The 144,179-nt window shown below is 44.9% G+C and overlaps 1 protein-coding gene across 2 annotated transcripts; it reads left to right on the top strand.

Annotated features, from left to right (window-relative positions):
* Nucleotides 1-32,966: 32,966 nt before the first annotated feature.
* On the top strand, nucleotides 32,967-140,181 carry EFEMP2 (EGF-like fibulin extracellular matrix protein 2). Of its 2 annotated transcripts, none has more exons than XM_085625916.1 (11): nucleotides 32,967-32,987; nucleotides 49,466-49,556; nucleotides 61,327-61,375; nucleotides 62,359-62,601; nucleotides 79,252-79,374; nucleotides 88,244-88,360; nucleotides 97,557-97,676; nucleotides 98,047-98,166; nucleotides 98,616-98,742; nucleotides 126,198-126,393; nucleotides 138,001-140,181. In XM_085625916.1, exons 2-11 carry the CDS (start codon nucleotides 49,470-49,472, stop codon nucleotides 138,160-138,162), a joined length of 1,344 nt encoding a protein of 447 aa, XP_085482042.1. In that variant the 5' UTR covers nucleotides 32,967-32,987; nucleotides 49,466-49,469; the 3' UTR covers nucleotides 138,163-140,181. The 2 variants fall into 2 exon arrangements, with proteins under 2 accessions (XP_085482042.1, XP_085482043.1); XM_085625917.1 differs by lacking the exon at nucleotides 32,967-32,987 and adding an exon at nucleotides 33,571-33,782.
* Nucleotides 140,182-144,179: the final 3,998 nt, after the last annotated feature.

Below are 144,179 nucleotides of genomic sequence, written 5' to 3'. Positions count from 1 at the left end.
ATGCCTCATCAGGGGTAGTAAGCGCTATATAAATGCAATTACAATATGCAATCAATAGCTGCCAATTCAGAAAAATATTCTTTTCTGTATATTCCAAGAACAACACAAAGTACATTATGTTTGCCAGATGCAGCAAGATTGCTAAGAGGTGTGTGGTAGGCAAGTATGCACAGATAATGACCGTATTGTAAAAGTTCCATCCCTAGGAAGATAACCATGGGATGTGTATATTATACGCAAGCTGCTGGAGTAATGCGATCCTGATATAGCGTTATTTTGTTTTTGCAGACTTACGGATTGGATGCGTTTGTCACATAACCCACCATTTACTGCATAATTTGAAGACTTCAACACAAAAATTGCTTTTAGTTCAATTGGATCAAAAGTTACTTAATAAGAGTAGTACACTTAGGGGCTTATTTACAAGGAACTGGCAGAGCGCTGTGTTCCGCTAAAATTGGTAACACCGCGCTCTGTCAGTTTCAAAACGCAGGGATGCGCCGTATTTACAAAAATGCGGCGCACCCCTGCACTTCGCCTAGCGCTTGTGGTAAAGAAGCTGCCTAGCACCAGCACAGGCACCGTTGTGAAATGTTGCAAGGGTGCCTGTGCTGCAGGGGCGATTGTTTATGTGCAGGAATGGACAACTTCCTACACATAAACAATCTTTACAGGCGATTTGCTGTTTCTATGTGCACTGCAGAATGCAGAACACATTGTAAGAGCAAAATCCGAGGAGAAATTAATAATTTCTCCTCGTATCACCTGCTTAAAACCATGTATTCCCTGGTGATATTTGTGGCGCTGCCCCATACCTTTTAAATATAGGGCAGCGTCAAAAAGCAATGGGTGTTGTGGCAGAACGCCCACTGCAACACCCATTGCACGCTCCTTTCATGCTTAGTATTGCATGAATAGGGGCATTATTTACAAGGAGGCGTTAGGCCATGCTAAGTAGCTTAATGCTGCCTTGTAAATAAGGCGAAGGAGTTAACACCACCAGAACATCAGGAAAAAGGACGTTCTGGTGGCATCAGTGGGGTAACACAGGCCCCCGCAGCCCCTGCAGTGCAGGAGGGGGCCTGAGCTGCAGGGAGCCCCATCAGAACAGTACTCTGGCCTGAGAGCTCCGGATTAAATCCAAAGCAGGGGGCCCCTCCATGCACCCCTCAAGTTTCATTACGCCACTGGGTGGCGTTAACGCCTTGTAAATATGCCCAATAATGTCGCACAGCAAAACCCCATCACAAGACGTAACTGACCACCTTACAGTTTCTGGTTGTTGTATTCGGTGCTCTACTGGTACTAACAAGGTGAACATTTTGCCCAGACATTCTTAATCTCAATTAAAACTAAAAAAGTAGAGATTAATGCGGCTAAAGAATGTGCCACTCCCACATTATGCAGAATAATGTGTGCCTACCCTGCTGCATAGCTTGGCCTGCCATTGCAGTAAAAGTCCAGGAGCCCTGAGTGGCAAAGAATGATGTGCCACTCCCACATTATGCAGCATAATGTGTGCCTACCCTGCTGCAAAGCTTGGCCTGCCATTTCAGTAAAAGTCCAGGAGCCCTGAGTGGCAAAGAATGATGTGCCACTCCCACATTATGCAGCATAATGTGTGCCTACCCTGCTGCAAAGCTTGGCCTGCCATTGCAGTAAAAGTCCAGTAGCCCTGAGTGGCAAAGAATGATGTGCCACTCCCACATTATGCATATGCAGCATAATGTGTGCCTACCCTGCTGCATAGCTTGGCCTGCCATTGCAGTAAAAGTCCAGTAGCCCTGAGCGGCAAAGAATGATGTGCCACTCCCGCATTATGCAGCATAATGTGTGCCTACCCTGCTGCATAGCTTGGCCTGCCATTGCAGTAAAAGTCCAGTAGCCCTGAGTGGCAAAGAATGATGTGCCACTCCCACATTATGCAGCATAATGTGTGCCTACCCTGCTGCATAGCTTGGCCTGCCATTGCAGTAAAAGTCCAGTAGCCCTGAGTGGCAAAGAATGATGTGCCACTCCCACATTATGCAGCATAATGTGTGCCTACCCTGCTGCATAGCTTGGCCTGCCATTGCAGTAAAAGTCCAGTAGCCCTGAGTGGCAAAGAATGATGTGCCAATCCCACATTATGCAGCATAATGTGTGCCTACCCTGCTGCATAGCTTGGCCTGCCATTGCAGTAAAAGTCTAGTAGCCCTGAGTAGCAAAGAATGATGTGCCACTCCCACATTATGCAGCATAATGTGTGCCTACCCTGCTGCATAGCTTGGCCTGCCATTGCAGTAAAAGTCCAGCAGCCCTGACTGGCAAAGAATGATGTGCCACTTCCACATTATGCAGCATAATGTGTGCCTACCCTGCTGCAAAGCTTCGCCTGCCATTGCAGTAAAAGTCCAGTAGCCCTGAGTGGCAAAGAATGATGTGCCACTCCCACATTATGCAGCATAATGTGTGCCTACCCTGCTGCAGAGCTTGGCCTGCCATTGCAGTAAAAGTCCAGTAGCCCTGAGTGGCAAAGAATGATGTGCCACTCCCACATTATGCAGCATAATGTGTGCCTACCCTGCTGCATAGCTTGGCCTGCCATTGCAGTAAAAGTCCAGTAGCCCTGAGTGGCAAAGAATGATGTGCCACTCCCACATTATGCAGCATAATGTGTGCCTACCCTGCTGCATAGCTTGGCCTGCCATTGCAGTAAAAGTCCAGTAGCCCTGAGTGGCAAAGAATGATGTGCCACTCCCACATTATGCAGCATAATGTGTGCCTACCCTGCTGCAGAGCTTGGCCTGCCATTGCAGTAAAAGTCCAGTAGCCCTGAGTATGCTACTTGCTTGCTAATGACTGCTTCAAAGCTGTGTCTTAAAAGATCCCGGCTGGCCAACCACTAAAGGACTGGATTCCAGTTCCTGGGTCTGGGCGTGGATCTGGGAGTTTACAGGTCTGCGTCAGTCCGACTTATGTTGAATTAAACTATACAAAACTAACATGGGCAAAATAACATTTGTGCCGGGTGTTTGGTGTGTTTTTGCACCGAATTAACGCCTGTGCATTAAATAATTGGGAATAACGTGGGGAAACGTTACTTGTGTCAGTTTGTTTACACACTATTGCGCCAAGGCAATTACGAAAAGAGGGATCTGACGACAGGTGTCAGTGCAACGATGCACAAGAGCGCAAAGTTTTGCATTGAGCTAAAGGGTGCAAATATGGGTCTAAATAACACAGTGGTAGTCCTATGACCAGGGCCACTGCAATTATGCGGCGGCTGTGTTTTGTGTTTTCCGAATAAGTATGGATTTGCCGCAGTTGCCACACAATTTATTATCTTCTGCATAATTTGCAGATTTTAACAAAAAATTACTTCTAGAGCAAATGGCTCAAAAGTTACTAAAACGCTACCATATGTGTTGCTGCACAGTGGCAGGCCTTTTGTCACACAGAGCGTTGGCTGATGACGGCTGATAGCCAGAAACCGGTCCTAGGATGCTTGATTCCGGTCCAGGGAAGACATGGCTTGGCAGTTCGGGCTGGACTGTTCCCATGAGGCACAGGGTCAAGACTGATTTGCATATGGCCATGTCTAAACTGGGGTGGTGTAGTGGGCAAAAGAACGATGGATTTAACCCAGATCTCTTGACTGGGGGAGAATGTCTGCATTGTCAGCATTCCGTCCATCAATTGTTTGTTGTATCGCTTTTCGCCCTAAGTGGGATGGGTATTCCCAGACATGGGACCCGTGCTCACTACGCCACTGGAGTCAAGCTATCCTGGCTGATGACGGCTGATAGCCAGAAACCGGTCCTAGGATGCTTGATTCCGGTCCAGGGAAGACATGGCTTGGCAGTTCGGGCTGGACTGTTCCCATGAGGCACAGGGTCAAGACTGATTTGCATATGGCCATGTCTAAACTGGGGTGGTGTAGTGGGCAAAAGAACGATGGATTTAACCCAGATCTCTTGACTGGGGGAGAATGTCTGCATTGTCAGCATTCCGTCCATCATTTGTTTGTTGTATCGCTTTTCGCCCTAAGTGGGATGGGTATTCCCAGACGTGGGACCCGTGCTCACTACGCCACTGGAGTCAAGCTATCCTGGCTGATGACGGCTGATAGCAAGAAACCGGTCCTAGGATGCTTGATTCCGGTCCAGGGAAGACATGGCTTGGCAGTTCGGGCTGGACTGTTCCCATGAGGCACAGGGTCAAGACTGATTTGCATATGGCCATGTCTAAACTGGGGTGGTGTAGTGGGCAAAAGAACGATGGATTTAACCCAGATCTCTTGACTGGGGGAGAATGTCTGCATTGTCAGCATTCCGTCCATCATTTGTTTGTTGTATCGCTTTTCGCCCTAAGTGGGATGGGTATTCCCAGACGTGGGACCCGTGCTCACTACGCCACTGGAGTCAAGCTATCCTGGCTGATGACGGCTGATAGCCAGAAACCGGTCCTAGGATGCTTGATTCCGGTCCAGGGAAGACATGGCTTGGCAGTTCGGGCTGGACTGTTCCCATGAGGCACAGGGTCAAGACTGATTTGCATATGGCCATGTCTAAACTGGGGTGGTGTAGTGGGCAAAAGAACGATGGATTTAACCCAGATCTCTTGACTGGGGGAGAATGTCTGCATTGTCAGCATTCCGTCCATCAATTGTTTGTTGTATCGCTTTTGTCACACAGAGGCAGATCACCTTTCCGTCGTTCATCGTTGTATTTAGGTGTTAGATTTAAAGTGAAACCTTTGCCCATAAAGTCTCAACATGTATAACAAGCATTGGTAATGCATCGGTTTTGCTTATGTTATTAAAAAAGAGCTGTTTTCATCAATCATTGTCCGGGAGAAGGAAAGAGCTCCCTGACAGAGAACACAGGAGTTGAGAGGATGTGGTGCAGTGGTCAGAGCTGCTGACTCAATAGCTGGGGATCCCAGTCTGAGTCTGGGCACCTCAACATCCTGTGATTATATGCAGATCACTTAATCTCTGGGTGATAAATTGTTATATAAATATGCTGCAGGAGTAAGAGGCAAAACCATAAGGAAATATAGATCCACCTAAGCGGATGTTAACAGTATTTCAGCGGCAGGAAACTGATAAGAGAAGCAGATGAGGAACAAGCATTGGTACATGCAGTAAAATATGCAACAGCCAATAGAAATGGTGGAAAGATAAGTGGCACGCTCAGGAACCAATAAGAAGCCAGGAAAGAGAGGAGGTGGCATGTAAGTCCCTTTTAAGTTTATATAAAAAAAAATAGATTTCCCAAGTGCTGTGCAGGCAAAACCTAAAAATTAGTAACACTGCTTCAAAGTGTGCCGCATAATTTACCTTGTCTTGCCTCATAATTCAGTAAATCCTGCCAGATAATTTGGTGCTCTGTTGCAGCATAATTTCAGTGGTCCTGCCAATGACGCACACCAAGGGATTACTGGGTCTTGCAGTCGGGATGCGGAAATACGGGTCTATAAAAAAGGTTATTAAAGGCTTGCAAGAAAATGTACAACTACATCCCACAACAGCAGGCAGGCAGGACTGCCACGCCGCGACGACTGGTATTTTTAGCTCACGCAGGCAGCCAAGAATTAGGTTTTTAGGCCTGCAGTTATCCCCCAAAGGACTGCCATTTTCAAATACCAGGCTATAATTTGAAGATTACAAACGGGCAAGGCCTCGTCCACCTCTGAGTTCTGCTTCAGAATCGTACTGGCTCTCTTTAGTTGTATTTTTTTATCCACGCACCAGCAGCAGAGCTTTTCTAGCAGAAAAAAAATACATATTAATAGAAAATTCTTTATTCTTGGCAACCCAAGCACCTCCTTTTGACCTAGTCAGTTTCACAGTTCGGTAACAGCACTGGGTTAATGTGTTACCGCGTCTTGTGTTTTACCTCGGGGTGCTTTCACTGCCCCATTCTGAGTTTGGCTGTTTGAACTTTTACCACTTGTAAAATTCTCACATTTTCCACGTGATTGATCTGTTTTTCCTGCAAGGAAAAGTTGAGTCATTTTGTACCGCTTGGAATCCAAAATCGGTTGTAACTGACTTCAGGTTTCTCATGGTACCCACTATAGGGGCCATATATATTATGCCCTCTGCTAGTGACTTTACCTCTGTGTACAATACTCTCAGGGCACCTATTCCGTCCTCTTTCAGACAAGCCCTTTGTGCCACTGGAGGAATGTATGACGTTACAACGCATACATTTACATCGCGGTACATTACATCGCGGTTTTGACAACGCAAGTCGTTACAATGACTTGCGTTGGAGGGCGCTGGACTTAGGAGTAGTATAATTTACTATTCCAACTCCAGTCTACGTACAGTAGGGAGGGTGTTGGATAGTAAATTATACTATTCCTTGTCCTAGAGCGCCATCTAGCGCAAGTCGTTGTAACGACTTGCGTTGTAAAAACCGCAATGTAATGGCATCGCGATGTAATCCCCGCATTGTAAACGATGTTTCCCCACTGGAGTCGCAGCCATCCCCTTCCCAGTATCAGGACCTATAGAATCCCATCACCACCAGGACGACCACACTCTCATAGCTATACCATCAAAGGACACAAGGCCTCTTTGTAATGGCCTTAACTCGACCAGAAAATAAATCCAGATGTTCGTTATTTCACCCATGGTGAATTAACACTTTTTAAGACCTCAAAGTGGTCAAGAGAGCAATTTCCATACACTTTTACTCATACTGAAAAGTCTTGTGTTTTTACTTATTGAAAACATACAAATGACTCTAAACACACATATTTTATTTCCAATAGGTTGGTTGTTTCACCTGAAGTAGGTTAACACTTTCTATGGACACAAGGTAACTAAATAGGCCATTTTCACTAACTTTTTCTCATACTCAAAGACTTGGGTTGTGGCCTATTGAGAGCATGAAAATGACTCTAAACACACTTATTTTATCTCCAACAGGTTGGTTATTTCACCTGAAGTGAGTTAACTCTTTCTAAAACCACAAAGTCACTAATTTTTTCTCATACTCAAAGTCTTGGATTTTGGCCTATTGCGAGCATGAAAATGACGCAAAACACACTTATTTTTTATCTCGAACAGTGATGATTTGCACCCACAAGTCGTACATAGTCAAAAGATGCAACATTTGAAAAAGAGCGTTCTTTTTATCTTTCAGGGATGTCTATCCCTCTCTATACACCATTTACTGAAAGGATTGCTATTTTTTTCTGAAACTCATCAATTGCTAATGTGAAGTCGTACATTCCATGCCATGCTACAACTTAAAATCAGTCATTTGAATTCTCTGTATGGTTATGTTAAGCAGGCTGCTCTGTTCCATACCAATTCAACACTGCTGTATACAGTGATTGAAATCTACTGACCTTAACAATAGTTCTCTTGTTTTGGCATCTTCAAAGACGCACATGTTTGGTTGAACAATCCCTCACGTCCGCTGAGGATCCTGAAAAACATTATGAATTAGTAACAACTTTAAACAGTCTCATCTCATCTTTTGGCACTAAATACCCAACTGTCCCAGAAGCCATTTATTTATTTTATCTTTGTTTTATCTAGTTCATGAAATATTGTTATGTGGCAATTATATTGTGCACAATCAGCCACAATTATTGCATCGCAATCAGTTTTCGGGGATGGCTGTCTGACTGGTTTTGAGATTATCACCGTGTGATGGTATTTCCTTTCAATGTGAAATTCTCATAATGACACTCTTACCCTATGTCAAGCTATAAGCACTCCACAAAACATCAGGGCAGGCCTTGTATTCAATAAGCATCATGTTTTACTTACAGAGTGTAGCTAACTAACATAATATCAAATTAGGCATACATGGTCAGGGAGCACTGTACAAAAATTGACAAACAGAGGAACAACATGAATAATTTGTTTAGGAAAAAGTTGAGGAAAAATATATGAACATGGCAAAATGCAGAAGCAGTATGGGGATTACAATAAGGATGGCCATATAGTAAGGTACTAGTTTATATTTGGTGTATGTATATTTGGGTAGAGAGAAAAAAGATGGTGGAAAGAAAAACGGGGCTATCAAGAGGAAAGAGCTTCACGCCAATACTCGCACCCGAGAGCGATGGCTGCCTAGACTGCCGGCTCCGTACTCCATCCACTCACTTCATCCACTCAAATCAACCAAATTGACAAGGAAGTGACCAAGCCACAAGCAAGACAAGGGTCGCATACCGGTGGTGCTACTGAAGGTAGCACCACCTGATCGTTTTGAAAATCTATCTTTACCTCCCAGAGCCTCCGACGGCGCTGCCGCCCAAGATGGCGTCCGCCACCTCTGCGAACATTTCTCTACGACTCCCTCACCCCATGCCGGCTTCATGACCAGCAACCGAACGCACTGACCAGCCTACAGCCTCCACATCCAAGCAACACTCCAACGGCGGGGTCAATCAGGGGCGGCTCCCCCACGTAGGCGGAGGAGCGTCGCCCCACTGTTTTCTCGCAGTGCTAGAAGCAGAAACATAAAATGGTATTTTAAATACCATTTTATGTTTCTGCTTCTCGCACTGCGAGAAAGCAGAAAGCAGGGTTTGGTTGGGGGCGGGCGGGTGGGCGTTCCTCCTCTAGGCAAAGAAGGAGTGGCTTGCCCACTGTTGTGGGCGCTGACTGTTTGGTCGACCCCATGGCCGACCAAACCAGTCCTGCACACTCTGCCTTTTCTCTATGTAGGCTGCATGCAGCCTACATAGAGAAAATGGCCTCCCTAATCACAACGCAGCCAATGCAGCGATGTGAATGGCTTAGGGGAGAAGAGGGAGGCTGCCTGCTTCCTGTAGAAGCAGAGAAAGGAGACGGAGGCCAAGGTAAGTGGCAATGCCATAGCCCTTTACTGTTTTCCATCCTATCGACTCACCATGAATGCCATATTCCTTGCACACCTTCTAATACCGCTCTCTCTTTCTTCCTTTCCACCCTCAGTTACCAGTCTGTCCTCTTCCCATCTCATACCACGCCTAACCCTAGGAAGGGCCTTCTCTACCTCCTGGAGCAGGATGACAAGCCTTCCTTCTCCACTTCAACTCCCATTTCTTCTGTCCCTCTTGCTCTTTAGCCCCATCAATACCCTTATCATTACTCTACTCCACTCTTATAGCTCTCCCCAGCTGAGCTTTTCCTTATCAATTAAGAAAAGCCTCTTAAATATCTGTAGATTTCTGTACGACTTGATCTCGGACACTAAGCAAGATCTCTTTCATTACTGAAACCTGACTAAGGGGCATATCAACAAGGGCTGACGATATAATTATCGCCGCTTTAGCGTCCGTTTTTGGGCGAAAAGCGGCGATAATTATATCGCATTATTTACAAGGACACGCTATCGCGTGTTTCCTTGATTTAGCTCCCATTTTGTTCACGCATCGCTTTGCATCTCTAAGGAGATGCAAAGTAGGCGTTCCCTGCAAAAACGAATGGTAAATGGTCGCTAACTGTCCTTCTCCGTATTTACAATACGGCCCAGGACACCCATAGCGATATTAAAAACAGCACCAACCGCTGTTATTGCCGGCTTTGTACGTCTGCTTTTTTTATGACTAGCTTATCATTGACATGGGAGGTGGATTCAGTGGCTGAACCCACATCTCCCTATCATCAAGATTTCCCCTAACGCTGCGGGATCTCCGCTTTTGATAGATTATTTATTGCCCTGGAGAACCATGTTGTTGATAACACGTTATCCGGGTGATAAATTCCAGCGATAGGCGGCGATAAATATTAAAGCGCTAAGCCCGCTTTGCGATATTTATCACCGTCTGTTGCGGATATGCCCCTCAGTGAGGACATATCCCAAAGCTCCATGAGCCTATCTCACCTGGACAGATAATCTTCACTCACAACCTCCCAAAGAAGACCAAAGGAGGCTTAGCAGTTATTTTTAAGAACACCTTACAGATCACAAGCGTCCAAGAATGTGAATTACTTCTTCTCTGTTGCTGTGCCTCACCTTCCTACTGATATTCATTGTTTTTTTTACACAGACCTCTTCTGAGCAACAAAGCATTCACAGCTGCTTTCCTAAATTCTGCCCTGGAAACTACAGTGAAGTACAACATTCTATACTTCCTGTGAGATCTGAAAGCCTGGTTCAACTCCCCCAAACTCGCACAGCTGATTGTCAGGGTTGCACTAACCTGGCAAACCGGAACAAACAAGCATGATGCTAATATCCACACTTCCTTGAACCCACTGATGACCATGTAAAAAGTATCTATGCAGTAGATTGAGAGAAAGCAGAGCGGGGAAGAGAGAGAGAAACCGAGACACTGGGGGGCTTATTTATGAGCACTTGCGTCACTTTTGCGCCGCCAGTGCGTCAATTTTTGTGACGCACCATGAGCGTAAAAATGCGCCATGTTGCGTTATATTTACAAAGTGACGCATCTAGGTAGATGCGTCACTTTGTAAATCCCTGCGCCACATTATACCTGCGCCAGGTATAATGTATGCAGGGTGGGCGTTCTGACGTAAGTAAGCCTCGTAGAAGTGACGCAGTGAAATCTATGAGATTTCACTGCGTCACTTCTAGGACGCAAATGCGTCAATATCTTACGCCTGCCTCACAGCAGGCGTAAGACTGACGCAGGCACATTGAAATGGGACTTGCCCATGTTAAATGACTCATTGCTGAAGTCGCGTCACTTTTGTGACACACTCCAGCAATGCGCCATTTTTGTGCCTACTGATACGTCAGAAATACTGACGTATCTGTAACTCCTTGCGACATGATGTTTCATAATATAAATATGACGCATCCAGCATGTCGCAAGGAGGGCGCAATGAAAAGTGACGCATCTCTGTTTTCACGCAGCGATGCGTCACTTTTCATAAATGAGGCCCTGGATATCTTCACCTTACCTGCACTTACTGCTGGACTTAAACTGTGCTGCCGCGGAGTGGATCTCTAGAACAAGAAATAATTCTTTTAGTTTTGGGTCAATTATTTTATAGCTCACTCTTTCTACTATGTCAACTTATATACCGTATAGCAGTCTCTGTATATCTGACTCTGTGGTGGCTGACAGCTCTATGACTTCCTAGAAATGAAAAAGATAATAAAACGTTGTAATGAATGCACAGTCTCACATGCAGAACTAGCTACAAGTGTGTGATTTGCATGGTTCGTACCACACAACGGGGCAGATTTTCAAACATTTTGCGCTGGGTTAGCGTCACAAAAGTGACGCTAAACAGCACAAAATGTTTTTTACCAATTTACTTTCCAGCGCAGAACTTGTTTTGCGTTGGTAAGTACCATACAAGTAACACAAAGCAGCGCAAAGCATTGCTTTGCATTACTAGGCTCAAGGGGGCGAAAAAAGGGTGGTACATGGGCGTTCCCCTGCAACCACCCATGCCTTTTGACGCAAAACTCTATCCACAAACAATTGTAGACAGGTTTAGCGCCAAAAGTTAATGCTATCATAAAGGAGCGTTAAGAGTAGAAATGTTTTTATTTCTCCTTTTTTCCTGCTTTGCATGCGTGCTACACTGTGCAGCACACATACCAAGTGGGGAAAGTGTTTGAACTTGTCTAGGCAAAGTATTTTGTACAGGAAGGGCACCCTTCCTGTACAAAACCTTTGCTAGACTCAGACACACAGCTTAGCACAAAATTGCGCTAGGTTGTGTGCCTGGCACACGGCAGCTGAATTCAGCGCCGGCGCTAGGGTGAGGGGAGAACCATATCTCTGTAGATACGGCGCTCTCCTGCTTCCTCCCTGTCACGCAACGCAGCGCAGCATTTTTGGCTGCTGCGCTGCGTGACTTATTTGAAAATCGTGCCCATAGTCCATCATCTGTAACATAAGGAATACTCCTTAGAATTAGGCTTTCACTCCTGATAATATCACTGGCAATATCTTAATACCATATGGGATTTAAGGTATAATTCATGGGCATTCTCAGAGTTACATAATCCTAAAAAGGAACTTGTCCTTCGGTCTTGTTCCTCTATATGGTCTTGGAACTTCTCTGTGACTTGTGATATCCTTGTAATGTACAGCAAGGGATACTTTATCCCATATATAAGCAAAGTCTGTACAGACAGAGTATTCACTAGATCATTTTGCGAATAGGTGCAAAAGGGCCTGCAATCCTAGAAGGAGGACTCCTGGTTTACATATCGTAATCCTTGGCAGTATGAGTCTAAATTCTTGGTCTCTAATGTTTATACAGAATACTTCTCTCAAACCAATGTCCTTGATAACTCTTGATGAATGAGCAATACATTCCAAACTCCTTGTTACAAGGTTTCTGCTGCAGCAACTAAGTACAACGATGGCCTAGCAAGGAAGGCCCTGAAGCACAAGGAACCTCTACTCAAGTGATCAAAGATGCTCACCACAATGGCAAATCTCAAGAGTCTTGTGGCGATTTGGAAATTTAGTTTATCTTGAGGATTTTCCACCCATCTTTAAATATATCATGATAGTGGATACATATTGCCATTGGATACATAAAAGTTCACAAAGATACCAATTCGTCCTTAAGGATTTATCTTATTTGAAAAACTTACTGATAAAATAAAAAAATAAAAGGCCATACCAAAGCTTTAGTAAAAACTTAGTGCTGTCAATGAATTTCGAAAACCAGCTGATAATGAAGTGTGTGACGGCGGAAAATGAAACTAGACAGAGGGGAGTAATGCATAAGGGTTGTGAAGTAATTGACCACGCAGTAGGTAAGATGAACGTCCTTTATTTGTAAGTCAAGAACCTCTATACCTTCAGCTTGCCAGTCAAAAGCTCAATACAACAGAAGCACTGCCTGTCAACATTCCAAGGCAGCCTTCACTTGAGAGTTCCAAGATGTAACCAATAGGTAAAGTAGGGAGGGGGAAGAGAGGAATGTACCACCGAGGTAAGTTATAACACATCTCCCTTCCTAAGAGAAGAAAGGACAATGGGTAAGGGGAGAGGAGGATGAAAAGGAGAGCAGAGGCGGAAGGAAAAACAAAGAGAGAAAGAAGGGTGGAGCAGAAGGGAGAGAGAGAGAGCAACAGAAATGAAGAAGACACAATATGAGAAACCAACAATCAGTGGTCTTGCGCAGAAGACCCCATAACAAGATACAAACATTTGATGCGAAATAATTACAACATTCTATAATCTTTGTGCCAGTAAGGGGCGTTCTTGGGTCTTACCCTTCTTCTCACCTGAACCTCTTCCGACAGGGTACTATTAGTGTGTGGATCTTTACCCTCACTGTGACCAGCCCTGTCCGGACACATGGCTATCCGATCCATGCTCCACATTTTGCCATTTTCAAGAATAACAAAATTTTGGAGCATAGAATTTGTCACCCTTGCAACTAACCCCAAAGGGTTACCTGATGTAAACTCTTTGCCCTTGCTTGAGAGACTTGTTCTTGGTGCCCCATTTCTTGTCATACATCTCTTTGTATTTCTTTTGTTTAGATTCCACCCTCTTTCTGAACTCCTCAGGCTTGACTACCACAGCTTCTTTAGGAGACAACCAGATGGGAGACAACTTAGAGCCAGCCTTCCTTCCCCTCAATAATTCAAAAGGGGAATGGCCTGTGGTAAGGTTGGGTGTGGTGTGGTATACCCATAGCATGTATCTGATGGCTGCCTCCATGGGTTTACCCGAACTGACTGCTAATCGAATGCACTCTTTTAACATTCGATTAGCTCTTTACACCTTCCCATTGGCCTTGGAACAATACGAGGGTGTGCGTATGTGTGAAATAGACAAGTCTTTGAGAAACTCCTTCATCTCCTCAGACACAAACTGTACTCCGTTATCTGTGACTATGGTGGAAGGAATACCCTCCTTTGAAAACACTTCACTCAAAAATCCCATGAGAGACGTCGTGTTGATCCTATTCACAAATTTGTGTGTGATCCAATTAGAATAATAATCAATGAGGAGCAGAATGGACCACTCCTGAGGCCCCTTCACATGTATAGGACCGGCAATGTCGAGTCCCAGTGTGTCCCACGGAACCATGGGGACCTCAACAGGTATAAGGGGTATGTGCCTAGTACTTTTGGATTTATCACTCATGCTACAAGCAATACAGTCACGCACCTTCTCTTCCATTAACTGATCCATGTAGGGAAACCAATATTCTGATCTTAACCTTGCCTTGCTGAGACTTCTCCCCAAGTGCCCTTCATGTGTAAGCTCAATTATGTGGTTCCTTAAACCTTCCGGTGGGACTATCTTGCCTGATTTGAGAAGGAACTTCCCCACAACTGACAACTCATCTCTTACGTTCCAGTAGGGCTGAACCTCCCTAGGTAGTACATTGCATTTGCTAGGCCAACCTTTGATTACATACATTTTGACTTTCTTGATGTTATCATCCTGCTCCATGTGAGAGTCCCATTGATCTTGCGCTACGGCAGGTAGCGTAATCTCCAGGACATCTTCTTTGGACATGGATGACTCCTCATTACACTCGACCGGAGCCCTTGACAGATAATCAGCAACCAAGTTATAACAGGTTGCCTTTCTTTAGGGTACACAACTATGTTATTGGTTCAATGATACAGAAAGATCTGTGATTGTTTTGCAGGCCCAAGACGGAGATGAGAGTCAGTTAAGATAAACAAGGGTAAAATATGTGGTGCAATACTAATGTTATTGACTGGAGATGAAGGCCCAACCATTGGGCTAGGTAAGTAACATTCATGTATTCATCCTGTCTGGCACTCTGCAGCCCTAGTTGCCCACACTCATATCGATGAGGTGACAGAGCGTATCTCTCTCCTTCATGGGCAGGGGCACCTCCTCCTCCCACACTGCATTGGACAAAAAGTGCCCTGTGCCTATTCTGGGATGCTAGGTCAAAAAGTGCTGAGGCAGCAATTCTGTTGCCTGAGGAGGTGGGGAATAATTTCCCCTATCTCCCTCTCGGGTCCGCTAGCATATCGGGCAACGCAGACCTACCTGTATGGTAAGTGTGATTCTACTGGCAATGGGTCAGGAGCAACGGCTGAGCAAAAGGTTTTGTCAGTTGTGAAAAAAAAATTAATCTCCAACCAGTGCCGTAAACTTGTCCCCTTAGGGTTGGTAAATCCTATGGGTGACTCATTTTCTATCACCCTCTTACAGTTTACTTTAGGAGTTAGTGAGTCTGGATTCATGTTATCACCCTACCACAGAAACTTGGGGGCATATCAGCAAGGCGAGGCGATAGAATTATCGCCGCTTTTGCAGCCGTTTTTGGCCGAAAAGCAGCGATAATTTAATCGCCAATTAGCAAGCTCACGCTAACGCGTGAAAACTTGCGTTAGCGTAGGAATTCCTAACGCCCAGCTTTGCATCTCTAATAAGATGCAAAGTGGGGGTTCCTGACCTGACATGACATGAGAAATGTCGCTAAGCGACATTTCTCCTATCATCAAGCCCCACGCTATGAAGCATAGCGGCAAGCAAAGTAGCGATAACCCCTGTTATCTCTACTTTCCTTACGCCTGCTTCAGGACTGATTTAGCCATGATATCCTATGGAAGGTGGATATCATGGCTAAGTTTGTGAGTCCCTATCATCAAGCTAACGCCACATTGCGTGAGATTATCGCTGGGTTTCCAGCGATAATCTCACGTTAGGCAGTTAGCGTGAGGATTTTTATCGCTTTTGAGATAAGCGTTGCTAATAGTACGCTGTCCCAGCGATAAAAATCCATGCTAGCCGGCGATAATTATCCTAGCGCTAAGTGCACTTAGCGATAATTATCGCCGGTTGTTGCTGATATGCCCCAAAATACTTAATGAATCACTATTTTTGACCTGCCATGAATTATCCTTTATTGGATGTGCTACAGGCTTTGGAATATGTCAAAAGACATCACCTGGGCAGAGTTACCAGAGATGTCTTAGTTGGCAAACTTTATGGGAGAGTATGTGCGTCATCTTAATTAAATCGTTTATGAACTCATTGCCCAATTGTAATTCTATGCCAACACTACATTAGTTTCTCCGGAATTTGTGCATCAGGACCTGTGCATCTTCCACATTACCAAACTTAGTAGGAATGAATCAAGAGACATCTACCACCAGATTAATGGTACTAAGGAACATTTTTGAAGCAGAACTTTGTACTGAGCTACCAAAGGGCTTCTGGCCCAGCATATCAAACATAGGAGAAAGCAATCTCCTATTAGATAGAATGATGTTTTATAAAGTACTAGACAGAAGAATTGTTTTCTGGCTAAATCCACAAAATGGAATCATAAAGCTATGAATTATGACCAAGGTGTATTGGGCAGGGGCGTCTCCTCCGCTAAGGCGGAGGTGCGTTGCCCCATTGCTCTCAGAGCAGGAAAAAGGTTAAAAAAAACCGATAATAACATAGTTATCATTTTATTTTTCGTTGGTTCGGGGCTGGGTTAGGGTGGGGCTGCTGGTACGAGGGAGGAGTGGTTTGTGCACATTAGTGCTTGGCTGGCCGTCTGGGACCGGCCAGACAGTCATGCGCACTTAGCATGTTCCCCACCAGGCTGCATTACACAGCCTGGTGGGGAACATGCCCAGGCTCCCTGTCCCCGTCTGAGCACGCCCAAGCAGAACGTTGCACTGCAGCGTTGTGATTGACTTAACGTAGCCTGGGATCCTAGGTGCTTCCTGCTGCTTCCTGGTCTGGGTCGAAGCAATGGAGGAGAGACGGTGGCCGGCAGTTGTGATGACAGAGGGTAGGGCTTTTATATGTTTTATATCCCCTGCCACCTGTTCGCTGCCTGCCGCTACTGGTATTGGGGGACCAGAAAACCTTGCAGATATGTTTTGGCAGTGTTCCAAATAGATACAAAATGGGGGGAAATTGTATTGTTTGCCACTGAAAGTACTACCACATTTATTCACAAAGATATGAAAGCAAGAATTTGACATAATCTTGCTGATATTAAAACAGGTGTAGAAGACAGATTAGTATGGATGAACGCTCTTTCATGGCCAGATTGGTAATCTCACAGCAGTGCCTTGATACCGCCCCCAATTTGCAAGAGACTGTTCCAAAATACGAACTATCAAATGGGGGTATTATTACAATCCATTAAATAAACTGGCAGCTAAAGGCCAACTAAATTTGCATGACTTTCGCAAGAAGGTTTCATTTAACAGGATTTCACAATATATGAGAAGGAGTCATTGTAGGAGGAAGCAAATAAATAAAATGCAGGGCAAGTTAGCTTTATGGATGTCAAGGACTGGATGCTGAAAAGGTCTGTTGAGTTCTCTTCTTGATTCCCCCGATATTGGGCTACTCCTCCAAGTAGCCACTGTGTAACCCTGCACAGAATAATATACCTGAAAGCTGTCAAGTGTTTCGTTAAGCGGGCCCAGTTAGGAAGAAAAACCGTCAAGGGGAAAAATCATCTTGGCAATATTGTAGTTCTTTATTTAACCCCTTCGCAGCGGCGTGAATTCCGCCGCGGCGCTGGGGGTGTGTGGGGTGAGTGCGGCGCCGCCATGCTCGTGAAGGAACCACGCCGTCATGAGTCACGGGCGAGCTGTGCTCATGACGGCGTGGTTCCGTCACGACTCCGCCCACTCGTTATTTCGCCCGCACAGGCGGGGGATCAGAGACGCGTGGACGGAGCGGCCGCAGCATGACGGAACCACGCCGTCATGAGCACACGCCGCCCGTGGCTCATGACGGCGTGGTTCCGTCATGCGCATGCAAGGGGTTAAGATGGGGAGTAACCATGAAGGAATCACCAAGACACCAAATACCCCTGACATCAGATTGGAGAAAAGAGCCACGTAAGAATTCCAAGTGTTAGAATCCAGTAGAAGATTCAGCTGCTAGAAGCAACATGATGTAAATACCTCATTCCTTGACCCCGGAAAGTAACAATAATACAAGCGTACCGTACATCATCAACAGGCCACCAAAGTGAAGAAAAAAGTGCACACCGCCTAATGAAGGACTGTGTGTACTGCCGCCGGTAAGAGATCCAGTCCTGCATGGCGTGGATAAAAGGAGAAAGGGTGGCAACAAGCAGCGAGTGGCATGCCTACCGTGCAATCATTGCACTGGCTTTGGCATAATTCGTGACGCAGAACGACGCGCACAAATGAAAACGTAAGGCGGAGCTGGGACGAGGCTTTTGGAATCGTATCGATTCCAAAAAGCCTCGTATGACGAAGCAGCGCATGAGCTGCCTACGTCAGGCCGAGACCTAAAAATCAGGGACAAAAATAGTAGCGAGAGGGCAAAGAACGCAATGAAAAATAAGAGAATAAAAACATTGCAACACATCTTCCTCATGTGATTGCATTCTTTATATAGGATTCAAACAGGAACTAACATTAAAGGAAAAGGCTTTACTTAATCTTGGACCAGGAGCATCAAATAAATATGCTAAGAACAGACCACCCCCTCGGAAAGAGCTGGTTATAAGGATTCTCCACACACCTTTCCAGAAAGTCATGTTATTTGTTTCGTAAACAAAGAAGTCTACGTTTGACCTTAATTCAGCCCTGAATTCCAGAATCTGCTGCCGCCCTGTATGCCTACCTTTCCAGGCTGCTTGTGCAACACGCTCATTGAAGATGCCAAAGAGATTGCGTGAATGCTCAGCTAAGTGTTGGGCATGGCATTCTAGAACATGCTGACTGGTAACCCCTGGAGCTCTTCCCTTTTTCAATGTGTGTAGTCTGCATAAAGTTCTCAGCATTGCTCCTGGCGCAGATTGTAATAATGATTGCATTTATATAGCGCTTACAATCCCTGATGAGGTGTCAAATCACTTTTTCAGTGAGTAGCACGCTACTCCGGAACCCCAAAAAGATTAACAGCGAATTAGTATGGGGAAATATGAAATTAATGTAAGCAGTGGACATGTGAGTTTGTTATTTGGCTCTGAAAAAGGATAGTGGAGGGATAGAAGAGGGAAGGGTGTGCATTTAAAACGCGCTTGCTATGCCTAATGAGGTGTCGAAGTGCTTATCGGGGGTAGCACGCTACTCCGAACCCCAAACAGGGTTAGTGGAATTTAGTATAGAGAAATATGAAATTAATTTGAGCGGTGGACATGTTAGTCTGTTAGTTCGATTGAAAAGAATAGTGGAGGGATAGAAGAGGGAAGGCTCTAGAAAGTGGGGTTTTTTTGAAGCTCATAGCAGGAGGAGAAGGTTTGGGATGAGTAAAGGGAGGTGGGTGGGAAGAGTCAGAGGGAAGGGGTTAGAAAGGCTTGTTTGGGAGAGATGCAACAATGAAAATAATTGGCAAGGTCTCTTTCTGTGTCTGACATCTAAACTCTCTTCAATTTACCTTTTACATCATCCTTGTTAGATTTCATTTCTATGTTGTTTCTTCAAGTTTATTGCTCCTAATTAATCAGCGCAGGTCAAGCGTCACGTCTGTTTCTTTCAATGCAGCATGGATCAAGCACAGATTAATCCAACTTAATTAGTGCTGCTCTGCTGCTTGCGCTGTGATTTAGGTACTATTTCTTCTCCCCCCAACTCCATTTACTTCCTCCTTCTATTTTCTGTTATTACTGCTCCCTCTCCATCCTGTTCAGGGGTGAAGCTTGGTCAGTAAGACTGGGGGTGTGACCTTCAGATTTTCAACAATCACGCTGGCATATTATGTTAACAATTATATGGGAAGCAGCACATGAGGGGAGCTTAAGGTGCAGTGAAAAGGGAAAGAAGGTTGGATTGTGAAGGGTACTTAAAACACAATATTTTGTTAAAAAAATAACCATGTTTTAAGAACTTCAAAACAGAGATGAATGTGTGTGTGTGTTTTTCTCTGAGTGAGTATGTAAAAACCCCAGGTGAAATCTGACAGACACCTCACCATACCTGATGGAAAGCATCTCTACCCAACTATTTATTAGATAATATATTTGTCGGTGAGGTGTAACACCCCAAACACCACCCCACCCTCCTCCCCTGTGTCTCCCTCGTGTTGCACCCCGCCATGTTTTTTTTAACATATTGCACAGCAGCGCAGCAGCTTTGCAATATGGCTTAAAAAAGCGCCTCGACGCAGTCAACACTCGCTGCATCATATCGCCTTTTTCTTAACTTTAAGCCATGCTGCACAACAACTCGTGCTGCTGTGCAACATGTCTAAAAAAAACATTGACATAGCCGGTAGATCGTGCATAGGCGAGACCTATTGGCTTTGCCAATGCTTGTTACCCTTATGTGGGGCTGCTGCAACTCTTCAATGTGCCCAGTGACTCCTTTAACCAAGCTGCCAGGCCGCTGACTGGGGGCATCAGTGCAAGATGACTATTCCAAAGTGTCCACCTTGCAACACTTCCGGCCCCAGCTAGCTTTTAGAGTGACCTGTGCCTTCATGTCAATCCGCTGTTGGGCCGCAGGCAGAGCCAGTGACTCTGGCTTGTAACTGAAAATGAAAGTCAGCCCTATTGGCATTACCAGTGCTTGTTTTCAACGGCTTGGTAAAATAGATTTGTTTCATATATTGGTTTATTTCCTGGCCAACTTGTGAAGAGACCAGAGCAGGTATCCTTGTTCCTGCTAATGGCACGCTGAATCCAGAGGCAGGGTGTGGCGGTGTCCTGCTGTGCTCGGTGTGAGAAGTTGGCCTGATGTATGATGTCACTAGTTCTAGTGTACACCTTATATCAGTCCAAATACCCTTATGGTGATTGGTTGTAAAGTCAACCTTATAGACCAGCTATCCTAGTGGTAGCATGGACAAGAGCAGTCTTAGGCTAAACTCTGAATGGCATGTGAAGCCAGCTGTGATACCATATATAATCCCTTGAATACCAAATGAAAGGACACCACAACAGATATATATATAAAATAAAGTGTATTTATTCTAGTCAAACCCTCAGCACTCTTTATGAGATTAGAGGTAAGTACAACACAGTCTTATTTAAGCATACATTAAGTCACACAGGTAAATAATACAGGTAGGCCCTAGGGGCCACGCAAACCATATACTAAGTAAGTGGTATAAGGACCACTGTCACGGAATTAGGATAGGCCTAGGCCTAGGGAATCGCTGGGGCTACACTACACTAGCAACAGTTAGGAAGTGGGAGGCCCACGGGATTCAGGTGCAGAGTGGAAACACTCACGCGTAATGCGTAAAAGTCGATAGAATCACTAGCAGTTAGAAATAAACAGTTTTAGGACACTTCTGGTATAGCTAGAAAGTCGAGACTCGGAAACTAGACCCTAGGATAGTCAATACCCTTGTGAGCACCGAAGTACCCAAGTTACCTAGCCCACAGGCTGCGGGTGCATAGGTGTGAACTTGCGTCGGGTTTCGTCGTGGACTTCTATGGATGCCTGAAGGAAAGTTGCTGACAGGCAGTCAGTGAAGAGTGTCCGGTGGATCCCAAGGCTGGGATCAAGAAGAGAGGAGACCTGCAAGCAGAAGGGACAGAGTCAAGGTCACTAGCCAGTGACCACGTGGAACCAGGAAGGAACCAGGCGATGTCGTGAAGATTGCAGGTGAAGGTGAAGCTTGTCACTGCAGCCACGAGGACCAGGGAACGTCGAGGACGACCAGGACCAGGAGGCGAGCTGTCCCACAAAGGCTCTTGCTGTCGGCGGCGTCGAAGTTGGACTAGGACTCACCAAGCCTTGGCAAGCGGAACCCACGAAGAACGGAGGACTTGCTTCTGGTGCAGACCAGGAAGGTCTGGGGTGCTTCTTCTTTGCAGAGAAGCGGGAGCCAGTCTGGAGGAGCCAAACCAGCGCTGAAGATTTCAGGGTGCGTCGTCTCAAAGGCCACTAGCCAGCGGGCAAGCAACCGGACAGACGCGGCAAGCAGGAAAATGCAGAAGGGCCCCACGCAGGACTCGTGGAGTGTGGGGGGCTGATCTTCGATGCAGATGGTGCTTGGGGTTGGGGCTTCTCAATCCCCGGTGCACAACTTCGAGGGTGCCTCAGAAGCTGCGCTTGAAGATACTAGCCACTTTTCCCAGGTAGCCGGTCCCACGTCTCTCGTCGCCTCCACGGATCTCAGCACGGCTGTGGATGTGGATCAGGGTCGGAGAAGTCTGGAAGTCAAGGCTCTGGTCGGGCTCTGCAGTCGGTCCCTCGTAGAACTTCAGCAAAGCAAAGGGTAGTCTCTTGATGGTGCCTGTTTACACAGGGTAGCCACTCCTTGGCCACAAGGGAGATTCTTCAGTCTTCTTCTTTCGTCGAATGTCGAAGGTCCAGAGTTTCTGTTCAAGTTGCAGGTTCAGGATAATCTAATCTCCTGGGGCCCAGCTACCACTCTTATCCAAATCTGGGGGGCTGGGTTACCTGCTAGGTCACGCCTTATGGGTGGGACCTGGGAGGGGGGTGGTTACACCCCCTTCCCTTTGTCCAGTTTCACGCCAGGACTGGGGCTGGAGTGCCCCAGCACCGGTTTGAACTGGACTATGCACGGGACACCTTGTGTGCCCCAGGCATGTCTCATTCTATTCATCCCTCCCTGCCCCAATACACTAAGGCCTGTCTGGGGTGGTGCTCGCACCTCCCAAGGCAGGAAACCTATTGTCCAAGCCTCCCTTGCTGGGATCACTCCCAGCAGCAGGAGGTCAGACTCGTGTCTGTGGCAGCAGCATCCATTTTGTGATGCTGGGGCTCTGGTTAACTTTAACCGGGTAAGTAGGTTACAACATGTCTTCTCCCTCTAGAAGGGAGGGATAATATCCTCATCCCCAGAAATGGGATGGGGGTATTATTCCAAAGTGTTAGACACCTTACACGACATGTTTTGATAAAGCCAAACCATAGTTACCATAACCGTTTAAGATTATAAGGCACTTTAAGAGTATATGGTAGGCTATATCATAGAACAGCTATAAGGACATGGTTCCGAAAGCCGCAGACAGGCTCAGCTCATGCTAGAGCACCATCTCACATGTTACCAAGCACTCTGCCTCCAGGATTGTTAAGGCCTGCCATAGGAGTGGCTGATAGGTACACATGTGTCTATATGTAAGTTAGGTATAGGAATACTACACCTAAGCAAGGGGTGATTACACGACCTTGCCCCAGCTGAGTGATCAGCCAGTTGTGTCATAATGGAAGGCCAGGCCAGGGGTGGCATAATACATGCTGCAGCCCCTGGTAGGCCTAGGGTACACCTATGCCCTGGGTACCTAGGGTACACTGTACAGGGGCCAATAAGGTGATCCTATTCCAATGGGTTATGCACCTAAAGTACATAGTATCAATTTAGAGAGAGAACAGCAGGGCTGTGGGTCTGGTTAGCAGGCCCACAGCCACATCTAAGTCAAAAACCAGTAAAGCAAAAGCAAAACGTGGGGGTGAACATAGAAAGCAGACCCTACTCTCCTACACAACCCCCCCCCCCCAAAAACTTAGGGACATTAAACTAACCTTGACCAGTTGAGTCTTCATGTTCTAAGTGGAAATATCTGGAGAGTCCATCTGCATTGGCATGGTCAGTCCCAGGTCTATGTTCCACTGTGAAGTCCATCCCCTGTAGGGAAATGGACCACCTAAGAAGTTTGGGATTTTCACCCTTCATCTGATTTAGCCACAAGAGGGGCTTATGGTCTGTCTGAATCTTGAAGTGAGTGCCAAACAAGTATGGCCTCAGCTTCTTCAGGGCCCAAACCACAGCAAAGGCCTCCCTCTCAATAGCTGACCAACGTTTCTCTCTAGGGGTCAGCCTTCTACTTATAAAAGCAATGGGCTGGTCTTGACCATCTACATTCAGTTGTGAAAGAACAGCTCCCACACCTAACTCAGAAGCATCTGTCTGGACAATGAACTCTTTGGAGTAGTCTGGACTTTTCAGAATAGGTGCACTGCACATGGCCTGCTTCAGGTCATCAAATGCTTTTTGACAGCTTACTGTCCACTGAACTTTCTTTGGCATCTTCTTGGAGGTCAAGTCATTAAGTGGTGTCACAATGGACCCATAGTTCTTAACAAACTTTCTGTAGTACCCAGTCAGGCCCAAGAAAGCTCTGACCTGAGTCTGGGTAGTTGGAGGAGTCCAGTCCTTTATGGTCTGGATCTTGCTCTCCAGTGGTTGAACCTGACCCCCACCAACTAGGTGGCCCAGGTATACAACCTTGCTCTGCCCTATCTGGCACTTAGTGGCCTTGATAGTGAGGCCTGCCTTTTGCAGGGCCTCTAAAACATTCCTCAGGTGGACCAGGTGATCCTCCCAGGTGGAGCTAAAGACAGCAATATCATCAAGATAAGCTGCACAATAATCATCCAACCCAGTAAGGACTTGATTCACCAACCTTTGGAAAGTGGCAGGTGCATTCTTCAAACCAAAGGGCATTACCACAAATTGATAATGTCCTCCTGGGGTCGAGAAAGCAGTTTTGGCCTTTGCACTCTCAGCTAGGCTGATTTGCCAGTAGCCTGCTGTCAGGTCAAATGTGCTCAAAAACTTAGCAGCTGCCAGTCTGTCAATGAGCTCATCTGCCCTAGGTATTGGGTGGGCATCTGTCCTAGTGACAGCATTGAGACCTCTGTAATCCACGCAAAACCTCATCTCTCTCTTACCATCTTGGGTGTGAGGCTTTGGCACAAGGACTACAGGACTAGCCCAAGGGCTCTCTGAAGGTTCAATGACTCCCAGCTCCAACATATTTTGTACCTCAACTTTTATGCAGTCCCTGACATGGTCAGGTTGCCTGTAGATTTTACTCTTCACAGGCAGACTGTAACCAGTGTCCACCTCATGGGTGCACCAGTTTGTCTGACTTGGGGTCAGAGAGAACATATGTCTGTAGGACTGCAGAACTTGCCTGCGGTCCTGTTGCTGATGGACAGTGAGGCTGTCAGAAAAGACCACACCATCAACTGAGCCATCATCAGGGTTCTGAGTCAACAGGTCTGGGAGAGGGTCACTCTCTTCCTCCTGCCCCTCATCTATAGCCATGAGTAAGCCCATGTCTGCCCTGTCAACATATGCCTTCAATCTGTTGACATGAAGCACCCTGTGGGGGCTTCTGGGAGTCCCAAGGTCCACCAAGTAGGTGACGTCTCCCTTTTTCTCAACAATAGTGTGGGGTCCAGACCATTTGTCTTGGAGTGCTGCTGGGGCCACTGGTTCCAACACCCACACTTTCTGCCCTGGCTGGTAAACAGTCAGCACAGCCTTTTGGTCATGCCAAGCTTTTTGGAGTTCTTGGCTTGCCTCAAGGTTTTTAGAAGCCTTCTTCATATACTCTGCCATCCTGGAGCGGAGACCAAGTACATAATCCACTATGTCAAGTTTGGGTTGTCTGAGAGGTCTCTCCCATCCTTTCCTTACCAAACACAGGGGTCCTCTTACAGGATGCCCAAACAAAAGCTCAAAAGGGCTGTAGCCAACCCCCTTTTGTGGGACCTCTCTGGAAGCAAACAGAAGGCAGGGTAAAAGGATGTCCCATCTTCGCCTAAGCTTGTCTGGTAACCCTTTTATCATTCCTTTAGGGTCTTGTTGAATCTCTCAACAAGCCCATTGCACTGTGGGTGATAGGGTGTGGTGAACTTGTAGTTCACACCACACTCCTTCCACATTGCAGTCAAGTATCCTGACATGAAGTTGGCACCTCTGTCAGAAATGACCTCCTTTGGAAAGCCCACTCTGGAGAATACTCCAAGCAGGGCCCTTGCCACAACAGGAGCTGTTGTGGTCCTAGGGGAATAGCTTCTGGATACCTGGTGGCATGGTCCACTATCACCAGTATGAATCTGTGCCCAGATGCTGTTTGTGGGTCCATTGGTCCTACAATATCTATGCCCACTCTTTCAAAGGGAACCCCCACCACAGGTAGTGGTATGAGGGGGGCCTTTGTGGTGCCACCTGAGTTGCCACTGGCTTGGCAGGTGACACAGGAGCGACAAAACTCCTTAGTATCTTCTGACATATGGGGCCAGTGAAAGTGAGGGACAAGCCTGTCCCAAGTCTTGTTCTGGCCTAAATGTCCTGCAAGGGGAATATCATGGGCCAAGGTAAGAAGGAAGCCTCTGAACTTCAGTGGTATGACCAACCTCCTGGACGCACCAGGCTTGGGGTCTCTAGCCTCTGAATACAGTAGCCCTTCATCCCAATACACTCTATGGGTACCTTGAGCATTCCCTGCAGCCTCAGCAGCAGCCAGCTGTCTGAGGGGTTCAAGAGAGGGGCAGTCTAATTGAGCCTGCCTCAGATCTGCCCTTGAAGGTCCCCCTGTCCCAAGAAACTCAACCTGATCAGGTTCAAGTTCTTCTAGGACAGTTCCTTCAGGGCTCTCAGAATCATCCTCCTGGGAGGGCTGATCCACCACCTGAGGCAGGGGGGAAGGCACAGCCTTAACCCTACTGCTCTTTCTCTTGGGTTGTGACTGGTCCATAGTTTCAGGATCCAGCACTTGTTCAGTGGTGCACTTTTTGGCCTGTGACCTGGTCACAGCAAGGACATGTGCATCTATCCCCAGCATTTCTGCATGGGTCCTATACTCCACTTCAGACCAAACTGAAGTTTCAAGATCATTGCCCAGTAAACACTCTACAGGAAGGTCTGAACTAACAACAACTTTCTTGAGGCCAGTTACCCCTCCCCAGGAGAAGTTAACAATTGCCACACTATGGGAGGTAGTGGCATTGCTAGCGTTGGTCACTAGGTAATTCTCACCTAGTATGATCTGTCCAGGGTCCACAAAAGCAGGGGTCACCATTGTGACACTAGCCCCAGTGTCCCTGTAGGCCTGAGCCATTCTTTGGTTGATAAAAGGAGTCTGTCTGTACTTGCCCAGGTTACTGGGGCCTACAGTAGAGGACAAAGCTAAGTCCCCATCACAGATCAGAACAGCCTGAGTAGGTATTCTGACTAGGCCAGAATCCTCCTCAGTTCCCAGGGTTAACCCTACTACACCCTTTTGCTGGGAACCACCACTTACAGCTGGACTAGGGGGTACAGTTGCCTTAGGGGCAATGGTGGCTGGGGGCTTATCCTTTTTGGTGCACTCACTAAACCAATGTGAGTTGGACTTACAATAGTTGCACCATGGTTTCTTTTGGCCATCTTTCTTTTTATCCTTTTTGGGACCACCCTCCCCCTGAGCCTTTTGGGGGCCTGGTGAAGACTTCTGGTCTTTTTGTTTCTGATCATTACCCTTCTGGTCTGCCTTTTTCTGATCACCGCCCTGGTTCTGGTTTTTCTGCTTAACTCTAGTCCTGACCCATCTATCTGCCTTCTTTCCCAATTCTTGGGGAGAAGTCAGATCAGAATCAATCAGGTGTTGATGCAGTAGCTGGTTTTGACAGTTGTTAAGGATTTGCTCTCTCATGATCAAATTATACAATCCTGTATAGTCCTTAACCTTACTTCCCATTAGCCAGCCTTCCAGAGCCTTAGTGGCACAATCTACAAAGTCAGTCCAGTCCTGAGTCTGTGTCTTCTGGGTATCCCCGAACAACAACCTGTATTGTTCAGTGGTTAGGCCAAACCCATCATTTAGAGCACTCTTCAGGACAGTGTAATTATCTGCATCCTCATCACTAACTGTTAGGAGCTTGTCTCTACCTTTCTCAGAGAAGGAGAGCCACAAGATAGCTGCCCACTGACTTTGGGGTACCTGCTGTACTTTGCAAGCTCTCTCCAAAGCAGTTATCCATTTGTGGATGTCATCCCCACACTTGTAGGGAGGGACAATCTTGCTCAGGTTTCTATTATCATAGTGCCTGTCTCTATCCTTAGGGCTATTGCTGCCACCAGTGGGTTCTGACCCACTTAACTTTTGCTCTCTAGCCAGAGCAAGCTTCTCTTTGGCAAGGGCAAGTTCTTCCCTCTGAATCCTCAGATTAGCTTCCCTCATTCTGGCTTCATGCTCCTTTCTCTCAGGGGAGTCATTCCCCTGTGAGAGGAAGCACTAGAGATGCTAGAGATATGGGAGTGGATGGATTCCCTTGAAGGGGATCTGTCCCTCCTGCTTCTCTGTGTAAGCCCACTTGGGGGTCTGTATGGGGGGATCCCATGCAAACTCCCATGTAAGCTTAGGTTAGCCTGGCTAAGTCTTCCTACTTGGCCCTGGCTGTCTACCTCTTCATCTGAAGCCCCATCTGACTCCTCTGTGGTGGGTAGACCCTTATCTACAGCTATGGCACCATACTTGGCAGCTCTTTCAGCATCATAGGCCTCCAGAAGCTCCACTAGCTGTCTAAGGGTAGGGTTGGAACCCTGTTTTAATCTCCTGGAGGTACACAGTTGTCTCATCTCCTGGAAAGTGAATGCATCATATCTAGAGGGAACCTGTCTAGGATTCTCCTCTCCTGAGGGAGCATCAGTGTGATCTCCATTCAGGGACATGATTCTAGTGAGGGTGTGGCGTGTGCACCTACCTACACTAGTTGTATCTACTAAACCTCTCTAGTAGTTGTAGTCAGGGTGTGTTACTCCCTTCAACCTACAACCACTAAGTCCAGTAGGACTTAAGTATTATAATCTATGTTATATGTACCTAAACAATATATGTGTGATCTTTCAATTTAGTATCTCAAGATTACAATGGTATTACAACAGCAAGCTCAGATCCCAACCGCTGCTCACCAATGTGAGAAGTTGGCCTGATGTATGATGTCACTAGTTCTAGTGTACACCTTATATCAGTCCAAATACCCTTATGGTGATTGGTTGTAAAGTCAACCTTATAGACCAGCTATCCTAGTGGTAGCATGGACAAGAGCAGTCTTAGGCTAAACTCTGAATGGCATATGAAGCCAGCTGTGATACCATATATAATCCCTTGAATACCAAATGAAAGGACACCACAACAGATATATATATAAAATAAAGTGTATTTATTCTAGTCAAACCCTCAGCACTCTTTATGAGATTAGAGGTAAGTACAACACAGTCTTACCTAAGCATACATTAAGTCACACAGGTAAGTAATACAGTTAGGCCCTAGGGGCCACGCAAACCATATATTAAGTAAGTGGTATAAGGACCACTGTCACGGAATTAGGATAGGCCTAGGCCTAGGGAATCGCTGGGGCTACACTACACTAGCAACAGTTAGGAAGTGGGAGGCCCACGGGATTCAGGTGCAGAGTGGAAACACTCACGCGTAATGCGTAAAAGTCGATAGAATCACTAGCAGTTAGAAATAAACAGTTTTAGGACACTTCTGGTATAGCTAGAAAGTCGAGACTCGGAAACTAGACCCTAGGATAGTCAATACCCTTGTGAGCACCGAAGTACCCAAGTTACCTAGCCCACAGGCTGCGGGTGCATAGGTGTGAACTTGCGTCGGGTTTCGTCGTGGACTTCTATGGATGCCTGAAGGAAAGTTGCTGACAGGCAGTCAGTGAAGAGTGTCCGGTGGATCCCAAGGCTGGGATCAAGAAGAGAGGAGACCTGCAAGCAGAAGGGACAGAGTCAAGGTCACTAGCCAGTGACCACGTGGAACCAGGAAGGAACCAGGCGATGTCGTGAAGATTGCAAATGAAGGTGAAGCTTGTCGCTGCAGCCACGAGGACCAGGGAACGTCGAGGATGACCAGGACCAGGAGGCGAGCTGTCCCACGAAGGCTCTTGCTGTCGGCGGCGTCGAAGTTGGACTAGGACTCACCAAGCCTTGGCAAGCGGAACCCACGAAGAACGGAGGACTTGCTTCTGGTGCAGACCAGGAAGGTCTGGGGTGCTTCTTCTTTGCAGAGAAGCGGGAGCCAGTCTGGAGGAGCCAAACCAGCGCTAAAGATTTCAGTGTGCGTCGTCTCAAAGGCCACTAGCCAGCGGGCAAGCAACCGGACAGACGCGGCAAGCAGGAAAATGCAGAAGGGCCCCACGCAGGACTCGTGGAGTGTGGGGGGCTGATCTTCGGTGCAGATGGTGCTTGGGATTGGGGCTTCTCAATCCCCGGTGCACAACTTCGAGGGTGCCTCAGAAGCTGCGCTTGAAGATACTAGCCACTTTTCCCAGGTAGCCGGTCCCACGTCTCTCGTCGCCTCCACGGATCTCAGCACGGCTGTGGATGTGGATCAGGGTCGGAGAAGTCTGGAAGTCAAGGCTCTGGTCGGGCTCTGCAGTCGGTCCCTCGTAGAACTTCAGCAAAGCAAAGGGTAAGTCTCTTAATGGTGCCTGTTTGCACAGGGTAGCCACTCCTTGGCCACAAGGGAGATTCTTCAGTCTTCTTCTTTCGTCGAATGTCGAAGGTCCAGAGTTTCTGTTCAAGTTGCAGGTTCAGGATAATCTAATCTCCTGGGGCCCAGCTACCACTCTTATCCAAATCTGGGGGGCTGGGTTACCTGCTAGGTCACGCCTTATGGGTGGGACCTGGGAGGGGGGTGGTTACACCCCCTTCCCTTTGTCCAGTTTCGTGCCAGGACTGGGGCTGAAGTGCCCCAGCACCGGTTTGAACTGGACTATGCACGGGACACCTTGTGTGCCCCAGGCATGTCTCATTCTACTCATCCCTCCCTGCCCCAATACACTAAGGCCTGTCTGGGGTGGTGCTCGCACCTCCCAAGGCAGGAAACCTATTGTCCAAGCCTCCCTTGCCGGGATCACTCCCAGCAGCAGGAGGTCAGACTCGTGTCTGTGGCAGCAGCATCCATTTTGTGATGCTGGGGCTCTGGTTAACTTTAACCGGGTAAGTAGGTTACAACATGTCTTCTCCCTCTAGAAGGGGGGGATAATATCCTCATCCCCAGAAATAGGATGGGGGTATTATTCCAAAGTGTTAGACACCTTACACGACATGTTTTGATAAAGCCAAACCATAGTTACCATAACCGTTTAAGATTATAAGGCACTTTAAGAGTATATGGTAGGCTATATCATAGAACAGCTATAAGGACATGGTTCCGAAAGCCGCAGACAGGCTCAGCTCATGCTAGAGCACCATCTCACATGTTACCAAGCACTCTGCCTCCAGGATTGTTAAGGCCTGCCATAGGAGTGGCTGATAGGTACACATGTGTCTATATGTAAGTTAGGTATAGGAATACTACACCTAAGCAAGGGGTGATTTCACGACCTTGCCCCAGCTGAGTGATCAGCCAGTTGTGTCATAATGGAAGGCCAGGCCAGGGGTGGCATAATACATGCTGCAGCCCCTGGTAGGCCTAGGGTACACCTATGCCCTGGGTACCTAGGGTACACTGTACAGGGGCCAATAAGGTGATCCTATTCCAATGGGTTATGCACCTAAAGTACATAGTATCAATTTAGAGAGAGAACAGCAGGGCTGTGGGTCTGGTTAGCAGGCCCACAGCCACATCTAAGTCAAAAACCAGTAAAGCAAAAGCAAAAAGTGGGGGTGAACATAGAAAGCAGACCCTACTCTCCTACACTCGGTTTAATTCAGAATGCCTGTTCATGATTAGGGAGTGACAATAAAGCGATGCATTTGGTGCGGGTGTGGGGAATAGGTAGGGCCACTGGAATTATGCGGCAGGAGAGGGCCAAATTAGGCAGCAGGGTAGAATAAATTATGAGCCAAGAAAAGGAAAATTATGCGGCACGGTGTGACATATTTTATTACAGCATTACTTAATTATTTAATCATTGTTAAACTTGGTACCACTGTCTGCGCATTGGTTGCAACTCATTAGTACCAGTTTAGCACTTAAATATAGCAATAAGCAACAGAAAGTTGACCAGTGCACCTTTGCAAAGGACCTTCCACTGAACACAGGTCGCTGCATTTCTAGTAACTTTTGAACTGTTTGAGCTAGAAACATTTTTTGTTGTTGTTCAAATCTGCAGATTATGCGGCAGATAATGGATTATGTGGCAAATCTATAAATATGCGATAATCGCCGCGGCCGCACAATCTCGTAATTCCAGTGGCCCTGGGAATAGGAGCTTTCAACCCCCCTAGTATCCTTGCAACCTGCAGCTCAGTGTGGTATACACAGAGGATTTTCGCTGGCATCTCAGTATCACTTCATCCTGGCATGACATGGGGACACAGTAGGAATGATTTGCTGGGGCTTTAACTGGGTGTCAGCATGAGCTGATAGCTGTAGGAACAGGCCCCAAGCCAGTACATCCTCTGTCCAAATTGTGCGAATGTGAGAGAGTATGCGTGTGAAAGGTTACCTGGTTTGTAAGGAGCGAGAATGTGGGAGCAAATGTGTGAGCGTGTTGGGGCGGTGGGAGGGTTAACTGTGCAGGTCTATATCAGTGATATATGTGAACATGGGCTAGATATGGAATGTGTAGGTCTGTGCCTGTTTGAGGATATGTGAAAAAAGAGGGTGCAGATCTCCTTGTATGAGGGTGTGTAAGAGGGAGAGAGTAAATGGAAAGGTGTGCATGGGTGTTCCTGTGTGGAGGTTGAGGGGAAGGGTGCTTGGCCTGTGGTCATAGATGAGAGGAAGGGTGTGATCAGAGTGTGTGAGTGTGTTGAGGGGCAAGTGTGCGTTTGTGTGGGTAGAGAGTGAAGTACGCAGTTGTATGTGTTTGTTAGTGTAGATGGGTGTAAAGATTCCACGCACTTACATAGTGGAAATCAAGAACCCTCACACCATAGTGGGTGAGAGGGGAAAAGGCTTGCAGTTGCACGCGTGAGCCAACAGAGATCACGTTGGCGTATGTGAGGAAATGAGAATCGGTACCAATGTGTGTTTCTTTGCTTCGGGATGTTGGATATGTGGCGATTTAGATCAGTGGAGGCATGTGTGTGGGTGTGTGCAAGAGAGCGGTGTAGGGAAAAGGATTATAGGTTTAGATTTTAGATCATGTATGGATACATGTATGGAGTTTTGTGTCAGAGCAGTTGGTTGTGGTTACAGGTTGTGCAGTTCCAAGGTATCTGTGTGGAATTAAGGGGAAGTCAAGTGTAAAGCCTCAACTGCTGACTCAGCCTCTACACCCCCACCGGCCAGCTCCGCTCCGCAGACCACGCCCTCGCCACCCTCCCCCGCATCCGAAGAGTGACCGCCGGCGGCAGATCATTCTCCCACCTCGCCGCCAAGACATGGAACATCCTTCCCATCCACCTGCAGCAGACCGAAAACCTCCTAACCTTCAGTAGACTTCTCAAGACCTGGCTCTTCGAACAGTAGCAGCCTCACGCCCGCCCCCCCCCCCCTCCCTAGCACCTTGAGACCCTCACAGGTATGTAGTGCACTTTATAAATACTATGATTGATTGATTGAAGGTTTACTTGTAGGAGTAGGGAGTGAATGGAAAGGTGGATGTGTGTCTGTGGAAGATGGCGAAGGAGAGATGGGGGCAGGAGAGGGGAGAAACAGAGTGGGTGGCGGAAGAATCGTGGTGGATTTTTTAGCCCACGCCTGCCATGTTAAAAGCGAAACTACAATCCAAGGATAAAACATGCTATCAGCCGCACAGCCAAGTTTCGCTCATGGCGGCACATGGCAACTGTGCGAGGGTGTACAGGTGGCCGGTGACCGTGTGTGAGGGTAAAAGAAGGTGAGAACTTGACGTGTACAAGCCTGTGTTTGTGATGGTGAGTGGGGAAGGGGCAGTGTGCCGGTCGGTGTGTGTTGGGGGTGTGTGCAGTATGTGTGTGGGGGGGGGTCGGTTGGGGGCGCAGAGCCAGGCTTGTCTGACGGACTGAGCAGCTGGACATGAAAGGGTTGCTGCTCGCTGGGAGCAGGCTTTAAGTAAAACCAGGTGTGGGGTGGGTTTTACTGGCAGGCGCCAGGCCCTCCTGGAATCAACCCAGGAATTCATCAGAGTAGAGAGAGAGCGGGAGAGAGAGGAGGGCGCGTGCGTGCGTGCGCGAGGGTTAGTTTAGTTGTGGCCGCAAGTTCTTCGGAGTCCATATCAATACCTCCCCCCTCCAGGCGCGAGCCCAGACTCCCGGGGGCTGCGGAAACACGCAGAGGACGACTTTTCTGGATTTTCCGTATTTTGAAGGGAGCGCGCCATAAAAGAGAAATAAAGGTAAGAAAACTACGCATGTACGAGTGAACCGAGGCCTTACGGGTGGGTCTATGTGTCACTGTTGTTTCTCAAAGCAAGTCTGTCACTGGGCTTTGCGGGGGGCCAGGCGAGGCCTTCAAGACGCCAGGCGTGCTGTGCAACCGGAGCAAGGAGTAAACAAAGCGCCGAGAGGAGGACGCACAGCAAGAGTTCACTGGGTATGGCTGGACTAATGAAAGAGTGAGCAACATAGGGGTCTTCTATAGTCCACGACACGCAGCGCTGAGAGGAGACAGGATAGAAGTGCCGAGTCAGTCCTGCACTGTGTGCAGTGTGATATAAATGTAAGGGCATGGGTGTTCTTAGCTGTGTGCAGTGAGTCGTTACCGTCTGGGGGTGCCTTGTGAACTGGTGCAGTGAGTTAGACACGCCTGAGGTGGTCTTTATTTGGTGCAGTGGGACTGAAATCCCCGAAGATGATCTTTATTGGGTGCAGAGAGATTGAAAGGTTTGGGGGAATGTTTGTTACTCGCAGTGGTACAGTGAGATTCAAAAGGCAGACGTTGTTCCATGCCTTGGAGGGGTTCAGTGGGATAGAAATGTCTGGAGACCCAGTCATGGGACAGGAGCACGGCCTACAGGCCAGGATTGAATGGCATCGGCAGTGCTCAGGGTACCAGAGGGTCAGCAGCAGGGCACAGGGGTGCATTGGCAGAACTCTGTGTGGGGTAGAGCTAATGTTTGAGATGGAAATGTATTGTAGCAGTGCGGATACACTTCCTTTCAAACTAAAGATGTTCAGATACTCCGTACCGGACAGCACCTGCCCATTTCCAGCATTATTGACAGCGCTAGGGCAGCTGAAAGCTCGTGGAAGGCTTCCCAGTTCTGGCACGGCGTGGTATATACTGCAGGTAAGAACTGAGGGACATTGGCAGAGCTGTGTGTGGCCCAGGGTTAGATTAGTGGAACGGCACTTCCGCTTTGTGACTGTGCTGCCTTTAGACTAGCACGTGGCCCCAGCATTGGAACAGGAGAAGGTGCTGCAGGTCAGGGTCGAGGTACCTTCAGTGCCGGATTAAACCCTGTGGAAGCCCTTAGGCAGTCGAACCCCACCCCACCCCCTTCCCCCGCAAATGATCTCCTAATACGTTTATAATTTTACCCACCAACAATTTAAACAAACCACTAGATTACGTTAATACAGTATTTTGTCTATAGAGTCTTTAATGTGAAGTTTTCGTTTCGTTGAGTTGCTTTTTTTCTATCTTTTGGAAACAATTTAAGAAAGCTTGATTGTAATTTTCTTTCAAGATCACATCAATATAATATGGATCCGTTATCACGGGGCCCCTAAAAGGAGTGGGGGGCCATAGGCCGGTGCCCGCTTTCCCTATTTGGTAATCTGGCACTGGGCGCATTGGCAGAGCAGTGTAGGGGGTCTGCAATCCTCTCACAGTATGGGGTTACGCTAGATCAGGACTGAGGCGCATTGAAGGAGCTACGTTTAAATCCCAGGATTAGAAATAGAAGACGGTGCTACAGGGTTATCAGCCGAGCTGCGTGAGTCACAGTACTGACATGGCATTATGTGCCGCATGGCATGATTGAGGTGCATCTATAGAGCTGATAACTTATCCTCAGTACTTAAATGCCATAGAGTGGTTTTGAGAGTTATTTGTGGAGCGCCCACAGAGCATCTGTCCATCTCTTCCAAATGCCCGTATGGAAGGGAGCGGGACAGATTGCAACATCTGTGGAGGGTGCGCTGCAGCCAGCGTTTTGAAGTGCTCCTAGCATGCTTCCGAGCAGGCTATAAATAGGATGCACAGATGCTTAAGTGCTGCTGTGACACCCCTTTCAAGGAGCCAAGCAGCTGCTTAACTCTCTCTTCCAGGGGTTGGCTGGGCTCCCACGCATCTGCTCTCTGCAGGCACTTTCAATGCGAACTGTGACAGTGCTGGGCTGTTAGGCATCCACGCATTGTTTATAGGTGGTCCCTGCCTAATTATGCAGAAAAGTTAAGAAACGATGGAATGGAATGCCCCTCTAATAATCACCAGTGGTTTACACAGATTCAACATTTTCTATTCATTAACTTTTTGCTAAGTACGGGTCCCCGAGGTTGGGGAGGCCAATTTACGATTGTCCCTGTGCAGCGCCCTTTGTGCGCACAGAGCACCGAGGAGGCGCGTATTTGGGAGGGAGGGGGTTCACTCCTTAAACCCTTCTCTAATCAGACACCTGGTTCTCTTGAAAATGGTGTGGGTCCTGAATATCGAGTAGGGAATATTGTTATACGTTAATATCATAACCAAAACATGGAGGACAGGAAAAATCGAGAAATCAGTATGCATAGATGTAATAACTCCACATACATGAACCTTGACTATATATATATATATATATATATATATATATATATATATATATATATATATATATATATATATATATATATATATATATATATATATATATATATATATATATATATCTCCAAGGAGGTAAGAATAGTAAAGCTTTTTTTTTTCTTAAAGAATTTTATTGAGTTTTCCAGTCAGTGTTCCATAAAACCAAGAGTACATACACTAGCATTTTATAGAAGACCCAACCAGCAATGTACATGTCAGGAGAAACCGGTTCTTCCATATTTTCTCCCTAACTCTTCCACCAACCACCCTCTCTACCCCCACCCCCCCTGTCAGTGTGCCCGCGCCAACCCCTCTGCAGCTTATGCATTTAGAACCCGTAAGAGTAGTAAAGCTATACTTCCTTATATGCTTTTACCTTTCAGTATTTTTGCCCTCAATTTTTGGCCTTTGATTTTATGGTATTACGATATTCCCTACTCCATATTTCAGACTACGACCTATAAAGTATATATATATATCTGATCAGGTGTTGAGTTTATCAGGGGTATTTATTATGAAGGGGTGCAACGAATGTTTACTTTGAGCCAGTGGTTTTTGGTGTTCCAGCTCCGCACATAATTGTCAACACCGGCACTTATGACAGCTGCCACATGGTGGCGCTGTTTGTGTAATACAGATATAAGCACAACAACAGTTGTTTATTCATCAATTAGCCATTAAAACAACGAATACCTGCCTCCTAAGCCATTCTTATAACTTTGGTGGGACTTAGTCTGAATTATTACACTTGTAGCAGTGTAATGGCTAGTAGTTGTGCATGTACTGTCATCAGCAGCGGTAATGGGTGGTGCAAGATGGAGTGGCCCCCTCACGAGGGCCCTGGCACTTATTATTCTACAAATTAAGCACTGGGTGAAATTATATTTAATACAGCCGGGGCAATTCCACTGACACCCAGTGATGCAAGGGGCCCTCAGTGAAGGTCGTCCACCCTGCAGCTCCTCTGAAAAGAGTCATCTGTCTTCTCTAGGCTTCAAAAGTCCCTCAGGCTACATCACCTTTGCGGCGGGATACAGGGCAGACACTTCAAATGTGGGACAATCCTGCAGAAATTGGGATGGGTGGCCACCTTAACCAAGTTGGGGGTTCTTAGCGCGTGGTGACACAGAGACTATAGGTGTACCTCATCACTGAGGCGGAGCAAAGCGACACGCCGCTGCTCTGAAGCGTACAGGATTTTTAAAACTAATATGCATCTGCCTGTTGTGTATTCCATCTCACATTTTCTATTCAATGTGTGGTGCATGGCGCAGGGCCATTCTTAAATATCGACCCAGTACATTGACAAGCCAGGAATTGCATGAATGAGTTGTATAATGCATTTCTCAGTTTTTTTTATCTAAGGACAATGGTGGGGCCTTATCATTGATTGTGTTGTATTAACCACTTTTTAAATGTCACTTTTTAAATTTTGTACATATTTAATGAAATCAATGTACTTTTATTGACTGTTCTTAATGTTGCTTTTATGGCATTTGAATGCCGAAATAAAGTTTTATGATGACGATGATGAATGCACATCTGTTGTTGCCCGGCTTCCCATTCAGAGGGGACGCGCCTGTCAGTCAAGGCTGGACTGTCCCTTTAGGAGAGAACAGACCGCAGCGGCGGCTCCTGCGCAATGACGGAGGAGCGTCGCCCCACTGGATCAGAGCCAGCAGCTGAAAAATACAATAATATTTACTAACATTTCATTTTTCAGCTGCTGGCTCTGAGCCAGGGCCGGACTGGGAACCAAACCCCCCCCCCCCCCCCCCCCCCCTCTTTGCGAGGGCCGGTTTTCGGACGACTTTGTTACAGGGACGATTTTGCAGCTACGGCCCTGTAACAAAAACGGCCCCCATGGGCCCAAAACCGGCCCCCACCCGTGCGGCGCACCGGTGGATTGCCCGGTGCCCGCTACGGCCAGTCCGGCCCTGCTCTGAGCTGGCGTGTGCAGGGAGGGGCGGGCCCGGGCCCTTGATGCAAAGTAACACAAATCACTATTTGCATTATTTTAGAACTACTTACCTGTAAAAAAAAGTCAATAGCTGTCAATTATCTGTGCTAATCAGCTCCCACTTCTGGATTAATGTTGATCCTGTATGAGTAGTGACGTCATCCGGTAGTTTATGTTTAAAACGGTGTTACCACCTGAGCATAAATGGCGCACGCCAGGGATTTTGCCTGCACACTTCTCATCACCATACAGGCAAATAGAGCCAAAAAAGCTGAGTTTGTGCAAACAGGGCTGGCTTTAGGGCAGTGCGATTGGTGCTGCCGCACCGGGGCTGGCCTCTGGAGGAGGCGCTGACCTCCGTGAGAGTGCTATGTTTAGGAATAACTTATGATTGGAGAGATGAGGGGCACTTTTGCCCGGTGGTAGTGCGAGAATCCAAGGAGGAGGTCATGGGGGTGGGGGCGCCATAAAAGAGTGTCGCACTGGGCACCAACAGTGCTAAAGCCGGCCCTGTGTGCAAAGGGGGAAATTGATATTTACCAAGAGCTCAATTTCCCGCCGATATACTGCAGATATTGTAATGAGGGCATTTGTATTACTGTGTATAATTACATTAATCTACACAAAAGGTGACATTCTGAAAAATGCTGCTAAATTAGGTCATGTGCCTACTGAGCCGTATACAAAACAGGTCGGTTCTGAAAAAAGGTGAAGGTGTGACTGCTTTAAGCACAGCAGGGCAGCAGCTGACCCAGGCTAAGGTGATAGGAACACAGGACTGTACTGTGACAATAGCAGAAGCGTTTTCTTCTCCCTCCTTTCACCTCGAGGTCTGCGGCTCATCCTCCAAGGCTTATTACCCCAGGCTCTTACTCCATGGCGATCCTGCACCCCTGGGGCCTGTGAGCCAGCAGTGGAAAGCTGTAAGATGTGTTTCTTGCTGGGGTCCCTTCCACCTTTTTCAGGAACCACCTGGGCCTGCTCTATCCTGGACTAGCGCGCATGGCAGCGCGTCCCCTCTGTGTGGTGGACAAGACAGACCACTGTGCCACTCACATGTTGCCTGCTCTCGTCGCCATGTTTCTCCTTAAAAAGTCGCGGGTCACAGACCTTAAAATAGTACCCAGGGTTAGAAAACAAATATAAGAATATGGTTGAGGGCCCACTTGGATGAAAGAGGGCTTGGGGAAGATCCCTACCGCCCTCAGCCAACTGTGAGCTAACACTGAATTTTTTGGCCGTTTCCCAACCATCTAGGCACACCAAAGACCCAAAGAATGCCCACCCGACCAAGTACTTCATCCCATAAACGTTAGGAGTTGCTTGCTCACGTGGTTTCCCAACACACATAAACAGCACTGTAGTATTGGTCCATGCAGGCTCTCAGATGTGTGTGAGCACTTTCCACCTCACAATCACTAAGACCCTGATTACAAGTGCAGGGATACATTCTGATTCCTGTGCATTTGCGTATTTGCATAGGGAACAGAATTACAAATTGTGTGGTAATCTTCATACCTTCACAGTTTTCTTCTGATAATTTCGGCCAGGTCAAAGCTATTGAAGTATAACGGGGGGGAAAGGCCCATAAAAAATGACAAAACATGCAGAATTAGGTATATTAAATACAGTTTACTCATGTTATGCCTCATTTTCAAGAAAAGTTGCATGAACTATTTCGATGGCCTGCCACAGCTGTGAATACAGACACTCGAGTAAATAACTCAAGACAGTGCCTAATTTGAGCTGGTGGTTTCTGGTGCTCCGCACCAGCAATTAATTGTCAGCACCTGTTCTTGTGACAGTCCACCACATGGTGGCGCCATCTATATAATTTTGAGATGAGCACAACAACAGTGTTTAATAAGTCAATATACATTAAAAAAAAGAATAATACCTGCCTCTTAAGCCTCTATTAGAAAATATGTAAAACGTTAGAAAGTGCACAACACATAATACATAATGATGTTATACCCATAGACTTGCTTTTAATCTACCTGTTTTAACATTCTCAGTTGTATTTCTTCCTGATGGTATTTTATTTGATCATGATCTTGTAAGCTATTTAGGTTTTCAAACAGAAGGGGGATGGGAGCACACTGCTTCACCTCCCAGCACAGTTTGCCCCTTAGCATCCTGGTAAATGCAGTTCAGTGTAAATGCTTGCTTGAAGTTTTGTTGAGTGTTTAACTAACGTTGGTGCAGGTTAGTTAGTGCTGTTAATCTCTAGACACGTGTTTCTGGATATTATCCATCATCAGTAGAGATAAGAACGAAATTCATCTGGGGTTAATGAGAAAGCTGCCACAATCCTCTACGGTCTCTGTCCCTCTTCCTGACGCACAGGTGCATCTCCAAGAGCTCATCAGCTCAGTGGCTCAAGGGAGCCTTTTTATACAGAAGGGGGATGGGAGCACACTGCTTCACCTCCCAGCACAGTTTGCCCCTTAGCATCCTGGTAAATGCAGTTCAGTTTAAATGCTTACTTGAATTTTTGTGGAAGTGTTTCACCAAAGTTGGTGCAGGTTAGTGCTGTTAATCTATAGACACATGTGTTTCTGGATATTATCCTTCATCAGCAGAGATAAGAACGAAATTTGTCTGGGGTTGCTGAGAAAGCTGCCACAATCCTCTACGGTCTCTGTACCTCTCCCTGACGCACAGGTGCATCTCCAAGAGCTCGTCAGCTCAGTGGCTCAAGGGAGCCTTTTTATACAGAAGGGGGATGGGAGCACACTGCCTCACCTCCCAGCACAGTGTGCCCCTTAGCATCCTGGTAAATGCAGTTCAGTGTAAATGCTTACTTGAATTTTTGTTGAGTGTTTAACTAACGTTGGTGCAGGTTAGTTAGTGCTGTTAATCTCTAGACACGTGTTTCTGGATATTATCCATCATCAGTAGAGATAAAAACGAAATTCATCTGGGGTTGCTGAGAAAGCTGTCACAATCCACTCAGGTCTCTGTACCTCTCCCTGACGCACAAGTACATCTCCAAGAGCTCGTCAGCTCAGTGGCTCAAGGGAACCTTTTTAAACAGAAACACATGTCTAGAGATTAACAGCAGTAACCTGCACTAACTTTGGTGAAACACTTCAGCAACATTTCAAGTAAGCATTGACACTGAACTGCATTTACCAGGATGCTAAGGGAAGAACTGTGCTGGGAGGTGAAGCAGTGTGCTCCCATCCCCCTTCCATTTAGGTTTTCACTTGCCTTCGTTTTTGCTATCTGGTGCCTTGAAGCTGTGTTTTCTTGGCATTTATGGTTTTAAAATAAATGAAACCACATTAATCTAAATTTACTATTTATGTTCACTAAACAATCATTAACATCAGCACAATCCTTATAATGAAAAACACATTAGCACAAAAATGCAGTTACAGAGGGGCGCAAGAGATGCCGCAGCCACCCCTAAATAACCTTGCAGAAGGTCGCAAGGAGAATAAGCAAGAAAGACTCCTTCAAATATAGTTTATATATTGTTGCATTTGCTATACGTTCAAGGACAGAGGTCAAATGCCAGACAAGGTTTTCTGGCAAAATGCTTATTCTGATATGTGTCGGTTACATTTTCCTTTTTCTAACTTGTGACGGAAATCTGAAAAAATGTATCAGTCGCAAGGTAAGTATATAGTATGAAACATGTTTTTGTCTAATTCTTAAGTGTGATCGAAACAAAGATTTCAACAGGATGAAAACAAACGAGACACTTTACACAAATGGTAATTGTGACCTGAAGCATGATTTCCACACATTATTGTGTACGCACCATGAATGTGTAGCAGTAAAACTGCATGAGTGGTTCATGAGGCCATTTCAATGGAAGATGTGCTCTTTTTAAATGCAATATCTTACCACACCATTCCTTAGTCATATATTTGTGACAATATGCTCCAAGAGTCACCACTGGACATACACCTCTACCACTCCCCTGCTGAATGTGCCTTGCTCATTTGCTACACTTGATCTTTGAGTAACACTTCTATTTTACACTTTTCCTCTAACTTCAGTAATGTAGCAGTAATGGGAGCACCCACATTTTGAACATTGTTACAGAAATGTTCAATAAGTTGAGCAGCATATACAAACAAATGATGTCATGACCACTAGCTGAATCTATAAACTGCTGAGTGGAGGAACACAATCATCCTACCAAAGCTGAGTTCATTGGATGTATGATGTTACAACGCATGCTTTTACAACGCATGCTGTTACAACGAAATTTTTACAAGGCAAATGCAGTGACAACGCAAGTCTTTGCAACGCAAGTCTTTACATCGACTTGCACTAGATGGCGTGCTAACATTAAAAAAGTGTAATTTACTATTCTAACTCCAGTCCACGTAACAGTAGGGAAGGTGTTTGGATAGTAAACTACACTATTTTTAATGTTAGCACGCCATCTAGTGCAAGTCGATGTAAAGACTTGCGTTGTAATGGCATGCGTTGTCAATGCATTTGCGTTGTAACAGTTTCGTTGTAATGGTAGTGCGTTGTAAAAGTTGCGTTGTAAAGGTTGTTCCCCGAGTTCATTCGTTACAATTCACTAATATTTAATGTTAACGAGCTTAGTGTTCGTGAGCAACGAAAACAACACAGAAACAAAACAAAAGCAAAGGCAAATAACAGAAAGTGTACCTGCTAACCTGCAAAAAAGGGAGACCGTGTCTAGGTCCTTGGAAAGTGTGCTGACTCCAGAAAGGGAGGTCTTTTTCCTGGGTGTAGGAAAGCTATCTTACAGCCGGTAGTCCCTAGAGGGGCAGGGTCAGTAGCTCAACACACAGCGGAAAAAAACCTAGCTGACGAATGGAACATTCTACTGTCTGACCCACAGAAGCAGTTTTAATCCCAAAGGCATAAAGAGTTTTTCTTAAACCATACCACGCCTTACTTCAGCTAACAAACCAAACAATAGCATGAATTAGTGTAAAAAGGCAATAACAGAAAAGGTTGTGCAGTGAAGGAGCGTGCTTGCCAAGAAGAGTCAGCAAAAGACACACAATTTATGGACGGGATGCAGAACAAATCAAAACATTCACCCCCAGTCAAGAGATCTGGGTTAAATCCATCATTCTCTTGCTTACCATGCCACCCCAGTTTAGACCTCGCCATATGCAAATCAGTCTTAACCCAGTGCCTCATGGGAACAGTCCAGCCCGTAGTGCCAAGCTAGGTCCTCCCTGGACCAGAAACAAGCATCCTAGGATTGGTTTCGGGGTTTCACCCCTCTTCAGCCAGGACAGCTTGATTCCAGTGGCACAGTGAGCCCAGTACCCACGTCTGAGCATACCTGGAGCACTTAGGGCGAGAAAGAAAAAGACACACAATTGATGGACGGAATGCAGAACAAATCAAAACATTCACCCCCAGTCAAGAGATCTGGGTTAAATCCATCATTCTTTTGCTCACCATGCCACCCCAGTTTAGACCTGGTCATATGTAAATCAGTCTTGACCCTGTGCCTCATGGGAACACTCCAGCCCGAACTGCCAAGCCAGGTCCTTCCTGGACTGGAAACAAGCATCCTAGGACCAGTTTCGGGGTTTCACCCCTCTTCAGCCAGGATAGCTTGATTCCAGTGGCACAGTGAGCCCAGGACCCACATCTGGGCATACCTGGCGCACTTAGGGCGAGATAGCAAAAGACACACAATTGATGGACGGAATGCAGAACAAATCAAAACATTCACCCCCAGTCAAGAGATCTGGGTTAAATCCATCATTCTCTTGCTCACCATGCCACCCCAGTTTAGGACCTGGCCATATGCAAATCAGTCTTGACCCTGTGCCTCATGGGAACAGTCCAGCTCTAACTGCCAAGCCAGGTCCTCCCTGGACCGGAAACAAGCCTCCTAGGACCGGTTTCGGGGTTTCACCCCTCTTCAGCCAGGATAGCTTAATTCCAGTGGCACAGTGTGATGGGGAAATACTGGCACCCTCCCAGGAGCAAATGAAAGAAACTCACCAGTCATAACAGGTATGCTCAGGTAGGTAGGTAGGTAAAGCTTTATTCGATATAAAATATCATAAAAGCACAACATACAATGATAAAAAAAGGATCAAGATAGACATAAAAACAACAACAATGATCGTGAACATCTTAAAAAGTTATAAAAACGGTTAAGAACAGCATATAGGAAACAGAGACAAAGTGCTTAGTGACTTAGGGTTCGTTAAAGTGCAGATAGTGGTCGATCACAAAAGTGGATCAAAGCAGTTGCGCTGAAATTTTTTTTCTTACGCAATAGCCAAGCACAGCCCAAGTACTTGGCAATGCCGCAGACAATAGTAAGGGACGAGGTATCAGTCTGCAGAATGCGTAGCACAGTACGATAGTCACGGCATCCCAACATTCTACAGATCGGACGCAACCATTTGGCTCTTGGCCTTCGATAATGGTAGCAAGCAAATAAGAAGTGAGGAGTAGACTCACTAGGTGCTGTGCAGCTCGGACAACCAGCAGATGAAGGTAAGGATCCCTTCCAGCCAGCAGTCACACAATTAAGGGGGAGGGACCCTAATCTGAAACGTACATACAGGGATCTGTCCAGTGGGGACTGGATGAAGTCAAGGTATGCCTCCAGTTTACAAAAGGGCTTATGTTCGAAGAAGGCCTCACTCAGCTTCCCCAATTTGGGATTATTCAGATCTCTTGTATTTACCCAACTCCAATAAGCTTCCTTAAGATCCTGTTTCGGAGGGGGTACCTGGGATACCCAGGAGTCTTCATAGCCAATAAATTTCAGTGTTTGCTTTATGTGAGTGATCCATTTTAACCTCCGCCCAGTGTCTGCTAATAAGAGATCATTTAAACCTGCTGCATATTTAGCAAGTTCAGGGGTCCTCCGCAGTCTTGCCCAGAATAATAAGGGTCGTAGACGTGCAATGTCCTGAATAGAGTGTCTCCCCAGGTCATGCAGCAAAGGTTTTAGGGGGGATGATGTTGGGACAGAGATGAGGTTCCTCATAAATTTGTTCTCTGAGACAACCAAATCGTGAATGTTTTCATGGCCCCAGATTTCAGCCCCATACATAGAGCTAGACAGTGCCTGAGCCTCATATACCACAAGAGCCGGTGCCACAGGTCGACTAGTAGAGAGATGTTGTTCTCTTATAATGGCACCGGAAACCCTCTTGTGGCACAGAAGCATCTTAGTCAGATGTGCACTCCACTTCATCCCTTTTGCAATACGTATCCCTAGATAATCAAAAGAATCTACAATGTCTAGGGGAGTGCCATCAAGAGTAAAAGTATAGCTAAAACGTCTCGGAGGGTTTATAACCATTAGTTTAGTTTTTTCGGTATTAATAATGAGCCCATAGGATTTGCAAAAGGAGGCAAATCTGTCTAGGTTTCTTTGTAGGCCAGCCGGGGATTTTGAAATCAGGAGAGTGTCGTCGGCGAACAGGAGGGTGGGGATCTTTTCGCCAGCCAGGACTGGTATGCTCAGAAATAGAGTGAAATTTATTTATTGGTACCAAAGCATGCATCATTGCTAATTAGCAAGGAATAAGTCAGATCTGCCACCTTAGGGGCTCTCAGACCGCTTCTTCCCAGAGTGGCTGGTTTCTGGGTGCTATATTGTTCAGTAATGCCATGTCAGCGGAACTAGAATAAGGCACCAAGCCAAATATGGCTAACAAGGATGTGCAAAGTCTGCACCATGCAAATTATAAACAGCCAGATATGGACAGACCAGAAGGTTGGCTCGGCACTGTGTAAGCAACTTGCACAACCAGATAAGAAACTTATGATGACGTCAGGACACAGAAAGTGACCTTTAAGGCTGATTCAGGATAGCTGCTGGAGCTTGTCCAGGCAAGGTCAGATAGGAAGTCCTTTGGAGCTCTGGGCCTCATGTTAGTGTGAGTGCATACATATGAATTTAAATGGATATACATATATTTTTGCAATACAGTGAGCCCAGGGCCCACGTCTGGGCATACCTGGCGCACTTAGGGCAAGAAAGCAAAAGACACACAATTGATGGACGGAATGCAGAACAAATCAAAACATTCACCCCAGTCAAGAGATCTGGGTTAAATCCATCATTCTTTTGCTCACCATGCCACCCGAGGTTAAGACCTGGCCATATGCAAATCAGTCTTGACCCAGTGCCTCATGGAAACAGTCCAGCCCAAACTGCCAAGCCAGGTCCTCCCTGGACCGGAAACAAGCATCCTAGGACCGGTTTCGGGGTTTCACCCCTCTTCATCCAGGATAGCTTGATTCCAGTGGCACAGTGAGCCCAGGACCCACGTCTGGGCATACCTGGTGCACGTAGGGTGAGAAAACAAAAGACACACAATTAATGGACGGAATGCAGAACAAATCAAAACATTCACCCCAGTCAAGCGGTATGGGTTAAATCCATCATTCTTTTGCTCACCATGCCACCCCAGTTTAGACTGTGTTTGCATTTGCCAAGAAGAGTCAGCACTCATTTCACTTGCACTAGCCCAGTATACTTCTAGGGCTTCCCACCTCCAGCTTGCATGAAGAACGGGGAAAGTGCGAATGACTGGATTAGGCTTCCAGAGAGGGCCAACCAAACAGTCATTGCGCACTTAGGTGTGGGCAAACCATTCCTCCCCTGCTCAAAGAATAGAGCAGCCCTCCCACCCGCAAAGCAGCAGGACACAAAGCATAAAAAGATAATATCTCTAGGTTATTATCATTTTATGTTTCCACTTGGCACTGCTTAAAAGCAGTGGGACGACGCTCCTGCGCCATAGCGGAGGAGCCGCCACTGCCTTCACATTCCTGTCAGTGAGTTGAGCACCTGTTCGTTCCAGATATCTGTCTGCAATCTACATTGTCACTCATGCCTGACATGTATATGTTCTGTAACCTACTTGTCACTCATACCTTAACTGTACAGTTTTGTAAGCGATTAATGCTTCTGCTAGACTGCCCCTCTGGATCTGTTCTGCACTGAATAGGAGACCGCAGTATCTGCTGCTCTCGATGTATCCGTCATCTGAAGGACAGAAGCATAAACTGGTTTTGCCCAGGATGTGCCTGGTCTACGAAGGAGAGTTTCTTCCACTGCTGTTGCCCAATCTTATGCAAAAAACAAAGTATATAATGAATGCACTTGCATAACATGTCCTAAGCACCAAGGACTATTTCACCGTATTTGATGTGGGATACCAGGACCCTCTAGTCCTGAGGATGGTGCTGGGCCCCTTAGGCCCATGTTTAAAGCATTGAAACATGGAGACGGAAAAGAGAAGTCGTGTTCATTACCTGATCCTTCAGTTTTGAAACTTGTACTAGGGAGACATCAGTAAAAACATTTTTAGCTCACCCACAAACAATTTTAACATAGGTCCAAGTTTAACAAAGGGAGGATATAAATGTCGATTTCAGAGATAACATCTTCCAAACTAGGGAATCAATGTAAAACCAGTGAACAGTATTACTCTCGGTTGCTTTCCGCTGCTAGATGTTTAACTCATTAATGAAGCATAACACACTAGGTAGGTGAGGGTGCATCACCCTATATGACTACATGAATGTATGGTAATTCCATAGGAGGTTTGGCTGTTTCTTCCAGGACCTCTTGCATGTCAATTGCCAGATTTAAAAAAAATGCAAAATAAAATTTCGTTCATCACTTTTTGCTACTTTTTTTGTGGGCAATCAAAGTTAAACATCCAAGTGGGTGAGAGGCCAGAGACAACCTTTCAAATGCAGATGCAAGCATGTCATTAACATCTCTGAGATAAACAAATGGACAGTTAAAAAGGCAGACATAAACAATGGAAGAATCAGCAACTAAAGTGTCTGAAGAGACATGGAAAAAAGATTTGTGTACAAGCACCCCCTTCCTTAGCCTAGAGGATTGGTTTTATTAGGTGAAGCCCCTGAAACTGGCTCTGCTTTTAACAAGTGCAGCTCATGTTACAGGTGCTGCCACGCGAGGGCCACAAGAAGTCCCCTGAGACACTTTGCTAGACCCACAACTGTGTTTGTCATTGAGACTGACTAGTCCCAGCTCCCACCTCAAGTAGCTCTTATATATGTGACCAATATCTGCTCCCACAAGTCCTTTGATAGTAAAACCCAAATCTGGCACTCATTATACCAGAGCGGCAGTAGGAGATCTTCGTGGTGGTCCCAAGTGCTGGAGTAAGCAATGAATAGCACAGCTCTCCATGGGTGAGGTCAACTGTGAACGAGTTACATGGGTCTCAGTGGTGCTGCCAGACAGATCTGTGTAGAAACACAGCTACTAACCGGCATGGGGTGCAACCTGGCTAGAAAGATGTACACTGCCAGCTCTTGTAGCTGTGCCTAGATGACTGCACATCCTTGACTCTGTGAATTTGCACAATTTTTGTTTGTTAACTTTTGTGACATGTCATGAACATTACAAAGTATGCATACATCCTAAAATGCGGTATACCAGCATCTTGCATGACTTTCTGAGGGCATACCTCCATAAAAAAAGTTAGCAAGCCGTTTTTCTTTGTGAAACAGCCTCCCGTAAGTGAATATTGTACTAAAATCATGTCACGCAATTTTTTGCAAGATGCTATGGGGCATATTTACAATAACTGGCGCATCCCTGCATATCAGCAGGGATGCGCCAGTTATTGTGCGCCACAGCTCCGCCACCATGGATGCGCTGCATTTACAGTGTGGCGCACCATTGGGCAAAAACGGCACAGATGCGTGACGCATCTGTGCCGTAAAAGTGGCGCATTGCTGGAGTTGTGTCGCAAGCGCGACGCAGCTCCAGCAATGCTCTGGGGGGCCCTATCTTGTTAATGCTGCGTCAATCCTTACACCTGCTTCAGGCAGGCGCAGGGTTTTGACGCAGCATGGGCCTAAAAGTGACTGAGTGAAATCTTGTAGATTTCACTCAGCCAGTTTTAGGAGGCGTACCTGCGCCAGAACGCCCCCCTGTGCAGGAACGCCTACATGTGGCGCAGGCCTTTACAACGTGACGCATCTCCCAGATGCGTCACGTTGTAAGTACCCCGCACCATGGCGCAGGATTTGCGCTGCCGCTGCGTCACAAAAGTGACGCAACTGCAGCGTAAATGAGGCGCAAGGGGCTTGTAAATCTGCCCCTATGAATTTTGCCAGAACACAAATTTTGTGAATTTCACAAAAGTTGTGGTTAAATTTAAAATTTCGTCTGGACCTACCCTGGACCTTCTATGCAACCGACTCGAAGTACCATGCTCCCAAAACATAAACAGTGAAGAAAGCCTGGTCTTAAACCGGGCCTTGGAATCGCTTCAGGAAATCTCAAGGTCTATCAGGGACTCGGCAGGCATAATTGCTTCTCATATCTACCCCCCTCATATTTCTTACAGGAAGATGGAAATGACGCCACGTCTTGTGCTGCTCTCACTGCTGCTGGGCACTGCCCTTTCACAGGAGGACGAGGAACCCGACAGCTACACGGTAAGAATGCAGCCAAGAGCCCGCCGACACACCAGGCGCCGGAAGGGCGGTGGCCCCACACCAGGGTCACATATTTATAGTTATTATATAGAGTGACGAGCATTTGTGGGGCGTGCCTCCTACAACATGACACTGCCAGGCTCTTAGCTTTTACGTACCGGCATCCTCTTACTTTGGAAGAATCTAACATTACAACAATAGGGGCGCTACCTTTCTTAGAAATATCTACCGCCCATTGGGTCATGTTTTGTCATTCTGAAACGAAAATAAACTGCTACTTTAAAAAGAGATTATGTGAAATCATCCTTTCTCATTTTAACAGGGCAATTCTGTCTCTGTGAGATTGAACAATCGTCGAGGAACACTTTTTTTTTAAAATTTGTTTATTAATTTTCAAGGAGTACATTGTTATCAATGGCAATAATACTGTTACAATGCAACAATCAAAATACACCCCAAACCTCCCCCCCCCCCACCCATCCCACAGGCAGAATAAAAAGAGGTCCTATACAGTACAATAACACATGTGGTTCAATAGCGATACATACATGATATAGAAGCAATGGCAACGGGGTACACTGTTCGCAAGGAAGGTTAGTGAGCCAGACCGGAAGTAGAGGCATTAGGGCGCAAGATGATTTTCACACCAAAATATCCATCGGGGCTACCTATGGGTCAGCCCGCAAAGTCTGCTATAGTGTACAGAGGGAGAGAGCAATGTTAACTCAGAGTCAAACCAGATCAGGATTGGTCAACAAGTAGGCAGTGAGGGGGGCCCAGAAATCGTCGAGGAACAGTTAACATCTAAATTGCTTTTGAAGTTATTTCTTCTTGCTACCTGTTGTTTTGAGTTTTCGCTTCAAAGGAGGAACACACTTGATTTTGACACATTTTTCCAGTGTTTTTTACTAACTTCGACATAAAACAGGCATTGGCATAGCCAATAGGTCTCGCCTTTGGGACCTTAAAAGTGTTTAGCCATGCAACATTTGCATAACTAAATACTTATAAGGTCCCAAAAGCGAGACCTATTGGTTATGCCAAGCGGCCGCGAAAGTGATCGCAATCACACATCAAAGCGGCCGTCCGGCCGCGAAAGTGAAAGTAATCGCGGTAAAGCGCGGCGCGCGCGCCCGAGCACATGCACTGTAGCTCTAGGCTGGCCTGGTAGCACTTTTTGGAGCCCTCTCAATAAGTCTCGCCAGACCAGCGCATGCGCTGGGTCAGGCGAGACCTAAAAACAGCAATGCTGGTAAAATACTGTTCACTTAGCAACACTATAATTCTTACACTTAAATGATTTTATCAAAACAGAATGGCAGCGTTTAGATTATTATGCATGCAGCTGTCCAAACGTCTTGCAACATCCTCCCATATGTGAAAAAAACAAGCAAACTAATTCAACACATTAGGAAACAGTTAGAAAACTCTGGGTCATATTAGCAAGGGCTTTATCGCCGCTTTAGTTGCACTTTTGGCCTCTAAAGCGGCGATTTTTTTATCACCCTATCAGCAAGCTGTCGCTAACAGGCGTTAGCAACAGCTTTCTGGCAATAGCGGACGGTTTTCCTATCGCCTTGCATGCCAGCGATAATTATTGCTAATGAGATGCAAGGTAGGCGTTCCCAACTAAAAGCGACTGAATACAGTCGCTAACACAATTTCCCCCTATTTGCAATGCAGGCGAAGCGATAACAAAAAGTTGCGCTAAGCGCGATTATCGCTAGTATTTAACATCTGCTAAAAACATGACTTAACTGTTTCCTCAATGGAAGGTGGATTGTCAGGCTAAGTCCACCATGGCGTTATCGCTGGATATTTTATCACAGTGGAGATAAACGTTGCTAATAGCGTGTTATCTCCGCGAAACTATCCAGCGATAGGCGGCGATAAAAACAAACGCGCTGAGATAAATATCGCAAGTTGTTGCTAATATCCCCCTCTGTGACCTGTCAATTTAAGATTTTGTTAAAAATAAAACTGATACAAAAGTATGAAAGAACTCCACCTATAATCATTAGCCCCTTAATTCCACATACTAATAATAATAATAATATGAAATTTATAATGCGCTCAGCTTACCCGAGGGCATCCCGGCGCAAATACTAGAGTCAATGGCAACATGTCGGAAGAGGTAAGTCTGTAACAAACAAGCGCTCCCATATTTCGGCACTAGCAGTCTACACCCCAGAACTAGACAACAAAAGGTGCTACATTCTATTAGTGAATACATTCTTTAAAAAGCCCTTTCAATACTTGCATAAAATAGTAACATCGGAAGGCCAAATCCCTCCGCCGACTAGAACATGCACTCCCCTGCTTCAGGAGATCTAGTTAACACTAGCACAGCAAGTGCAAAACTATGCTTGCCTCTTCCAGTTCATTACCAGAAAATCCATTGCTAGCTGTAACATAAGGAGGAGACTGAACTCGTCTGGGTGAGTGATCTTTAACTAGGAAGGAAACAACATTGAACTTTTAAGTCCATTCACACAAATGTCCTCAATACACTAAACTCCTTTTGCAGGTGTGAAGGCTAGCCAATTGCCTAACGGTTGTCTCGCGCTCTTAAAAATGATATCTCAGTCTGCAGTTAATAAAGTGGCACAGAAGTGGCTATGGTTGTCCTTCACAACCAGGGCATGGAACCAAGGTCTGATGACGTCTGCCAGACCAGTGAATTAAGATGTTGAGATTATCTTTTATTTTTGGAATAAGCTTCCAGTGTTCCCTTTTTCCATTCAAAAAAGCATCTTAGGGAGGCCAATGATGCAAATGTAATTTGGCCAAGAAAACTTCTCAAAGTCTTTATTTTGGCTTTGAGTTCAGTTGCCAGGCAGTTGTCGGTAGCCATTAGATGGGTAATCATGTTCAGATTGCTTTTAGAGTGGACTTCAATTCAGAGAACAATGTGGAATATTCCCTCCTCCTGGAGTTCCAATGTTACTTGACACAATTTTATTCCAAACATCAAAGACTAGTTTGTCGAGCTGCGGTACATTATAACTACCTACCATTTCCATCATCAGACCTCAGCACTTTGCTGAGCTACGACATTTACCTAACAATGTGATTTGCCTTTCTTATCCATTACAATTAGTACAGTATACAATGGCAAACCAGGTCTGGCTTTCATGTGGTAAAGCATGCAAAAAAATGCAAGCGCAAATTCTGTAGTATTGGTAATGGTGATGGTTATGGTAATAGTGATGTTGGGGATATAGTGGTAATAAGTTTGTTTAGTAGAACAGTGGTGGTAACAGGTGGGATGGTTAATTGTTATGGCGGCAGCAATGGTAGAAATGGTGGGGGTAGTGATGGCTGTAGTAAAGGTAGTGGGGCAATGGCTTGCATTAGAGTCCAGACAAAAATATTTTTGAAAACCTATTGCAGTGATAAAAATGGAAAAAAAGATTTATTTTTGTATAAAATGCTTGTTTGAGATAAATAAATGAATTTGTGATGAATAAGTGTAATATTCAGGTGGAAACACGTTCCTGATACCCTGCAATGTAATCCCTCTATGGAAAGCAAAATGTCACACCAAGCAGCCAATAACATGAGGCGATGGGTTAATACTTCTTTGGGTGGAGTCAAAGCCCACTCTAAAATAATGTTAAAGATCTGGTAAGACTACGTCTTGCAGGTATCTGTGCTGTGAAGACAGACGTAAAATACCTGGTGCAGTGTAGATGTCTCAGCCGAGCTCACTCGTATATGGGTCCCAGAGGTAAGGAATCTCATTGTCAAGCCAGGAGTGCTAGTAGAAAGCTCCACCTCGCTTCACCGATTCCTGGTTAAATCAGTCCTTTCCTCTGCTCCTTGCAAGAGCTGTGACAGCCCTCTCTGCCAACAGCACCAGTCAGTGCAGTTGGCACAATCACCCAGACCAGAGGGTACTATCAAGTCAGTAATACAGCCCCCATCATCTCTGGAGACCTGCCAATAACCCGCGGCTCCATTGAATGCTCTGCCATGCATCCACTTATCAGGTAGGATAGACACATCTCCTCATGGAGAGAGTATAGGTGAACACATGCTTAAAGTATCACAGACTTCAGAGAGAGGAAGGCCACAAGAGGTGTGGCGCTGCGGCCAGGGCGACTGACACCGGACACTGGAGCTCACGGTTCGATCCCCGGCACCGGTGGCAGGTGAGCCCAGCACCATGTGACTCTGGGCAATAGCTCGCTTAATCTTCCCGACAGCCCCCAGCGCCGGGATGCCTCTGGGTAGCCGTGCGCTTTACAAATACTGGATTTTACTGTTTTTTTTTTTTTTACAAATTCACAGACTAGCTCTCAGACTTGTCACCCTGGGAACATGGTAGAAGTATCCAAGAGAAAAAGTATGAACCTTTTTTAAAATCTAGGTAACTGAACTGCCTTGAGCACCCTATGCCATGTTTTCCATCATTATTAATGGGTTCTATTCTGCAGATGGTGGCTTGTTTCTGCAAAAACCATGGTGGCACCATTTTTAAAAAAAAATAATTCTCATGTGTGATGTAACTAGTGGAGAGCAACAGTTTCCCACCAGCCCATAGTTTGATGACTTCTGCAATAGACCCCAGTTCTAGGCATACCAATGCTACACATATTCAATGAGGGCACTTTACATACACTCTCATGTCTTCCCTCGCCTGTCATAGTTTCCATTTGCGCATGAACACCATAGTTCCTTGATGAGCTCTCTCCACCTTGTCTGTGAGCAGACCATGCAACACCTGCTGCCCCACCCACTGCTATGTTCTTTCTAGTTAACAGCACCTCAAACAGTGGGGCAATATCCTGCCTCTTACATATTTTTCTTACATATACTCCTACCCGTGCAGGCACATGGGGATCCCCATAAATGTTGGCTACCTATCATACTAGAAATCTCGAAATTGTGGACTGAGATATATTCACTCTCTCTTGGGGGCTAACAGTTTGCTAGATTATGAACCCAAATGGATGTAATCACAGCTATGAAGGCTGGGATTTCCATTTTTTATTTTATTTACTTGTAGTGCTCCTATAAATGCCACGTCCAGCCCATACCTCATGGCCCTTCTGGTATCCACTGGTCTCTAACCATCAGAATGTATGACTGAGTGCGATTCTCATATGCCCACTACCACTTCATGACTGTACTGAGAACCATATACGCTTCAAGTCTGGCTTATACCATTCATAGCTGACATTCCAAAAATTCCATGATTGATCTGCAACCGGGAAAGTCTGTCACCTCTAGAGCACTAAACTTCTTCTAAAGGAACCTGCGCACCTTTTCTGCTCCCTCTGGCGCTAGCCCTGCAAAATAGGGTCCCTTTAAGCAGGCTAGAGCATGGCCTGTTTATGGTATTTTTCACACCTGGTGCATTCCTCACCTCTGAGGCAATGTTAAATCATAAACATCTCCGTCATCACATCTTTAACGACCAAAGACTCAATTTACAGTTGTTCTCCTATTTTATGACCTTATCATCAGCAGCCATTTTATACGTACTTCTTAAAGTTCTTTTCCTGGGAATTCAAAACCAGTACAAAGGCACACAGCTGTAGGAAACTGGCTTTTCCCCCATGCATAATTTACATGCATCACTCGCATGAGCATGAAACTACACACCCTCGCTGTGTTGAAAGGTTTTGAAAACATTAGCACTCACTCACTGCCCTATTGAAGAGTTAGCCCTGTGTGTGTATGCATTCACCTTGAGAAAATCGGGAAATTCTGATGGCTAGATTGATAAGAAGGTCTGTTGATAACAGCTAACACCAAAAAAAGTATTCATCTGCCCACGCTGAGAGAGACCCACAGGCAGAAATACTGTCTTGGGTATCTTGAGACACAAGGGAAGAGAAACACTTTCTTTTATACACAACCCTCATTCACTTCAGTAGTGGCATGCTTCATCATCGGGTTCATCCTGACTGCTAAAAACCAGGAACGTATTCCGAGGAACTCTTTGTAAGAAAAAAAAAGAAAAGAAAAAAAAAAATATATGAAAAAAAAAAAAAGGTTACCCCCAGATGAGCCGCACTCCCAGCAGGTAAATAGTGATCAGGGAAAGTCAGGCGGTGCACCCTCGCGCCTTCAGCAGTCCTGACGCCTTTCAAGCGTGCGCTCTTAATCATAGGTAACTGCAAGTAACCACCAACACTCCGGATTTCCAGAAACTTCCCTTTTTAATTAGAACACAAACACGCTCAGGTGAGCATATCCCTTAGCATTATGGGACTGGAAGTCCTTTAGCATTACCTCCCAAGTGGGCTGTTGGCAGGCTGCAGCCTTAGCAAAACGTTCCAGTTTACAGGCTTCATACTCTCCCCAGTGCCAACAATCCCCTGCTACTCCATGTCTTTACTGAGTAGTCCTCCAGCAACGGACCGCTTCTCGCGGCGGTGCCAACTCGCAACCATGCAGGACGCAATATGTGAAAGAAAAAGGTTGCCCCCAGGTGAGCCGCACTCCCAGCAGGTAAGTAGTGAACATATATATATAAAATTATTTTTTGGGGTGACTGGAGGTTAATATTACAACTTCAAAATGACATCCACCACCAGGTATTTATTTGTGGGGTGAATGGGCACAATAAAAATAATTATCTTAATAATTATAGAGAGTGGCAATCAATGAGTGCAATGTTCCTATCACCCTCAGTTTTTTCAATATGTTTTTGCCCTATTCTTACGGCCAAAAAACGGTCCTGGGCATTCGTCAGGACAAAATAACCATCTCTGCCCTGGTGTGAAACTATAAATGGGTAAATAATTCTTGCATGCACATATCTTGGCATGCAACAGTGGTGGCTAAATGCCTGTCACGAGACTGGTACTATAATACTAGATGCATGGTACCTGTGGGAACAGAAAAACAGGTTTTATGCTGTCACAACATGGTAAATACCTGAGTATACATGTACGAAGCATGCTATGTGTGGGTTTCTCACGTACTGTTCATACTATGCCTGTTTGTTATGAACAAGTGCACATCTGGTCTTGTGTAACCTGTCAGAATGACGAATACTCTATGGGAACACTTGCTTTTGTTACATTGTGATAATAGGGGTCACTGCAAGCCATGCGTGATTTAAAATAGCATATGTCACGGTGTGCGTGGTAATGGGTCACTGCAAGCCATGCGTGATTTAAAATAGCATATGTCACGGTGTGCGTGGTAATAATAATCCACATTTGTAAAGCGCGAACAATCACCCGTAAGGGTCTCTAGGCGCTGGGGGCCATCGGGAAGATTAAGCAAGCTATTGCCCAGAGTCACATGGTGCTGGGCTAATCTGCCGCCGGTGATCGAACCATGATCCTCAGATTCCGGAGTCAGTCGCCCTGGCCGCGGCGCCACACCTCTTCCCCCGCATCTTGAACAAAATAGACATGCATATTAAATCACTTTTTTTTTACAAACCTTACCCGTACAGGTGTCATTATCAAGCCCCACGGGGTGTGGATGGTGTTTTGGCCCTGTGGTCAAACACTAAGGTGTACAGGGATAGTATATGAGAAGACAAACAAACCCATACATTCTTTTAAAGAAAACGCTATGAACTGCTAGTCTGGAGTGCTGCGGTTGAGAGATTACTGCCAATGTCTCTCTGGGTCAGAAAACAAAGACATTTGATATGCAGATTAAAAATTGCTGCTCTTAGCTGCAGGTCTAGAGGGCTATAGAATGAGGAAAAAGTTGCACATTGGCTACATGAGGAACGAAGTCCTGTACTCACAATGTCGAGGGTCCCGAAACTGCTGTGTACCTACTTGGTATCACACTGTCTGACTTGCCGTATAAAAAAAAATGACATCTGGGGAGTGCCTTTATTGTCAAGTATTACTCGCACCTGAAAGTGATGGAGCTCATGTGTGCGGATGAGGCGTTGTGTGCCGTGAATGTTGGTTGGGAAACGCAGTCTCAAATGCGGTGCGAGTCGTGTTGCGAAAGCCTGGTGGGAATTGAAACCCCAACCCGCCCTGATTACTACCAGGAACACAGTATGAGCCAGCCAATAACCTTAAGTGCCCACATAAAAATAAAACCGAAAAAAAACGTCATGCTGTCTGGGATCCACTACTGACTGTAGTGAGTCTCACTTGGCCGGGCTGAGTATACTCTCAGAGGCACGTACAGGGGAGACTTACCCTGCCCTCAGGTGTGGAGAATATCATGTGTTCCATCTAGTTAAAAAAACACAAAGTTAAGGAAACCGTTGATTCCCAAAAACAACAGTGGCCATTTTTTAGCCATAAGAATAGGGCAGAAACATGTTGACAAACTGAAGGTCATAGGACCATTGCACTCCCTGATTGCACTGCCCTATAATTATTAAGATAATTATTTTTATTGTGCCCAACCACCACACGAATAAAGGGATACCTGGACGTGGATGAGTCATTTTAAAGTTTTAATATTAACCACTGGTCACAAAAAAGTATATATACAAAGAGCTCCCAGGATTACTGTCGAGCTCGTCTTGGTTTTTAGCAGCCAGTATGAACCTGATAATGAAGCATGTCACTACTACAGTGAGCGAGGGTTGTATATAAAAGAAAGAGTTTCTCCTCTCCTGTGTATCGAAATACCCAAGGCGGTAAATCTGCCAGTGGGTTTCTCTCAGCTTAGGCAGACAGACTCTTTATTTGTTTTGATGCTCACGTTCTGGGAGAACGTATCCTAGTCTTCCTCAAATGTTCAGAAGGTCTCACCTCCTTTCCAGGTGCTTTTTTGTCCCCTGAAAAAAATCATCTCTTTTGTGTCATAGCAGCTATCAGCCCTACATTCATAGCGAAAATCTATGTAACTTCATTTAAGTACATTTCAGAGAAATATCAATTGGAGACACTTTCTCCTTGAAAGGCATTTCAGTGAAAAAGGCACAGTTTGCTACATCTTGAGATGAAATTGCAACGTAAATTAAAACTATTTAAAGTTATCCTGTGCATTATAGTATTCTCTCTTCTTTTGAAATAATTCAATTATCTATGGGCCCAAAAATGTTCTTAAAACATGTGAAAGCCTAGCCCTAAGCTTTGATCCTATCCAGAATCCTGACCATTGTAGAACCCTAACCTCACCCACACCTTGTACCTAACTCTAAACTTGACCACATTTCTAATCCTACCTGAACCTTAATAAACCATACCTAAACCTTGCTAGTTTCCACCAGTGTACTCTTACCTTCACCCTAGCCTCTACCATGCCTAGACTCACCTGGACTCCAACAATAGCTTTTCATCTCTCTCCATTGCTACCACCCGAACTAACCTTCATTCTTCCCCACAGACTGTTCGGCCTGACCCTGTCACTTTCCCAAATCCTAGTCCGTCCCTCACCTTATTATCCAAATTTTGATAAGTTCTATTTCTCTGATATTATTTTTCAGTTGTAGACTATTTCAACAAAATGCTCTCAATTAAAATGTTTTTCTCTGAAAAGTATTGGGGTAAATTGACAAGACACTCATAGTGCACTGCTAGTCTCCACATTCTCAAGTGCGGAGTTGGCAACCAGATGGACAATAATAGAAACACGGCTCAATACAAGGACACAATAGCCCTAATTTACCATGAACTGTTAATTATCTTTATTAATGAAATACAGGACCATAACATCACCAAGAAAATTTATTGACCCTTTAACAGCACAAACGCTTTAAAGCTAAGACATTTCAGAAGTCGGTGACCCTGGTACTAACATGCCCAATTTATCTTTCTGAACCCACCACTTACCTGGGACTACACATATGAATCACTGGGCTGTGCTGCCCATTCATTCAAAGAATGCCCCTATTCCGCTAGCAATTTTGAAGAATATTCAAAAATGAAGGACAGCTCTGCGGTTGGTCTCCCCGTGCCCCCCGCCATCCCCTCTGTTCCTGTGGTAACACCTGCATGTGTTTGCCCATACCTATTGTTGCGAGTTAATGTCGAACGCAGTATAGAATAATGAGTCTTTATCCAATGGGGTTTCTGTTCCTTATGTAAATGAACCGGCCCTGGTTTGTTCATTTCTTCACCCTCTCTAGATGTAGCCTTTGTTTTGTGCTCGTAGTCCTAAAACGATGAAATATTTAACAAATGGATCTGCGAAACCGTAGGACCCCCTCTGCCTCTTTCATACTGCATACAGCTCGGAGTAAATTAAGGTTTTCCCACTTTTTCTGACCGTATGAAGCACAAGAGACCAATAATTGAATGGGCACGGAGGCTGAAATCCCTCTCACCAGCAGAGTTGACGGCTGCAAGGAGAGGGCATCATATAGAGATTAAACTCCCCTCAGGCCTCATTAAACCATGCACCCTCTGCGGATCTGGGGATTAAAGGAGGCACGGGCTGCCTTGGAGCAGTGGCGAAAACACCAAGATTTGGCAATCTTTAGCATCTCGTGCTATAATGTCTTCACCGAGCTCCAAAACGCTAAAGACGCTGCATGTTGTGGATAAGGAGTGGTTGCCAATGTTCCTTGGCACGGTGCCCACTTTTCACATTCTTGAGATGCCTGCAGCACCCTAGCACTGGGTTTTGGCTCCGGTCACGAGGGGTCGGCCATCCCTCGCGCGCCAGCATTGCTCAAACACACGCTGCTGCCGCATTCTCCATCGGGCTGAGTCATGGCGGCCTGCGGGCTGTACTTGGAACACATTCAGCGCTCGGTGGAAGAAAATCAACGGGTGGGTGCAGAGCAGCCCGCAGGAGGATAACGCCCCGGGCCAGTGCCAAGCCAGCGCGCGCCAAGCCGCACGTTGACACTCTGGACCGAACAAGAACTACTTCCAGGGAGGCACGGATCGGGGATCCGAGGAGATCTCTTCCCAGTTTGGAATGTTCTTGAAACAGGACTTCCTGTTTAGCGCGTTCACCTCCCACGATCGCCACGTGCATTCTGAAGGCGAAGGAACAAACTGTAGTTTAATGCCTATCTAGAACAAAGCGAAGGTGCCCTAAAGTAACGTGTCCCCTCCATGCTCCCAAACAAACATTATGCCTTTACCTACTGTTGAGGTAGAACAGAAAAGGAACAGCAGAAAAAGACAGATGCCACTTCCTCCCACTGTAAAGTCACTAAACTTGCTTCCTATATGTGTAGAACTCCATGCATCGTTTACAAAGTTCTGCACAAAAGCTCCTGGCGTAACTAGGACGAGAAATACATTTACACGTGTAAAACATAGCACTCACTTTCCGAAACATGACTTAATTTTCGTCAGCAGAGTTTGACCAAGATGAAAAGGAAGGAAATGAGGCAAGAAGGAAGAAGATAAAGATAGGAAGGAGAGGCAGGGGAGAAAGCATTGGCAAAATCAATTGGTCTGGCTTGCATTTTGAGTCCTAAATAAAATAGTTTAAAAACCCCAGCTGTGCCACAGTGAAAAAACTAAACAAAACACAATCACTTTCTGTAAAGAATGCATCTATAATATAAATAATTTAATTTGTAATTATGCAATATACTTTTGAGCTGTAAAACAGTCCCTCATGCATTGGATTTAAACATACTATAGAGACAGAACGATACACCAAATATTCGATAGTATGAGGTGAGAAGGTAATACTGCTGTGGGGTGGAGCCAACACCACTTTAAATATATGGTAAAGAGTTGGTAACAGAAGGTCGACAGACAACTGAGCTATTAAGCCAGACTTAAAAAGTAGGGTGGTAAAAGGTCTCAGTGCATTGTGGATTTCGCTATTGCTGGATGCTTAAACATGGTCAACTGTGAATTGGAATAACACATTATTTGCAATCTCATAATCATATACATTCGTCCCATTGCAGGAATGCACAGAAGGATATACATGGGACCGGGAGACGCAGCACTGCAAAGGTAAGAGTCGGCAATTCCTCAAAGTGTGCTTAACCAGAGGAGGTCTGATCCCACTGGTAATAAAGTTTGCTGTTCTTATTCAAAAATAAGTCTGCATAGATAGGGAACAGTTAAATCCTTCAACAAAGCGTACCTACAGAAGTATGGAATTTCTAAACTTAAATGTAGATCATACTTTTTAAGCTGAACTTTGGATTCTCAGAACTGAGCTGCCACGGTGCCTTGTTGAAAAGTGACGTAGGCTTAAATCTCGTTCTTCCAGGTCAAGAAACTGCTACTGAGAAGGTTGGTTGCAGTAAAATGATCAAAGGGGACTACATAAGGTCTCTACCACCAGATTAAGGCAGTTCATGAGGAGGCACTCTTCAAAACATTAAACGTACATGAGGACCTAAGATCGTAACTCTCACCAAGCACATAAGCATCTCATGTTCACAGTTGTACAGCATGCACAACTCAAAGGGAGTCCCACTCCTAGGGAACCGTAGCATCATCTATCCAGAGAGTGACTGTCAAATCTAGAATCTTTCCAATGGTATCATGGTTATTAGCACGTAATACCATCCTTATGTCATCACAGCATTTATGGCTAGTGAGGCCTCGCTAAGAAACAAACACATGCCTAGCAACGGACAAGTGACCACTCATTCCAAAAACACATGCAAAGTCCTTGACCACATCCATCTATGCATGTAACACACTTCAAAGAGCCTTATTTAGATCAAATTCATTTTACTTTCATATTAGCCAACAAAAACCACTGGTAAATTAGGCTTCTAGAAAACAAATCCCTACTAACGGCAGCCACTCATCAGTGAGCAACGTGTAGCACCAAACGGGTCAATGGTAACCCAGAACCACACAAAAGGAGAACTCAGATCTAGACAAAAAATATGATACTATACTAATCATAGATGGCATTATACAAATATGAATAACATAACAAAACATAATTACCTGTAATCATATCCTTTCCTCTCTAGATGTCAATGAGTGTGAGACAATTCCAGATGCTTGCAAGGGGGAGATGAAGTGCATCAACCACTATGGGGGCTATCTCTGCCTGCCTCGATCTGCCTCCGTCATCAATGACGCCCACTCGGAGGGACCGCCACCCATTGCACCACGCCCATTTCCACCACAACCACCTGTGATCAGGGAGCACTTCGAAAACCCCTGTCCACCGGGCTACGAGCCGGATGCCCAGGAACCAAATTCCTGTGTGGGTAAGTAAGGAGAGTTTCACTCTGATGACATTCCCAGACCTGTGCATTCTTATCTGAGATGAACCGAATAAAAGAAGTATATTTTTTGCACTTTCAAAAAGTGAGATTGAACAGACAAGCCATCGATATTTAACTATTCAGTGATCTTTATTGCCTTTGGCTTCTATTTGTACATTCAACTTTTTTATTATCAGTAAATGCCCTCCCTGCCAGTGACTGCTGTAACAATGAAGTATTGCAGATAAAGGCCCTGTGCCTGCTTGCTAATCTATACAGCATTGAGGACTCACGTAGAAGTATTACCACAAAATAGAGAGGTAGAGGAAATGGTTCCATACGTCCCTCCAACACAACACTAGTATATCCTAACAAGGTACGCTGCTAATAAGATAAAACAAAGTATCAGAAGGTAGCCAAAATCCTAGATTTTAGGAAAGTGTTGAGTATTTGTTTAGGTATATATAGCAAGATTCTGATTAAGCGGGAAAGACATCCTTTATAGAAGAGGATGCCTCACAGAGATAATAGTGTCATGTTGCATCATTGGCATCCTCTCCACACCCTGGTAAGATAGTACCACTAGGGCTGATTTGATCTCCTTGAAGACTTGGCGGGAGTTCTTGAATAAATCTACTAGACAAAGCGGGATCCAGATAATCTAAAAATACCTTAGAGTTCCTCGGTTAGCACCTTCATTAATGAGGACTCTAGGTATGTCCAAAAACACTGTATCAGATGGGTACCGGTGGCAAGGAGCGGGAACGATTAGGTTCCGGGGCATGGTGGACCTTTTGATGAATGTGTGACTACAAAGGACACCACCTCCTCCCTGACCAGACTACTGGTATCCCCTAAAAATCTCACCTTACCCTAACTGTAATTCATAATTTTTTCTTCAAACTTATTTCCTTCCTATGTGATATCCCTAATTATTTTTTTTAAACTATTTGGCTCTTACATGTAATTTAAACCAAATGATTCGAACTAGTCACGGACCTCCAGAACATGTTGGGTTCCTGAGCCAATTGATATACTTGTAAATTGTTTTTTTCTGAACTAATTGAACTATCTACCACAACATTAACCTGCCTGCGCCTGCTGGAAACCATGTATCTTTATTGTCTCCTGCTAAAGACATTGCAGGCAAACTTCTGCAAATGATCCTCGGTAGGCTCTGATAAAAGGATGTGGAATTTCTGAGTGAGTCCTACCGAGAAAATCTTCAGGTCTATGGTTTAGATCAATTAAATGAGTCTAAGGGTACTTTGACATCCCATTCAGAGAAACAAGGGGATCAAATATTACTAGCATTCCGCGGAAGCGTTGCTCACATCACATACTGCAGCAAAAGATAGGAAGTAATGCTAAATAACATTGGTTTCTGCTGTGGCTTCTTCAAAAGCAAAATAAGTAAAACGAGGTTGAATGATTTAATGGGGCATGAGTGCTCCCATTAACACTCTGTAATTTATGCATTAAAGCTCACAGCAGTAAGGGCAAAAGGCAATTTTGAGACATTTGGCTAAGCTGGCAACATAGATCTCGTCTAATTTGACCTTGATGACCACTATCCCGAACATAAAGAATGTTTTTTTAATGTGTGAAAAGCCAACAGAGATCAAACGTTCAGAAGCACCATGTGGCCAGATATAGTGACTACATTTTCGGGGAGCACAGGAAAAAACAGCACGCCATGACTGTTGTTATACTGCCCCCTTCATACTCATCGGTTGAGAGAAATGGGCACATTCGAGGTTGGAGTCTTGCCTGGCTGGAGTGATGGAAAAAGTAAAAAGTCCCTGCCACTCTCCACAAAGGCCTTCAGTGGCCTCTTTTGGGTCAGTTCAATGATGCCCACCTACTATGACATACTGTGGTTATCATGCGTGAATGTTACCGTGATGGTAAAATCTAACCTTCTGACTAATAATGCGAAACACAGTTTTAAAAAAAATCAAAGTACTGTAGACTGCTTCATGCTTTAGTTGTTAAATGATAATCTTTTCAATGGCTTCCAGCTGCAGCTATTGATATGATTCCCAACTGAGCAGGCAGCTTTGGCAACAGTCAATCAGTGACTTTTTTTTTTTTGTTTTTTAGGGTTATTTGAATGTTTATGCACTTCAGGAAGGGCATAGATTACCGGGGTACAAAGGTCCTTTTTTTCTTTTTATAATATCTGTTTATTGAATACAAACAAATAGAATATTACACATGCCACAAAGATTGAAGGGCAAGGGTAGGGTGGTAACAAAACTCATCGGCAAAGTAAGCCATCAGACTTAAGACCCAGCAAAAAGGGAGTAGATTCAGTTTTCGAAATTTTTCCAACACATATGTGATGATGGCATAGAGACTGTCCAAGACTTAGAAGGCAACATCAGAGAGAAAGTTCTCACCAGCCCTCAGGGAGAGGCCATGTAGGGGGCCAAGAGGCAAAGGCCCAGCTAAGGTGTCATTGTCCGATAAAGGAAGAACACAGCTGCAACCTGGGAATCAAACAGTGGATCAAAGCTAACAAAGTCTAGTCAGAGCAAGAGCCCCCGCTCAAGTGGAAGCTACAGGTCGTACTGCGACAGCATCAATACACTTTGCGGCAAATAACATAAGAACCATCTTATAACGAGAAAGAAAGTAGGAGACAAAGAAAAAGAAGAAGAGAAAAGGGAGGGGAATCAAAAGATGGTGAGGACAGAAAAGAAAATGAGGGAAGAAGCGGATGCACCAAGGGAGTGAGGAGGAGGGGAAAAGGCCAAGACCCAGAGTGGAGGCCAGCAGTCATAAGGCTCGAAGAGTCCACACAGCAGGCAAAGCAGGCTACTCCGGGGAGTCCAGTCTCTTGCCTCTAGAGAGAGGCTCTAAGGGATTGTTAGACAGTTGCAGAGCCTGCAATCTAGGGGGCATCAAGCGGGAATGTTCGGTTTTAGTAAGGTGGTGTATAAGTAGACGCCAGATGCGATCAAAGCGTGTGTCAGTATGAGTGCAACGGGCAGTAAGCAGTTCCAGTGAAAGGACATCCCACAGCCGAAGAAACCATGCAGCAAATAGGCAGGGGTGGGGCCGCTTCCAGCAAGAGGCAATGGACTGTCCTAGCTCCTAGTAAGTGAAGGATGAGATGCCAATGTGCCGAGGTCATGGCTTTCAGCGTGTCGAGCCGAATGTCCAGAAGCACCAGGGACGGGGTAGCAGGGATCTGGAAACCTACCACCTCTTTAATGTGGCTGAGGACCTCCTTCCAGAACAATGTGAGTTCCAAGCAAGACCACCAAATGTGCAGGAAGTCCCCTCTATCAGTCCGGCATCTCCAGCAGATCGGAGGAGTGTTCGGGAACATCTGGTGGAGACAAGTAGGTGTATAATACCACTGTGCCATCAATTTATAGGCGGATTCGCGCTGGGGAATGCTACAGTACACCTTAGGGATGTCTTTCCACAGGCGGTCCCATTCCTCCAGGGAGATGTCAGCAGCCAGATCTGATTTGATAGCCATGGAGCGGAAGATGCCCAGAGTGTTGAAGGACAGAATAGGTTTTAAAGATGAGGCCCCTAGACCCGTTGCACCTACGGACCAGGGACTCAAAGGGGGTGAGTTGCCGAGTCACTTCCCGGGAGTACGCGGGAGAAGACAGCCAGTGACGCAATTGGCAATACTGCAGGCGCGCACTGTCAGTAAGATGGAAGAATTGTTTACACTGATCAGAAGAACGGAGGGCAGAACCCTGAAAGAAATCTTGGAAAACACGTCGACCCTCTATGGTCCATGCCTTAAAGGCCTGAGGCTGAAAAACAGGGGGGAACGCAGAGTTGCGTGTGAGCGGGGTGTTGGGGGAAAGGAAAGTCGTAAGGCCCCGGGAAAGTGCCAGTCTATTCCATATCCCCAAGACCATTCTCATTGGAGCCGCTACATAGGCACTACAAGGACGTGCCTCACGCGTGAGCCAGGCGAGGTCCCACAGCGGTCTACAAGCCACCGCCCGATCCATGTGGAACCAGTGTTTCTCACTTTCAGTAATGATCAATTCCAATATATAACGGAGGTGACAAGCCCGATAGTACTCCAACAAATTGGGACAGGCCAGGCTGCCCCGAGATCTGGGAAGCATGAGTATTTTATGAGAGTAGTAGGGACTCGACTTCCCCCAGATGAACTTGGTAAAATCTTGTGGCAGTGCCTGGATGTCCGCATGGGAGTAGGGAGAGACTGGAACAAATAAAGGATTTTAGGAAGAAGGGACATCTTAACAGCGTGAAGGCGGCCCAACCACGCCAGGGGAGACCTTCCCATCTACGCATTTCTTCACAGACAGAGTTTCGGAATCTAGGCCAATTAGATGAGGACCAAGAAGAGAGTGTAGGAGTTAAGTCAAAGCCCTAGTAGCGAATTGACTCGTCAGTTCATTGTACCGGGAGCAGGTCCCACAAGCTCTGGACCTCCAACGCCGAAAGCGTGAGATTGAGAGCGTGGGATTTTGCCAGATTAATTCAATAGCCCAAGGCGGCCTCAAAGGACCCCAAGAGTTCAGCCACTATGGGAAGAGAAGTCGACGGAGAGGACAAGGACAGCAGCAGATCATCGGCGAAGAGAGAAGCCTTATGGTCCGCGCCCCCATACGAATACCCTGAATATCCTGATTGCGGGGTATAGCAATAGCTAGGGGCTAGACGACAAGCGCGAATATTAGAGGAGAAAGCGGGCACCCCTGACGAGTACCATGGTGGATAGTGATGGGGCGGTGGTAGAGCCATTAAAACGAATACGAGTGGTAGGTTATGCATCAATTTAGAGATAAATCCAGGTCCCAGGCTAATCTTCAGAAGGACTGCCCGAAGGAAGCCCCAGTCCACGCAATTAAACGCCTTCTCGGCATCAAGGGAAACCAGACAGGCATGGATATTTCTGATACGCGACTTTTCCACCAAGTGGGCAATGCGCCGAATATTGTCGGCACCCTGCCGGTGGCGGACGAATCCCACCTGATCAGGGTCGATAAGGCCCGGAAGATGGGGCTCCAACCGGTTCGCTAGGATTTTGGTGAATATCTTGGCATCAGTATTTAACAAGGCAATGGGGCGAAAGGAAGCCACCAGGATCGGATCCTTGCCAGGCTTGGGGACAAGCACAATTTCCGCTTCATTCATCATAGGAGAGAGGCCTGTATGGTCAGTAAAGCTAGTAAAGAGATGGAGTAAATGGTCTCGCATTTGCGGGTAGAAGACCCGATAAAAAGCAATCGGTAGACCGCAAGGACCGTCAGTAGCTGCTTTAACGCCTTAGCAATTTCCCCATGGGTAATAGGCTCATCGAGTAATTCCTTGAAGTAGGGATCGATAGGGTCCCAAGGACATGAATCGAGGAACGTCTCGACCGCCTCCAAGGGGCAAGGGTAGTGGGCATAAAGATCCGTATAAAAGGCCATTAAGGTACGACTGTTGCCCATTTCCGAGATAGTCCAAGAGCCATTGGGACATTTGAGCTTTGCAATGTGAGATCGGGCAACTTGGGCCCGCAGGTGGCTTGCTAAACACGCACCAACCTTGTTGCCACCCACGTAGAATTTTTGCTTAAGGTTGACAAGCAACCGTTCAGCCTTATTAGTGCGTTGTAAGCGCAGTTGATCGCGCAGGACAGCAAGATGGTGCTTGTTAGCAAGAGACGGATAAGCATGATCTTTCTGTTCCAGATCTTTAATGTCTCGGGAGAGGGTGAATTCCACCAAACGGGCCTCGCGGGTCCGGGCAATAGAGATGGAAGTGATAACCCCCCCCAAACAGTAGCCTTGAAGGCGTCCCAACAGACATCCTCAGGCGTATCAGTAAGAGAGTTAGCAGTAAAGAAAGACTCAATCTCCTTACGGCTGTCTCCCACATCCACCGGGTCTCGGTGGGCTTGAGGGGGCAGTCGCCACCGTGGAAGGGGGTCACCAAGGGGAGTGGGGGGTTGAAGCGTAAGCAAAATATGAGCATGGCCAGAAATAGAAATGTCCGAAATGTCCGCCGTGCATAGGACATGGGCCAGAGAAAGCAAAAGGAAGAAATAATCAATTCATGAATAAGAACGGTTAACGTGAGAGTAAAAGGAATAGGCCCGAGTGTCCGGGTGTAGGTATCTCCAGGCATCAACCAAACCAAGGTCAGTAATGGCATTCTTCAACTGTGCCGACATCGCCCCAGCCGCATGGTGTGCCTGCGCAGTGCGATCACGCTTGGGATTCTAAACCAGACTAAAATCGCCTCCAAGGACATTAGGAATAGAGAGAGAGCGTAGTAGTGTCCCAAGGTGCTGGCGCAAGAACATATCCTGTTTCTGGTTGGGGGCGTATATATTCACGAAAGTGCAGGAGCCCTGGCCCCAAGTCATGTCAATCTTGAGAAACCTCCCGTCTTCGTCAGCTATGCACTGGAGGGACGCTGCACGCCGGCCAGGCTTGAAAAGGATTGCCACACCACCAGTCTTGGACAAGGAGCTTGCCCAAAATTGGGTGGGGTATTTGCGGTGGGACATAAGGTGAGTGTCAGAGGAAAGCAAATGGGTCTCCTGTAGGAAAACCACGTCAGGATCATGTTGGAATAGATAGTGCCAAACCTGTCAACGCTTATTAGGAGAGTTGAGTCCCTTTACATTGAGGGAGAGGAATGTGACAGTGTGTGTCATGGTGTCGGAGAAGGGGGATAGCGCACCCCAGCAGCAGGAAACCGCAGAACATAGCGAGTCCCAAACCCAACCAGGTACATACCAAGGAAGCTAAAGGAGACAGACCCCAGGATTGGAAAACCAACCACCCCCCAGAATTGCGCAGGAAAGGAGTAGAGACCGGTCGACGAGGACAGCGGCAAAGAGAATAAATAGAGCCCCACACAGTGACCAATAATCCCTCCATACATTCCAAAAATAACACTACAACCCAGCTTCTGAGAAAGGCGCATCCGAAAAGAACCTATAGAAGGGGGAGCAGAAGAGAGGAAAGAGAGAAAAGAAAAAGAATAAAGAGAAAACAGGCAAACTGGGCCAGGTCAGTGTATAGTCTAATCGGAATATTCCGGGCTCCCGAAGGCGGACCATTTTGGAGAAGTCACTCTCCTATAGGACTCCGGAGAGGGGGGGCGGCGGGCACACACGAGGTGAAGAGCCCCCGCCGGCAGCGTCCCGTGCATAGATGTAAGAAGAGCATAACTGGATCCGGCCACCAGGTCCGGACCGGGAGAACCCCAGGACTGGGAGCGAGGTGAAAACATAGCCAGGCACATCGCAATGTAGAAGGCAACAAGTTTGTGAGAGACGGGGAGGCACTCAAGGAGCGAACTTGGTTGATGGCTTCCTGCTTAGCTTGAGACGATTCAAGATCCCTGGAGAGGCGTCTGGACGAGGAGGAAGAACAGTGGACCACTCCGACCGAAGTGGGCCCATAGGACGTGCTCGAGAGGACGGGAGGTCATCATTGTCAGAGTCAACAGGAAGATGGAGGAGACGCTGAGCCTCCTGTAGGGACCGGACAACCCGCTGTCTACCCTCCCAGGTAAACATCAAAGCAAAAGGGTGGCCCCATTGATATTTAACCTGAAGGTCTCTTAGTTTGTCTGTCACAGGTTTAAAAGCTTTCCTCCGTCAGCGTGTAGAAGGTTCAAGGTCTTGAAAGATTTGGACAGAGAGTCATTGTAGGAAACCGCTGGAACTCCCTGTACCTTGCGGAGGATAGCTTCTTTGTCCACAAAAAAGTGGACCTTCGTTATAATGTCTGGGGCACAGTTAGAGCGATTGCAGGGGCCAGGTACCCGGTGTGCTCTATCGAGCATGGGCGAGGAGGTGCCCTCACCTTCGCGGATGGCATGGAGAAGGTCCGCCGTGTACGCCAGGATGTCTTTCCCCTCCGTTCCCAATGGGACACCTTGGATGCTACTGCGGCTCTCCAGGTCTTCCTGTTTCAACTGTAGGATGATATGTTGGTCTTCTAGTTCGGCCATCTTCTTCCAAAGTCCGTCGATATCTTCCGTCCTGGCGTCCATTGTTCGTTCAAGACCATCAACCCTATCGCAAATTTCAGTGACCTTCCTGCGGATGTCTTGTAACCAACCCTTGAAGTCCTGCCAAATCGAGCCAATTTCAGTCTTGATTTCCTGCAGGAAGGATGACATATAGGCCTGGGTGATGGGCACCCAGAGGCAGGCAACACGGAGGGTGCCAACGAGGCAGTAGGATCCTCCTGCCTGTGAGGGAGCGTTTTGGACCACAAGGAGGTCACTGGATTCTCACGGGAGGCCGCAGCATCTGACTCCTTAGCGTCTCTATGCTTAGGAGGCATGCCTGCGAGGATCGGAGATGTCGGGGACCCAGTGCAGGGAAGACAAGAGCACGCCAGTCGAGGGCAGGGCCCGGGAGGGACGGAGGCAAGTCAGCAAGGCAGTGGAGGACCACACAACGCAAGGATGGCGTGCCTCTTAACACCCAGAACAAAGACAGGGATCAGCAGCTCCCAAGTGCGAAGGGCCGGCGAGATTTAGGGAGGCACAGGCAGACGCTTTTCTGCAGGACGGAGGAGGGGTGGTCGGTCAACTGCCAAGCAGAACCAGCACAGCAGAGGTCCCCCACAAGTCGGTACTTCAGCCTCGCAGCAGCAATGAGTAGTCTGAATAGGCCAGGAGGGGGGGCCCACCAGACAGAGGAGTAAAGGAAGTCTCTGAGATCTCACCAGGGGTCTTGGAGGCAGCAAGGCGACAGCTAGAGCAGAGCAGGCTCTCATAGGGTTTGAAAGGCCCACAGGGGCTATACGAATCAATATCGCGGCAGAGCAGGGCCCAGAGAGCATAAGGAGCCAAGTCAGGCGATAATGGGAGGAATCCTTTAATGCATTCCCCCGCCTGGAACGTCTCTTGAAGCCGGGGCCTCAGGGGAGAGGTAGGAGCGCTGACGCAGGGGCCGGGAAGGCATAGGCCGCAGTAGAGGACAAAATGGCGGGTCCAGCGCCGGGGAGTTAGTTTGAGCTCACCCGGACCGACTGCCCACATAGAGGCGCTCCCTCCCGTCCTGGTACCTCCTGTCACAAGGTGGTCCAACGCAGTCCGATGTATTCCTGAGGCACGGGGGGGACGGCCGATCGCCCACACAGCTAGGCGTCTCGGGCCGCAGGAAGGATCGCCGCACTTTCCCACTAGTGCCAAGGTCCAGCAGGGGGTATCAGTCTCAGCGCGGGGCCCCACGCAGGTCGGGAGAGGTCTGGGCACTCAGGACCCCTCCGCCGTCGTCAGCGCCACTCTGGAGCGATAGGAAAGGCCGCCAGGCGCCGATCAAGGGTCCGCCGCGGCCAGTGCTCAAAATGGCAGCCGGAGCAGATCGGACCGTCGTAGGGCCAGGAGCTCGGCTGAAATGGAGCCCCCAAGCAGCCCCCGCCACCGCAGATGTCACCAACGAGCTCTCCTGTAGATATCCGGGCCCCAAAGGCTGCAAAGCAGGCCCGGTGACTGGAAGAAAGGCTTTCTCAGGAGGCGCCGGAGCGAAGACTTGATAGAACACGTCTCACTCCATGCGCACCCAAGCCACGCCCCCAATCGGTGACCTTTAACTTGGATGAGACAGGTTATTGACTTCACTGGAGGAAAGTCATGCAGCACTCCTAAAAGACCATGTTGGCCAATTATTAACTTTCTCAAATTTAAACCTTCTATCAAAGTGAGAATCATGTCCATCCTCCTCATGTTGCAAATATCTAGCTCAGAGCCAACTCGCGCTCCGAACCAAAAACCATCAGAACGTTCTTGGTCCATAAGTAGTAGGTATTGTCAAAACCGATACACTAGCCTGGGTTCTACCACACTTAGAGAGATGCATATCACCTAGAAAAGATTTGTTTGAAGAAGTAACACTATGTACTCCTGTCAATCAGCCATTCATGCTAAGAGTACAGCATCTGAGCAGTCTATTACTTAAAACATCATGTTACCCCAAGGCATCAAAGGCATATCACCTGCCATAAGGTTACTACTGGACACCATTTACTCCAGTGCTGGCTCAGGCATAATAACAAGTTGAGAGGGCTAAATCTGTCTAAAGTGCCTAACAGAAGTTGTGGTTGCTAATGGAACAGTAAGGTAAAAAGTCCTGGTATAGCTGTGGAAGCTGTGTTACCCTTCCCATGCTTGACTTTTTCTTCCAGCCAACCCGATATATTACACCAGTGGACTCTATAATCTGTGAGTCCAGTGAGTCTGACGTGTTTCATTATTTTTTTTACGTTCACAAGCAGAGGGAAAGTCTCTCTTGTCCAGAGGATACACTTGAAGTGTCCACCAAACTTTGGTTAAAGAAGGGCTGCTGCCCCTTCGAACTAAGTAGCGGGGTGACTAAGAGCTGGTGGCAGATAGTCATGGTTCCAGAGGTGCATGGAGTTTTACCTGTGACTCTCTTGTCCTTACTTTCTCGCTTTGTGTTTGGTATGTTGTGTGCTCTGTACTGTTCGTGTGGCACTACACAGGCAGTGCCTGCACAAAACAGTGGTACCTCACTAGGTTGTATTTGTCCTTCCTCTATGTTATAGATGGAACCCTGCCCCAAAATCTGTAATTGTCTAGTGGGCTGAGGTGCGGACATCACAAACATCGGCTTCCTGCCAGTGAGTGTGCCTGGCTGCCACAATAACCATATTCCCCATACCCCATCGGTTGTTCTTCTGGGCATTGTTTAATAATCTGAGGGCAAAGGATCTAACACTCATTGTTTGATAAGTTGATGCTGGTGCTTCCCTTGCATGCTGAGAAAGTCTGGAAAATGCACTCTATCTGGAGTGGGAAATTGTTCAGATTTTCAGGAAATCTTATGCTTTGGTTCGCCTTGGCCTTCTGCACACCCTCACAGCAGGATAGATAGTAACCCTCATTTTTTTAAAAAACAGATTTAATTGGGTTTTAAAGAGTCATGCAACAATGGGTTACTAATTGCCGTTACAAAGAGGTTAAAGCCCCTGTCATAGTAGCTCATTACGTCTTATTGTGGGCCGGAAAAACACTTTGGTGGCCCAATGCCCACCCTCGACAGCCCCCTGCATAGTAGTAGAAGTAGAGTTCTTTATTAGTTCACAGAGTTCGCTTCCACTAGGCCTTGTATTCACTATTCAACATTAACCCGCCTATAGATAGTAACTCTCATGCAACCAGTAGTGTACTTCTCCTGGATTTTGAAAGAGGGGGTCTGTGCACCAACCCGAAAAGACATTTGGCAGAAACAGTATATCGCTGGTTGGTATTGTCCTATTGGCCAGGAAGAGAACTTTCCTTCCTGACAGACCCTGATCAGCCTTGGAAGAAGAAGAATCTGTAACACCCGATGTGAAGACAGCTGCACTGCATGACCAGGAGGTCAAAAAGAAAGGGCTCAGTCACTGAGTCCTTTGTGGATGTCATCTGCCCAGCAGCAAGTAGTACCTGGTACCCCAGCTGGCCAAAACTGACTGAAGATGCAACTACCATCCGAGACTTTATGGGAGCGATAACTGCTCCTATCTGCCCCACTTGCAGCGGTTTCCCTCATTACCCCAAGACTTGGGGTTATGTGCCGTTGGTTGTGGTCCTGATTCTCCTAAATGGTTTTAAATGAACTTTCCAGTAATTACAATTTTGTAGGTATCATTGCTTATAGTCACAGATAAACTCAGTTCCCCATTGAGTCTTGGGTGTTAATGGTTGCCTCCGGCCCATTGGGTGCTCCGACCAATTCAAAACCATGAGCACCGGTGGCCTGTTTCCAGGGCCGGACTGGCTGTAGCAGGCATCAGGCTTTTCCCTGGGAGGGTGGGGGCCGGTTTTGCAGCTGTGGGGTCCGTTTTTGCAGTAGTAGGGACTGGTTTTTGCAGCGGTGCTGCAATATCGGCCCCTAGGAACAAAAGCGGCAGTGCTTCACTCTTGCACCACCAGCCCCCCCCCCCCCCCCATCCCATTTCCCCTCGCCCCACGGGCTGATTTGACTAAATTGCCAGGGCTGCTTTGGGTTCTGCAATGAGGAGAGGTGCAGGCAGAGGCAGCTGAGGTTCAGTTCAACACAGAGGAATGACTGGTGCTGGAGTCTGTTCTGCGCCGAAAGTAAGCTCCTTAGAAGTACCTCATCTTTAAAATCAGAATCTAGAAACAGTGGAAAATGCAGAGCAAACACCGACTGCACCAGGACCTAGAGAATAGCCCGATAGTAACTCTGTCCGTTGAGTGACCCCCTTCAGAGATCACTGTGTAATAAGTGTGGCAAAGTTCTGCAATCCAGCAGGGAGCGAAAAAACAAACTTACCAACCCTCTCACAGACAGGGGCAGCAATTTGTGAATTTAAATTTAGTTTTGTAACTGAGTGCCGTCCGCCTTCCGTCATAGATTGGAAACTCGGACCACCTAGGGGAGAAATTGGCATCATACTGAGCAGGACCCTCTACCAACTGTTACCACTTAGGTAAGCCCAAAAATGAGGCCTGCTCAGACCTCTGTCTGGCGTCCCCTTCTCGGTGGTCAGCAAATGAGCCCCTTAACATTGCCAGTGTAATTAAACAATGCCACAGGGCTTCAGGAGTGAAGCCATCTCTGCTAAGCAATGGTTTCATGTTACCAAATCAAAGTGTCTGCAAACAGTCCAAGTTACAAAGTGAAACGGGTATCTATGTGAACAAGTCATGCTTTTCCAGAGGGTTCCTAGAGCTAGCACATTTTCTAACTACCACGGTTAAAAAGACACGTTTTTGAAATAGTATTGGAGGGTAGCTTATGAAATACTTCAATTATGTAACATTTACACAATACTGAAGTATTGTTCCAGGAAATATTGTGTCGGTCTGAAGAGTGTCACCCAATAGAAGCAAGGTACAGAGAAGAACACGGATTGGCAAAGTCAATCAAATTAACTTCGTAATAGTGAAAATATTTCACCAAGATTCACTAAAGCACAGTTACAACATAAACAGCAGGGGTAAGGCTTGCTTCATACACACAGAACAGGAATAAAGTAAGGAGCAGCAGTGTGAGCTTCATGCACACAAAAGTAACAGGTACAGTGTTTGTAACTGTGGTGCCAGCTTCTGTCACTCACACAGAGCTGTTACAACAATGTACGCAGTGGCACACATCCCTTGTGCTTGCCACGAGCATTGTTGAGTACTCGTAATGGATGACCTCAAAATGGGTCAGCAGTCCATTCTATCACTGTATTTTTTTACGGAGTTTTATTTAGTGCGAACTTGACCCGAATCGGGTATCCAAGCGCTTTACGTAGCACCAGTTGCGTTACATGAGGACACATTCATTTTTTGTTAGGCACTGTAAGCTGTCACATGCTACCCCGCTTATAAGTAACATTATGTAGGACTTTTCTTTAAGGCCCCTTGCTGCACCAGCTACCCCCAATTAATCTATATACCCTAGCAGAACATTGAAGACCTTTCCATACTCCGCTTCTACCATTAAGCACCTCAGTGTATGCCTTTCCTGTACACACTCGTTCTGGAGACCTTGTCCACAGTATGGCCTCTAATCATTGGGGCCACATCGAGTTATCCCTACTTTCTGGGTTGTTTGGGTTGGACAACTCTTGGGTCCTGTCTCCAGTTCTAGAGTGCTACCTCTGGTTTATTGTTTTGTGTATCGCAGTTCCGGAGTCCATCTTGAGGAGCTCCCGCACTGTTGCATAAGCGGACTAGAAACAGTTCAGAGGTGGGAGACCGAGATGCTATAGGGGTTAAGATACAAGGCTGCCACCATTTCTGGGATCAGTACCCAACAAGAACAACATAGGTGCTTTCCTGTGCTCGACCCACCACAAAGTTGGTGCCCTTTTGCGATAACCACTTACTGATGTTAGCCTCCCATCTGTTGTGCCATGTTGTTACCTTGATCTAAGCCACTCCGTTAGTAAGGAAGTAGGGGACCAGGATGACCTTACAAAACAACTACTGGCTCAGACTGCACCGAGTGTCCTTCTGTCAGGAGCTCTGAGGCTATCATGGATCGTGTCCTAGCCCAGAGATCCCTTCTCACTCGGGGCCCCTCAGGGTAAGCACCCCTAAGTGTAATAAGAGCATAGCCTCCCTGAAGGCTTCTTATCCCTGCCCTACCAAACGTCCTCCCCACAGACTCCAAATGACTCACTCTCACCAGAACATTCGAGTCAGGAAGACCTCAGGCACCCCTTTACAGCCACCTGGCCAATCACACTTATTGTGTGCACACTGAAAACGAGGCACTGCCCATGCAGTCTATAAAGTCACCAGTTTTGCCAAGGAGAATCCCAAATGAATCCCATCCTCATTAGCCCGAACGTAGCATGGCCACTCAATGGAGCTTATGGGACCATGCACACATCCACCCTATTTATTACGGTAATCACTCACGCAAGCTTACATAAACATTCGCCTGACCATTGTAGGGAAGGACCTCTGCATGTAGAAAGAGAACGTAAATTGGCAGATCATGTTAAGCATGTGATCAGGATAAATGATAAAACAGGGTGCTCAGCAGAAGGAACGCTGTAAAATACTATTGAGGGCTTGAACATGGAGGGGCATGGTTGCCCTAACTGTTATTGATCAGAGAAAAATTGTGCTAGCATTTTTAATACCCACAGTGACACTAACATTTCTGAAGTGGGTTAAGCTGGAACTACGGGTCAAGAGTGTCAAATGTAGTCAAAAGAAATAACATCCCCAAGACACAGTATCACCAGCTATGACAGCCACCGAGAGGATACTCCAAAGAAACATTAACATGGAGGCCATGCCTGGAGTCGGAAAACACATTTAGAATAGTTTACTTATAAATTAGAGCAGATAAATAAATGTATCAGCTAGGTGTAGCTGCTTTTTAGAGTACTTGATGGGAAACAAGAAGGGGACTAGAAGTCCCACTCACCATGCTCCTTGCTTAACTGTCCAGACAGGAAAAGGAGTCCTTGGTTAGGGAATAGGATGAAATAGCAATGGCAGTAACTTGTTAGAAGATAGATCTCCTGCACACATTTACCTCTGAGGGCATACTGCCTGGGGCTTGCGCAGAAGTCATATCAGCCTTGGATTCTCGGGCAACAGTTTCCCTACAGGAACCTTTAAAAGAGGAATGAAGTGTTCATCCTTGACCAATGAGATCGATAGCGATGGTGATTAAGACTAACTGTCAACAATTCTAGAATTTTTCAAACAACTTGTTTGGGACACTTATTTTCCTCCATAGTTGTGCAGGACCAGTTAGATTTGTAGGCTTCCACTTTAAGTGGCAATATCCTTTGTTTATTGTTTTAGTGAGGAGGCCCATTATTTTCTCACCCGGGTTCTCCTTTCGTAGTTCATTGCCTCCATTTACACTATCTATCGCCTGTAAGATGTGGCTCCCATTTAGACCATCCTGGAGATCTTTCCCTGTTTCAATTTCCATTTGTAAAGTATTCCTTCCACCAGTGGTTTCTTGTCACTAACTTGGGTGGCTACTATGACTCTGTCATGCCTCAGTTTCTCCTGGACTCTGAAAAGTAGCCTGAAAGACACTGCCATTAACTGACATCAGTAGCCATCTTTTTAAAGTTTTCTTTGATTTAACTCCTGCCATTTGTAACCAAATGTCACCATAATCTGTTCTTTTCTTTAGTCCAAAAATTGGAATGAAAAGCATGGAATAACGGTGCTTCACCCTTGTCTCTTGCCTCATCTCTCTCTTTTGAGCTACCTCATTGGGGGAGGAGAAGGGAAATTGTCACAATAAATCCCACTTAAGTTTTATTTTTTTAGTCTCCTGTTTGTTTACTACTTTGTCATTCATTGCTGTGAGACTCACGCTATACTGGTGGCATGGATAGGTCTTGAGTCTCGGAATAATGGACAAGGTTCCTGTCTTGTCTATCTACTTACCTGAAAAATTAGGTCATATTTAGTGCTGTGGAATGGGTTAGAGGACAAACTTGTTGAAAGATTTGTGGGTAGGCAAGTCAGAGACGAGATTCTCCTTTGCCACCTCACCATGAGGATACAAATAACACTGGAGCATTGTTGACAGTGGCCCTATAACGGCCACATTCTCTTTCACCATCTTTTTTGAAGGTGTTAGGGGTATTTTGTGCATCAATGATCAATGAAAAAGTCTTTACTTCACTATACATAATGTATGTCCTGGACCAGGTAAGCTACAACATACTGCTCAAGCTACAATATGTATCCCTTTCCCAATGTAATGGCAGTGGTTCCCATTCAGCACCAACAAAAAGGAAGTACAAATATGGTAATGCTTATCCCGCAACAGCACTGATCCTGCTGGGAGGCGCTCCATCACCTCTCATGGCTGCTATCCACCTCACGATTGTTTCAGAATTCAAAGTTGTTTTAAGAGCTTTTAGGCCTGTTTTCTCCAAACATAGCTTACAAACAGAGTTTGCCTCCATCAATGGTGCATGGCACAAAGACTCCACATATGTATTACACCAACCCACCCTGCTGCTTCCACCGAGAATACAAGCAACTCAGAAATCACAAAGGTTCAGGTCCCTGTATGCATCAAATTATCTGATTACCTAGTAGCATTAGTAGAACAAACCTCTTCAAAATTAATATCCGCATTACATGAATTTAACTGTCATGTGGGGTGGAGGAGTACAGGGTGTTCTAAATTAGTTACTCTTCAACAGCTTTGTTTCCTCTTGTTCTGTTTTGCAGATGTGAATGAGTGCCTGTACGAGATCCACGACTGCCAGCCAAGCCAAGAGTGTGTCAATACCCATGGGGGCTTCCACTGCAAATGTCCTGAAGGATACCGCAAGATGGGAACTGAATGTGTGGGTGAGTGTGTACGAGGGCAAAGTCTTTTCTCAAGCAAATTATATCTTTGTTATGCTCACCTCCACTCCATCAAACTCTATTCCTCTCTGGGAAATGTCATTCAAAACCCTGTTTCATTGTTTAACTCACATATATGGGCAGGTTTAGCATCTTCTGATCCTTATTTTATTAGAGGACAACTCTTTCCTCCTGCGTTTGTTTCCCAAATGAACAATCTAAAGACACTCTCATTAGCCCCATTCCACTGACAATCTTGCACTGTGGACAAAATATACATTGAGACTCTTTTGTAGATGTTTAGATTCAAAGCAAGCCAATATTGTCCTAGTTGTATAAAGTTATCAAACCTCTCTAGTGATCCATAGCTATTATTTTGTATCCTTGACTCTTATCTCTCTATATGCCCTTAAACATAAACTTTCCTCAAAAGCTGTACAAAAACACCTTTTCTGAGTGAAAAATTAATGTCCAGCCCCATCAACTACCATATAGATCCTTATCATCAATCTTGCTCTCAAAGTCTAGAGCCTGTTTGGTAAATCCAATTTTTGTCTCTTAATATCATTTTAGTTTTGTACCTTAACCGCATACTCATACAAGATCTTTAACACCATTATTTTTCTGGAGTCAAGAAGCTCTACCATTTTCCCGATAAATCAACACTTTGATCTTTCCCCTCTGCATTTCTCTTTGGTCCCCCTAAACTTTTATCTCCTCCTATATCTTGTTTCACCCCAACCATAAAGACCATATGGATTTTTGCAATAAATGTTTTTATTTCCAACAGGTCTCTGAAACAGAACGTTTACAGGTTACACATTGAACTTCAGTTTCACAGCTCCACTATTCGCAACCCCCTGGGTCTACATCCCACAATCCACAATGCTAATCAGTGCCTCTTCTGTTCATGCATAACTGCTTACAATAAAGCAAACATTCTTCATTCTCAACCATGAAATATCAGAGCATTTTTCTTGCCTGTTTTGTCTGTCTTGCTGTTTTGCCTCTATTGTCCATCAATTGGAGTACTTCATGGTTCAATGTTGTGCAGCACTTTTTCTATTGTCCATCAATTGGAGTACTTCATGGTTCAATGTTGTGCAGCACTTTTTGTATTTCTTATGGCAATTTGTTTTCTGCCAAATATGTTTACAATTGTTATGCTCAAAACAGCACATTTTCTACATAACTTGGTTGTTCTATGTAGTTTAGCAAGATGTGTTCCTACCTGATGCCGATGTTCCTTATTCCTCGCGGTCATGTTCGCTTCCATATTGTTAGTATATTGTTCTCCTCTGCTGTTGTCAGAACACAAATGGAGTAGAAGGCGCAATGAAAATAAAACATTTTTCTACTAGCTTTTCTCTAACATCACATGTTCGTACACTGGCCCAGACTCCGTGGTTGGGGCTAAATTCTGATCTCTTTGCAAACCGCTTTTTTCATAGGGATCAAAGTTTTCCACAAGGGGTGTTTACCAGGGGCAATAAACATTTTATCCTTAACACTGTTCCCTAGGTTAATTTCAGTAGTTCAAACCTGCGGAAATTAAATGGTGGAAAATGCCCATTACAGAGTAATGCAGGGTTTGGTATAGTATGCACTGAATTCAGCCTGTTATGCTACATTTAAGAGTTAGAGAACGTGAAACAGGAGTAAACCCGTATACCCAGTTGAGACCGGGTGAATTATGGTACCATAGCAACAATGTCTCAACCAGTAATTAAAGGGACAATTTTGAAAAAGATGCATAAATCATCAAGGAGGGAAAGCGAGAGACCAAAGTAGAATTAAAAAAAAAAAAAATTGTTGTTGTTATTATTATATAAATAATTACAGCAGCACTATAATACAGTTAAATCAAATTATAGTAGCCAAACATACACCAATTGTGTACTGACCGTGCTTGGTGCAAGTGATAAGTGCAGTGACACAAGTGATATATACAGTGTGGGCAGCGCAAAGTGAAAAAACAACATTAATCATAAACAAATTACAAAGATACAATGAATAATTTGCAATAAGGTATGAATCCTTAGGTAGCCGTGGATTACACTGGGATGTCGACGGCGTTTCGACCTTATACAATTAAGGTCATCATCAGGACTGTGGCTACAATTTGAAGAGTGCTGAAATCAGATCTACATGAATTTAAGCCGGACGCTAGTAATTAGGCGTTTATCAGGAGCTTGTGAAGTAGACGTAATCACGAAGAATTTGGAGGCACAAAATGTATATGTTCAGAAACGGGCTATCCGATGTATTAAGCCTGTTATGTTCATCCAATCAAATTCCAACTGATGAGGACGATATACAATGTATGTATATAAGGTTCACTAAATTGCCCAAATCAAGTAAGCTAAGTCAAAGTCCGATCAACACGCCCAGATCCTGAGGTGGTTATTCAGATGTGGTGCGTGAGCGTGCCATGACTGCACAACCAGAGCAAACGGTAACCGCTAAGTGGAACCAGAAGTCTCTTCAATCAACCGGTCGAAGGATCACCAGCAGAGCGAGCGCTCGCTCTGCTGGTGATCCTTCGACCGGTTGATTGAAGAGACTTCTGGTTCCACTTAGCGGTTACCGTTTGCTCTGGTTGTGCAGTCATGGCACGCTCACGCACCACATCTGAATAACCACCTCAGGATCTGGGCGTGTTGATCGGACTTTGACTTAGCTTAGTTGATTTGGGCAATTTAGTGAACCTTATATACATACATTGTATATCATCCTCATCAGTTGGAATTTGATTGGATGAACATAACAGGCTTAATACATCGGATAGCCCGTTTCTGAATATATACATTTTGTGCCTGCAAATTCTTCGTGATTACGTCTACTTCACAAGCTCCTGATAAATGCCTAATTACTAGCGTCCGGCTTGAATTCATGTAGATCTGATTTCAACACTCTTCAAATTGTAGCCACAGTCCTGATGATGACCTTAATTGTATAAGGTCGAAACGCCGTCGACATCCCAGTGTAATCCACGGCTACCTAAGGATTCATACCTTATTGCAAATTATTCATTGTATCTTTGTAATTTGTTTATGATTAATGTTGTTTTTTCACTTTGCGCCGCCCACACTGTATATATCACTTGTGTCACTGCACTTATCACTTGCACCAAGCACGGTCAGTACACAATTGGTGTATGTTTGGCTACTGTAATTTGATTTAACTGTATTATAGTGCTGCTGTAATTATTTATATAATAATAACAACAACAACAACAACAAAAATTCTACTTTGGTCTCTCGCTTTCCCTCCTTGATGATTTATGCACATTTAAGAGTTAAACTGTGATTAAGAGGGATTTACTATATAGAGTAAAAACCTAACACCTTGGTGTCATCATTTAATATGACTGCTAAATGCCACAACCCCTTTCGGAGCACTTGTTACAGGGGCATCAATCTAATAACTGTTCAGCTTTACCACTTCACCGTTTTATCCATGCATCTTCTTGTTCGTACTATACATGCTAATAGCACATTACAATTGGTCACTAGTGAACACCATCCATAAACCTTTCTCCCCAATAACCCTCACAATTGTTATTTTGCAGGGATTGTAAATATAAAAAAAAATCTTCTACATCTATTAATTATGGCCCAAGTTCAGTCTGTGCTTTTTGACCCCATTTTTTAACATGTCGGGTAAGGACTTTCAGTCTTTAGTGTCAGAGATTGGAAGGAGGTGAGTGCCCCTTTCTGGAATGACAGGTAATGGAGGGTATAAGAAACGCCTGATTGGAGGGTGTATTTTTCTGACATTTGCAGGTTTGCACACTGCATGTTCACCTATCTAGGGCCAATGAAAGATTATGGCATGAATCAACTAGAATTCTTTGTGTTTATCATCCTAAAAATTGAGCCTTCACCACATTCATCTCATTTCTCATCACCACCCAACTCTTGAAACGTACTGGTCTTTGCGCAGCCAAGGGAACGTCTGACAATCCTTAGCAAGGATATTGACACGAGAAGTGATAGAAGAAATACCTTAAATAAAAATATTGTTCAGAACTTGTTGAATCACCTAGTTCTCTTAAAAGGTACACTCAGTGTGTTCTAATGTCCTCTAAATTAAAATGTGTGCCTCTGTGCACATAAGGGGGCTGATTTGGAGCTTGAAAGACAGGGTATTCCATCACAACAGAGTACCCTCTCCACCAAACTCTTGATCAGCCCACCTAACTTTCTTTATTAACAGTATTTATAAAGTGCTGTCGCCCTGCTCAAGCCGTTATTGGCTGGAATAGCCAAGTCTTTAGCCTCTATCAAAACGTAAAGAAGTCAGTGATAAGGAAAAGATCAAGAGGCAAGGAATTCCAATAGATTGCTGCTAGATGGCTGAAAGAACACCTCACATTCTTGCTTTTTAATGCGCTCGGCACTAAACATGGCTAGATTAGCAGAGCAAAGTGCAATTGTAGGCTTGTAGAAAGTGACTTGCTCACGTAAAATGATTGGCACAGTTTCGTAGAGTGCTCTATGAACATGACATAGTATCTTGAATTACATACAGGAAGCCAATACAATGAGTTCAGACAAGCAGAAACCAAACTGGTCTGTGTACTGTTGCAAATAAGTCTAGCTGCCACATTCTGGACTGATTGCTAACGGATAAATAGGAAATCAAATTTTCCTAGGTAAAAGGCGTTCCCATAAACCAATCTACTCATAATTAAGGCCTGAATGACTGTAATTCGCCAATCTGCTGGTATCCAATGAAAAAACGAATGCAGCAAACTGAGAAAACCAAAACATTTACCACATGTTGCATTAACCTGGTCTTGCATAGATAGAGTATCATCTATCAAGAAGCCAAGGTTCTGGGCTACTCTTTTAGGTCTGGGCACAGGGCCCAAAGTGATGGCCACCAAGGGCCATTCCACTTTCCCCACCAAAGAGCAGTATTTCTGTTTTTCAGCATTATGTTTCAGGCAGCGTGACTGCATCCAAGTGGTGACTTTAGAACGACAGCTCTGAGATTGTCTTGTGTCTCTCCGTGTTTCTTGCCTATAGAAATGATAAGCTGGGTATCATCAGCATAGGAGAGGATCTCGAAGCCTCAGGCCTTGTCAATACCCGCTCAAGAATACACATAGTTATTGAACAAGGAGGGCCTGAGTGAGGAGCCCTGTGGGACCCCACATTTGGAGATGCAATGGTTGGACCTGAAAGGAGGCAACTGGACTGATTGGGATCTATTGTTCAAAAAGGATCTGAACCACTGCAAAGCTTTCAAATGTAGGCCGATTTCATCAAGTCTCTGCTTCAAAGGACTATGTGAGACTGCATCGAAAGCAGCAGACCAATCCAACTAGATCAGGACGGCAGCCTTTCCCTGATCAACCTCTGATCTAATACTATCCAATACTGCCTACAAAGTGAACTCTGTGCTATTTCTGGTTCTAAAGTCTGTTTGAGTAGGGGCCAGCAAATTATTACTTTCTAAAAAATGCATTAGCTGGGCATTGACTAGTGCTTCTAGCACTTTGGACATATAAGGCAGTAAAGAAATTGGGCGATTATTAGACAAGATGGAAGCATCAAACCCATTTTCTTTGCCAAAGGCAAGATCAGGGCCTGTTTCCACATGGCAGGATATTCCGCCCTATTCAGAGAGAGATTAAAGATCTGTGAAAGAAATGAACTTAACGTAGAAGACAAATGAGAAAAGATAAAATAGAGATATGCTTCCAAAGATGAACCAGATTTCATTTCTAGCATAGCTTTTTTTACAACTTCTGGTTTAAAAAGCATGAAGCTGCCAAAAAGGGCCAAAGCTCTCCCATGAGCGTCAATATTCTTAAAAGTGTTCTCCACTAGAGGAGGTTAATCTTTAAAAATCAGTGTTCAAGCAATAAAGTCTGGTTTAGAATGTTGAGTTAGCAGTTACACACAGACGAATACAGATGTGTAATACTAAGCTCCGTGTGTGGCATAGTCATTGGCAGGTACCCAGGCTTGGGAAGACGCATTAACTATTCTCCCCTAATATTTTTACAAAGTGCTGGTTTTTTGCATGTCTGAGCACCTTGTGATAAGCTTTCAGGGTGGTTCTATAGGCTTCGAGTAGGGCGGTCCAACTGTATGTCGCAGAAGGAACCTACTTTGTCTACATTGTTGGCATACTCCTTTGACTGCCTGGTGGAGTACCGGACGTTGGAGGTAAGCCAATTTAGAGTGGGCGAGCGGATTGTTTTTTTTGCTGTTTAACACCGCCAGGTAAAACCTGGCAGTGAGGGACAGTAAAAATATAATTATTACCCCCACACTATGGGAGAAAACTGCCATGGTGGGGTATTAGTATACAAAAATTAAAACAAACTCCTGCTTTGGAAATTTAGTTTTGGAAAATGGAAAACTTTGGAAAAAATTGATAGCCTGCTGTCATTTTTGACGTCGCCATCTATCAAGCTTTCCCAACATTGACAGGAACCTGATGGTAGTTCCTGCTAATGTATTCTCAATGTCTATGGGGCCAGCAGGCATCTCTCAATTAGGTGGATGGGATGTCTATCAGGGCCACGGAAGAAAGTACTCTGTGGTCTTCATGGACATTAAATCGTCCGCAAAACTATAAATGGGGCACAAAGTGTTTTCAGTTCAGACCTGTCAGCCTTAGAAAGGTCTTCCCCCAAACTTTTGGCCTTCCTCCTTAATTTTTGCTAATCTCGTTTTTGCTGGCCTTAGGACTCTGCATTCCTTACCACTGCTGCCCAATCCTAGTGCATGTGCTCACACGTTAAAACATGTAACATTGGCGTATCCCCAATTGGCACAGTTAATTTACTTGCAAGTCCCTAGTAAAGTGGCACTACATGTGCCCAAGGCCTGTAAATTAAATGCAACTAATGGGCCTGCACACCGATTGGGCCGCCCACTTAAGTAGCCCTTTAGGCATGTCTCACTCAGGCCTGCCATTGCAGCCTGTGTACGCAGTTTTGACTGCCATGTTGACATGTTAGGTCTAGAAAACGCGACATTTGAGAAGCACAAAGAGTGCATCAAAAAGTCTTCAGGTACTATAAAAATCATTGTAAATACAGCTAGTTTATATTGCTTAAACGAAAAGGGGAGACCATTTTTAGGTAATTCGGTATAATTTTTATTTTGTAAACTTGCAGGTTACACTGCGCATCAGCCCTGACGAAAATCCCGTAAATTCCTATCGGGATTGGAAACGCGTCGGCATTTCTACTTGTTAAATGCCACAAAGGGCATTGTTGATCTCTGGGGAGGCTTCTTAAATTCAAATATACCCCACAGAGCAGTATTTATCCCTTGTGGTAGCAGTCCCATAAAAGTTCCCCAAATAATAGGGCCCTTTGGAACTGCTTTGTACGATTTGTATTAACAATCGCTGGTGTAATTATATATATTGTAAACATTTGCATATCCTTTATGGCTACACTGTTTTTTGACACATATTGCTCTCAATTTATGTTTGCACTTTATATGTATCACAGTTTGTGTATATTTGATGTGTATTTGACCCAGACATGAACAAAATGTTTCTTAAAAAGTGTTTGAATATGATAACAAATTGTGATTGATACACTGAAAGCATAAGAACCTAAAGTCTTATTCTTTTGTCCGCTTAAATAAAGAGCGGCTTAAAAAATCGACAGCCAGGTTTTCCTCTTTTTATTCTACATTGTATGAATTCATCCTACCTGGCTCGTGCTTGGATGAAAACCCCCCCTTTCTTACTTTTAGAATGTTGGAATTTTCCTGCCTAAGCCATTTAGTGCCTGTACCTGAGTCACATGAATGTGTGTAGCTGACAGTTGAGCTTTGTGTATTCCTCCTACTAGACAGCCAGACACAACAGAGACCTTAGGGGTGCCTGGATGGATCATAGCTGGCAGGATGTTAGGGAGGAGCTGGGCACAGCCCCACCACTTCAGTACACTTCTGGACCTGTGGATACTCTGCCAGGAAGAAGGACTGCTGAGCTGCTGAAGGAATGCCACACTGCCAGACTGCTACCCTGCTGTACTACTGCCTTGCGGCACTGCTGCCATGCTGTGCTGACCTGCTGCTTGCTGCCCTCTTGCCTTCCATCTATTGAGCCCACAACTCCAGGGTGACTCCAAGGGCTAGTTGACTGGTCTCCTGAGTTGATCCTGAGGGACAGAAGACTCCAACAACCTTGCTCCTGCACCTGGACTCTACCATCTGTAAGTCTAACCTGCCAAGTTGTTCCACCCCATTCCTGGACCCTTGAAAATGGTCCTAGGGTGCTCTGCCAGCCTCTGTAGATCCAGCAGAATCAACACATCTCTTCTGCTGCGCAGCGTAACCTCAAGCAGGACCGATGCATTGTAGCTGCCATGTAGATCGGAACCACTGCAAAGACCTGCATCACATCGCAGCCCATCGTCGCATCGGAACTGCCACTGCGCTACGCATTCTCGGCATAGGCCCTCACATCTCTGGTCAAAAGCTGCCTCAACAACGACGTTGAACACCGCATCGCAGCTCCTCTGAACCAAAGCAACACCCCTACTGCGCGACACCTCCAAGTCTGGTTCCATTATTTGTATTATTGTAATTGTAATTTTGGTTTTTGGTTTTTTTATTAAAAGTTACATTATTTGTCTAACTCTGTTGTAGGCTCCCCTATTGTGTTACTGTTTGAAATGTTGCACAAATACTTTACACATTACCTCTGAGTCAAGCCTGACTGCTCTGTGCCAAGCTACCCGAGGGTTGAGCACAGGTTAATTTAGAGATTGCTTTTGTCTTCACATTGAGAAGAATTGTGGTTACTGCTTGGGAAGGACTTCATCCCCCTCCACCAATAAACCAATTTCTTCGTCTCTAACTCCGCCTCCTCTTTTTTTTCCTTGTAGACATTGATGAGTGTCGTTACCGTTACTGCCAGCACCGTTGCGTCAATTCGCCTGGCTCCTTCACCTGCCAGTGTGAACCTGGCTTCCAGTTGGCCGGTAACAACAGATCCTGTGTCGGTAAGTAAATGCTGCCAGTGTTGAGATTGCGGTAAGGTGGCATGCAAGCCTGGCCTTTTCTCACAGGCTGGAGGAATTACCTTAACGCACCTTGCCTCCTTTACAAATGTGGTGAAATTAATCTGAAGAATTTTAGAAGTGGTTCTGCCCTTTGTCTGTGCATAAATGTAACTGAGTGAACCTCTGAGTTTAACACATGTATTGCACTCCTTGAAAAGCCACAAAAGGGAGCATGAAGTTCAACGTGGTTGGTATTATTTTTAAGTATACTTCTGTGTTGGAGATCTTCAGGCATCTACAGAAAAGTATATTGCTAAGAAATCTGTGCCAGACTGGATCCAGAGATTTTTCCCAGCAATCTACTTGTGCACCAGTAGGTGGCTTTGTGTAGCTATGTGCCGACTCCGTCCAGCGTCAGAAATGACACTGGAGCCATACATAGCTGCTCACTCTGCGCACTGACATCACTTTCTTTCTTGACTGTGTCCCCGCCATCGGATGTGGAGCCAGTTCTGATCAAAATCAACAATGTACAGAACTCTAATTTGGAATATTTTTAGAAGAAGAGGAAGGTGGGTGAGTCAGTGAAGAATTTGCGGTTAGATCGAGTATACACCAGAGATCGGGTATACACCAGAGATCGAGTATACACCAGAAATAGTATTACTGAAGGTAAGTAACTTGTTCTTCCGATAGACACTTCTAACCTCAGATTCCGCCTCTTGTTAATAGATATCAGAGCCTCATGGTAGGGCCTGAAACTCGATCATACGAGGAACTGACATTATCGCTATGAGGAAAATGATCTTTAGAGTTTGAAGACGCAGAGACCAGATATGCAATGACTCAATTGGGGTACACATCAAGAATGTAAAGACCAAAGCAAGGTCCAACTGTGTGATCACAAAGGGTTTGGGTGGGAACATGTGAGTTAACCCCTGCAAAAAACGCACAATAGGTGATTTAATAATGATGGCTGATCAGGTAAACAGAGAAAAAACAAAAATCCCACACAATAACCTTTAGCAGTAGTCACAGCAAGCAAGAGAGAGAACAAACAACAACACATCAGACAACCGGACTTGCAAAGGTTGGGTGTGAAGAGAAGTACACCAGACAGCAAACCTTTTCCAGCGTCCAGCATAGATAGTTTTGGTGGATTGATGCCTGGGCTGCCAAGATGACATCAACTACTCCAGGAGGGTGGCCAGAAATACTGCTGCTGTGCAATCTCCAAACATGGAGGTGTAGGTTGAACAAACTCTGATGAAGGACTGTGCCCTGCTGTTGTGAAAGAAAATCCTCCTAAAGTGGCAGCTGGATTGTAGGACAGATGATCATGGGCAGAAGTATAAGGTACCACACTCTTCTCGCTCAATCGGGAGTAAATAGGATGATTTGGGCTCCGTCGTTTCTGATCTTCTTCAGAACCGTGGGCATTAGAGGCAGAAGTGGGAATGCGTGCAGAAGTCCCCAGTTCTACTCTAGGTGGAAGGCATCTCTGAGCAAGCACTGCCTTATGAATTCCAAAGTGTAAATCACAGGGCAGTGCATGTTCTTTGCTGAGGTTCAAAGATCAAGCCAGGGTTCTCCCCATTGCTGGAAGATGTGTGTCACCTCAGAGTGCAGTCGCCATTCATGATCCGCCAAGCAATGCTGGCTTTGTTCGTACACCCTGACATTTAAAGATACTGTCAGTGTTGCACGACCAGGGAGATGCCCTGATGATTCAGCCAGTTCTGGAGCTATAGCGTGTCCTGGCAAAAAACCTATGATCCCATTCTGCCCTGCTTGTTGCAGTATTACATGGTGGCGGTGTTGTCTGTAAGACCATGCACCCGTTCCTCCCTGATGGATGGACGGAAGGCTTTTAGGGCCGAGCAAATCGCCTACAACTCCAATAGGCTGACATGGAGGCAGGTTTTCACCTGAGACCAGTGTCCTCTGATCGCCACCTCTCCCAGATGACCTCCCCAACCGAGCAATGATGCATTGTCACAGCCATTACTCTGGGTGGGGTATGGAGAGGGATCTGCCACCAGTCTAATTATGGTCCAACCGCCACCCATGCAGATCTTTTGCAGGCTTCTCTGACATCTGGATGAAATAAAAAAGGGTCTCTTGGTACTAAGCACACTGAGACTTTATATTCCGTTCAAGAGCTCGTATGTGCCACCTGGCGTGGTCCACAAACAAGATGCTGCAGACCAAATAGGTCAAGGCACCTCTAGAAGCCTCACAGCTACTCTCACTGAGACCCAGGTCAAGGTTCGAAACATTTGGGTCATAGCCAGAATGTCCTGGACTCGTTGAGGTGGAGGGAAGGCTTGGATTAGCATTGTGTCCAGGATGGCTCTGCAAAGGAGTCAGGTGTGATTTTGAGACGTTGATGGAAAATCGCAGTGATGTCAACAGGTTGGCAGTCATCTAGAGGTGATCCACGGCAAGCTGAGGCAAGCCCACAATCAAAAACTGGTCTTCGAGTTAAGAGAAGGATGATATTCCCAACCTCCGCAGATGGGCAGCAACTGACAACATCACTGTTCTAAACACCCGAGGTGCACTCGCAAGGCCAAAGGGGAGCACTGACAACTGGAACTGCTCACGGCTTACTTGAAACTGCAGGTAGTGCTTGTGGACGGAGATGTGTAAATAGGTGTCCTGCAGATCTAATGACACTATTCAATCTCCTGCATCCAGGACAGATCCAACTTGGGCCAGGGTGAGCATTCTGAACTTGTCTTTCTTGAGGAGGAATTTAAGAGGGTGAAGCTGGAAGATGAGGCGGAGGCCTCCGTCCTTTGGTGCTAGAGAGTGACAGGAGTAAAAACCAGTCCCGACCTCTGATGTGGGAACTCTCTCTCTGGTGCCCTTGGCCAAGAGAGCCTAAGACTGATGTCACAGGATGAACAAGAGGTCCTCCGGAAGTCGTTGTGGTGTTGGAGGTTTGCTTGAAGAGCTGGAGAGAAAAGAGAGAGCATTTCCACTTAGGACAATGTGAAGTACCTATCTGTCTGATGTAATTCTCTGGCACCAGTGGAGGTAATAGGTGATATGACCTCGTACTGAGTAACTATACACCGCTGAGGGCAACTTAAAGTGGTTTTGTGGTATACGTGGGTAGAGGGTGTATTTGGTAGATTGTTACTCCTGAGGGCCTGGATGCTGGCGACCAGATTCCTGACCTCTGCCTCAAAAGGTTTGGGAAGTCTGATGTTGCTGAGGGAAAGTTTGTTATGGCCTTTGCTGGCACCTTATCCCCAAGCCTCGAATGGGCAAAACTGTTTGGCGAACTACCATGTAGGTGCTTCCAGTCTGAATGAGCGCGCTGTTGCCTTGCTTTCCTTAATGGGTTACAGGGCTGAGTTTGCCTTGTCTCTGACGTGACAGGGAGCCATCCAATGGCATTTACATTAGAGATTTTTGGACTTTACTGGAAGGCCCATATCAGCTAATCCAAGTGTGCCACCAAAGCATCACTCTGGTATCAACTGGCCTACCCAAGCAGTCAGTAGTCCTCAGCCCCAACAGATGACTCGATTCGCTGCACTCTGATCATTCTGTAAAATCAGTTGTAGATTTGTTCAAAGGTATCTGGAGCGCTGCCAAGAAGTTGGCCACCATGTCTCATAATGCATGCGAATAGCACTCCAGGAGGCATAGCCCTGCCGCACGAGTACAAGCCTTTCTCCTGCAGCATCCAGCACCACAGAGCGTGATAGTCAAAGCTTTCTCCACCAGGTTCAAACCAAACGCTTTTCTGACCACACAGCCAGGCATGTTCTCCTTAGCCTGCCTTGTTCTCTGGTCCATTGACTCCAGTTGCCACCTGGGTCACTATTCGCTTTGCAGTCAATAAAGACTCTAGGCGGATCCTCCGACATCACTGACATTAACCCCTGGGGCCCAGGCATTGGTTGTGCCACCATGTGTGTGGTTGGGTTTGGCATTGGCCTCGAAGTCGGGGCTGACCCCGGGATGCATTCGAGAGGCACATTCGGCAGTAACCTGACTGGAGGCCTCCTCACATCCTAATGGACCAACGCTGATACGGTGGAATCTGGCAGGTTACCAGAAATTCACAGCATGGCCTTCTTGAATGCCTGGAACTGCTGCGGTGTTGCTGATCAACCCTGGAACTCAAGTTGAATCAGGATCCGAGCCAGGAGTTCCGAGGTTGGAGACCAAGACTTGGAGGTACCCTGGTAGCCACGCGAAAGCTCATATTGGGAGTGGCGGGCCATGGAGGAGCCATGCTTGGACTTCTTATGCTTCTTCTTCTTTTACTTACCTAATAACTTTGACCTTGAAGAAGATTGTTCTTGGGACCAACTTCATAACCAAAAATGCAGCCGCATCCTCGACTGTGAATGGGAACAGGCCTTTCGGAGATGCTTTGTTTGGAACGCAGAGCTTGGCCTTGTGGTCCCAGATGGCCTTTAATTCTAGCACACTTATTACACGACACCAAATGTGCTAGGAGCACACACGCCAGAGAGAGACCTTGTGAGGGCCCGTAACTGACATTTGTTTATGACATTCCTTACAAGGTTTAAACCCTGTCATTTTAGGGGTAGACATGTCCCTTGCACTCTGGAAAAACTTTGAAAAATATAAATAAAAATTAGGCTGTCAGGCCTGACAGAAATAAAGGCGCAGAATGAAAGGAACTGACTTCACTGCACATAGGTGGCATGGTGGTGCTATGTAGGGGCCCTGCGTCACTTCTTTGGTGGGACTGATCAGACACAGAGCTGCCCGGTGCCACCTACTGATTCGTGAGGGAATTGTTGAGAAAATTCTTTGGAATTTGCAGTTAGAATTATGCGTCAGCAAAATGGGGCAATTGTGTCCACCTAACACCATGGGAACTGCACTCTTTCACCTTGTTCTACTGTCATCTAGAATAGTAGCTTGATCTTCCTCCATTAAACGTTTATGAACATCCAAGCCACCCTCCTTGCAGCGCTTTCGTTGCACTCGTATCCTGATATATATAGCCTCTTGCCCAAAACAAATCCTGGTGTGAACAGTACTGATAGACTTCACAACTTTCATTCGAAGGACATGTGTCTCACCTGTTCACCTAAGACAACAGTCAGTTAATATCCTCATCCATGCAAGCTACAGCATCCAACACACAGGAGCCTGTTCACAAACTGCATTTTGTGGTAAATGAAATAGTGCTAGAGCAGTACCACAAAATGCAATTCAACAACTACAGGGGGAGACCACCACCTCGGGCTCCCCTATCTTTTCTAAGTGTAGATTTCTACTATGGGAGAGACCTCTGCACCTATACATCTACATTCTAGTAGTAAATGTTGTAGGGACAAGTGGGGAGTGGCTGGAAAATAGGGAATACATACCATAAAATGGAAGAGGGTTAGGGAAATTTAAAAGGAAGGGTTCAATGAGGTATAGGCTACTACAAACACCTTCCCCTCCAAACGAGTAAGCTCATTGCTAACCACAAAATACAGTTCTAAAGAGTTCCTACAGCCAGTCCTAAAGGAAACATACCTGTAGTAAATATACTCCAGCCCAGCATTGGAGTAAGTCAAATACAACACATGGCCCCTCACAAGAACTGCTAAACACTCACATAAAATAAGAAAGGCATGGGCTTAAAGTTACACCCCCTTGGGACTACTGTTAAATAATCAAAATTATTTTGAATTTCAACACCTTCACCCCTTGTTCCTCAAGAGACTTTGGCATCCATTGCAACTAAAGCACCAAGATAATGAAAGAACATATTGTAACACTACTCAAGACTCTAGACATCAGGCAGCACATCATTACACCTGCTAAATCTGAATGCAACACTCCCAACCTCTTTATGATAACTGACTAGACCACTATGCAATTTTCTTTTCCAACTGCCACATAGCACTACTCCTTGACTGAATTCCTTTTTACTGCCCCCCAGAAGCAATGCACTAGCCACTTGAACACCCACAAGTCAGCATCATAAGTAAACATAAACACTCAGTAAACAACACAGCCATAAAAAAATATAACCCAATACACCATACAAGCTCAAGCCCTCTGCGCCATAGTACACCAAAGAAATAGTAGAGAACACACAAACCATGGGAAGACAAGAAAAGAAATGGAGATGGACCAGTGCCCTTGACGACCTTACTCAACTCAAAGAATTTCCCTCAATGCCCACATCCCTCATCAACCAGTCCAAAGCCACCTTCTACAAGATAAAGTGACCAGCAGAGGCAAAAATCTCTTCATGCTTGTCAAGCATTGCTTTTGATGTAATGCTTCCCACAATAAATTGCATAAATTTAACATATAAACCACCATCAATCACTCTGGGAAGAGAAATAAATCCGGGCCTACATCAACAGCTCGAATCAGAGTTCCAGCGCACTTACACTCCCACTTTGCTCTAGCCTTCAAACCTCTCTTATACACTGGACTAACCATCATCCTCTACAAACTCAAGGCTGCGGTTCATAAGGATGACATTCTACCATCTTCCATTATGAAATTTCTTAATGGATAAGTTCCAACAACCATCCTCAACATCATCATTACTTCACTCAGCCAACTAACTATCCCAGACATCCTCAAAACACATCTGTTCCACTCTCTACTGAAGAAACTACCCTTGACCCAGGCAACCTCACTTACTTTCCTTTCATTGTAATAGTCACAAAGAAAGCAGTAGACATCCAACTACAGGATCAGACAGTCAAGGACTACCTCTAATATATTTACAAATACAGGTTCAGACCTCCTACCACAAGGAGATAACCATGAAGCAAGCAGTTCATAATCCCTTCCTTATCAATTACAACAAGCGCACGCGCGCCTCGCGCAGCAGGGGGAGGGGGCCTGCGCGATTCATTTGCGGGAGTCAAGCGGCTGGCGCCGCGATAATTGATAACATATGGCACCAGCCGCTCGCTCCCGCAAGTGAATCTCCACACATGCACCCGTTGCCATTGAAAGCAATGGAACGCGTGCACGTTTTTGGCCGCAAAGCTGTGCCGATGACTAAAGGTCTCTCCTATGCAGCTCATGCGCGCTGCGTAGGCGAGACCTAAAAATGGCCCCTGCCTCTCAATCCTGCTACACTTCTCACCGACCTTTAACACAATTGGTAATCAAACACCAAACAACTTGGAAGCTCAACCCAATGAAGACCTAATTTCTCCCTTTCTCCAACAATCCCAAACAGCATTTGAGTTACGTCTGGGTAATTAACTTAAATCTCAATGGCTACCCCAAGCTGAAGGAAAGTAAAAAAACAAAAACTTAACAGCCACACTTGATATAGACTTCTTCTTCAAGCAGCACATCACTAAGAAAACCAGGACAGCATGGTATTGTTTCTACTGAAAATATTGAAACCCTTCCTAAGCAAAACCTCCTTCAGATCAGCACTCCAATCCTTGGTCCTCTCCAGCCTGGATTGAGGCAATACTTTGCCCAACAGCCTCACTTACTCTACATTACGACCTTGAAAGGAATCCTATGGCTCAACTATTTTATCATTATTTGAAAAGTAGCTCCAGCTATAATATCTTGTCACTCTTTAGAATATCCACAAGGAGAAAAAATGCATTCTCTTGTGGCACAAAAGTGGAAACACCAAACACACGCACAATACCGACACACAGGAAATGTAGACCATGGCAATCAGATTTCAATAGTTAGACTGAAAAAGCTTACAAGTGGTTTAAAGCTAAATTTGAAGAATTAGTTGTTCCATTAGAAACCCACTTTTCAATGTCCTTTAAAAATTAAAACTGTTTACCTCTGCTACCACTGGAGGTAGGACCCTCTGTCATCTCTTGTCCTTCACCGATTCCAAAGTTGGTCTCAAAAGATTTATCCCTCTTGCCCACAGGAACGTCTATATAGACCTGCTAAAACATATCCATAGTTTCATCTTCATGGTTTCATTTTGATCCATCCCTTTTAAGTAAGGCAATTTTTTGCCTTACCTTTCATGATGTCAAACTCTGTATTTTTTTTTTTACTATACCCACAAGAACATGGTTGACTTTACCATGAATGTTTTCCATACAGTACTGAGATCGTATTACTTTCCAGCTGAATGGGATAATTGATAAATAGAATTGTTTGTACTATTTTTAGCAAACCTCTTCACTTTTGGCCTTAGCCGTAGTTACGTTGCAAATGAATACTACTAGATGTAATTTTTCTCCTTCCTATCATGAAAGTTGGAAAAAAGGGTTTTCTTTTTGGATATTCATGTTTCTATCTTAGGTAAGATGACTGAATAGCTGGGTTTAGTTTGGCCAAAGGGACTACAGAAGACAATACATGTTTAATATACTTCACATCTCGGGTATGATTCTCATCTGACAAGGCAAGGGAACTCTTTTATGAGCCATGATCAACCAGTGAATTTTTCTTTCCACCGTCAATTGTTCTTAAACCTAAAGTTTTTCATATTTAATAAAATACCAAAAAAGGGTTCTCTTCAAGATCCATCTGTGTTACCCATTCATACATAAGTGTTTCATACACTGACCCAAGTTTCAGAACACGATCTGACCAGAATACTCCTTGTTGCACAAGATTTTGAACAGGTGAGATAATTTGCACACATAACTTAGTTTGTATGAACTAATAACCGTAGTGCTTTCTACAAGGCTTTGTTCTGATACCATCTACTTGGAACCTTTTTAAATACAGTGAATACATGAAAACATTGCTAGTGGACTTAGGGATGGATAGGACATAATCAATTGATATCTTGCAGAGTGTCCATAAGAAATTGAATGTCAAATCAAATGACACCTGAACTCCTTGAGCAATTTGATCACTCTTTCTTGCTTGCATGGTGTTGTGCAGGATTCCAGCAATTTAGATGAATTTTGTGTGTGGCCTTATCTAGCTTAGGAACCTCTGAACTTGAGTGGAGTGCATAGGACAGCAGAGTAGTTCAGGATTTTCTCTTAATCAGGTCTAAAAAGTGTGTTTCTTAAAAAATAAGATGCAGCTGTACATTTGTACTTTGAGATGGGATGGGATACATGATGATACTCAGGACAGTAAAGGAGTTGTAAATGTTTGACAACACTTTTTGTCTAGGATGCCATATAAGAAATGGACACATGAGTTTGCTAAATAATAAACCAATGCTGAAAAGTCACCTAGAGTACTGTAACTTCTCCACTGTTCCTCTTTCTCTTGCTTACAGATGTGAATGAATGTGATATGGGTGCCCCTTGCCAGCAGCGTTGCTACAACACATATGGCACTTTCATTTGCCGGTGTAACCAGGGCTTCGAGCTGGACCGAGATGGCTACACCTGCAATGGTCAGTGAGCTTAATCAATCATGGTTTTACCCAGAAGTAAATTATATGTCCCATGTCAGATGTAATAGCCTTGGGGCTTTAAAGCAACCCTTACAGCTACCAACATCAGAAATAAGGACTGGGAATCTCGGGCACAGTTGGGCTGTGCCAATAATTTGAAAAGTTGCTCCGTTCTTATGATTTACTTGCAAGGTGGCTGAGACTGCAGAAAGATGTATTTAGAGGAATAGGGTCACAAAAGATGTTCTTATTTTGTTTTCATTTGAGATTAATAATGGATGAGGGTTTTTTTCTGTATAAACCGGAGGCAAAGAAATATGCACACACTAACCAATCCTGTATGTCTTTTTTCCTTCACATCCTCCAACAGATATTGACGAGTGCAGCTACTCCAGCTACTTGTGCCAGTTTCAGTGCGTGAATGAGCCAGGACGGTTCTCTTGCGTTTGCCCTCAGGGATATCAGCTGTTGGGTACAAGACTTTGCCAAGGTACGGGGGTTCTTTTAATTGAACCAGTGTTATTTTATGGTTCATTTTTTTATTCACCCTCAGATACGAAACCCTTTTAAGAGAAGAAGGTAACTGAACCAGCAGTCTGCTCTGAAATGGAGAAATGAGAATGCCTTTAAGAACACATGTACTGTCACTCCCTGCAAGTCTACCTGAATGGCTCAACTTGAATGGCCTTCTGCGTCATGTGTATTACGAACTCAAACAATCGTGTGTTTTGTTGGGAGTGAGAAGTATCCACTGGGAAGTAGATATGCTGCCCCACATGTCAAGCATTTTATCTCAGATTATAAAGATTTTTCAGTCTCTTGCCCTAAAAAGTTAAACTCTCAAAGACAAATAGAAATCTTAAGAGTCATATCTGAAATAAATACTGTATCAAAGCCTTGTCTGCTAACATCACCAAACCAATTCATTTTCTTAATCAGATCTCGACGAGTGTGAATCTGGCACCCATCAGTGCACTGATGGGCAGAACTGTGTCAACTTCCATGGTGGTTACAGCTGTGTGGACAAGAACCGCTGCCAGGAGCCATATGTGCAGGTTTCAGATAAGTAAGTCAAATGTAAATTGCCAGTAGAGGCTAAGTTATTTATCAAAATATTGGATTGTGGTGTTTAATCTTGAAGTAGTCTGTGTCAACTAGTTACCACACTTACAGTCAGCAATTAGTCATGGGTCCATGTAGAAAGCTGCAGCCCTAGTACTTTCTTTCTGTCGCCTAATTGTTTAACTTTCCATCTCTCTAAGAGACTGCAACACAGCAGGCTGCTGTTGGTATTTTAGGCACTGCGTAGGAGACCAGAAAAACTGCTCTCAAAAGTGTGTGTCGTACATGGTGTACATAAGCATTGCGCATAATGGAGGGAGTGCAAAACTCTATAGTGGGTGTTCTAAGAGCAAGAACTCCATGGAAATGCTCATTGGATGAAATAGAGGGGAGAATCTACCCTCTGATATAGAGTATTAAAGGAGGTATGGGGCCACAGCACTAATAGTGGCATTTACTATACAGGGTGGCAAAAGCACTGAAGAACAAGTTATTTACCTTTGGTAGCGCTCATTCTGGTGAATATTCTATCCTCTTTTTGTTCAATTATGTTTATTGACATTTTAAGAAAATCAGTACAAATCCACGAATCGATAATACATGCACAACCAAAACTGTAGTTTCCGACAGTACAATCATAATGAATTGCAGTAGGTGCTGAGCAGCCCTTTTTAATATTGCATATTACATTTGGCTATAAATTTATCTCTCCTAATTTATCCCAAAAGGTTTCTCTCAAACATCTCAAGGAAGTATGTTATTGGCAAGGGGGAGGGGGTACATTATTTTGGCAATCATATCCCCCCAGGTTACCAAGTCCTCCGTGACCCTGTCATATCTGCAGGTGGTCTTAATGTGCTATTCATCTCCTAGCACCCACTGCAGCAAGTCCTTCTTCCAGACTCTCCTCTGGAGTTCGGGGTACAGCCAGTGTATGGCTATAGGGCATTTCGATAGTACTACCCAAAGTGCCACCATTCAATGGTTTCATTTTTAGTTTTTTCCAGTAGTGCAGTATTTCCAGTAGGCATAGTTTTATTGTTCCCTCCAGGTCCAATCCTAGTAGGTGTGATAAAGCTCGAATCACTATCTCCCAGAAGTCTGCAAGCGGCTGGCAGAATAATGTGTAAGAAGTCCACCGAAGACAGCCCACATCTACCATAACCAGTTGGGCTTCAGGGTATACCTTAGCGAGTTTTTTGTGGGCATGTATTTTCTCTGTAAGAAATTGACCTGTTCATGTGCTTTTTAGGTCTCGCCTGACCCAGCGCATGCGCTGGTCTGGCGAGACTTATTGAGAGGGCTCCAAAAAGTGCTACCAGGCCAGCCTAGAGCTACAGTGCATGTGTGCGGGCGCGCGCGCCGCGCTTTACCCCAATAACTTTCACTTTGGCGGCCGGACGGCCGCTTTGATGTTTGATCGCGATCACTTTCACGGCCGCTTGTTTAAGCTGTCTCCATCATGTACAGAGTTTTCTACCCCTGCACCCCGTGTGGCTCTGTTTCCCAGTTGCTTCCCTCCATTGCGTTCCCCCAATGCAGCCCCTCCACTCTCCGTTGATTTTGTTGGTGTTACCCCCACCACCTTCCCTCGTGTTGCTTCAGCCCCAGTGGTCGAAGTGGGGAAAAAAAAAGTAGGGGAACTGTGGGCGGAGACTCAGGGGGCGGGAATAACCCAAGGATTAGATTAGTGGGCGGAGTCGGAGGTGTGGCTAGAAATAGCAAAACATACCAATTTTTGAACGTTTGGCATTTCACTGACCAGTTACAGCTTATAACGTTATTTAATTCAAAGAATCAATAAACATGTTTATTTGAGGTTTAATATATAAGTTGTTTATATTTAATTCATTTACAATGTGGGACATGTTTCCAATCACAGAATATTCCAAATACGCTTATAAGTGTCTCCGAGCCATGCAGTTTCTTTCATCTGCACTTCTCCTCCCTTTTTCTAACCATTTCTGAACATAAAATTCAGGTTTAAATTCTATGACAGGTGGCCCCACGATATTTATGAACATTGTAGAAGACAGACGATTGATTGATATTCTGTTCCACAGTGGTGTGAGCACATCATTCATTACACTAAAGCCCCGTTCACATTCAGCAGTTGAGGTACAAAAGGTGTTTATAATGTGCATTAATGGTTTCAGGCTTTCAGAGATGCAATTTTTATTTTGTTTGTACTCTCTGAAACCAAGGATGTACTGCCTGGTATCAAATACATGCAACCTGCTACAAAGGTTTTGTAATTCTCCCTCACCGTATAAGATGTCTACTGGATCTGGCCAATAAACTGGTTGTAGGAGTTTCATTCTATGTACTAACTCTTTGTATTCTATTTCATCATTGTTTGTGGTTGTGCATCTAGAAACATTTGATGCATTAGACATTGTCATCCTTTTTCGCAGGTTATTTGCTAAGCTCCTAAAGAACTGTGCCCTATTGATGCTAACACAGCCTTTGTTCTGTTGCAGTCCTACACCAGCAAACTGCATCCGTTCAGCAGCATCTAATGCAGTTGTAGCAAACAAAGGGCCCAGGTGCATCAGCCATTGATTCAAACACTAAAATCTGCATCTGTATTGAACGATCGGCCTCATATCTGGTTTAACAACTTTGGTCCCCAGATTGGTGCCTGAACAGGATGAGGCTGAGATCATACCAGATGGTTGTATGAACACTGGTGATTTGGGCCAAATTATTGAGGTTGGTACTACGGAGGGAGATACCCGAGGTACCATTAGTGGGAGTACGATCAGAGCAGGTATATGTTCCAGGATGGTGTGCTGGAATGTGGCTGGTCTGAAATCTAAAAGTAGGGACCCGGGTTGGAACTCCTTTATTAATAGGTATGATATCCTATGTTTTCAGGAAACCTGGTGCAAAGATAATATTGATTATGAGGGGTTCGTTTCATACAACCTGCCAGCATATGGAGAGGGACCGGGAAGAGCTAAGGGGGGTTTACTCACCCTTGTATCGGTCCACCGCCAGATGACGGTGATAAAATATGTGCCGGTAGGTGACCTAATACAGATGATTTGGATCCGAGAAGGTAAAAGTCGTAATATCCTTCTGATCAATTACTATAACAACATTTTTGATAGCACCAGGGGCAGACTTGTTACCGAATTGACCAATGCTATTGAGAACCTAAGTTCGAATTCTCATGAAGTATTTGATATCATCTGGTGTGGGGATTTTAATGTCTCATTATGTGAATTACTATCCACAAAAGCATGTGGGGTTACAAATAATGCTGGATGGGAGGCCCCACATTTTGGGCATGATATGTATGGGGAAAAAGTGAATACATTAATGGGGTGCCTTGACCTGGAAATTTTGGACTGTTGCAGGGATAGTAATGGTTCACCTATCCCCACATTTAGGAATTGGCGCGCCAATTCTGTAATTGATCATGTGTTGGTATCCTCCAGTATTGCCGATTGTTTTGGTCCACTCGAAATTGAAATAATGGATACCAGCGATCATAACTGTATTATTGTGCCCATGACTTTGTGGGAGGAGAATGATGTAGGGATAGGGGCTACGGTTGAAAACATTGAAGCGCACCGGGTTAATGGGGTAAGGTTGAGGTGGATAGGTGCTAAAGCATCTGAATTAACCAAGTCTATTATCATGAAAAATTTAGCAGACATTGTCTTTATTTTAGAAAATAGATTAGATCATGAACGGGTCTTATCTAGTTTTAAAGATATCAACATTGCCATTAACGACAAGTTCACAAGCGGTAGTAGGGGCAGCAAAAAGTCTGGCTTTGTTTGGTTCGATAAAACCTGTTCTGCTGCCCTGACCGACCTTAAGCAAGCTCTAGCAATAAGACCTAGGGACAAAAAATTAGTAACTACTCTGAGGCTAGAATACAAAAAGGCTATTAAAGCACGGAAGAAGGTTCTGCAGCTACAAGCGTGGGAATCTCTTAACGAGGCTGCAGAACTTTCGAATTCTGGATTATTCTGGACAACAGTCAATTCCCCGTTCCTTAAGGAGACAAATATGCCTGAGTTAACAGCAAATGTCTCCTGTGAAGGGTGGATTACCCATTTTTCAAGTATTTTTGACTCAAATAAAAATAGTAATGTCGGGTCAGATAGCTGGCCTATTATACCATTAGATATCACTGTGGAAGAAGTGGAAAGAGGGATAAGGGCAAGTAAGGGAGGAAAGGCCCAAGGCCCGGATGGGGTTCCAAGTGATGTATATAAGGAGACGCCAGAAGTATGGGGCCCGTTGTTGGCTGTTGTTTTTAACGCCGCGGTCTGTATAGACCCCCCGCTAACTTGGGAGGAGTCTATAATTGTACCTATATATGAGAAAGGATCTAGGTCCGATGCAAAAAATTACCGTCCAGTTTCATTATTGGATGCTTCAGTAAAAGTTATGAGTAGGATTATGCTGGTTAGACTGGAAGAATGGGTAGAACAGGATCATATTCTGACAGATAGCCAATATGGTTTTAGGAAAGGTAGGGGTACACTCGATCAATGCATTAATCTAGAATTATTGATCGGGAAATACAGCGAAGCCAAATCTGGCCATATTTATATGTGCTTTGCTGATTTAAGTAGCGCCTTCGACATGGTCGACCACTCTATTTTATGGCCGACCCTGTTGGAATTAGGGGCGCCAAAGGGCATAATTTATTTTCTTGCCAGAATGTACGAGAGATTAAAAACATGTGTACGTTTTGGTAGGAAGGGTGAATGCACCAGGAACTTTAGCGTTAAACGCGGTATAAGGCAGGGTTGTGTTTTAGCTCCTCTTTTATTTATTTTATTTATAAATAATGTTGATGCAATTTTAAAAGAAGTACCCGCAGATGCTCCAATGATTAACGGTACCCCCGTTCCGGTGTTATTATACGCCGACGATGCTGTATTGCTGTCAAGAACACCGATAGGGTTACAACGATTAATGGATAGTTTTGCTTCTTTTATTAAAGCTAAAAACTAGTCATCAATAAAAGCAAAACTTATACAATGATCTGTGGCCCAAAGAAAATTAAACATGCAGCAAAAGGGTATTTTATAGACAAGTTAAAAGTACAGCAGGTGGACAAATTCTGTTATTTAGGCATAACCTTTGCTGAGGATAAAAAGTGGACACATGAATTTAATAATATACGCAATAAAATGGCTAGAAATGCACACGGAATTTTTAGATTTGCCCAGAAAATTGGGGATCGTAGGACCAGAGATATGGTAAAAATTTATCAGGCTAGATGTGTTTCGATTGCATTATATGGGGCAGGAATTTGGGGTTACAGTGGCGTACATGAATTGCAACTGGAACAGAATTCTTTCCTTAAAAAAGTTTTGTGTTTACCCACTTCGGCCTCCAATGCATTATGTCATCTTGAATTAAATGTTAATTATTTATCCGATCTTTTGTCACTTAGACCTTTGATGTTGTGGAGATCAATTTGGCTGAATGAAGAAAAATCTTTCACTAGGTCTATAATCCAGGATTGTATGCGATTAGACAAAGCTATAGCAATACCCTGGATTAAATACATTATTATGTGTTTTTCGGATATTTTTAACCTGAATATTGTAACTGATCCAAACGCTGTTTTATCGATCCCCAAGATTGAGTTGAAAAGGGTTTTTCTGGCCTATGCCGAGAGGAAAAGAACAGTAATTGCAGGTTCTTTGTCCACTGTTATGTTTTACAACAGATATTTGTCCATGGATGGATTTCCCGTCTATCTAACTCTTGTTACCAGACCAACACATAAATTTGTACTAACCAGATTGAGATTTGGAATAGTGCATCATCTGGTGGCACATCCTGTAATGAGTAAATACCCTATAGGTCCTTGTAGATGTGACGGTTTTTCCAAGCAGAGCACAATGCACTTTATATTATTTTGTAAGCTGTACTCTAACTTTCGTGTTATCCTGCTAAAGCCTATGTTTGTTAAATATGGTACACGTACGGTTGAGCAGGCTATGAAACTGATTTTTAACCTACAATCTGCTGATATTTGTTTTTATATTGCTTCCTTTTTAAACAAATGCATTAACTTGAGGAAAAGTATGTGTTTTTTAGATGTAGACATGTAATTTTAAGGTGTAATTAATGCTTTTAATTATTAATATTGTCTATGAAGTGAGATCATGTCTGCTATAAGTGTTCATGTTTTGTATTCATGAATGTGATTGTGTTTCCTTTTATGGACATTAATTTGTTCCGAATAAAGCTGAATTGAATTGAATTGGTCATATCACGCCGCTGCAGCCTTCTGGATAGGTCACCCAATTCTGTGAGAGCATCATATAAAATGCCCATATTTTCAAGAAACACCAGGGAGGTTAATAAACGGTTTAAACCAGCATATTTCCTCTGCTCAATGTCACTCCTCGTTGAGTCTTCGGAAGATTCCATGAAATGTTTAATAAGTCCTTTGTAGTTATTCCAAACAGCTCTCACAGATCTTTCACTTGAGGACACCCAACGTACATCTAGCACCTTTCCAATTGCCAGAAGTCTTACTTCTACCTCCAGAGCACATTCCCCAAGCTCTCTCTGATTTTTCGGAGAGGCATGGTAGGTGGTATATAGTTTATCAAAAAAACATTTGAGCTGATTAATGCCTGCGACTTCTTTACAAACATCACCCACAGCAAGCTCCAGCTTGTGGTTAGCACAGTGCCATACACTCAACTGTGGATATTTCAGTTTCAGAAGAGTTGCCACACCGGATTTCCTACCTATCATATTGGAAGCACCATCTGTTACAAGCTGAACCAAATGACTTTTTAAATACTCATCAGTAAAACCGTGTCTCTCTAAGCATGCAAGTAAGGTATCTAAGATTAGATCTGCTGCTGTGCTTGGCAACTCAACAAGGTCCAAGAAAAAGGTCAGTGGCTCATTGTGTTTATCAATACATGCTCTTACACAGATAATTAGTGTGGTCAATTTACTATTTGTGAGCTTAGGGACATATTTATGGGAATGGTGGCGCAGGGCAGCACAGCAAGTTACTTTGCTGCGCTGCCCTGCGTCACAGGGAAAGGGTGGGAATGTGCCGTATTTATCCAATATGGTGCATTCCGGTCTTTTCCCCCTGCACTGGCGCCATTTCGACAGCCTGGCTTCAACGCAGGCACACTTGCCCCATGGTGCAAGGGTGCCTCCTTTGCATGCAGGATTGTTTTTGTGCAGGAAGGGGCACCTTCCTGTACAAAAACAATCTTGAGAGGCTTTTTCATCTTTCTATGTGGGCTGCAGAATAAAGCACAGTTTGAAAGAGGAAAAAGCAAGGAGAAATAAAGATATTTCTCCTAGTTATGCCTCCTCTGGGGCAGCGCAAGATTTTGCCGCATTCCCAGGATTACAAGTCCTTGTAAATCTATGAATGCGTCAAAAACCGTGGGGGTTGTGTGGGAGACTTTTATTATTGCAGGAAAACTACTGCGTGACAAAGCCACTGCTGCTCTAGGGTGTGCTGCTTTGTAGACCTGCCCGCAAGACTGGTGGTGAACCTGGGTATGAATTGTGGTGGACAGGGCTTCAAGTTTACCCAACTGGCCACCGGTAGGGTTCACCTGCTGGTGCTAAGAGACCAGGGCTTCTAAGGTCTAGTGGGGCCTTCTAAAGTCTATCATGGGTGCTCCCTCAGGAGTGGTCTGATGGACAAGGCATGAAGGCTGAACCAGGTTCCCCAGTTTCAAATTTGGTAGCTCTGGCCATAATGCCACATCCTATCCCCACCGAACACCCTTCTGCCCCACTGAGTGAAACTCGCACTGTCTTCACCTACAACCCAATTCTGCCCCATTATAAGCACCTGGATGTGACTCATTTCAAATTATGCAGTGCCTGAAAAAAAGTAACAACATTCTGGGAAAAGCAAATACTCATAGGGAATGCAGGATTATGTAAAGCATGCGAAATATAAGCAGGAACGACATGTTACCTTAACGCTTTTACTCTCGTTCAGAAATCAATGAGTATTTTTTGTCTCAAACATTGAGGACACGAATATAGGGCTCCTCCTGTACACATGTGTTAAGCAGGGCTCAGAGACAAAGGAACTCTTCAAGAAAATCTGATCTGACTCACGGAAACCCACAAGGGCTCCTTCTTATCCACAAATTGAGCACTCTTGATTGTCAGCGCCAGGATGCCTGTTAGGTGAGAGTGCGCTTTACAAGTGAGATAAATAAATAAATAATTCTTATTCATGTCAGCCAGCTAGCTGCTCAAACATAGTATAGCACATATATATTCAAGTGTCCTGCAAAGAAGAATGAGTGTGAGTAAGTAAATGTGGGTGTGAATGATTGAGTGCCTGAATGTAACTGAGCATGAGTGAAAGAGTGTATGTCGATGAAAGTGAGAGAAAGTGAGTGAGAAGGAGTCACGTAGAGTAAGTGAAACTGTAAGTTAGAATGAGGTAATCAGAGTAGGAAAAAGTGGTGAGACTGAGTGAGTGAGAATGTGATACCGAATGTTGAAGAGTGAGTGCAAGTGAGCAATTTTGAGTAAAAGGGAAAGTGAATGAGAATGAATAATGGGGGTAGTGAGCCTAAGTGATATAACATGTGAGCAAGCAGGACAAAACACAGGCCTTGGCAAAGTGGAGGTAAATATTTAGTTATGGGAGGAACATATTGTGCATCTTGAAAAAAAATGTGGTCAACTCCTGGGGATGTTGTCTTGGCACAGTAATGGCTTTTGAGAGAATTTGTGTAAAAATGGGGTGTTGAAAATAAAATGCAGTATTTGACCCTATAGTTTTTTTTTCAAAATTATCTTGGGAGTAGCAACACCCAGACTGCAAATCCTCCGGGCCCTCCTTTATCTCTTCTTAGTCTTACAAGGCCCAGTAAATCGCACTCTTTTCCAAATCTCTTTCTAAATATTATCACTCTCAAAATCTGTTTTTTCTATGTAATTTTCCTTTGATGGGAAAAGGAGGTTTCTGAGGTGGTAGTATCAGGCAAGTGACACTACTAGGGCTCCCTCTGTTCGAGCCTTCATGGAGGATCCCTCTTCATTGCTACCTCCACCTGACCCCAGACTCCGCAACGCACTCCCTTACAGGCTTGATTATCCACTACTCCTCTCCAGTGCACCTTATCTCACAGCTGACCTTGGGCCCCAGCCCCATATCAGGCACCATCGGGCCCCACTTTCATTTTTCCCGGTAAAAACATTAGTAAAATCACCTTAAAACTTAAAACATTGAATATAGCAGTAAATATAATTAGCACACACTTTAAAGTATGTTCCACAGTAGCCCTTATGACCCGACTGCTAATTAAATAAACAAAAACAGAAAGGCCATGACAAGGCCGGCTTTAGCGCTGATGCGAAAGTCTTTTTTGGCGCCACACCAATAATCACTGCCATACGCCACAAGTGCTCCTCATCTCCCCATAGCCCCTCCCCCTCATGACCTCCTCCTCGGATTCCCCCACTGCCACCCTCCACCAGTGCCCCTCATTTCGCTGTAGCCCCTCCCCCTCCTGACCTCCTCAGAATCCCTCACTACCATCCTCCAGCAGTGCCCCTCATCTCTCCCTAGCTCCCCCTCCTCCCCCCTCCACCCATGACCTCTTCCTCGGATTCCCTCACTGCCACCCTCCAACAGTGCCCCTCATCGCTCCATAGCCACTCCCACTACCTCCTCCTCGGATTCCCTCACTGCCACCCTCCAACAGTGCCCCTCATCTTTATGTAGCCCCTCTCTCATATGCATTTCATTTGTTGTGTAGCGCTACTCATATCAGTGTAGTGTGTGTCAGTACTTTACACCACGCACACATTATACAGCACACATTATACAGAGACAACGAATCATACAAGTATGTAAATCAGCCTACAGGGAATGTTACATAAACCAATGAGGATTACAAGGTGTATGAATCACATGTCATCCATACTGGTGGGCAGTTCTTTTAAGAGGGTTTGGTCTGGAGAAGCACAAACTGAGGATTTAAAGAGTACTCCAGTGGTTAGGGGTTGGCTTTACTGATAAAAATGTATATCTGCCCAAAGATACTCATTTTAGCAACATTAGAATAATGAAAGACTGGGGAAGTTCTAACTATATCACAAAACAAAAAACGCGAAGTTCTAACTATATCATTCAGGTTTGCATACAGCTCTTTGATGACAGTTCATTGGTCACTGTCCTATGTTAGGATTGTAACTTCTGAACTGCAAGTAACACAAGGATCTCTGTCACAATGACAGTAACCCACTGAGCTTCCACATAAAATACAGTTCATCTGCACTTAACTACTAACAGAGAAATTATTGCTCTCCAGCAGGATCATTAATCCCCAGCGTTATCTGGGCATTTTTTTATTGTCCTATTGTTGTCCTGCATCAGCCATGATAACGATAAAAACGGATTAAAGAAGCACACACAAAGTACATGTCCTGCTGCGCCTGTGCAGAATTTAAAAAGAAAAACAAATAGTGACACATTCTCCTACCTACTCCATTAGTCAATCTTAGTGTCGCAGCCTGAAGTGATAAGCAGCTGCAGGGGTTGGGAAAGGTGAATCAAAATAAACAAACTTCTTTTCTCCTGCGCTGCAGAGAAAAAGAATATCCAGGCAGCGGGACAGTAAGCAAGGGTTACCGCGGCCAAAGAAAGGATGTGTCGCCTTTCGCCATGCCCCTGGTGGAGATGAAGGGGTGAAAAAATAAACAAAGCCTCGTTAACATGTAAATAGTCTTTTAAAGACCTGTGAAGTACTCAGGTACGGCTGCGATAATCTCTGAAACTGTGTGTGCGCGCGCCCGGGCTTTGAAGCACTTTGAGCCCCATGGCGTTTCGCGCCTGCCTTCAAGCCCTTACTAGAACCGGGCCTGAATTAGGGCAGTCCCGGGACGCTTTTTTCAAATCAAGAAGTAGGGGAACGGACTAGCATAATTTTTAAAAGTAGGGGCACGCCGTGCCCTTCCGTTCCCCCCCACTTCTAACACTGTTCAGCCCAATCAGTGCGTAAAAAACGCAATTGCACAATTTCTTTTTAGTTACCTACCCAAATCCGAATGATAATTAAATGTGAAAAAACCAGCGGTGCCTTTTTGTAGGCGCGCACATGCATGGTGCGTGCGCCTACAAAATGACACGGCGCTAACTTCGAAGATTCTTTTTCTATAAACTTGATCTCCGCTGCACAGGTCCAAAAGCCATAACGAGACCTTTTTAGCTTTACCAGTGCTTGTTTTGAGAATCTGGTCACCCTACATAACATCCAACATACACAGTACTTGTAACCCATTTCCTGACCGCTGTTTTTCTCAACTTTTTTTCCACAGTTGACTAACACTGTACAAAGATCGGCATCACGCAGAGTCCTTCTTTCCTTTCACTCGTTCCCTAACGTTCGGGCACGCACAATGAAGCACGTTTAATTACATAACTTTTGTAGCATGGAACACTTCAAGCTCCGCAACGAAGGAAACTTTTTAGCAAAGACTTGGGTAAGCGAAAACCTTGGGGCATGTGGAAATAACACGTATCATCAGCTCTTTTTGATCATTAATATCATTTCTTTTTAGATTTCGAAATTTAGCGCTTTGCAACGCCGGACACACTATATACTTAATTTTGACAAAACGGCAGGGATTCAGTATTTCAGAGGTCAGTCTGCATTTTTGCATATCACTATCTGGCAGTAGGTCACGATCGTGGTAGATAACTCGCGAGCACTTACTATTCACTGATCTCGGTTGTGCACTTTCTCTTTTCAGTATCGGTTTGGCAACCAATCCGGGTTTCAATCTGTCTTTCATGTGCTTTTCAGTTGCATGTTGGGAGATGGAGTTCCTCTACATAGACTCAGTCAAATGTCAGCTTCTCAGCTGCAACCGAAAATCCGACACTCAATACTTTACAGCCAAATTCTCTTTAATCTGCTGGGCAACGGCATCAAATGAGGTGCTCACGCCCCAAGCAGTTCCGACTTCAACAGCAGCAAATGTGATTTAGGACAGAGGGGACACACAAGCAGACAGCTCATTGTTTTAGGTCTTGCTGTTTTACCACTGTTTAACGAAAACAGCTTTGCTCTTAATGAGACTTCTAGATAACTGATGTGCCGCCTACATTCCATGCATTGGAACCAGGAAACTTGACTTTTAATCCCGGCTTCCCCAACTATCAGCACCGTGTGATGTTGGGCAGAGCAGCTTCTCTCTGGTTGCTTTTGCTCCCTGAGCTGCCAGAATATGCACTTGTGGAAACAATCCGCCTACCCCTGTTTTAGTTCTAGGTAAATCATCAATTATTCTGTTGAGCACAGAAGCGCCCAGAGGGGGTTATGTTTGCTTTTGAGCGTTATAAATCTTTTCTCTCCTCCCCCCCCCACTCTTTTCCACCAGTGCATGTCTCTTCCCATGCATTCTATATGTTTATTCACTTTGCTGCACAGACCGCAAACCTATTTTAACAAAACACCTTCTTGGCACTGTCTGGAGCAGAAAGACAGATCGTTGAATGGGGGGGACCCCTGCCAAGGTGGGGTTGTGCCTTTCTGGCAAGTAGTTGTAGAAGCTGGCACAGATGGCGAGGACTTGGCTTGACTGCCCCCAGCTGGCACTGAACACACACCCTCCCTGCCAGCATAGTTTTAGTGTGTAATTCTGCCCCCCCCCCCCGCCCGGAAGGCTTCTCGACGCTTTACGGTGAGCAGTTTGCAATGGATCAAACCAGGCATGCAATGCCCATTGGGATCAAACGGCTTCAGTACCCCTCCCCCATCGTGTGTGGAAGCCCGGGCTGAGACAGCTTCCCGGGCACACACACAGCCGCACCCGAGTACTTCACAGGTCTTTAAAAGACCATTTGCTTGTAAATGAGGCTTTGTTTTTTTCCCGCCCCTCCTAGAGCCCCTGCATCTCCACTGGAAGAGTCAGCCCCCCCCCAATTTTTTTTTCTTAGTCCTCCCCCCCCCCCCCCCGGAAATTTGCCTCTAGTTGCGCCCCTGGATCAAACATAGTGAAGGGGCAACTGAGCAGTGGGTAAACGGAAAGAAAGGCAAGGGTATTTAAAGGCGCCCAAGGCCTGTAAGGGGGCCAGGGGGAAGGTGTCGCAAGAGCAGAATTTGAGGTTTCTTATTTTCTAGATTTGATTCATGGCAGTTTGGATGGTATGTTTTTTCGAATTTCTTGCTGAGAGTTAAAGAATACATTTTCTGAACATTACCCAAAGCGCCTAGAGGCAATTCTGTTTGTTTCGCGAGGCTTGCAAGACCAATTCATCAGTGTAACCACAATTATAACGCAAGTCTGAGACAAGGGCCCTACAAGTCATTTTGGGAGTGTTCCATCACATATCATTTTTTATCAAAGATTGTTGTCTTTACTTTTATTTTCACTATTTATATCTGTGCGTATATGGTAGGACCTATGGAATAGATCTGAAGTACATATGTATGACTTCGGTGTATATAAGCGATGTGACCACTCTGTGGTGCTATACACATGCTCTATGTACCAGAAACATGCACTAGGTCTTCCAGAGATTGGACCTCAAAATGTAATTCTTTATCACATGCATGCATTGTATGTATTGTTATAGCGCTTAGTCAGAAAGACAGACTTTGTGGTGGTCAGGGTGGCAGGGGCGTGCCTGTGTTGTAGCGGTTATGAAATTGCTGCATTATATTCTGGCGGTTAGTCTTGTGGCACCGCGGTCGAGAGGGGTGTTTCTCCGTTTCCTACTTGACCCCAATTGTAGTGTTCGATGATGGGCTGACCTGCCCTAATTCTTGCATCCGTTTGAAACATATGTGACGCATGGACTTTAGACAAAAGGATGGAGGAAATATCATTAATTCTAAACATTTTGATGGAATATTCTAGGAAGACTTGTACCTGGATCGCTTGGTGAAACTAACTTGTTGCACGAGTGGATTACACAATAGATTTCTCAACTTCTTTTCTGCCTTGAAGTCCATTTGTGTATGCACTAAACGCGTTGGCTGGTTTTTGCTCTGCACATATGAAGCAACTTTAAAGACAATCATTGGCATAGCCAATAGGTCTCGCCTTTGAGACCTTACAAGTATTTAGTTATGCAGCACAATATCCTTGGTGCAACAGCATCAACTGTTGCATGGCTAAACACTTATACGGTCCCAAAGGCGAGACCTATTGGCTATGCCAATGCTTGTTTACATTCTGGTTGTGGCTAACTCCTCTGGGTAATCGGCACTCCAACAGTCTTTAGTGCAGCTCATCTTACCACTGCCATTGGATAACAAGGCCACGTGTTATCAGCCAACTACAAACAGTCAGTTCTAGCAGTTCTCGTATAATTGCATGTTCTTTTGGCTTACCTGGAGACTTCGTTCCGATCCCTGGGGTGGTGTTGCCCAGCCGAGCCTACTGCAAAAATGCCCCTGGTCGTACCGTGAATTGATCCTGAGGTTGTTCGACTGAAATTAATCCGTTATTTAAGTAAAGATCACCTACATGTCCACCTCCCCCCTTCTGTCATCTGTCAAAGGACATGTATTTTATAATGTTAGAGAACAGCTCCAGGGCCCATAAAGGCATGTCTTCAGTGAAAGGTGGCCTCCACAACATTTTGCAGACTACTCTATGCCATACTTCTGCCATCTGTCGATGCAGGTATGGAAAGTCCTTAGGAACTCTCTTTCCCATCATAAATACCTCTGAAAGTGTATAAGATTCATAAGTGCCCACTAATTGTGTTTTCTCTCAGTTCCTCAGTTCAGATCTTCATCAAACCAGTGTACTTCATGCTGAAACTGTGTTGCAGCGTAGTACTGTAACACATTTGGCAGTCCCAATTTACCCTCTTGCCATAGAAGTTTTATCATTTCTAGTCTTACCTGGCTCTGTTTTCCCACCCAACAATCTGTTTAGTTGGGCAAATATGGAAGTAGGGATCTACACATTACATTCTGTAACACATACAGGAACACCATCTTTGCTTTGGAGATCCATCCCATTATAGAGAGCAACAACATCTTCCAGGAGTCGACAGAGTGAGATAGTTCCTTCATCATCCTGCCCACAATAAGATCATCCTCTGCTGCTGGACAACCTGTCACCTAGATCCCCAAATACTGGTCCCCGTTTCTGTCCCACTGTAACCCTAGTTCTGGAGGGAGGGCAGTATTTGTGTGCCCTAATAAGACCAGTGGGAACACATTAGACTTAGCCCTGTTTGTGTAGAGCTGGCAGGGAAACCATCATTTCCTGGGGTTCTTCCCTGTGTCATCTCCATGAGTGCCTCTCAGTTCTTACAGCTCAAATGGTCTGCCCGGACTCTGATGTTGTACAGGACGCAGCTTAGGAAATTCAATTACTTGGAGATAACATTAGGGTGTCTGTCCACCTTCCAATTCATTACACAGTTAAACTCTCCCACTCATATGATCCTGGTCTTCATATATAGGGCAATCAGTCTTGTTACTTGGGGGAAGAAAAGTTTGTCAACCAAGTCAGGAGCAAAAATATTTACGAAGCAGGTGTCAAACCCATTCAACAAACCCAAAGCGATCACATATCTACCCAATGAGTCTGAAATCACTGTCCTCTCCAAAAGTGGAACCTTAGCTGCTATCCATGACACCACCCCTCTAGAATAGTTAGAATATGTATTTGCAAACGTGCCCTCTCTACCTATACCCCAATTACATAGCCTCTACTCAGCAGATGGGTTTCTAGCAGTAGTGCCAATTGTACTTTATATCTTCTGATGTATGACTACACCTGATATCTCCTAGGAAAATTATTCAGCCCCCTAATGTTCCATGTGAACTTTATTGTATTTATGTAATTTCACAATAATCTGAGAGAGCCGTATATCAGCCTGGCTTTGCATAGCAAACGCGGGTCCCTTATTCCGTTCAATCTGTCAGTTTGTTTCTTGCCAGTTAGAATCCTCCACATATAATCTGGTTGCACATTTAAATAAACAATGACATTTCCTTTCTTACTGAGTGAATCCACCCCGCCCCACTGTGTGCAGATACTAAACTTCCACCAACTCATGTTCTGCCCAGCTTTATCACTAGATTGCCCATTCCAGTGAGTGATTGTGTACCTAACCCCTCCACCCCCACTACTCCTCTACGAACTCACTGTCGTCCCAGAATAAGTCTATTCTACTTGAAAACCAGAATAGAAAAAAGCAAATACTTGAGGGCAGTAATCAACTAGCCCGGTGATACCCTACCAGGGTCCGCGAGACTGGTGCAAGTACGCCAGCATCAAACCCCCTATCGAGTCAGTAGCAATGTTTCAATTCACTCTCTTCCCACTTCCTATCTGAGGTGGTTGTACCAAACTTCAATAGATAGCTCAGTTAACCCCTGATACTTGCATCAAAACAGCAATTTACCATAAGTGTACGCCCGGTCATCTCAAAGCAATGTCAACAGTAACAGGTCCACAATTTTTAGTATCCGACCATGTCAGTGTACTTTGAATCAAAATTACAATATCACGGTGAAGTGTTATCAGGCAATTGCTGAGGTGCAGTCTCCATATCCATTGACTCTACACCCTCCTCTAGAATTGATTCAGGGCAATCAGTGAGAGACCGAGACTCTGGATCCTCCAAGGAGGATGCACCCATCCTGTCCATTGTGCCATCCTCACAAATCTTTACTCGGGGAGTCCACCACATCTCTCTCCCCCAGTGTCCACCCCTGAATGTAATCCCCCCCACCCAACCTGGTCAGGGACCGGCTTTGTTTCAAGCTTCCAGCGAGGCCAATACATTCCCAGGTTGCTTGAGATATTTCTCCTAGGCGAGCAGAGGAAAGCAGCATGTATTGAAGGCACCTGAGTTTTTGCTTCACTTCTATGTAGGATTTCCTTTGCGTCTGACTGTGCCTAGTATAATTACGGTAAATGGCTAGGCTATGGCTCTCAAAAGCCAATTGTGCCTCACCCTGGCACCTCTCAGTATACAGTCTCGATCTCTGTGGTTCAGGATATGGCTGTCAGAGAACTAAGTGGGGGCCTAGGTGGCGGTTGCCCAGTCAGTGCAATGTGCGCTTTTACCAGTGTGAACTTATCCATCAGACCCTCAGGCCACAGTTCACAACAAATTCACCCTTCCAGAAGGAATGTCACATCATTACCCTCTGCTTACTCCAGGAATCCCAGAAAGTGTTGATTGTTCCGGCAAGAGCAGCTTTCAGCATCTTCCACCCTTTCATTTAGGATCCATGTTGATGTCAATTTTGCCTTCCGTTCCTTTAGCACTTTTACTTCAGTTTGAAGTTCGAATACCAAGTCCTCAATTCGGCATCATACTAGACTCATCACTCACAATGAACCGCCAGATCAACACCGTATCCTCAATCTGCTTCAACACCCTATGCATGCTTTGAAAGACTTTCAAATGGATCCAAACCAAATCCAGAAAAACTGTCATGCACGCACTCATCAGCAGCAGACTGGACTAATGCAATGCTCTCTATGCTGTAATCGAAAATAAACTTTTTCACAAACTCAAGACTGTCCAGGACTCTGCAGCCAGACTGATCCTCTACATCCCCCACCGCAATGACATCACCCAACACCTTTGCGATCTCCACTGGCTTCCAGTCGAAAGAAGAATAACCATCAAACTCCTCACCCACGCATACAAGGCCTTTCAAAACACCGGACCTGCATACCTGAACAGTCGCCTCTCCTTCCACGCACCCAAAAGACATCTATGATCAGCCCAGCTTTCTCTGGCCACCGTCCCATATATCAACAAGACTAGAACGAGAGGAAAGTCCTTCTCCTACCTTGCAGCCAAAGCCTGAAACACCTTGCCCCTCCACCTCTGGCAATCTCCCACATTGCCCCAGTACAGGAAGGACCTCAAGACATGGTTCTTCGGATGACCCCAGCACTCAATTGTGCCGCCCGCCCCCCAGCTCACGGGTGAGTAGTTGTGCTTTATAAACCCTGATTGATTGTGTAGTCTGTTTGCAACCTTTACTAGATTTATGTATATTGTTACTGCTTCTACTTTCCCTTCCAGTGCTGCCCTTGAGCCACAGATTGTTGCCAGCTGGTCTGCTTATGAAGGATTCTCATGCTGTGCTCTCTGCTCCTTTTTTTTCTGTGACTGCCATGCATGTAGTTCTCGGTGGGGCCACCTGAGATACGAAATGCTGCTTTATTATTCTATTGCCCTGCTATGATTTAGGTGTTTTACCTTGACCATGGCGTCTCTTATCCTGGTCTCCCAGTTTGGGTCGATAGCACACACAAATCAGTCTCTCTTCAAGTTCTCAGTCCTTTCCCAGCGACCACACTTATTAGGTTCCCCACACACTTTCAGCTCTCCATTGGGATTACCCCCTGTCCTTCGCAGCTGGTCACCCATTATCCTCAGATGCCACTTCGGTGTCCGACCGGGGAGCCGCCATCATCTCCTGTTTAGGCCCTCCTTATCTACCTGCCGGGCAGCAGTCCCAGGAGAGCCAGTATTCACTGGCAACTTCAAGCGTTGCAGGGATTCTTGCAGGGACCTACATCCAAGACCTCGTTTTGTTCTGCACCCGGCATGCAGATCAGTGCCACTTGGACTCCTAGAGCACCTTAGGGCAGAAGCTTTCGTCTGACACTCCCAGTATTGTGCCGGGGGGTCATCTACATTGTCGGGAATCCTCCCGGTTTACAAGGTCTCTTTGTTTTCCCTTCCGTTAGGCCCTCCAAGCCGCCCACCCTTTTTCATGCAGGCCACACAACAGTCCAGGTGATCTCCCTTGGCCGCATGAATCTCAAGGAGAACCCAGCACTCGGCGTGCAGTTCTTGACCGCTCCGGCGATGCAACCCACCATTCCAAGATTGCAGCTGGGGCCGGATCTCAGCCACTGTTATCCACTGTACCTTAGCTTTTCTGCTGTTATCCTGCACCTGGGTCCCACAAATCACAGCACCTAGGTGTGGGGTGCCATAAGGCAGTAATCCAGTCCGGTTATGAGCATTATTTAAGTAGGATGCAGCAGGATTAGAACTGGAGTTGCTGGAGCTCCTAGCTTTCATCTCAGTATGCCCATCCTGTCAGGCCACACCCTCCCCCGTGGATACTCAAACTGCATATTCCTCACCTTTAAACTAATCCTCAGACGCCAAGCTGGACCCGGATATTTGCTTAACAGTGCTCCCACGCATCGCTAGATGGCACTGTGGGCTCCGCATTGACTCCGTACTGCCCCTGCATGCTAAAGTCACTTTCTTGCTTGATACTTTTGGCGTCATCAGACACGGAACATTAACAACTGTCGGCCCCAGTGCACAGAACCTGGGAACATTTTAGAGGGTAAAAGTGAGGCCACTCCACAGAACGGGTGGGCAGGAGGACAGTGAGGAATCTGCAGTTAGAAAGCATATCACCACAAAGAGCTGTACCAAAGGCAAGTAACTTGTTTTTCTAATGGATACTTCTAACCACAGATTACTCACCTTTAGAATAGATATCAAAGTAGTACCTCCCAAAGGTGGCGGGTATGTGGAGTGGACTTGGGTCAAAAGGTCCTGGATGACCAAATGCCCTTCCCATTGGACCTGGTTGTCAGGGCAGTAGTGCTCAGTGAATCTGTGCACTGGCACCCATTTTGCAGCCTGGAAGATGTCAAGTACAGGCACTCCACGTGCCAATGCAGTGGTAACAGCTTTGACCCTGGTGGAATGGGCTCTCAGTCTTTCCAGAGACCTGGTTTTAGCCAGTGCGTTGCAGATCTTAATGCAGAGGACTATCCATTTGACAGACTCCTCTCCTGAAAAGCCTTACCCTTCTTTGCCCCAGAGAACCTCACAAAAAGCTGATTATCAATCCTATGGTCCTTGATACAGTTGATGTAAAAGTTTAAAGCTCTGTTGGGGTCCAACTGATGAAGTCTATTCTCTTTCATTGGGTGAAGCTGGCAAACAACACTGGATAGGTGTCACATCTTTTTGCAAGAAGGCCACCCAAGACCTTAGAATCAGTATGTCCGTAAAAGAAAAAGGTGGTGTAGGGCAACAACAGTGCCTGGAATTTACTGTTACAACAATCTGATGTGATCACAATGAGGAAGACAATGTTTTGAGTCAGGAGTAACAACAAGCAGCTGTGCATCGTCCGGAAGTGCAAACATATGAAAAAAGTTAAGACCAAGATAAGATCCCACTGTGGCATTACAAAAGGTTTGGGAGGGAGCATGTGTATCAAACTTTTAATGAACTGTATCACAACAGGTGATTTAAACAAAGTCAGTCTGATAAACATAACAAGGTTGAAATGGCCGACAAATAACCTCTAATAGTGCCCAATGAAAGAGCTTTCAGGGACAAAGGCAAAATAAACAGCAGAAAATCTGTTTAGCATGTAAAAGGCTTGTCTTGCTAACTCTACACCAGGCCACAAATGTGTCCTAATGCCCGTTTTAAATAGACTTCATAAAGGGACGCCTGGCGGAAATAAGGACATGAACCGCCTCATGTGGCAGATCAAATGGAGTTAACTACCATTGCTCAATCTCCCCACATGTAGGTAGAGATCGGGCAGGTTCAGGTGAAGAACCCTGCCCTGCAACACAATATTTTCCCAAAGTGATAGCCTGATTGAATGGCAGATACCCAGAAAATGTGGGCACCACACCTTTATGATCCTCTGTGGAGCCACTAGGATGATTTGGGTGTCATCATTACTGATCTTTTTCAGAACTCAAGGTAGAGGCGGGAAGATAGCTTCAAGATGGAATTAATATCCAGTGAGTCTCTTTACATAGAACCACAACGTGCAAAACCGTTGACATTACTCGTTCTCGATGGTGGTGAAAAGATTTAGCTAGGGTTCTTTCCACTGCCAGAAAATGCTCTGCGCCACCTCAGGAAGCAGAGGCCACTTTTGATCTGCCAGACACTGGTGGCTGAGCTTTTCCACCCTAGTATTCAAGGATCCCACCATGGGGTTCATGACCTGGGAAATGCCATTCCAGCCATCTTCAGACGTGCAGGCCGTCTTGTCACAGAACCCAGGACCCCCCATAACCCTGCTTATTACAGTACCACTTGATGATGGTGGTGTCTGTTAGAACTTCTAGCCTCCCTTATAGCCAGCAGGAAGCCCTTCAACACCAGATAAATTGCCCCAAACTCTAATAGACTGCTTTGGAGTTGGGTTTCTGTCGGGAACCAAAATCCTCTGATCTCTACCTCTCCCAGATGGCCACATGAACCCAGCAGTGACACATCTGTCATCACCATCAGCTCTAGGTGGGGAAGAAATTGGGGTCTGCTGCTAGTCCAATTGCACTCGATTGGCCACGACTGTAGATCATGCACAGTCCCCTCCAAAATCTGAATGGCATCTGACAGGGTTCCCTGGTGCTAGGCCCACTGGAACTTGAGATTTCATTGCAGAGCCCGCATATGCTGTGTGGAGTAGTGGACAAGGAAGATGCTGGAGGCTAAAAGGCCAAGAAGCCTCAGAGCTACTCTCACTGAGATTCAGGCCCGAGGATGAAATACTGGGATCATAGCCCAAATGTTCTGGACTCATTACAATGGAGGGAAGGCGCTGAACTGAGAAGTGCCTAAGACAGTTCATATTAAAAAAAAAAGGCTCTGCAAAGGAGTTCGGTGCCACTACAGCTCATTAATCAAGAACCCCAATGATTTCAGGAAGTTTACTATTGTCTGTCTACAACTGACTGTGGCCAGCCCGCCTACATTAGCCAGCCAAACTAGTTTCTTCGACCTTCAAAAATGGGTAGGAACCACTGCTGTCACTTTCGTGAATATCGGCGGGCCACGGGTGAGACCGAAGAGGAGGACAGCAAACTGAAAATGGCATATCCATAAGGGAGGTCTGTATGTTTCCTGGGAAACCTGTGGATTGTATTCATGCATGGTTAAGGACCATTACATTGGTGCCAGCCACTCGTCCCAGACAATCAGTAGTGTCCAGGCCATCATGAATCACTTATTTGGCCGCATCTTGATTATCATGAATGGTATTAGGCAAGGAGGAACTACGTTCTTCTGGGATCACCAGCAAAATCTAGATGGCCATGCCCCAGGTGGCTTGCATACATCAGCCCAATTAACTCACCGCAATACCAGACTAGTAGAGAAAAACATTTGTTTTTCGAATGTCCGAATCCCCTTCGACTTCCTGTCCTAGGGGGTCATAGGGAAGGAATTGTGGTTCACTTTTGGAGTGGAAGGCTGGACCACCATACTTTCTGTTGCAGGATACTGTACAAGTAAATCAGGTTCACCAGGAGCCGGCCTGTGGCCCTTGGCTACATGCCAACTCACTGGCTGACAAAAACATGGTATAGACCAAGAGATCTTCGCTGATTGGAAGCAAAGGCTCCAATGAAAAGGGCCCAGGTTGCAAAACTTCTGTAAGGACATTTGTCTTGACATCAGCAGAAGACGGTTGTAGGTCCAGGACCTCAGCTGCTCATCAAATTACCACAGCAAAGGAAGCACTCCCTTCTGTTGGAGTCCCAAGAAGCAAATTCATACCTGTATCAGGGAAAGTACACAGGAGCACTGTAGTGGATTCAGAGCGTGACCTCAGTCTGGGTCGAGTCGAAGCCGGTTCAGAGCCAGACACCAGAGTCCGCACCAGATTGTAGATTCTGCACAGGCGGCATCAGCTTCAATGTTGATGAAGGAAGGACAGATGCAGGTCTTGGATACCGGATGGAAATCTGCACGGGAGCCTGTGAAAGGTCCATGGCATTGGGATGATGCAAAGGACAGATCTGCTGATAGTAATCTGACTGGGGAGAGGGCGTGAGGATCTTTGGGGACTGAAGGTGCACCAGAGGAGACTGAGAGACTGCCAAAGATATGCAGCACGACCTGTGGTGGTGGCACCAGTAGCCCAGGAAACTCATGGTGCATCGGGGTCAACTGCGGAATTGGCACTTCAGTCCAAGATTAGGAGTGAGATTGAGGGGCACCTTGATGTCCTCGCAAATTCTCTTTTGAAAGAGAGTGGCGGTATGGGGTTGACTCCCACTTTGCTTTCTTCTGGTTTCACTTGGACTTCAACTGCAAAGATGACTTCTCGTGGAATTGGCCTCTGGAGCGCATCCGCACCCTTGACTAGGAATGACAGCGACTTACTCAAGGCCTGTGACTTTTTCCTGTGTTCAGTGCTGTACAGCTTCCCTTCACAGTCTTACATTGCCTTAAGACGCACAAGAGCGCACTCATCCCACGACTTGGAGTTGTGCCCGAGCCTGATCTCCAGAAACACATATCATGTGGGTCCGTGACCAGCATCTGTTTTCTGCAGTCATGGCAGGGATTGAAGCCTTTAGTTTTGGAGGGGGCTTCGTTCCCTTGCACATTGAATTTTTTTTTGAGAGTTGTTGAAGGACCAATGAAAGTGGGAATAGAGCTCTGAATTCACATTCAAAGGTTCAGAAAGAAAATAACTAATATTGGCGTGCAGGGGTGGCGCTTACATTTGGCTCCGTTCCGCCACTTCTGGGGCAGTGCAGAACACAGAGCTGTACGGCCCCACCTTGTAGCTCACAGAAGCATTGGTAAGAAAACGTCCAGATCCAGTCTAGCGCCTGGTGAATATTCTAAAGGTGAGGCATCTGTGGTTAGACATATCCATCAGAACAACAACTGTGAGACGGGCATGAGTGTGCATCAGAAGCATAGACGTGCCGTTCTCAGTGGAACTGTGCAAGAACGAGATGATACTGCGAGGAACCTCATAAAGAGCAGGAGTGGGGTAGGAATTCCTCAGAAGGAAAGATTTAGGTTGTGGGGACAACTGCTCTCACATAGAAGGACCACTAATTAAGGGTAAAATATGATAAAGTTATCAGTGCAGCAAGGAAGGAAGCACCTGTCAATTGAAGTGAAATGGCGACTGTAAGAGTGACTGCCCATGGAAAATGATGTCCCTCAATGAATGTCTCTCCAATGCCTGGGTTTGGGACTGGGAAGCGTGACGTGCAGACACGTTGATATGTTCGTGATGTGAATCAACAGAGAGTAGTTGGTGCTTTCAAACCAGCAACAGAGCTGTCAGTACTTTATGTGGGTGTTAGTTTTCTTTAATATTCAGGAACGGTCCCCCACTGCTCCTCAAAATTGCTGGCACTCATTTAAGAGTCCTGTAAAGGCCTCCATCAGGTAACGTGGGTGAGTGCCAAGAAATGGGTACTGTGTTCTTAACCTGATATGGCTTGAACATACGGAAAAACACTAAAGGATTTTTGTTTTTGGTGGAAGTAATTCTCTGGTTTAACCTCTGTAATTGGTGCCTCCTGCCTAGTTGGTTCTCTGTCCGGTTTTGTTTAAAAAAAAAAAACCCACTAGTAAGAACCTGAAGTTCTAATAGTACGACTCACAATGGAATTCTGCTCCATTTGGAGGTAAACAATGTACAGACACACAGAAATGAAATTACTTGTGCTTATCAGGGATGTGTTCTTCGACGGCATGTATCGAGTTTCCAGTTAATGTGTCGTTCATGAGTTTTCACATTCACTCTGCATGTCTGGAGTTTGCCCCACTAAATACCTTCACTATGCAAAGACAACTTAAAAAAATGCTTGCCTCCCCTTGACCGCAGTAAAATGTTTGACAGTGAAAGTGCATATTTAGTCCGAAAGTCAAGCCAAATGCAGTGGGCAAAATGCAAGACCTGCATGACATTTACTAAGACATGCCTCTATGGGACTGAGAACTGATAAAACTCTATTGGAGCAACAAAACACACACAATTAATTTAGTAAATACCATGCAGCCCACCTTTCAAGTCCTGGTTTTCTGAGTACTAACAGGACTGAGAAAAAAAACCGATATTGTGGTCTTGGATTTTGTTTTCATACAGCGCCTAGTAGTAGGTGTTACATGTCAAGCAACAACAGTCCTGACCTGAATTAGAACTAAAGTCCAGGGAGAAAGTAATTTTGCCTGAATCACTCAGTTTGTTCAAGTGTGGAATACAAGATTTGGATCCTAATATCCTGCATCTACAGCCAACAACTTGGTCTTATCCACAGCAATAAAATCGGCAATCAGAGCATATTGAGGGATGTCTTATGATTTTCTTTCATCCTAAATGATTGTGATTTAAAAAAAAAAGAAAAATCTGAATTAACGGAAGTGGAGACTGAATTCAGTTTCAGTTTTGCACTCCTTATTGCAGGGCTATATTGGCCGTTCTGCTGGAGGCTGCCGTGAACCAGACATGCCCCCAGTGCAGGGGTTTGATTGAGTTCTCCTACAGTGTGGAACTGAGTTGAACATTTTTGCCAGGAATGATTTTAATTTCCAGCACCCCATGAGACAAAATAAGCACCATACCCATTATATGAATGAATTTTACATCTACAATTGGAGATACCATATGAAATATAGTTAAAATCCCTCCAAACCAATGTTCCATTGATGAATATTTCCTCTGTGCATAATAATTTTATTTTTTTATTTTAGCATTACCGTACTGGCATCTTCAATTATCACTTCATCCCCCCAAAACTATGAATACTTCGTATAAAGCACATATAACTACGCTGGGGATGTTTAGAAGCACACCTCATTTGAATAATAGCACAGAAATATAAACGGGTGAGTTCAAGATCGCACAGTTTGTCCAAAATGGAGATGCCAATTCAGAACTCCGGCTGCAAAAAAACACATTAAACTACACTTGTTCTATCAAGCTGTACTTTGCTTTAAAAAATAATAATATTGCTCTGAGGCAAAATAGATATAGTGCAGCGATGAAAGGGTGAGGCCAAAGGTAGACCAATTGAGTGGCCTGCAAGAGGCATCCTTTACGGTGTTCAACTAGATGTGTGGCTGAGAGGCAGTGACACCTACCAACTGCCTTACCTCACCAAAAGGTATCATAGTTTGTTCTGGTACTGGGATCGCAGCCAGAGGCACAAAAATGTCTTGGGTCAGTTCGCCTGACTGGGTATCTTTAACAAGCATGCTTGACAGGCATGGTAACAATGAGGGGATGACATTGAACAGAATAGAAAATATAAACCTTTTTTTTAACATATATATCACTTTTCTAGCTCTGTGTGGACGGCATTATGTATGCTTAAAAACTCTGCTAGAGAAACATACATTTGAAATGGGCAGTTTTAGAGTGTCAGAGGTTTTGCAGAGTGTGCCATATAAAGGAACTGCTTTCTACCTAAAATGTGTAAACTTCCCAGGAATCTCTACCTCCTTTTTTGCATAATTTATGCATCATTCTAAGCCTGAAAGTGTATTGCTCTGACTTCTATTGGGTGCCCGTTGTGTCTCAACAAATGTATGTCTCTCTGATAAGCTGTAATGAGAGAGAAACATATGCCAGGAACAGCGTTTATTCATTCCAGATTGGCTTGGATGGTATTGTGCCAGTCCGAAGCTGTAATGCTGTGCCTGGAGTGGTAAAAGGCTTTTGTCATTTATCAGCTTGGCATGGATTGCACTAGCTAATTATATGCTTAAAGACTTGCAGCTAAAATAAAGAAAAAAAGACTTGGTCACTTTTCTAGATCAGCGTGGATGTCACTATGCTAATTCTATGCTTAAAAACTCTCCTAGAAATAAGATACATGAGGTGACCAGTTTTATACTGTTGGTGTATTGTAAAGTGCTCCATACAAAGGAGCTAGTCTCCACCTAAAACTTGGGAAAAGCATCATGAGAAAAGTTTCCGAATGGAATGGAATGGCTAGAGCGGGACTTACAGGTTCTTAAGTTAAGTATTACTGGTGAACTTCAATGTTTGAGTTTAAGATGTTATGTTTTTACCAACATTTTCCCCTAACTAAAACATCACTTTAATCTTTGTTTTTTTCCCGAAAATTTCTAAGGTTTTCTTATTTATGTAAAGTAAGATATTATTAGCATACGTAACTATAGCATCACTTTAACCTATGCTAACCTTCAAAAGAGTGACATGGCTAACATTTTGCATTTTGGGACCCCTCCCCTTCCTTCCCGGGCCCTGCTACATGAATCACACCAAACCCTTCCAGGAAGGACCTGAGGTGGATGAACCTTTTTTTGGGCAAGTTTCATCCATCCGCAAAATCGTCAATCCCCGAACTAAAACAGCCTATTGGGATATGGAAGGATGGATATAGATATATATATATACCCTGACCTCCATAGGTACAATATAGGGCTCTGTGAGGGACCCCTAATGAGCAAAGAAATGCCCAGAACTGTTTTCCCCCCATGTGGGAGGATTCGCAAATTTGTTGCGACGCTCAGCGCTGCCTTCCATGTGACTTATGCAATTTTAACACAAATTATTTAAGCTTAACTAATATGAATATAGGACTACACCATTTAATATTATTATAGAACTACACCATTCAATTAAAAATTGAAATTAATTCATGCAGATGGATAATTGACCTTTTTGTTCTTTTTTAAAACAATGCAGAGTATTCGTGTTTATCATTCTCACTCCTCTTATCTCCTATATGCAGCCGCTGCCTGTGCCCCACCTCAAACATAGCATGCCGCGACCAGCCCTCCTCCATTGTGTATCGCTACATGAGCATCACAGCAGACCGGAGTGTTCCATCTGACATCTTCCAGATCCAAGCGACCAGTGTGCATCCAGGGGCTTACAACTCTTTCAAGATCCGTGCCGGAAATGAGCAAGGAGACTTCTACATACGGGTGAGGATGTTAGCTCAGGCTAAAAGATGAGAGAAGGAAGGTGAATACTACCAGGGAGAAAACCAACACTGAAAAAGAGCAATAATACGTTTAACACTAACTAAACACAACTATGAGAGGGTAAGGAAATAAGATAAAGGTATTAGGTGATTGTAAAGAGGTAAAGTATGATGCAGTTGTATACCAAGGTGAGAGGGTAAATTTGCCTCATCTTCACACACATTAACAGACACACACATCCCAGAGTTGTAGACTAGTACCAAGTAACAACAACGTGTCATGGCGGATTGTTGGCAATAAACTCACAGCAGCAGCTAACTAGGGTCCGTGTCCATCCTTTCCTCTGCATGGAACGAAACAAGCGGATTGATGATATATATATATGCTGAAAAAACAAAGGTTACAGAAACGTTATAGTTAGGCTCAGGTTTCACTCATACAAAACCAGTGAAATTCAGCAGTTCTAGTTAGCTGAGCTAACTATGACCTGCGCCCCCACAATGCACTGCTTATGACCTCAAATATTACATCACTCATGACATGGTCAGTGACATCACCGAAGACATCACTTATGACATCTCAAATGACATCACTGATGACATCATCCAGTGACTGCGAGTGTTTTTAAAATGTTTGAGTGTTAAATAAATATATACCAAAGTTTATTGATGAATCAGTGGATGTATGAGTGCCTGTATGGATGATTTAGTGGGTGCATGATTTACTGTGTAAGTGGGTGATTTGGTGTCTCAGTGAATGTATGGGTGATTAACTAGGTTAAAACACACAAAGTACAGAGGGGTGGGAGGATGAACCCTCTTCGACCTCCCGCTCAATAATTAAATATCACAAAAAGAAGAGGGATTGAAAAGCTACGTGGAGATGAATAAGTGTGTGGAAATGCACCAATTTTATAAAATTGCCCTCACACACAGCAAGCTGTGTCATGCTTCATCATAGGGCTGCTAACACACCTCTGCGCCAGCCAAACTGGAGGTGGAGCAATAGGGAAGGGAAGACAATACAACATACAATGTGAAGTGCAACCATAGGTGAGCTAACAGTGCAGAACAGGTGATAGTAAGTGATATAAAAATGGTACCGGGAGATCCTTATTACAATTTTAATATTAGGTGCCCCGTCCAAAAGTTCAAAACAAAAACGTGGGTGGCAGGTTGGAGAGCTTATAATGAGATTCCAACCCCACCACTCTGCATAAATGTCAACATGTTTCAGCCAGCACTAAATAATAACCCGGCTTTCCTCAGGACTGCTCACCACTATAATCCCTAGGTGCAGAACCTTCCTCCTCCCAATTTAGAGGATAAAAGGAAAATGTCACCTTAAGTGGAGCCCCTCGCCTTTCGAGAGGAACCGAGTTTATTAAATTAGTAAACTCGAAATGGCGGGGGAGTGAGAACAGCTGCCCGCACGCACTCTTGTTTTCAAGGTCAGCTGTTTGCCACCGTATTTCGTCTCTCCTGCTCCGCCGTGTAGGGTGATTAACTAGGTTGTCTGAATGTCTGTATCAGTCTGTCAGATGGTGTCTAAGTGGCTGAATGGGTTGGTGAGTGGCTGTATGTGTGATTGGTTGGTTGTCTCAGTGCCTGTATGGGTATATGAGTGTTTGTGTGGGTGGGTGAGAGGGTGTACGACTACCTGCATGGATGAGTGGGTGGGTGAGTCAGTGGCTGTATGGGCTAGTGAGTGCATAATTGAGGGGCTGTATAGGTGACTGAGTGTGTGTATGGCTGTGTCAGTGGTATATGGGTGAGTAACTGGATATGTGAAAGGCAGTATAAGTGAGTGAGGGATTGTGATAGTGGCTGTATGGGTATGTGCTTGTGTGAGTGACTGTATAGGTGAGTGAGCATGTGTTTGTATCTGTATGAATAAGTGAGTGGGTGTACATATAACCGTATAGGGGAGTAAATAGTTGTGTGATGACTATATAGGTGAGTGAGTAGGTGTATGAGTAGCTCTATGAGTGACTAACAGTGTGTGAGTGGTTGTACAGGTATACAAGTGGATATATCAGTGGCTGTATTAGTGAGTCAGTTGGTGTATGAGTGGCTGTAAGGGTAACTATGTGGATGTGTGACTAGACCTATGAATCAGTGAGCGGGTGTATAAGTACTGGTATTGGTGTGTCAATGGTTTTGAGAATGGTAGTGTGGAAGTTGGAGTGGGTGTATGAAAGGTTATATGGGGTGTGAGTGGGTGCATCAGAGATTCTGTGGATGATGTCATGAGTGATGTCATTTGACATGTCATCAGTGATGTCACTGACCATGTCATCAGTGATGTAATATGTTAGGTCATAAACAGTGCATTGCCGGGGCGCAAGTTATAGTTAGCTCAGCTAACTACAATGGCTGAATTTCACCGGTTTTGTACGAGTGAAACCTGACCCGAACTATAACGTCTCTGTAACCTTTGTTTTTTTCAGTGAATTTCTAAGATTTTTTTTAAAATTCCATTTCCTAACTATAACGTCCCTGTAACCTTTGGTTTTTTTCAGTGAGTTTCTACGTTTTTTAAAAATGCTAATTTCTAACTATAAAGTCCCTGTAACCTTTGGTTTTTTTCAAAGGTTTTTCAGATTCTTTTGCCCCAACTATAATGTCCATGTAACCTATGTTTTTTTATTGAATTTTTAATGTTTTTAAATTGTATTTTTTATCTAAAATGGCTCTATAACGTGTATTTTTATAACCTTGTATTTTCTTCAGTGGAATAATAAGCATATTTGTTTTTCCTTTCCATTTTTCATATTCGCAAAGATGTCGCGATAACCGCAATGGGATTGCGAAAGGCGCATGCTTTTGAGGAAGTCCTAAACATATATATAGACAGATTTTACTTAATAGCAGACACCAGTTGTTTAGTAATGTAGAGTTTATATTTGAGTTTGTGTGATGGTTTTGTGAAAAAACCTCTTCAATGTGGTGTTCTATATATTTGCGGTGACTCTGTAGACCATGTCGCCATCGGTAGCTGCGAAGTGCGTTATGTTTTTTAAAAACTCAGAAACACATACTTACACATATTTTAATTTTATATTTGACACAAGTTATTTATTGATATACTGTTTAAACCTAACTTTTGGAAGAATTTTTCAATTAAAAGCCTTTTACTTGGTGTTTTGCGTGATCACGGCGAAGCTGGAAGTCGCTATGATGTTGGTAACCGCGATGAAGACGGGTTTTTGGTGAAGTGTATAACACATATTTATACATATTACATTGTATGATCCACATTTGGGGCTTAATATCAGTTGATGATCGCAATCATGTTGCGAAATTCCAAAACAAATGCAAACATCCAACGATCACCACCAAATTAAAACATTATAACTTAAAAAATGTATTCTAACTACTACAATACACACATTACTAACTTATAGAACATGTTTGTACACATATATTACTAGTAACTTTTTAAAAACTGTTTAAACCCTACTTCCTATTTTCGCAATGATGCCCAGAGTTGCAATGACTTCACAGTAACCGCGACGATTGCGCCTTTTTTAAGCTGTGTAAAACACATATATGCCCACATTTTACAGTATTTTAGACACTGGGGGTTTATTACTGCCCTATTTAAAGTCAAATTTTTGTAGGGAGTTTGTATAAAAAAAACAAGCATTTAAACCACTTTTCTGTTTTCCCGTTGACACCGGGCGTCACGATAATATCGGTAGCCGCGGTCACCGCAAATACGTCGTAAAATGACAAAACAAAGGCAGACATTCAGTAGCCACCACAACATTCAAAATTTAGAACTGCAAAATGGATTATAACCAACAGACTAAACACATTACTATCTAAATGACTGTATAAAAGCATGTCCAACTCCCTTAATAGCTCAATAACACAGTGCATAACGTGTTCAGTGAATCTATGACTGCATGCATCACTGTATCACTAAGTCTCTCATTCACTGTTTAAGTATTTGAGAGTATCTGTGAGGCGGTGCATCAGTCTATCAATACTTCTGTAACAAAATGTGTGACTGCCTCAGTACATCTATGAGTGGGTGCATCAGTGTCATAATGGGTCTGTGATTGGTTGCGTAAGTCTCTCAATTTGTGAGTAGGCTCATGAGTGCCTTTGTGAATTTTTAAGTAAGTATACGACTGTCTGACTGGATCTGTGAGTGGATTCATGAGTGTCTAAGTGTGTGTCTGAGTAGGTGAGCGAGTGGGTGCATGAGTGTGAGTGGCCTGTGAGTGAGTGCATGAGTCTCCCAATGGATCTATGGCTGGCAGTGTGTGTCTGAGCAGTTGTATCAGTAGGTGTGTGGGTCTCAGAGTGCGATTGTGAGTGGGTACATGAGTCCCTAAGTGTACAACTGACTGGGTGCAAAAGTCTCTGTGTGAGTCTATGAGTGGCTGTGTGAGTGACTGTATTGGTGTGTGAGTGTCTGAGTGGGTAGGTGAGGAGATGTATGAGTGTGTGTGTGTGTGTAGGAAAGAACTATCTGCTTCTTATGGTTACCCCCAATTTTTGCTGATATCACACTGTTTTTGGACTATTCTGACTTGGATCCTGCTATACAAGACCCCTGCCTATCTGCTTTCTCCCTTAAATTGCTATGTTTGTACTTAAGGTACACTCTAGATTGGATACTGGGGTACCCGTATCAGTCCCTAGTATATGGTACACCATGTTCCCAGGGCATAGGTACCCCAGAGGCCTCCCATGGGCTGCAGCATATTTTATGCCACCCCTGAGAGGCCATTCAAAATGACACAACAGGCCTGCTACAGCAGACTGTGTAAGATGGTGCTTGCACCACTTACTAAGATATGGGTTCACTATATCTATCTAAATCACCACACTTAAAAACCTATCAGTCACCCCATGGCAGGCCTTATCAATGCTGAAGGCAGGGTGCTGGGTCTTACGTGATAGGGTGCCCCTGCCTGAGCAGAGCCCCTCTGCAGCCTTTCGGAGACCATTCTCCGGGGTTGTCTGTGATGCAGCCAGACATATATGTGTAAGTGCATTATAACCTCGCTGTAAATGCTAACTTTAAAACGGCTGCTTAGAAACATGTTGTGTTTGGTGTCAAACACTTTGGAATCATACCTCCACACCTGTTACTGGTGTGGGAGGTATGATTCCATCCTTCCAAAGGGACATGTGTGGGTCACCGGTCTACCCGGTACCATCTTTCTCGACCTGGGCATTACAAAATGGATGCTTCCAGCCACAGACATGATTCTGCTCTCCTGCTGCGGAGCCAAGCTCGAGCAGAAGAAGGCATGACAATAGGCATCCTGTCACAGGGAGGTGTGACCACCTCCCAGACAGGGTTCAGTGTTTTGGGGCTGTGTGGGTGCAGTCTGAGAGTGCCAGAAAGCCTGCACTGGGGGCACATTTGGTGTCCCTCTGCATAGTCCAGCTCAAACCAGTTCTGGGTGCCATTGGCTCCTGCTCTTGCGCGAAACTGGACAAAGGACATGGGTGTAGCCACCCCTCTGTCCTGCCCTTCCCCTAGGAGGGTCCCCAGAATCTTTCCAACCCCTTCCCATGGGTATAAAGTGGGTTACCTGGCTACAGAACTTTAGATTTTACCTGGACAAGATTCTGCTAAGAAGAAACCAAGTACTTTGAGTGCCTGCACGACGCTGGACTACTGAAGAATCTCTCTTGGAGTAAAGGAGTTACTCCCCTGCAAAAGCAGGCACCTAAATGCATTTGACCAGTTTGCTTCTCCCAAGCTCCTGAGGACTCCGAAGATTTCAGAAACACAGGGGGTGGGTTCCCGAAGGTCCCTGAGGTAGATCTGACCTCTCAGCAATTCTGAGACCAGTAGCCCTTGTGGGGGCCGTGCAACCCGAACCCCTGTGCACTACGTACATTTGCAAGTGCATATGATTGTTGACAATTCCAGAGCTTGTGCATTGGACTCCGTGTAGTCCTGACCCTGAGCAGTAATTGAACTGAAGATATCCGGCCTCCACTCACAGAGTGTCCTGTGGGCTGGTACTTTGCAAACTAGCTTGAGGTCTCCTCGCGATCCCTGGTCTGTTGGCTTGTGGGTCCTGGTGAGGGTCACCTTGTTTGTTCTTGAAATTACCTGGTTGCTCCAGATGTGCCCTGACTCTCCATTGCTTGGGGAGTCCCCTGGACCTTGCTGGTCCACACCGTAACCTGTTTACTCTAACTGCGTGGGTTGCGTTTGCCAAGGCTTATTGGTGCTCCAGCCGGACATCGACCCCTCAGCACTTGACATCCTTTGTGGGACAGGTCACTTCCGGATCCTGGTCATCCTCGACATCTCCTGGTCCCCGTGGCTGCAGAGTCAAGCTACCCTTCTTCACACCTGAAGCATCCGACATTGGTGGGCATTCGACTACCGAGCGCCTGGTCAGCTGAAGTGACCCAGACTCTATCACCTCTGCTTTCAGGTTCTTCTCAACTAGAATCCAAGCTTGGATTCCACCGGACACTCTTCGCCTTCCCAGCAGTAGAACTTCTTTGCAACTCTCCATTGAAAACGACTAAGGTTTCCGACACCACTTGACCCCTATGCACCCGGCTCCTCTGGGATAGGTAACACAGGTACCTCGGTACTCACTGGTGGGTTGGCCTTAGAACATCCTATGTCCCAAACGTTTTGCTGGAAGTCCTCGTAGAAGTGTCCTTAAACTGTAACTTTGCAACCATGACTTTCCCATAGAGTTGTTCGGAGCACGCAGTCATGTTTCCTCACTGCACCCGTCCTCCGTGGGCTTCCTGTGTCACTCATCTGGGTGGTTCCTTGGGGTCCCAGAGATTCCACATGCTGTAGGCAATCTGTCTTGTCAAGTCGGTATTGTTATACCATTTTTTTAGTATATGGTTCGGTCTCCCCCTGTAGCCCGCTGTGGAATTTGCTACTTACGAATGTCCTATTGATTCAGAATTGTGTGTTTGTGGCCTAATCTTGTATAGTGACTACTAGAGAGCGTTATATTAATAAATACATATTTTTATACAACTACTGTGTGGTTCTCCTTTAATTTAGTCATTTAGGAGGTGATATTCTGGTAAAACAAGCTGCTTTATATTCCTGCAAGATTAAGCCTGAAGGCTGCTCTCCACAGCTACCACTAGGATAGCTTACTAAAGGTTATCTTTGACCACATACATCATAAGGGTTGTGTGGACTGGTACAAGGTGCTCACTTTAATCAGTGGACAGCATATACCAGGCCACCTTCTCACAGTGTGTGTGTCTCAATGGTCTGTGAGGGAAAGCATAAGTCTCTGAGTGGGGAGGGAATGGGTTCATGCATGAGTGTCTGAGTGGTATGTGATTGAAAGGGAAAGTGGGTGGGTCTGTGAGTGGCTGCATGAGCCTTCACTGGGTGAGTGAGTTAGTGCGTGTATATCTGACTGAGTTTGTGAGTGGCTGTGTGAGTTTCTGAGTATATGAGTGACTGACTGAGTCCATAAGTCTCTGAGAGGGTCTGTGACTGAGTGTGAGAGTGACTGTATGGGTGTGTGAGTGGGTGTATGAGTGCCTGAGTGGGTCTGTAAGTGGGTGTATGAGTGCCTCAGTGGGTCTGTGAGAACATATATGAGTGGGTCTGCGAGTGGGTGCATGAGTCTGAGTGGTTTTGTACATTGGTGCATGACTCTCCAAGTGAGTCTGTAAGTGGGTGCATGAGTATCTGAGTGGGTCCATGAGTGCCCAGGTAGGTGTGTGAGTGGGTTTAGGAGTCTCTAAGTAGGTATGAGACTGTATGCATGAGTCTATGACTGAGTCTCTAAGTAGGTGCATGAGCCTCTGAGTCGGTCTGTACATGGGCGTGTCACTCTCCGAGTGAGTCGGTAAGTGGGTGCATAAGTACCTTAATGGGTATGTGAGTGAGGGCATGAGTATTTGAGTGGGTATGCGACTGGATGTATAAGTGTGGGTGTGGGTATGTGAATGGGTGTAAAGGTGTGAGTGAGTGTGTACATGAGTGTGACAGTGATTGTCGAGTGTGTACAAATATATATACATTATTTTATATATTTTCACTAATATTCGTGATGACTTCGCAATAGTTGCAATTTCCCCGTAACGGTACATGGGGGCTGCACGCACGATTTTGACGTTGTCGCGAATATCATACGCGATAAAAAAACAAAATAACTTTGGACACATAACTTGTGTCACTAATACACCCATTTCTCAAATATGGGGTCAGAGTATCTCCACCCTACCCCTTATGTAAGCTTTCACACAAATTTTCAGCCCTGGCAACCATTCAAGAACGATAAAATGGCAGCTGCAACTTTCTGTTCAGGTTGCTTCCAGCCACCACAGCATTCCCGATGGCCGATATAGATATATTACCTACTGGCGGTCGCCAGTAGGTAGTTATAGTTAGGACCACGTTTCCATAGGAAATCCGCAACATTCTATTTTGAATAACTTTGGCGCCGGTCGACGAATCCTCGCGAATTTTTCAAAATAGGTGGGGCGCTACGCTCCGCTCCTACCCTGAAAGTCTCGGGGGGATTCGTCAAGCGGGGCTGAGATAAAAGGGGGGTCCCAAAACGCGTTTTTCCCATGCATTTTTCCATAGGACCTTTAGACAGGGCTACAGCCCGAACGGCTGAACAGAATTACTTGAAATTTGGCAGAGAGGTAGTCCTCAGGTCAAGGAAGTGCCTTTTGTAGGTTTGGTGTAAATCTGTTCAGTAGATTCTGAGAAAATAGCCTTTAAATCAATATATATATCTGAGCCAGCTTACGGTGCGCTTACGGTACGTTTACCGTATGCGTACGGTGGCGTGCGCGAGCGCGATTCTGATTGGCTCTTAGATCTTAGTAAACATTCGAATCGGCCGAAACCAGGAAGCGGCGGCCGCCATTTTCTCTCTCGCACTGAGAGTGAAGATGAAAATACAAAGCACAAAAACATGTAAAGGGGCTGTTTAGACAGCTCCCACACACATAGCCATGTTGAGGGAGTCCCCAAAGATCCCCCAAGGCCAAAAACGGGTTGTTTTTTTTTTCGCTAATTTCGCCGATTACGCTTACCGTACGCGTACGGTAAAAAATTATATAAAAAAAATAATTATCCACACTCTCCCCACCCCGTGTGCAATTGGTGGCCGATGGCCACCAATTGTGCATGGCTTATTACTATTGAGATAAACTATAATGTTTAAAAAAAAAAAAAAAAAAAATTATCCACACTCTGTCCACCCCGTGTGCAAATGGTGCCCGAAGGGCACCATTTGTGCATGGCTTATAAAAATTACGAAAAATTAAAATATTACCTTTCAAAACGAAGTGCATCATATGTCCTCCATGTGCGCACGGTGCGCGAAGCGCATCGTGCATACATGGCCCATCTAGCGTAACGCGGGCACGCGGTGCGCGTAGCGCACCGCGTGCCCACCGTGCGTGCACTGCACTAACTGCGTAAAGTGGGCGCGCGGTGCGCGAAGCGCACCGCGTGCTTACTGTGCGCGCACGGTGCACGAAGCGCACCGTGCGCGCACGGAACGAACTGCGTTAAGTGGGCGCGCACGCCACGAATGGCGTAAAGTAACTTAGCATTTAAAAAACCGTACAAATTCACTGAAAAACCCATAGGTTTCACACACCTTATAGTTAGGAATTAGCATTTAAAAAACCTTGCAAATTCACTGAAAAAACCATAGGTTTCACACATGTTATAGTTAGCGGAAATTTTACTGATAAAAAACCAATGAAATTCCCCCGTTATAGTTAGTGCAGGCAACTATAACTCACGCGACCGCAATCTTCTGCTGATGACATATGTGTCTTTATGAAAAAAAAATATTTGTAATATATGTATAGCTAAAAATGTATGGAAGAAGACATGGGCAAATAAGTGTCTAAATACAGTATTAGCATCAGCAGAAGATTGCGGTCGCGTGAGTTATAGTTGCCTGCACTAACTATAACGGGGGAATTTCATTGGTTTTTTATCAGTAAAATTTCCGCTAACTATAACATATGTGAAACCTATGGTTTTTTCAGTGAATATATATATAGATATATATATCCAACCCCCTAAAAAGGAAAATAAATGCATGAATGTACACAAAATACTTTGCTCTAGCAAAGGCAACTGAATGCCAACACCCTAAGCCACAAACATGAAGATCAACCTCAAATTTCAAAAATGCTGAAAAGCAAGCAGAGCAAATATATACTCAGACCCGCATAAAGGAGCAATTGCAATGTAGTTAGGTAAACAAGATGCAGTATGTGTTCCACTGCTCATCAGCCACTGTTAAGAACAATTGTTTTCTTAATTTCCCTTATCCGAATTATTATAGGCTCTCTTAATCTGTGGTGGAAATTCTGCAGCTTGTGGTCTGACCATAAATTGCTTCACAAAGCTACTCATTCTTCGCATGGCCAGGGGTGCATGTGTAAGCGGTTATGTGCAGTCAGTGCGCATTGCACAATGGGGATTATGTGATAGTTCTGAGCAATGGCAGAGGGGTAGACAGAAGCGTGTTAACAAATGGAAATAACCTAGGGGCTGTAAATAACAGTCACAACAAAGGTTTAACCTACTCCTACATTATTGCTGTATCATACTACAACATTGTGAGTAAATTCTACAGCAAGTGAGTAGAAGAAAAGGTGGAATATAAGGTAACTGACAAGGATACAGTATGCATGTTACTGACTTTACTTTTAGCAAAATCATAAAAATGTACAAAATTGGAAAATACAAAAAATACATCCAGATTAAAAGGTAAACACACTTTAAGAAAAGGTAAGTATTACAACTTTTAAAAACATGTAAGCATTTAAATATAGTCTGTTAACATTATAGGCGTGCAGAAAGTGCGTGCAAACTTCCACATCAACAATAGCGCATTATAATTATTTTGTCTTGGATTCTAAAATATTCCAATAGATGTTCAGCAGTAGCAGTAATCAGCTTACCCATAAGACTCCAACTAAACTAAGCCCGACCAGAACCTGGGACATTGAAAAACGGGCAATCATCAGAAACAAATTTCTCAGCTCAGGACCAAATTTCTCACTGCAGTCTGGAAGAAAGGCCGTTCAGCCAACTAACCTCTGACAAAACTTTCGTTTAGTTATCAATAACATGTGGTCAGCGTTAAGTGTACACTGCATATTCTATTTTTACTTTGCATCAGTCATTTGAAATAGGTTTTCAAAATGGAAGGGTGTTCAAAAATTCCAAACCTAGCCAATTAATTTGTTTGGCCAATTGGTGTGCTGGACATGGGATACTCCTGTTCTGGCATACATGGAAATCTATTGTGAAATGTGCTGAATTTTGTGGAGGGATTTGCAGAGCGTAATTGTGGGATTTCACCCTTTCTATATTTTACTCAAATATTTCGCCCAATGGAAGCTGTCACCGTTTAAAAACAAATGTAATTTTGTTCGCCTAACAAGGTTTTAACGGAGTTGCTAGGCAGCAATATTGGTGATACACAGAGGAGGCAGGTTACCAGAAAATGCGAGACTGTAGGAGGTTTGTAAACCGAATCAATTCAGGTGGCACTAAAGAAGAGGTGAAAGAGAGAGTTTGTGGTGTGTACAGTCATTTTATTGTCTCCATTTCTGATGTTTCTTCCCTCTACTCTCTATGCAGCAAATGAACAACATCAGTGCCATGCTGGTGCTAGCACGGACTGCCAGGGGACCACGAGAGTTTGTGCTGGACCTTGAGATGGAAACCACCAACTCTCTGATGAGCTATCGCTCCAGCTCTGTGCTGAGACTCACGGTCTTTGTTGGAGCTCATCCTTTCTAAAGGCGAGAAGTCTGGAGAGTGGACGAAGATGGATAAGTCATCACTGGTGGGGTTCAAATTTCCATTCCCAAGAAAAACGTGCATAGTGGGAGGGAATTCATTATCCTTTCCCATGTACAATAGCTCTTGTAATACCCTGTTGTATTCCGTCCTCCCACTTGAATACTATATTATAAAGGACAAGTACAGTAACACGAGCAGGGTTTACAAATAAGCCATCATTCACTGATGAACTGATGGCAGATTGTCAGCGTATTTACCCATCTCTCTGGATATAGAAACAACGTTCTTTCTAATCATGCTGATGGTCTGCGATCTTCTCAAAGTTCTGCAAAGACTGCAGCAAAGAGGTGGCAGGCTGAGAGGTGCCAAGACATCTCTTTGCTACTCTGCTAGACCACTTCAGATGTTCAATATCCTTTCAATCACTTTTCCTTCCCCCCCCAACTACAGCTGTTTTCTACAATTTCTTGTACCTTCCCCTCCTAGATGAACATCAATTTCAGATTTGTTCAGAGCTATTTACAAACCTTTAAAAACAATCAGGAAGAGGTTTGTGAAAGAAATGTGCCTTTGTTGTACCCTACTAAAGGTGATGCACTACTTTTCTCCAGCAGGTGTCACTGCAAGAAAATAACGTGTTCTGACATTCCCCCAGCCGCTAGAGCCGCAGTTTCTTTTTCTAACCAGCAGGTGTGGCTACAATCGCAGTATGTGGCTGTCTGTTCTTTTTCAATGGGTTATGTTACCCCAGCAGCACTCCTGACTTGCCAATATTTATATATTTTGAGAATATAAAGTAGTTTCCCCACAGTTGGGGCCTTTTGAGCCTTGTGTTACAATAGATGGATTTCCTGCCTCTCCCACCCGTACTGTACTGGCTGCTAACATTACTACAGCATCACTCCTGGCCAGGAGGACTAGCTTTAACGTTAATACCAGTCTCTTCCACATGCAGGAACATTGAGGGTGCCATTTACATATGACTTATTCAGGCTTAAAGAGTTAAAGAGCAGAAGAACTTTTAACAAGGTTTATGCCCTTTTCCCTCTTGAATTGCTTTACATGTACTTTCACTACTTCAAAAGGATTAGCCAGCTATCACTGTAAGACTTTACATTTGAGAGAGACACAGAAATGTAACTATTCAACATTCCCTCTGTGGCAGTGAATGCAGCCCTCTCGGAAACCTATATCTGTTCAATTACTAAGCATTAATTCAGTTGTACTCATTTTTAATTTCTATCTGTGAAAATATTTTTGGTGTGTTTTAGCAAATAGCTCATATTCTATCTTATGTGTCAAAAAAACAGACCAAATTTTGCAAATCTTCTTTGTCCAAATCCCAGCATCTCATTTGTCCAAAATATCTGACAACCTTTGGTGGCATGAATTAACTCACATTCTTTGAGTTGTTTTGCTTCGTCTCAAATGTCTTAATCTCGTTTTTCTGCCCACAAATTATGCTCCCAGCTTTTTGTTTTGAGCCTTTGAACAAGTGCGCGCCTGCCTTCTCTGCCTTAGTCTTTAATACTGTTGCCTATTAAATCATTTTCTTCCTGTGCAAATTTTGGGATTTTGGGCACATGAAAAAATTAAGCCAGGGTTCATAACTCACAACTTTCACTTCAGTTGCCTCACACTTTTTCAAAATAAAACATTGAACTGAATAGGGAAACTGAAGAAATTAAATATTGGGGATTGAACTCTTCTGTGGCCACCAATGAACTCATGGATGCGGAGTAAAGTCACTCTTTCTTTTTTCTTTCTAAAAAGAACCAAGACTGTCCTGCAAGCAGTATGGCTCACAAAATGTCAAAAGAGGAAAAGAGCACGAGGGGAAGAAAGGGAGCACCAAACTGTTGTGCAACAAACTGTTTTATTTAGTTTTCTGTATTCAGTTCCAAGACGTTCTCAGTGTGTTTTTTGTTTGTAAAATATGTTGTTCGTATAATCATTGTTTTACAAAAAATAACTTGTAAAAATACAAAAAGAAACCTAATAAAAAAGTAAAATTATTATACCGTTTTCAATTACTCTCCATTGTACGAAATATGTGTTTGATGGTTTGATGGTATGTGTGGCTGTAGATATACATGCTTAGCCTTGGAAGTGCGCAAGTTGTTTTTCTTCAAAGAAGGCTTTTGAGTCATAGGGGCATTATTAACAACAAACTGCGATACACAAAATCGCGCTAAGCGCGCTTTGCGATATATAACGCCGGCTATCGCTGGATTACATCGCCGAGTTAGCGCATTATCCTCAACGCCTAACTCCAAAGCGATAAAAAATCCAGCGATAGCGGCGAAATGCCTGAATATCGCTGAAAATCCAGTGATCAAAAAGCAGCAATGGGGAAATCATTGCTAATAAGCCATGGTGGACTTATCCTGACATTCCACCTGCCATCGACAAGATGGCTAAGTCAGGTTTTAAACCAAATGGTAGCAGCCCCACCTTCGTGGGGTGTCTCCCTGGGCACTGGTCTGTGGCTAAATTAGCTTTTCACTTGGTTATGAATAACGCAATGTGCTTCTCAATCAGTTGCTGAATATTCAAGATTGTTTTATTTTCACAATCATATCATTGTATTCCAAAAACTTCATTTCCCGAGATGCAATATTTACGTATGCATCAATGCAACCTCTTATTTAGCGTTCCAATGCATTTCGGCGAGTCGCCTTCATCAGGGAACATCTATAAAAATCAAAATTCATCTGTGTATAATACAAGAAAATTTTACATGAATCACTATTGTTATCGCAACATGATATTGTCTTAAGGAAAGTTTACAATGTTTTATAGTTGTACGGTTTCGTAACAGATTATCCGTGATAAACGCAACTAAAATGTGTGATAATAACGTGCCTTTCATCAAAGTGCGTTAGTCTTTTTTCATACACGGTGTGACTCTAACGTAGATAAACGTGTTGGTGAATGCTAATACTGTTGTCTTCCAGTTAGTGATGTTAGCGTTAAAAGCGTGCATGGGTTTTTAGTGTGAAATTAACCTTTGATACCCAGCTGATTAATTGCCTAATCTTTCTGAATCTTACCGGAGCTTCGTGATAGCATGCCTTTCTGCTCGGGACCTGCCGTCTGTGTGGTGATAATTCCTGACTACCCGTTACATGGTTTATAACGTGAATAGCGTGCTTGCGTATTTTAACTAAACATGAAAAGAGGACTGATCTTGGTGTGTTGAGACCCGTTGTATGTGTTAATAAAGTAATTCAAAAACGAAAACAGTGCTGGAGTGTATGAGGTGTCAACCTTAGCATGTAATTAGTGCGTCTATGATGAAATTATTTTCAAAGTTCATATATAGATATTTGAATAGCTTATATATGCGGCTATACATTCATATGTATGTATAAATTCACAACGTACACTATATTGATGTAAACACAACGATGTCTCGCTGGCAGTCCGATATGGTACCCAAAGTAAACAAATGGGTTACTGTCTTGGTGTTGTAGACAATTACTACAATGTTATGCGAGTGTCTATGCACTGTAAATGGTTTAAAGTTAACATGAAAATTCCACTCTGTCATTCATTCCGTATGGCTGTAATGTATTCAAATGGTATATTCAGAAGTTTTCTCTTTGAAGTAATGAAATGTGATTGTCTTTCCCTTCTTGTTTTTGTACTATCTCTAGTACACAAGCTTTTAGTTGACTGTTGTGATGCTGTGCTTCAATGAAATGGTGGGCTACCATTGATTTCATTTGTTTGGTCCTAATGTTGCTTTTATGTTCATTCATCCGAACTTTTAGTTTCCGTTCTGTTTGACCAACGTAGGCTTTCCCACAAGGGCATTTCAACAGGTATATTATGTTGGATGTGTCACATGTAGCCGTAACTTGCAATTTGATTTTAGGACCATTCATAGGGTGCGTGATGTAGGTGCCCTTAATTATATTGTTACAGTTGCTGCAGTTCCAACACGGGATGGTGCCTTTATGTGCAACCTGAAGCTTCTCCGTATTAGGGTGTTTAATTAATTCACCTATGTTTTTGCCACGAGTGTAGGCGAACATTGGTTCCTGGATGAAGATGTTTTTGAAATCTTGTTCTAATTGTAACAACGTCCAGTGTTTTCTGATGATTCTCTTAAAATGTTGACTCTTAGTTGAATATTTACTTACGCATGTTATTCTGTCTGCCTTAGATCTGGGTTGCGTAGATAGTAATTGTTGTCTGGTTGTGTTTTTAACACGATCTTTAGCTTGTGTTAGTATGTGTTCCGGATATCCTCTCGTTCTGAATCTTTGTAGCATTTCTTCTTGTTGTTCTGTGTCTGTGTGTAACAATATAATTAAGGGCACCTACATCACGCACCCTATGGAAGGTCATAAAATCAAATTGCAAGTTACGGCTACATGTGACACATCCAACATAATATACCTGTTGAAATGCCCTTGTGGGAAAGCCTACGTTGGTCAAACAGAACGGAAACTAAAAGTTCGGATGAATGAACATAAAAGCAACATTAGGACCAAACAAATGAAATCAATGGTAGCCCACCATTTCATTGAAGCACAGCATCACAACAGTCAACTAAAAGCTTGTGTACTAGAGATAGTACAAAAACAAGAAGGGAAAGACAATCACATTTCATTACTTCAAAGAGAAAACTTCTGGATATACCATTTGAATACATTACAGCCATACGGAATGAATGACAGAGGGGAATTTTCATGTTATCTTTAAACCATTTACAGTGCATAGACACTCGCATAACATTGTAGTAATTGTCTACAACACCAAGACAGTAACCCATTTGTTTACTTTGGGTGCCATATCGGACTGCCAGCGACACATCGTTGTGTTTACATCAATATAGTGTACGTTGTGAATTTATACATACATATGAATGTATAGCCGCATATATAAGCTATTCAAATATCTATATATGAACTTTGAAAATAATTTCATCATAGACGCACTAATTACATGCTAAGGTTGACACCTCATACACTCCAGCACTGTTTTCGTTTTTTAATTACTTTATTAACACATACAACGGGTCTCAACACACCAAGATCAGTCCTCTTTTCATGTTTAGTTAAAATACGCAAGCACGCTATTCACGTTATAAACCATGTAACGGGTAGTCAGGAATTATCACCACACAGACGGCAGGTCCCGAGCAGAAAGGCATGCTATCACGAAGCACCGGTAAGATTCAGAAAGATTAGGCAATTAATCAGCTGGGTATCAAAGGTTAATTTCTCACTAAAAACCCATGCACGCTTTTAACGCTAACATCCCTAACTGGAAGACAACAGTATTAGCATTCACCAACACGTTTATCTACGTTAGAGTCACACCGTGTATGAAAAAAGACTAACGCAAATGATGAAAGGCACGTTATTATCACACATTTTAGTTGCGTTTATCACGGATAATCTGTTACGAAACCGTACAACTATAAAACATTGTAAACTTTCCTTAAGACAATATCATGTTGCGATAACAATAGTGATTCATGTAAAATTTTCTTGTATTATACACAGATGAATTCTGATTTTTATAGATGTTCCCTGATGAAGGCGACTCGCCGAAATGCATTGGAACGCTAAATAAGAGGTTGCATTGATGCATACGTAAATATTGCATCTCGGGAAATGAAGTTTTTGGAATACAATGATATGATTGTGAAAATAAAACAATCTTGAATATTCAGCAACTGATTGAGAAGCACATTGCGTTATTCATAACCAAGTGAAAAGCTAATTTAGCCACAGACCAGTGCTCAGGGAGACACCCCACGAAGGTGGGGCTGCTACTATTTGGATTACTCTCACACTCCTAAGCAGGGAGTGATACCCAGGAGCACGGCACAAATTGAGAAACTTTAATGTAACTTCAGGCAGTGCACAATTGATTTTCAAGTGATTTAATCAATTCTCCTGCTTTACAATTGTGGCACGCACATAATACAACATGTCATACGATGAAATCGCAAATTTGACGGAATCCAGGGCGGAAACATTTGCTTTCGCCAATGA

Source organism: Triturus cristatus, chromosome 9 (genome assembly GCF_964204655.1).
Source record: "Triturus cristatus chromosome 9, aTriCri1.1, whole genome shotgun sequence".
NCBI classification, from domain to species: domain Eukaryota; kingdom Metazoa; phylum Chordata; class Amphibia; order Caudata; family Salamandridae; genus Triturus; species Triturus cristatus.
Note: the sequence above shows the minus strand (reverse complement) of the source record. Positions and strands in the feature narration are given on the sequence as shown.

Excerpts from the sequence above, each read along its gene's own strand:
- EFEMP2 (XM_085625916.1), top strand. The coding sequence starts at position 49,470 with ATGGAAATGACGCCACGTCTTGTGCTGCTCTCACTGCTGCTGGGCACT. Across the intron at positions 49,557-61,326 it reads AGGAACCCGACAGCTACACG|GAATGCACAGAAGGATATAC; the intron begins GTAAGAATGCAG and ends GTCCCATTGCAG. Across the intron at positions 62,602-79,251 it reads GGAACCAAATTCCTGTGTGG|ATGTGAATGAGTGCCTGTAC; the intron begins GTAAGTAAGGAG and ends TCTGTTTTGCAG.